This window comes from Pagrus pagrus (genome assembly GCF_965226575.1).
Source record: "Pagrus pagrus genome assembly, chromosome: 13".
Taxonomy (NCBI): Eukaryota; Metazoa; Chordata; class Actinopteri; order Spariformes; family Sparidae; genus Pagrus; species Pagrus pagrus.
Window position 1 is genome coordinate 8,968,264 of NC_140197.1, and position 131,570 is coordinate 9,099,833.

At 40.2% G+C, this 131,570-nt stretch overlaps 8 protein-coding genes across 10 annotated transcripts; 4 read left to right on the plus strand and 4 right to left on the minus strand.

The window, feature by feature from the left end:
• The first annotated feature begins 515 nt into the window (after positions 1 to 515).
• LOC311267335 (phosphoribosyl pyrophosphate synthase-associated protein 2) lies at positions 516 to 15,501 on the plus strand. The gene is made up of 11 exons (XM_084370377.1): positions 516 to 618; positions 2,036 to 2,196; positions 3,489 to 3,541; positions 10,590 to 10,656; positions 10,782 to 10,954; positions 11,058 to 11,173; positions 11,841 to 11,896; positions 12,289 to 12,437; positions 12,819 to 12,889; positions 13,702 to 13,848; positions 13,940 to 15,501. Exons 2-11 carry the CDS (start codon positions 2,114 to 2,116, stop codon positions 14,096 to 14,098), a joined length of 1,074 nt encoding a protein of 357 aa, XP_084226503.1. The 5' UTR covers positions 516 to 618; positions 2,036 to 2,113; the 3' UTR covers positions 14,099 to 15,501.
• Positions 15,502 to 17,195: 1,694 nt separating this feature from the next.
• LOC311267465 (neurabin-2-like) lies at positions 17,196 to 47,622 on the minus strand. Its single transcript, XM_084370546.1, has 15 exons — positions 47,513 to 47,622; positions 40,270 to 40,674; positions 39,303 to 39,511; positions 38,869 to 39,219; positions 38,044 to 38,751; positions 30,073 to 30,205; positions 29,499 to 29,619; positions 28,287 to 28,391; positions 27,823 to 27,958; positions 25,732 to 25,875; positions 25,578 to 25,631; positions 25,253 to 25,384; positions 24,989 to 25,086; positions 24,783 to 24,879; positions 17,196 to 23,336 (listed from the first exon to the last, which is right to left on the minus strand). Exons 2-15 carry the CDS (start codon positions 40,586 to 40,588, stop codon positions 23,283 to 23,285), a joined length of 2,661 nt encoding a protein of 886 aa, XP_084226672.1. The 5' UTR covers positions 40,589 to 40,674; positions 47,513 to 47,622; the 3' UTR covers positions 17,196 to 23,282.
• Positions 47,623 to 52,254: 4,632 nt separating this feature from the next.
• Positions 52,255 to 91,040, minus strand: carhsp1 (calcium regulated heat stable protein 1). 2 transcript variants are annotated; one of them, XM_084370539.1, is made up of 5 exons: positions 90,869 to 91,040; positions 58,003 to 58,174; positions 55,850 to 55,958; positions 54,574 to 54,696; positions 52,255 to 53,153 (listed from the first exon to the last, which is right to left on the minus strand). In XM_084370539.1, the coding sequence occupies exons 2-5, from the start codon at positions 58,094 to 58,096 to the stop codon at positions 52,991 to 52,993; spliced, it is 489 nt and encodes a 162-aa protein (XP_084226665.1). In that variant the 5' UTR covers positions 58,097 to 58,174; positions 90,869 to 91,040; the 3' UTR covers positions 52,255 to 52,990. The 2 variants fall into 2 exon arrangements, with proteins under 2 accessions (XP_084226665.1, XP_084226666.1); XM_084370540.1 differs by lacking the exon at positions 90,869 to 91,040 and adding an exon at positions 62,181 to 62,250.
• Positions 69,084 to 71,602, plus strand: LOC311267961 (uncharacterized protein). The gene is made up of 7 exons (XM_084371228.1): positions 69,084 to 69,392; positions 69,589 to 69,712; positions 70,033 to 70,124; positions 70,210 to 70,244; positions 70,991 to 71,068; positions 71,172 to 71,240; positions 71,365 to 71,602. The coding sequence occupies exons 1-7, from the start codon at positions 69,245 to 69,247 to the stop codon at positions 71,413 to 71,415; spliced, it is 597 nt and encodes a 198-aa protein (XP_084227354.1). The 5' UTR covers positions 69,084 to 69,244; the 3' UTR covers positions 71,416 to 71,602.
• Positions 91,041 to 91,835: 795 nt separating the features above from the next.
• naa60 (N-alpha-acetyltransferase 60, NatF catalytic subunit) lies at positions 91,836 to 104,196 on the minus strand. Of its 2 annotated transcripts, none has more exons than XM_084372570.1 (7): positions 103,844 to 104,196; positions 102,524 to 102,639; positions 100,728 to 100,857; positions 99,721 to 99,817; positions 98,406 to 98,640; positions 98,014 to 98,183; positions 91,836 to 97,191 (listed from the first exon to the last, which is right to left on the minus strand). In XM_084372570.1, exons 2-6 carry the CDS (start codon positions 102,631 to 102,633, stop codon positions 98,027 to 98,029), a joined length of 729 nt encoding a protein of 242 aa, XP_084228696.1. In that variant the 5' UTR covers positions 102,634 to 102,639; positions 103,844 to 104,196; the 3' UTR covers positions 91,836 to 97,191; positions 98,014 to 98,026. The 2 variants fall into 2 exon arrangements, with proteins under 2 accessions (XP_084228696.1, XP_084228695.1); XM_084372569.1 differs by having other exon boundaries at positions 98,018 to 98,183; positions 103,844 to 104,191.
• On the plus strand, positions 102,587 to 115,198 carry dnase1 (deoxyribonuclease I). Its single transcript, XM_084372568.1, has 9 exons — positions 102,587 to 102,673; positions 108,891 to 109,029; positions 110,066 to 110,154; positions 110,339 to 110,425; positions 111,789 to 111,904; positions 112,466 to 112,578; positions 112,731 to 112,888; positions 112,966 to 113,059; positions 114,778 to 115,198. Exons 2-9 carry the CDS (start codon positions 108,892 to 108,894, stop codon positions 114,826 to 114,828), a joined length of 846 nt encoding a protein of 281 aa, XP_084228694.1. The 5' UTR covers positions 102,587 to 102,673; position 108,891; the 3' UTR covers positions 114,829 to 115,198.
• A 93-nt stretch (positions 115,199 to 115,291) lies between these two features.
• Positions 115,292 to 119,538, minus strand: eci1 (enoyl-CoA delta isomerase 1). The gene is made up of 7 exons (XM_084372567.1): positions 119,402 to 119,538; positions 118,166 to 118,291; positions 117,686 to 117,813; positions 117,375 to 117,521; positions 117,168 to 117,289; positions 116,823 to 117,001; positions 115,292 to 116,467 (listed from the first exon to the last, which is right to left on the minus strand). Exons 1-7 carry the CDS (start codon positions 119,442 to 119,444, stop codon positions 116,301 to 116,303), a joined length of 912 nt encoding a protein of 303 aa, XP_084228693.1. The 5' UTR covers positions 119,445 to 119,538; the 3' UTR covers positions 115,292 to 116,300.
• Positions 119,539 to 124,806: 5,268 nt separating this feature from the next.
• LOC311268455 (growth hormone secretagogue receptor type 1-like) lies at positions 124,807 to 129,035 on the plus strand (the record flags this gene model as incomplete). Its single annotated transcript, XM_084372130.1, has 5 exons — positions 124,807 to 124,953; positions 125,820 to 126,096; positions 126,367 to 126,618; positions 127,147 to 127,366; positions 128,966 to 129,035. 5 exons carry the CDS (start codon positions 124,807 to 124,809, stop codon positions 129,033 to 129,035), a joined length of 966 nt encoding a protein of 321 aa, XP_084228256.1.
• Positions 129,036 to 131,570: the final 2,535 nt, after the last annotated feature.

Genomic DNA, 131,570 nt, shown 5'->3' on the forward strand with positions numbered 1-131,570 from the left:
GAGAAGTCAGTGGCTTAAATATGCATCTATGATTGCAGTTACATCAAGTTGTAGGAATGTTAGATTACCACAGTCAGGATATCAAATACAAAAAAAACAAAAACAAGAAGAAAACAAAACAAAACAAAAAAAACACTTGTGTTGTTGTGCAGCACTGCTGTCTTTTGGTGCCTTTCACTTTTAAAATATCAGGGGGATGAGTTCACTATCTTCCGGAATTAAGTCAACTACAAAAACCTATATGTAACAGTGGGTTTAGTTGGTGATTTAAAATTTGATTTACTGACTGAACTCTGATGGGGAACTACTACACATACACAAAACTTGAAGAAATAGCTTTTGTATTTTGAAATTAAGTGCCACTGAAATCTATAGTGACGATAATGAATTGCTTTTCTCTGACAACCTCAATTTACAGAGATTCACAAAGAGCACATGAATGCATCTTGATAGCGCCCCTTTTCTGTTTCCCGGCCTGTGATTGGTCGCGTCTGTACGTCCATTACAACTGAACATCGCAGGCAGTCGCGTGAGGGGAACAGGTTGAAAAAGGGCTGGAGGCTTGTATATTCAAATACAGTTGGTTGCAGATTGTAACCGGACATAACCTACAAGCTGGTGAGCAGTTTTATTCAGCGTTGTTCAAGTTAATAGTCGCAATCTTATTTTGTACTTGCTACGCGGAAAGACGTGCTTTCTGATGCATGAAAAATCAATTCGCGCATTCAGGAGCTAACGTAATGCCATGGCAAGATTAATTCTTGCGAGCTATCGCGTTAGTACTTGTGTTAACGTTAGCTAACGCTATCTCATGATGTTACAGCCAAATATTTAATATTAGCTTGCGTTTATTGGACTTTCTTTGTCTGGCTGTCTGTAATGGTCATTCCGACCACAATTTTAGCTCACAGTTTAACTTGATAACTCATTCATCCCCGAATAATGTAACTTCAGCATCGTAAAAGCAAAATCCTGTGTTGTCCTGCTAGCTTAGCAACATGAGGAAGCTAATGTCGTGACTGTGTTGATAGTTGGGATGAACCTCCTAAATGCACGCGTTAGCTCATTAATCGTCACTTACCCCATAAAAAAAATGTCGCAATGTCAAGATAATATAGTAATAATTACCCGTACTGTTATTTTTGTTTTAAGTCGCACACATTCTGGTTGCACATGGTTGCATATCGCATCTGGTCACAGACCAGCCTTTGTGTTTGCCCAGCGTTATTGTTCACAAACCTACAGACTCAGACAGTTATATAAATATATTAAAGACACAACATACACACATAAACTCATGGAGCACAACAGACACAATAAGACAGGAAGTAACAGGAAATGTAAGAACATAGGCAGTGAATTAATAAATCAGCTATTGAGTTTGTAAATCAGTTCAAGGCGAAGAAATATGTTTTGAAAAGGAAACTATCAGAGCTTAAAAAAAATAATAATTTGAAGACTTGGTTTGAATGGAAATACACAGTATTTATAATTCATCTCATTGTATGAAATTGATCCCAAATATTGGGATATATATCCTCCACATTTGTCCTACTGAGCTTTCTTAAAAGAGGAAAGCCTCTCTTCTTCAGGATTTAAAAGAGGTAAACAGTATATTATGTATGGACACACAATGCGCCATTTGGGTTGACTAAAAAAAAAGGCAAAGCCTCCTGAAAGATAAGGTTTTTGGATTTATGCTACATTAAAAATGAGATGTGGCTGTAGAAGTGTGTCATAAGACTGCTGTCGTCCAATCCGAAAGGAGAACTCCTTGCTATTTGCAGGAAGTTCATATAAAACTCGGTCACATTCTGATGTATGATGTTTTTTCTCCTGGTTGGACTTTCAGATTGAGGTTGTTTACATTACGCCACATCTAGTGCGTATTCGTTTGGCGTCTCTTTATGAGAACCATCAGTCCGATTGCAAATTTTGTTTTATTTAGATTAGACTACTCCTCCTCCTACTTGAGTTACGAGAGTTGACACATCAATGTTTAAGGAAGTAATCCTTCCCCCCCCCGCCACTGCAGGAAGGGCTCAGCGCAGCGTGGGTTCCGCGGGATCCACTGCCTGAGTGTGGGGAGAGCTGCGGCCGAGACCCCAGAGACATGAACCACACCAAGGGCGGCCTGGTCATCTTCACGGCCAACTCACACCCCGCCAGCCGTGAGCTGGGCAAGAGGATTGCAGAGTGAGTGCATGATAACAATAGCAATGACATATAACACACACGCACACAATGATAATGGAGCACAATAATGCAGACATAACTGGTCATTTTAAAACAAGCAAGTCCTTCAGGAACATGTTTGTCACCTTTTTGTCTTGGATGAAAAGAAGAGGCTATTGAAACTGTTGACTAAAAGGGATTTGTTAAGAAAAAACATGTTTCACTTTGGCTTCCTGCAAGCTAAGTTTGGATGTGTGGTGTGTCCATTTGAATTTCTGGTTATGCATGTGTCAACATGTGTAGTGTTTACACTATGGCAAGCCAAAGCTAGTACTATAAAGCATGACAGGGCTTCAAAAAAGACAGCAATGACACAGCAAAATACAGTAAGGTTAAGTGATAGTATTTCCTGCAGCTTGTTATCATATCTTGGTAATGCAGAAGCACTCACAGCCCCCCTTCAGTAACAGTCATAATGTTCCAGATCTTCAGTAAAGCAAGTAACTTTAATTATTAATTAATTTGCAGACTCAGATTATTCAGAGTTATTACTCATGACATGAAACCAATCAGACAGAATATCATCTCTTATGGACCTCTCTCGGTATACTACATTTTTTCTACATGTAAAACTGTCATCTAATCCTCAGTACAAGAGGAGACTGAGGGCGGAATTGGAAACTTCAAATGAAGAAAAATATGCCTCTGAGCAATAAGTGACCCAAAAGCCAATCTTCTGCCTGAGGTGAAATACAGTAATGTATTCACCCTAGAGCAGTGAAATATTGTCATAAACAGTCCCATGATGGTCGCTAACTTTGCAATTAGGATATTATCCCTACAGCTAAAAGAATATAAATTCAGTGACACTTAATTGCAGAACATAGCATCTGTAGCCTCCTTAAAATACCTAGTTGCATCATGAGTTGCAACACTGTCCATATTTCATGCAGTTATTTCTAACCACAACATTCAGTAAACTGCAGAATGTACTTGACATGCACAAAATGCACTCCTGGACTCCACAAGGACATTTGAGTCTGTGCATGTTTATAAAACAAATAGAGTATCCAGCTTATCAGATGCCACATTCCACGCTGTGTGTGTGAGACAGGGAGGAAAACACAGCATGTTAACAGTTTACAGGGAGACAATGTACAGACTGTAGAGTGAGCACGTCAGGCTGTCTCAAGAGAAGCAATGCACCACTAAATAACTGCCTGTACTTATAATGTATTGTCATGTGTGTCTTTACTTTTTTAAATGTGTGCTCTCTTGTTATTGAAAAAAAATACTCTTTGTCTCTCTCTCAGGCGGTTGGGGGTGGAGCTTGGCAAGGTGCAGGTGTACCAGGAGGCTAACAGAGGTAAGGTGATGCCTGGCAGGGCATAACTGTAAATATGTACTTAATATTGTCACCTTTTTTTTAATCAGGTAGTCCTGTTGAGGTCAATATGTCTCTTGCAAGATGGGCCTTATTACAGCAGAGGAAAAAGAACACAGATGAGACACACACAAGGACCTCTAAACAGCATCAGAAACAATAACATCTCTAAAAAGATCCAAAAATGTAACATTTAAAATCATCCAAAGGGATGAGACTTTAAAGTTTTAACTTCCTTTGTAAGTCAGACCATTTATGTGGTGTCTATTTATGTAGTCTTCCCAATACTCAGAAGTCACCCTTTGCTTCATACCCTAATTTAGGAGTCACGATTTGAGTCGTCCCCCCCCCCCCAAGAAAAAATGCATAAGGATATGTTTCTTTTCATTTATTTTGAAAAACAAAGACTCAAGTGCAAGTGTCAAAAACAGACAAAATTCTCTTGCTGGGGACTAAGGTAGCCTTTTGGTACCATTTCATGATAACAAGGAACATTGTAATTGTTTAATTTTAGTTGTTGTATCTATTTCTGTATTACTGTATTACACTGTATGAACACCAAAAGGCGAGGTCACAATAGGCTTTTAGAAATGAAACTGAATATCAAAAAGACAAAATAAAAACAATAATTAAAAAATAAAACTATGAGGAGGCTGAGGAGGTAGAGCAGGTTGACCTCTGATCACAGGGTTGGTGGTTTGATCCCTTGGCAAGACCATGACCCCTAAATGGTCACTGTAACGTGTGTGTGTGTGTGTGTGTGTGTGTGTGTGTGTGTGTGTGTGTGTGTGTGTGTGTGTGTGTGTGTGTGTGTGTGTGTGTGTGTGTGTGTGTGTGTGTGTGTGTGTGTGTGTGTGTGTGTGTGTGTGTGTGTGTAGGTATATCAATGTCAAAACAACCAGAGAGATGCGCAGCAACGGGTGTGTGCACGCATGAGAATTTTGTTGTCCGTGCTCTGTTACTTGCAGACTGTATTTCACGCGTAACAAGAAGCTGCGTGCGTACGAAGCAGCGTGCGCACGTCTGTCTGTCACTGTTTGACAAATGTTGTCACGCGTTCACACACGCGTGCGGTCGCAGTTTCTGATGTGCGACCGGAAGTTGATCTGCACCGTGCGCAACACACCGCGTACGTGAACGCCTCGCGTAGTTGTTCTGTGTTCCATGTTCATCCAGTAGATGGAGCCATCGATCCAATACGAGATACAGACATACAGACTTTTACATGACATGATTCATTTGTTCCATGAAGACAGAGAAAGAGTTCTGTTGCTGTTTCTTTTACTTTGTTTCTCACATAAGACACAAAATCAATGACAAACATTTGTAAGTTAACCACGCCCCCCGCAGGTAATCACTTCATTGAGAACTGCTGGGACCGCTGGAGAGGTGCGTTAGGTTTGTGCACCTGAACAGCTGCAACACACTCCCAGGACTTTTGTTGGGAGGGGCGGGGGAAGCACGCACTTTTATCAAGGATCCACCGTCCTGGTCCCACTGAGGACTCGAGCAGCAGCGTTTTTTATACATACATATATATATATAACAAAAAAAACACTTCTCCTCCTTCTCATTCTTCTTTTATAATTCTGGCAGCAGTGTCTGGCTCACTGCTGCCTCCCCTGGTTGACGACACTTCAATAAAATGAAAAGGCCAACTACGTACGCGGTGTGTTGTGCACGGTGCAGATCAACTTCCGGTCGCACATTAGAAACTGCGACCGCACGCGTGTGTGAACGCGTGACAACATTTGTCAAACAGTGACAGACAGACGTGCGCACGCTGCTTCGTACGCACGCAGCATCTTGTTACGCGTGACATAGTTTGCGCACGTCATTTCCGCCTACATGTGAGCGTGTGACAAAAATGTTCAATTATCTTCATGCGAGCATTAATGCGTGCGTTCGCATAAAAACGCATGAATGTTACACGTAGTCACTACGCGTAGTGTGATTACCGGCGTGCAGCAGTCATACGCGTGAACGTGCGTGTGAACGGGGGACCATTATAAGTCAATGGGGAAACTACATTACACGTCAGGCGCTGCTTGCTGCGCAGGCGTCAAAGCACGCGCGTGTGACACGTTCAGTTGATAGGTGCGCACGCATTATGACACGATTCTACCGCCATACGCGTGAAATACAGTCTGCACGTAACCACGCACGCACGCACGCATAACAAAATTCTCATGCGTGCACACACCCGTTGCTGCGCATCTCTCTGGTTGTTTTGACATTGATATACCTTCAGTGTGTGTGTGTGTGTGTGTGTGTGTGTGTGTGTGTGTGTGTGTGTGTGTGTGTGTGTGTGTGTGTGTGTGTGTGTGTGTGTGTGTGTGTGAGTGAGAGAAGGTATATCGATGTCAAAACAACCAGAGAGGTCAACGTGTGTGTGCATGCATGATAACTTTGTTATGCGTGCGTTGTTGCGTGCAGATTGTATTTCACGCGTAACAAGAAGCTGCGTACGCATGAAGCAGCGTGCGCACGTCTGTCTGTCACTGTTTGATAAATGTTGTTACGCGTTCGCACGCACGTGCGGTTGATCTGCACCGTGCGCAACACTCCGCGTACTTTGACGCCTCGCGTAGTTGCCTTTTCATTTTATTGAAGTGTAGTCAACCAGGGGAGGCAGCAGTGAACCATACACTGCTGCCAAAAGAAGAATGAGAAGGAGGAGAAGAAGATCAAAGAAGCAGAGTTTGATTTTTATATATATATATATATATGTATATATATGTGTATATATATATATATATATATATATATATGTATATATATATATATGTATATATATATATATGTATATATATATATATATATATATGTATATATATATATATATATATATATATATATATAAACGCTGCTGCTCCTCGAGTCCTCAGTGGGACCAGGAGGGTGGATCGTGTCTCTCCAGTCATCAGATCTTTGGACTGTCTCGCTGTCTGTCGGCCGCATCCGCCCCCCCGCACCCCATCAGCCTCCCTACCCACTGCATTACGCTTTAAAAACAGTAAAGACTCTGACTAATATTAGTCATATCTCTGTTACATACGTTTCACTACTATTATTGTAATGCATTACTACATACTATCCTTACCGTTAACCACTACTACTGTTATTACTAGTAGTCACATTTCCATTATGTGCATTTCATTATTATTGCTGTAATACCTCTTTATGTACTTTCATTCCTGTCAACCATCTATTATAATTGTATACATTGTGATCTCGTTGATCTGCTCTGTACATGCGACATCTATTGCACGTCTGTCCGTCCTGGGAGAGGGATCCCTCCTCTGTTGCTCTTCCTGAGGTTTCTTCCGCATTTTTTTCCCTGTTAAAAGGGCTTTTTTGGGGGCAAGTTTTCCTCACTCGAATCGAGGGTCGAAGGACAGAGGGTGTCGCCTCTGTACAGATTGTAAAGCCCCCTGAGGCAAACTGTGATTTGTAAATTTGGGCTATACAAATAAAATTTGATTTGATTTGATTTGATTTGACTTACATTTATCTCTTTCATATAATTAATGCATAGATATATGCTTTTGATGTGACATGCAGCCTGCCTGACTACATACTAGTAGTGTCCTATGCATCTGGCATAGGAGTCAGGCTGCATATGGACCTGGTGCGCTCCGAGGTGGAGCAGCATTTTGATCAGGAAGGACTCCGCATAGCTGCAGGGCGAGAGCAGGCAGTTCTTGAGGCGGCTCAGGGGAAACGAGTGGATGTGGGTTCCCCGGAACTGACCCCCTTTCCACCAGAGCGGCTAAACTGTTGTGTCCATCCTGCATACCTTGCAGCCCCACCCCGCTCCATGCTGTCGGAGGTGGAGAAGCTCATTAAGCTGTGTCTGGCCCTGCCAATATCTGTCGCGGCATCCGAGCGCTCTTTCTCAGCCCTGCGCAGGCTGAAAACCTGGCTGCGCACCATGACGCAGGAGAGTCTAACACATTTGACCGTTATGAACGTTCACAGTGACCTTATGGATGAAAGTGATGTCTCCACCCTGCTTAAAATCTTCATCAGTAGGTCAACTGAGAGAAGGTCCACTTTTGGAAATGCATGAAAGCCCTGAGTCAGGAGCGCAGACTTTTCTTTTTTCTTTTTTTCATTCAAGGGTACAAATAATGCTGTTATGTTCCTTAAATGGCCTGATTTAGTGATCAAAGTTTCATTTTCTTAACAATAAAGATGCCGTGTTCATCCATTCTAGCTCTCTTATAACTGCACGCCATTATAAAATAACTTCAAATCAAATCCTTAATCATTAATAAAAGTGCGTGTCCAGAAGCCTGTATGTCTGTATCTCGTATTGGATCGATTGCACCATCTACTGGATGAAAGTGGAACACAGAACAACTACGCGAGGCGTCAAAGTACGCGAGTGGTGCGCGCGGTGCAGATCAACTTCCGGTCGCACATCAGAATCTGCGACCGCACGTGTGTGTGACGGGTGACAACATTTGTCAAACAGTGACAGACAGACGTGCGCACGCTGCTTCATACGCACGCAGCTTCTTGTTACGCGTGACATGGTTTGGGCACGTCATTTCCGCCTACGCGTGAGCGCGTGACAAAAATGTTCAATTATCTTCATGCGAGCGTTAATGCGTGCGTTCGCAAAAAACGCTTGAATGTTACGCGTAGTCACTACGCGTCGTGTGATTACCGGCGTGCAGCAGTCATCACACGTGAACGTGCGTGTGAACGGGGGACCATTATAAGTCAATGAGGAAACTACATTACACGTCAGGCGCTGCTCGCTGCACAGGCGTCAAAGCACGCAAGTGTGACACGTTCACACTTGCGAGATCACGATGTATACAATTATAATAGATGGTTGACAGGAGTTGAAAGTACATAAAGATGTATTACAGCAATAATAATGAAATGCACATAATGGAAATGTGATTACTAGTAATAACAGTAGTAGTGGTTAACGGTAAGGATAGTATGTAGTAATGCATTACAATAATAGTAGTGAAACGTATGTAACAGAGATATGACTAATATTAGTCAGAGTCTATTGTTTGTTAAAGCATAATGCAGTGGGTAGGGAGGCTGATGGGTTGCGGGGGGCGGATGCGGCCGACAGACAGCGAGACAGTCCAAAGATCTGATGACTGGAGAGACACGATCCTCCCTCCTGGTCCCACTGAGGACTCGAGCAGCAGCGTTTATATATATATATATATATATATATATATATATATATATGTATATGTATATGTATGTATATGTATGTATATGTATATATATGTATATATATGTATATATATATGTGTGTATATATATGTGTGTGTGTATATGTATATATATATATGTATATATATGTGTATATATGTATATATATATGTATATATATATGTATATATATATATGTATATATATATGTATATATATATATATATATATGTATGTATATATATGTATATGTGTATATATATGTATATGTATATATATGTATATATATATATATATATATATATATATATATATATATATATATATATATATATATATATATATATATATCAAACTCTGCTTCTTTGATCTTCTTCTCCTCCTTCTCATTCTTCTTTTATAATTCTGGCAGGCAGTGTGTGGCTCACTGCTGCCTCCCCTGGTTGACTACACTTCAATAAAATGAAAAGTCCAACTACGCGAGGCGTCAAAGTACGCGGAGTGGTGCGCACGGTGCAGATCAACTTCCGGTCGCACAGCAGAATCCGCACGCAGCTTCTTGTTACGCGTGAAATACAATCTGCACGTAACAACGCACACACGCACGCACGCATAACAAAATTCTCATGCGTGCACACACACATTGCTGCGCATCTCTCTGGTTGTTTTGACATCTATATACCTTCATAGTGTGTGTGTGTGTGTGTGTGTGAGAGAGAGAGAATGAAATCTTGTAAAGCACTTTGGATAAAAGCACTTTAACCATTTATAACCACGTGTAATGCCTTTGGATATTGAAGGGGACGTTTTTTTAGTATTGAAGCTATCACACTACTGATCAGAATTTGTGGGAACAAAAAAAATGGGCGCTATGAAGACGCACGAGAACGGCACACAGATAAATGATTATAGTGCTTTTTCATTGTGTATGTCATCAGGTTATTTGAACTGAAGCGTGCTGCATGACATGTAATGTTGTCTGCTGTTATAACACTGCTGCCTCGACCAATATTGACTGCAGATTTGCTGGTTTAGTGTTTGTACATGTCTAGAGACTTTGTATTCCTGTGCATAGTTCTGACTTATTTATGAGTGTGAGGGAAGCTTTGTCATCAAACCAGCATGGCCAAAAGTCAAAGATCTCTGTTATACAGTTACAGTATCCCAGGTCAATACAATGTGTTTGCCTGCAGATTACCAGTTCTCAGGAAGACTTTCCAAACTGTCTCTGCTTGTACCTGCTGAATCACACAATATTGATGCAAGTCAGACAAAACAAAGAGCAAATACTTTGCTCTTTGATTTTAACGGAGTACTGTCAGAAAGGTAGAAATGTGGAAAAATAGAATCTCCAGTAGAATAAACGCATCTTATTGTTGGCAGGCAAAAATTTGCAAAACTTCTTGGGTTTTTTAATTAGCCTGTGTTAGTCGTTAGTCATTAGTCATTATTGGATTATGAAGCAGTAGAGGAGATGAAAATACAACACTGTGTTTATTCAAAGTTGCTCAAAGTTTCTTGGCTCCCAAACTTGTATTCACTGTTACACTCAAACTATTCTGTCTCCTGTGTTTCTGCTGGACATTTGGTTCTGCCCAGGAAGCATGTTGGTTTCTAATCTCTTCACTGTGGGAGGCACATTTTGTAATGCTAGTATCTACACTTTCTCACAGTGGGGGGGTGGTGTGTGTGAGAGAAACAAAGGGCTCAGATATCCCTCTAATGAAGCTGACAGGCCCTGCAGGCTTTGTTATGAGGTAGGAGTGTGTGCATTTGCGTGTTTATGTGTGCACACTTTCTTGCTGCTCCTCCCATTATCATGTCTTGTTTGTTTCCATAGAAACGCGGGTGCAGATCCAGGAGTCAGTGAGAGGCAAAGATGTGTTTGTGATCCAGACAGTGTCGAAGTAAGAAAGAGGACACACGTAATTTCAACACACTTTTCCGCTGAAGCATCTCACTCATATGACGTTTTGTCATTACTGTTCCCCTCTCCTCTCCCTCTTTCCTATCCATCTCTCGGCTGTGTCAGAGATGTGAACACCACCATAATGGAGATGCTGATCATGGTGTACGCGTGCAGGACATCCTGTGCCAGAAGCATCACCGGTGTCCTCCCCTACTTCCCCTACAGCAAGCAGTGTAAAATGAGGAAGAGAGGCTCCATCGTCTCAAAGCTTATCGCCTCTATGATGTGTAAAGCTGGTAAGAAGTACAAGTGTGTGTCACTCATGGCACACATTTTACACATTGTTGTAAGTATCGTAACTGCAACGTCAGCACTGTCAAACTGACCATGTTTGTGCAGGTCTCACCCACCTGATCACCATGGACCTCCATCAGAAAGAGATTCAAGGCTTCTTCAACATCCCTGTGGACAATCTGAGAGCCTCGCCCTTCCTGCTGCAGTACATACAGGAAGAGGTAACAACACATGATCTGCAGATTAAAGGACTTCCAAATATGTTTACCTACCTTTTACCCTACAGCACTCACTTGCCCATAGTGTTGACATAAGTTATTTAGTTTTATCATAACCCTGTGTGGGCTTGGATTCTACAGATGGAGGTTAGATTTGTTCATTGTTCTTATTTTCAGTGTGTTTGTTTAATTTTAGATGATACAAGGGGAAAGACTTTCAGGGTCAGCCTAACCAAACATAGACAGCTAAGTCTGATAACAAGTTTGCTTCCCAGATCTAATAAAGAGCAGGACAGAGCTGCTAACGTTAACCAGGACCTGCTTCCACACAGTGGATACATACTGCACAATGGACGTGTTAGTTGAGAGAGGGGCTGTTTTTATTAAGGTAACCTGTAACCACGCAAGAATGTGGTTTGGTGCAAGATTACCATTGGGCTAAACTAGTTAGCTGGACATGCTTAGGTTTGTTGCCTTAAAGCAGTTAAACACACTGTTTAATCCATTCCCCTCAGCCTAACTGAACATGTAGAAAAATCCAAAGCTTGACGGGCCTGTCATGCCCAGTTACAGTTGCTAAGCAATATTTAGATGATCACTGTTTGGAGGAGGGTCAATCGTATGCAAATCTTGCAATTAATTTGTCCCTTTATTTTCCATGAACCTTCAGATCCCTGACTACAGAAATGCTGTGATTGTGGCCAAATCCCCATCCTCTGCCAAAAGGTAGTTTCTCTTCACTCGCTCTATTTATGAATCTGTGCTGAGCTGCAGAGCTGTAACTCATTACATTATTGTGTTAACTTGCATGTTAATCATGAACCTGTTTTCCTGCCTCTCACCACTCTCTTCCCTTGGGGAGTCATGGTCCAATATTGCATCTACTGTATATATTAGCACCCATACTAATACTAGGGGGAGCCAAAGCCAGAGTCGGTCATATATTATACAGTGACTGTTTTGTGGAAACAAAAATGATGCTCCATATTTTTGTCTATCCCTTGTTTGTGTACTTGATGTACTACTTCCTGGAAACAAGACTTAAGATGAGGGGGCACAGGAAGTTGTTTAAAACAACCATAGTAAGTGAATTTTCCTCTTTGTGTGTGTGTCTGCAGAGCTCAGTCGTTTGCTGAGCGGCTGCGTCTGGGTTTAGCAGTGATTCATGGTGAAGCTCAGGACGCAGAGTCAGACCAGGTGGATGGGCGACACTCCCCACCCACCGTCAAGACCACCGGAGCAATTCATCCCAGCATGGAGATACCATGTAAAACACACACACACACACACACACACACACACACACACACACACTATAAATCCTGTGTAAAACAGAAAATATTTCTCCCATAAAATACAAACCAGTTTAACCCAGATCAAACAAATAAAGTTATGTGTTTTTGTACAGTAACTGGTGAGGTCATGAGTCATAAAAATTAAAAAAGCATTTGAGTGCAGGATGAGTCATCAACATTTTTTAGCGTTTTCCAGGGAACTACAAATTTTAAAATACCTCAAAAACAAGATAAAGAGCAATACACCTGTGATAAAAACCACCCAAACATCAGTTCTGACTTCATGGAAACTTACTCTAAATACAACAGTTCTCACTGTTTCTCTCTGTGTGTCTTTTTGTTTCTGTTTCCAGTGTTGATCCCTAAAGAGAAGCCTCCCATCACTGTGGTTGGAGATGTAGGAGGACGCATCGCCATCATTGTGGTGAGAGCTACAGTGTGATTGGAATGAACACATTGTCACTTTTTACACATGGCATTGCTGTGTGGATAAACTTTACAGGAAGTGGAAAGAACAAGTTCTATTTACTTTTTCACTATACATTTTCTTTTGTTTTGGTTAATTGGGCACTTTGAGTATTTTTAAAAATCAGGAATTCTACTTTTTATAAAAAATTTCCAAGTATTATACCTCACTACTTTTTAACTCAAGTCAGTTACAGAGCAAGAACATGGCTCACATGAGAAAGACAATAAACTGAGAATGAAAGACAAAAAACCTAATCAGTTGAGAAGAAGCAGCTGGTGTTTCTGCAGCTGTAGAGGGCGGAACAGTGACTCTTAGCACTCGGCTGACTTTATGAAAAAGAAGGAGGAAATCCTGTCTGGTTTCCACTGAAAAGGCTAAGGAGAATATCTAATTCTTTTACAGGATTGTGTTTATTTAGTTTTAGCAGTGACTGCTGCTATATAAGCACGAGGACTGGGAAGGCAAAATGATGTAGAAATAATCAGAGAACAGAACAAAGGAAATGTAAAAGTTCAGTTGAAACAGAGTTTAATTTCTGAGTACTCTTTTAATACGTGGTGGAAATGCATACAACATTCATCATGCGTAAAGGAGATTTCAATGGAAGCTTAACAAATAAGTCTCTGTGAACAGTGCTCCGGTAAACATAAGTTCCTCTTAAAATACCATCAGTTACAACAGACAAAATGTCTTCACTAGAGGGCGCCATCCGACTTTTAAAGGCTTAAAGACGAGAGCTGATCTGATCTGATCTGTTTCTCCCATAGGATGACATCATCGATGATGTTGACAGTTTTGTGGCAGCAGCCGAGACGCTGAAGGAAAGAGGGGCCTACAAGATCTACATCATGGCAACACACGGCATCCTGTCCAGTGATGCCCCCAGGTTCATAGAGGAGTCGGCTATCGATGAGGTTAGTGTTGGACTTTGAAATCTTTCTTTTGGTGTTGAACTTAACCTCCACCTGACTTCCCTCTCACCCTTTCTTCTTTTTTCTCCCCCAGGTGGTGGTGACCAACACGATCCCCCACGAACTCCAGAAGCTCCAGTGTCCAAAGATCAAAACGGTCGACATCAGCATGATCCTGTCAGAGGCCATCCGCCGCATCCACAACGGAGAGTCCATGTCCTACCTGTTCCGCAATATTGGAGTGGATGACTGAACGTGTTACACGCACACGCACGCACACACACACACACACACACACACACACGTACATACACACCCACGTACATACACACCATTTGCCTTTTCGGATTGTTTCAGAAAACATAGGGGTGAATGTCAAACACTGAAATTGTTACAGACACAAGAATATCCATTTCTTACTTGTATCCTAACATTTAATGCTAACCCTTTCCTAACATAGACGATGACTGAACACACACACAAACACACACACACACACACACACACACACACACACACACACACACACACACACACACACACACACACACACACACACACACAGATCTGTGTCCTGAGTGGACATGAATAGACTACTGCTCATCTCTCCAATGGCTGCTCTCTTGTCTCAAAGTACACACCTCAGTTTTTTGTACTCCTATCACACTCTGACTCCCCTCTCTCCTCACCTCCATCTTGTCTACATTTTTCCTCCACATGTGTTTCTACAGAAATTAATGTTGATGTTAAATCTTAGTGTTAGAACATGATATTTGTTAGCATTGAATGTCTTTTGCAGTACAATCTCCTTTACTCATAGTATCAGAAAGAGAGTCAGTGCCTTCTACAGGACATTCTCACAACACACAGGCCTTCATACAGAGCTGTGTCTCTGCTAACAGAGCTAATTCATTATGGCCCTTGTAATTAATCCACGAATATTCAGGTTCACAGCTAATCAACAAATGCAGAGTATTGGAGTGCATGTTTAACCCGCTGTCAGATTTGTTTATTTATGTGCTGTGTGAATGTGCTACTAATATAGTTAGTTTAGCCATATGTCTGTGGTTGCCATAGCATGTAGATGCTAATCTGGTGTCAAATCTACTAAATGCTAAACTGAACTGGAATTGGTACAAGAAATGGTCTCAGTCTGGTTAATTGGATGTCAGAAACACTTTGTGGCAGTGTGCTTGTCAAATCTTTTTTCACAAGTCATCCATATAACATTGTGCCATCATTTCATGCCTGCCATTTTAAATATTCGTTCATGCCACAAATGAGCAGCCGCCTCCTCGCTGGAGGGCTCTAGACAGAAAGCATCTCATAAATAAACCGTTTCGTAAGGTCACACTTCCACATTGGAATTCATTGCAGTTTTACTCTCTGGTTAGAAATGGATGGTTGTTCTTAAATGGGTAAATGATTCCTCATTAGAGATCATTATGGAGGAGACTGATGATGTTAAACACATTCTACCTGAGTTTCAAACAAAACAAGCTCCAAACTGCAGCTAAAGTTGGAAAAGTAAAAAACTTTTTCTGATGAGCAAAACTTGACTGAAGCAGGTCTTTGTCACTTTACCAGATGTGTTCCAAAAATGTTTTGTATTTATTTTCAGCACTTAACTAAATAAATATGACCTGAGAAGGTAAAGAGTGCCTTGTTCTGTGGTGTTTTGAAGCTTCATATTTGTATTATTTGCAAACACAACTGCTAACACACAATAACAATGTCAACATGCTGACGTTTTAGCAGGTCATAGAATTGCGATGATCGTCGGCTTGACATTTTAGCATGTCTTTGGGATTTACATAAAACTGGCTGATGGGAATATCATTAGTTTTGCAGGTATTTGGTATTAAACAAAGTACTGGACCTAATAAAGAGTCTTGATCATCGTTGTGGGGAACAGATATTTCACAAAAAAACAAAAATGTCTCATGGTGATGATGGAGGAAAGAGATCATCAAAGTCATTAAGATAAATCTCCAGGGCACACAAAGGACTGCACAAAATCTTGTCACATGTCATTCAGCGGTCGTCTAGACCAGAGGTTCCCAAATGGTGTGCCTCGGGATTTTGTTAAAACAATACATTATTGCAGTATACATACTGTACATACAAATACAGACATATGGACACTCTTTACTTTTCTGTCCCTCCCTTTTTTAAAATCACCTCATTTTTAGTTTTTCAACCTGTTTTAAAATGCGCCTGTTGCTGCTTTTGTATAATTTAACAAAGCTTCAAATGAATCCTTGAAACATTTTGTCAATAAATATTTCGTGAGTATAATACTTGTCCAATTTAATTTGGCATTATCAGATAAAGATAAACATGTACAGAGTGATTAGATAAGACGTGTTAAGAGGCTATTTTGCACAGATATGAATACAGGTGTTCCTTGAGACTTTCACTTGCCCTTTGGTGCAAAAAGTTTGAAAACCATTGTTTTAGACATTTTACTGTCTACATAATTACATTTCAGAGGCAAATACTGTACTTTTTATTTTTTTGAGATTAAGATTCACTGATTCACTTTTGCAAACCTGAGGATCGACAGGTGCGTAGGAGAAGACCAATGGCAGACAAACTGAGGAATCAGATAACCTAGATGAACCTGATAAAGGTCTGAGTACCGAAACATTGTTGTCATTAAACTTAAATGTGGAGAGCGTGAGTTTTTTTTCCCTGAGATTCAGATTCAACATTTAAATAGATGTAGCGTATAAAACAGAATGCACTGTTGAAGATCAAACAAGCTGAGACTTTGGTTTGCGGTCCTTCATAAATGCAGTATTGGGGCCCTGTGTCACATTTCTGGTGTGAAATGAGTTGTTAGTTCAACCAGAGAGATTTCCCCTCTAAACTTCTGAGATTGAGGCCCAAAAGCATCACAGTGTTTTGCCCCCCCCAAAAAGAAAGTACAAGTCTAAAATAATAATAAAAAACATAAAAAAAAAAAAAATGTTAGTCTTAGTCTGTTAATCTATTTTCTCTTTTTTTCTTAAGTAGGGTTTAGACTGCAGGACGCTTCTTGTGACGTAATGTACGTATTTCTACATTAATGTATGTACAATGTCTTTTTCTAAACAAAAGATCTAAATACATACTCCACCGCTACATGCACTAGATCCTGGTTACAGACATATTTCTTGAAGACAGCAGGTTGAGATCACTGGATTGCACCTCTTCCTCCTCCAGTACGGTCTAAATATAGGTACAGCTGGCTTGGGTAGGGGAGCAAACACAAGCACACACACACACACACACACACACACACACACACACACACACACACACACACACTCATCCAGAGGAAGAGAACAGTTCATTCCAGAGTTGAATCAAGTTTTTCTGCGTGTTTTCTTGTTCAACATATTTTTATGTTTATTTAATAATGCTGACAGACAGGTATTGATTCAGACAAACATGGTGGCATCAACTAAAGAACAGAACCAGGCAGAGAAGGAAATCTGTTTCAGACCCGAGACACACTCAAAGGTCAGCTTATACACTGTCAGATTGTCCTGCTCACACTGTTTGGCACCGCTCCGTCCATGGTCATTCAGCTAGCATATCACATGACGACTCTTTTGAATTTCATCAGTGTATTTGAAGAAGTCAAGCCGAGGGTCCATATTACAAAAAAAGGATTGAAATTGAAAATGAACAGCCATGAAAATTTGGGATATAATAGAACAAAGCAGATGTACAACTCCAACAAAAAACTATTTAAAATCTACATTTCCTGTAGTGCTCTTGTTTGCATTTTTAAACCTTTTCCCAGTTTTTCTTTTTTTCTTAAAAGTTTCTTTAAAAGTTGTTGCGTGAACACAAGCTAATACTCAATCAACAGACTTCTATCTGCTGTGGGTGTTGAGGGTTTAAAGATTGGTTACCAGTGCTTACAGGACAGAATTTGCCAGTTGTCCAGTTAGTTTTCTACCCTGAGCATTGAAACTGGTCGTCACATCAACAAGGCCAAAAGTCAAGGTCAAATTACACATGCAAGCAATTATAATGGAGTCCGAACACCTAAACGCAACACGAGTTTGTACACAAATCATGGTTAGTCAAAGATTGGTGTGGCCCGTGGAGATTTTGTTTACATTTGATGTTATCCACCAAAACATATTGTGTGTGTGTGTGTGTTGAATGCCTTGAGCTTTTGCTTTTAAACCACTCTTTATGAGGACTGAAACTGCCAAAATCAAAAATAAAGACATAAATGGAAAAATAAATGCAGGTATTCATTTGTTTATAAATTGTGACATAATTTGATATTTCTGTTTTTATTACACAAACACAAAAGGTCAATAAATAGAATCATCAATTTGTCTCATTTTATAAATTAATGAATGCCTGCATTTATTGTCAGATTTATTTTTGGTGCATTTAACGGCATATTCATTGATTTTTTTGAGACATTATTTATTTGATTTTGGCAGGTTCAATCCTCCATACACTCTCTTAACTCTTAAGCAAGGCACTAAACCCTCTCACCTGCTCCAGCAGAGCTGTGGTAAAAATGGTTTCAATGGTTTTGAAGGTCCACTCTTACAATGTGAAGCGGGGTAGAGAGCTGCTTTTGGTTACTATTTAAAATGTGAGGAGTGACGCCAAAACGCTGTACAAGTGGAGGAAGGCATCTATCTGTCTACAATCTGTAACAAAAGTTAAATGCTGTCGTGCTACAATCTGTCAGTCATTCAACATGGAAGTTTTCCTGTACTGCACTCACTGGCAAGCACTCTTTAAACACCCGTAACACACTTATTTTGCACTTTTTAATGGGATGAACAGACATGAGGGGTAACAACCGTGATAGTCAGCTACAGCTAGCACACATCTGAAGGCTTTATAAAGGCAAAAGCAGCATATTAACTAATACGAACAAAGTCATAACAAGGCAAAGTGATCACCTACTGTGTTTAGATTTTAAACGCAAAGTGACCAGGACTTGATTTGGTGATAAAACAGCATTTTGTACAGCTTACATTGGTCCGACAGAGAGATGAAACTGTAATAAAAATACCTAAGAAATAAAAATACTCAAGTGAGTTGCTTATGGCTGATTTTCATTCCTTTAAAGACCCTTGTTCCTGTCCAGTAGGACTACAATGTAAATATACTGCAAGTTCTCAACAAATACTTGGTGTCTTTAAAAATGTTCTTACATGAAAACATCAACTTTACACTGTGAGTTTGGTGTCCCGCCCCTCCTCCCCTCGTCCAGTTCAATCATAACTTTATCAACATATTCAGCATATTCAAACAGTTGTTGCAGATGTTCGGTTGCTAGTAAAGCATGACATATTTCACCATATTTCCAGGGCAGAGCGAGGGAAACAAGGTAGAAAACAGAAAGAGAAGATCTTTGTCAGCTGGTTAAAATTCTTGACAAACAGTTCTCCAGTTGAACAGTGCCCAAATTTCCCTCCCTCCCCCGAGTCGCTGCGAATCTAAAACAAATGATTTCCTGTCGGTCAGAGGTCAAGGTCAGAGCTGCTGCAGCTCAGACACACATTAACCAGTCGGGGGTACTTTCCATTTGATTGGGTGTGAAGCACACAGGGACAGACCGGTCAGTGTCGAACAAGATGAGAGCAAACAGCGTATTTTAAAGACATGTTTGTCGAACACTGAACCAGAAGACGTTGCTCTTTTCGAGCTGGTGTCACAGTGACATGCTTTTACGAACAATTAGCAATGAATGCTATATGAGATGTTCATTTTCACAATTGACACATTTGTGATTTGTGAAAATTATTCCGTTTGTAAGATGACATACAAAAAAATATGTTTAATATTTCATAATATTAGCACGACTAAGGGTGGTTCTTTGAGTTGAATGCTAACAAGCTAACATGCTAACAATGACATACTGATTGTTAGCAGCTATAAATACTGTGTTCACCATTTTAGTTTCGCTTGTTAGCATGATAACATTTGCTTATTAGAGATACATACAAAGATTAAGGGAAACATGAAGGACTGTACCAAATCTCATGGCAAACCATTTGACAGCTGTGGAGACATCTCCCTACATGTCACAAATGTTAACCTCATGGTGCTTTAGGGCTACAATAATAGTCAGGGCATCTTTAAAGTAGTTAGGATTCATCCTCTGGCGACAACCATGAATTTTTGCAAAGAATTTGAGCCAATCCATCCAATAATTGTCACTAGTTAAAATCATTTTATAAGTTATTTTTGTTTCTGTGAAATTTTCATGGCTCAACCTCTGAAACCTGCTCTTACAACAGAGGAAAAACTGTTCAAATCAAAACTCAAAAATGACCTGGTCGAATTGTTTTCTGATTCAGTGTTTTTCAATTAACGCAATCTCATCAGAGCTCGCCAGCAAGCTGTATGATCGCAATAAACACCAACATGAACGCTTAATAATCACCACGGTGAATGACAACATTAGAGCAGCAGAATACACAATTAGCTCATTCAAAACTCTGTAGAAGTTACTTGTGTGTGAACACTGTTCTATTGAGCACCATTTTGCCCTCATACCTGGAACATCAAACCACCTGGATAGTAGTCAAATCAAATATAGCAAACATACACTCTTATTGTATGAACAGAGACTGGACTGTACCCACAGTGTCACAGGGTTTAAGGTTCAATAACAGCCGATTTGTTCATTCCCGTCAAAGGGCATTTGTTATTTCAAAGGGCAAATCAATACAATTCCACATTAGCCAATTTGAAAACTCTTCAGGGACAATTCAGAGAAACTCTTCCTGTTCCCGTGTCTAGTAGAATATATATTTTTAACATTTGACCCAAAAAGGATTTATCTGACCAGCAACACCACTCCTTTGGTTGCTTCCTTTCTGCTGAGTGTTATAAAATTGCTTGCAACTCACCTGATTTATCTGACCAACGCACCAACTTTATTTGGAAACACAAAGATGAACCCGCTGCACATCCTGGGGTTGAGTTGAGTTCCTTAAAAGAATCTGTCCTGTGATGACTACAACAACACTTTCATATTCAAACCATAGTCTGGACTATGTCAGGCATCACTAACTTAAGTTAGTTTTCTAAACTCATAATACTGGCACTGGGACCTTCTACTCTACCCCCAATGCAAAACACGTGGAGTGTGTTTACATGCACACAGTTTTCTGAATAACACTGTAGCTCGTATCAATGTGAAGGTCTGGTTGCACAAACATTTCTCAGGGGCAAAACTCTCCTGTTGGTTTGCTAGGCTTCATTAGCTGATTTGGAAAAGAACAAATGCTGATGAAGATAGCAATAAAAACGGAACTTGCAAGGATGTACTTATCCTTTCATTCATGACTTTTGTATTTTGCATGAAAAGCTGTAGCAAAATCAGAAAGGCTAACTAGTCTGACTGATATACTGACAGGCCTATATGGAAGCAAAGAAAGGCCTAAATAATTTGATTTTGTATCAGCAAATGAGTAGTTCATTTTGAAATGACAAACTACTGAATACTTAATGTTTACTTTCAATTTGTAATATTTCAAAAACTAAATTTTTCACAAATTCAGATGGAAAATGTGAGCATCCCTTTCTTACAAATCTCTACTAAAATCCATTGCAGTCCGATTAAGGTCAGGCCAAAGAAAGGCAGTTTTAAATTAGATTATGTGAACCGGTCTGCTGAGGGCGAAGGAATCCATCAGAACTCTGGCCTATCAGGCTGCTTCCTGTCGGTCACATGTTCAGATAACTGACTGCAACCTTGGACATCGGAATATTTTGAATGTGAACTGTAAAAAGAAAGAGGAGAGTTCAAACCATTCTGGCATTTCTTGGCTTCTGCAGTAGCCCGGTCATGTGTTTGAGGTCATTTGGAAACACTGTTACCATTAAACAGTTTGTCCACCAGAGAGCACTGACTGTTTATTTTACTGTAAAGTGTTGACCAAGATATGTTCTTCATGGTTGTAATTCCTGATGAAACTCAGTAAAATATACTTGTTTGAGTCAAGTATTTACGTAAAAATAAAAAAATAAAAACATCTATTTTCTAATCTCTGCGGTATAAATATCTGCCATCGGACAGGACGTTTTGGCACTTTGGCTGCACCCACTCATGCTAACCTTAACTAATGAGATTATTTCTAGAACAGTTCTGCCTCCAAGAAATGTTTGAACAAGTGACTCTACAAAGTGCAGCTCAAATAATCTCCTCATACATATCAGCTGCTTCTGAACATAGGATCTATCCCGAATCACAGGACAGTTTGTGTGCATGTAAACCCACAGATACTTTAGTAAACACCAACAAATATACACCATAAGAAGCTCTATACGCACATATTAGACTATTCACACCCTGTTTGCCATTGATGTCGATAGAAAAGAGATGAACCGGACTGATTCTGGACTACTGAACTATTTCACCCTCCGCAGCGAGACGTCCCCATTCACTCATTGCACTGCCTTACTCTCGGATATCAGACCCACTTAATTTCTGAAGCCTTTTAAACACTTTTAAATACATGTATAGAGTATATACAAACAGTATGCCACCACGCTTCTGCCTGATTCCTTCCATCACTTGCAGAGAGTTAGGCTAGAAAAGAGAAACCAAAGGCTGGAGGGGGGGCGTTCTGCTCTTTCAGTTTTTTGTCACTGATCAGAAATTTGTCGGCCATCTTGTTTTTATAGTTTTTATTACTTAACTATCAGCAGGTGGCTATTTCCTTTTCGAAGGTTCTTTTGTTGTTGTTACTACCGAGGCTCCGCTTCTGAGTCTTGAGGTGAAAAACGTGTGTGGCTGTTTCTCCTCGCAGTTTATGATTCAACGATCAATTCCACACGACGAAAACACGTCAGTGCTCTTAAGAAGAATCCAGTCCAGTCCCGAACACAAAAAAAAAGAAAGGAATGGTTCAGCTACCACCTTGTTCAAAAGTAGTATAACGACAATCAAATGACCCTCATCCTCCTCCGGTTTGTTCTGTTTTATTCTGCATTTATGTCCTCCGTCACCCTATAAAGCACTTTGTGACGAGCCTGTTTAATAAAAGCGCCTTTTTCAAAATAAATCTGAATCAATAATAGAATCCCGGTAAGATACTGTTGTTGAAGAAGCCAATAAAGCTCATCCACGAATAAAGTACAGGTGGTTGAATGTGGTTTCCGTGTTGATTGCCAAGCTGATTGCCAGGAAGACACACAAGGAGGATTCTGGGTATTACAGAAGGTGCATTCTGGGATTGGATGTTGACTGACAGAGCTCTAAGCCGTTGTTAAAATGTCGGATGACGTATGTCCCCTTCCTCGTCCTCCGTTTTATAATTGTCATCCCTGTTATTCTTTTTTACTACCTGTCCGTGCAGTAAATGGTTGATTGGAATAAAATACAGCCCAGGTCAGGATGAAGGCAGAGCTCCTCCTCTTCCAGTCACAGACAGGAGGTAGGAAGTAGCAGCAGTCTAGGAGGGTTTGGGGGTCTTCAGGGCGTCCACTTTGGTCTCCAGGTCTGTAATCTGTGGAAACAACAACATAGGGAAGGATACCTAAATATATTTTAACCATACCAAGTTCCTTAAAAGCAAGTCAGACTTGCTCTGTTTCTGTTGTTCCCGGTGCATCAGGGGTGTGACAAGCACACTTTTGGCAACTTTGTGGCCGGGCTCTCCTGGTGCACCTTGGGCGCACTTGGATCTAGGGTTTGACCTGGCTTTTATCCCAGAGTAGAGTTTTATATTGTATGAACTATGAACCCACAGCAGCTCAAAATTACTGCCAAGATAAAGCTATGTGTTAAATTTAAACTTCAGGTTTCTGGAGATGTTGAAGAGCAGACCTCCTGGGTTGTGAGGCATCTAACAAACCAACCATCTGGTGCATCAGGTTAGTTTCTGGGAACGCCACTATAACATTACATGAACAGTCGCTACCACATTGTGTTGCTCATCACAACCACACTTCTACCTTTTAAAATTACAGTGCTTCAGGCAACATTTGGCCAGACTTGTTGAAAGGACGATGATGCATTACGTTGTTGCCCCAGTTACACAGTGTTTTGGATGCAGACACCAGGGGAGGCCTGGCAGGAACACAACGTCCTCATGAAGTAATTAGCATAGAGAGAAATTCTACTAGACTTCAGCCATTTTCAGCAAGTCCGTCTCCAACATGCGGGGGATTTGCACTGTGTAAAAATCATTGCAATGTTTGGAAATAAGAGGATCCAAAAGGGACCAAGCATGGAGCCTTGAGGAACACCACAGGTCAGTGGGACCACTGAAGAGGGAGGATCACTGATGACTGAAGAAGTTCTGTTGAAAAGTATAATTCAAACCAGTTTAATGCAGTTTCCCAAATGCCAATTCATTTTGTAATGTGACCCAATGTCCAAGGCTGAACTAAGATCGAAGATTTAACAAAATAATTGACAGAATTAGCTGTCAGCAGAGGCTTGTTGGTTACTTTAATAAAGGCCCACACGCACTGAACACTGAATTTGGTCATTAGTGATGCTGAAACTGTGATATCTCTCCCTCTCTGTGTCCCTCACGCTTTCTAACCTTATTTTTATTTTCCTTTTAGCGCTCCAAATGGGTATTGCGGCTGCAGAAAACCAGCTCTGATCACTGGGTCTTTATTTGACCCTCCTGAATGAAAACGAGGTCAGATTACGAGTGTCAAGACAGTTTGACGTGCCTCAAAGTGCTTTTGATGCGCGTTCGGCCACTTAAAACAATTAAGAAAATTATGCGTTTTTGTGATTTGGGTCAAACAACCCTTACAAGAAAAAATCTAAATATGGATCTTATGAGAAAGAGAGGATTGGGGCTTTTTTACTTGTGAAAATGCAAAGAAAAAAGAGATTAAAATGCAGAAGCAGTGTTTTCTATGTCACCAGCTGACACACTGACACAGAACTGGTCACTTGAGACCAGTGTGGTGAAGGCGAGTGTTTTACTTACCTTTTCCTGCAGGTTGTCCGCCTCCTCTTTGTGTGTTGCCTCACTCTCTTCCTGTGCTCGACGCTGAGCCGTCTCCGTCTTCAGGTACTCGATCTCCCTACAAAGCACACACACACACACACACACACACACACACACACAAACACATTAATATTTGTGTCTTTTATTCCTTCTCTCAAGCCTTTAGTGTGACGATCATTACTTACTTCTGCTGGTACTCTTTAATCAGTCTCTTGGCCTTGCTGTATTTTCTCTCGAGGGTTTGGTACTGAGCCTGGGTTTCCTTTAGGTGTTCATCTACCGCCTGAAAACACACACACATACACACAAACACAAACACTGTCAGTAAATGAAAACAACTGCACTTGGGTCATTATAAATCAACTGTGATATTAAATGATGAGGGAAATACTTCATCCATTCATGACTGATAGTTGCGTCCTTGCATTTAATGTTTCTTAATAAATTACCTTACACAGAGACTGCGCCTCCATCCAATAGCCCTCCAGTTTCTCCATCCTCTCCTTACTGTCCCGGATGTTTTGCTCCAACTGAGCACGCTCCATCCGCCAACGCAACTTATCCTGCTCCGCATGAGCCAGCTGGAGGTAAGGGGTGGGAGTGTGGCAGGAGGAGGTGGTATGTGGGAGGTAGAGCCAGCGTTAAGTCATCGTTCAGCCAGCAAAGGAAACTGATGTTATGCTAGTGTACACTCTCCACTGCAGCATAACCTGGATATTGCAGTGTATTTCATTTCTGCACGTTATGAAGAGACTGAAAGTTAAGTGGTCTCACCTTTCTCTTCAGCAGCTGGATCTCCGCCTGGGTTACTGCATGTTTGATCTGGAGCTAAAGACAGATACACATGGAGAGAGTATAACAAAAGCACACACACACAGACACACAAAAGAAATACAATCAGGTTCCACACTAAAAAAATCAAATTTACCTCCTTGAATTTGTGGGCCAGCTTCTCAGGGTCCAGCTCCACAGGAGACAACATCTCCTGGTTCTCGGCCAGGTCGAAAACCTCAATGGAGTTTGGAAACACTGGACTCATCTCCTCCTCTTCGTCCGTTGCATATTCACCTGTCTGCAAGTAATCAGAAAGAGATGAGAACACTTATTATCACATTATATCTCCTCTGCTAAATCTGTGGCAACAGTTGAAAACAGCCAGCCTCGCTCTGTCAAAACAGGGCATCAAAATCTGCCGACCAGCACGTTCAAGGCTCAGTCATTTCCGTGTTACTTTTTTTAGATTAATCTGTACGAAAACCAAAACATAAACAATAAGTTGTGGCTCTAAGGGGTTTATACCTGCTTAGAGAGCTTTAGAGGTCCTGGTAGGAGGATTTTAGCTAAGCAAGCTGTATAACCCTGTTTCCTGTCTTTCACCTAAGCTAGGCTAACCAGCTTCTGGCGTTAGCTCCACATGTACTGGATAGCATTTACCGCATTTCCTAAAATGTTCTGTTTCTTTAAAATATATCTTGCAGATCACAGTGATAGCCTGCAAACAAAGTTCAGGCTCAGATCTACTTCTTTCTCTTTTCACAAGTTGCTGTATAATTTCATTTAGCTCAGAATGTGTCACATAAAATGGTATAACTAGCCTGGAGTGGACCACATAAGTATGAAATTACTAATTAAGTGAAAGACGCATTAAGCTCCTGCTGGCGGTCGCACAGTTCAGATTCATCCTTCTGAAATCGAACGCAGCCTGCCTGTAACTGTCTTCCACTAAAAGGATTCGCAAAATCGATAACCGCCTGCTTATCATTTGTCTTCTCCTCCACTTCCATAGTACAATGTAAGTAATCGCTGACAAAAAGCATCAACTTGAACGTTGCATTGCACTTCATATATCACTCTGAGGTGTAATGACCATACTGTGTCTTTAGCTCTGGTTCAAGAGAAGCTAGCTCTCTGACTGCGTTTATAATGAGGCTACATCAAGCCAGCAGGGAGAATCCTGCTTCCATATGAAACTACTGACAAGCCACCAACCAAACTCTGCAGTATTTTCAGAGCATTTCAATATCATATACATCTACTGAGCTATTCAATTATATTTGTTACATTTTTTACATCACAACATTATGGTCTGGTGTCAGGTATGTCATTCTGGTCAAAAATAACTTTCATAAGAACTGGATATAGATAGTCTTTTGCCCTAAAACAGTCACATTCGGTCAAGAAGATATAAGAATATGCATGTGTCTGATCGTACAATATAAACTCCTTTCTATGTCTATTAAAACATCCAAATTTCCAAGGACACAATCTTGACAGCCTCAGTAAAACCGTGGCCGTGTTAATGAGGAATGATGATGACAGCCATCACTTAAATCGCACTGGACATCCTGATTTACTTATTCACTGTGCAGGAATCACAGGATGAATTTACATCCAGTCCACTGACCCCAGCCTTTTAGAAAGTAGAGTGTACGTCTGGAATAACTAAATATATTCTCAATCATTAATTGTGATTTGCTTTAACTGACACACTTGAAACAACAATAATTTAAATGGCTTATTGTGGCACTGAACTGTGTGTTACCCTCTGTGACCACTGGGTGGAGAAGCTGGACTGAGTTCGAAACTGCAGGCCACATGGTGGCACACAGACGACATTTTGTCACACACACACAAACATACGTGCACACACGCACACTTACACTGCATGGCAACACTCCTCTCTCCTGTCTTTATCTGCTCATCTCGCTCGCTTTCTCTCTCTCTCAAACCTCCTGCAGCTAACGACGCTCATAAGCTGACAAAGCAACATTAGCTGAAGATGTTCCCAGTTAATAAATGCGGCTTCAGCAAACCAGCTTGCACATTGGAGGCTCCTGGGGAGGCAGCTTGACTTATCAGATCGCTGTACTTCAATTTTAATCCTGCTGCTTTCACTCAAATTTGACAATAGGAATCTTTTTAGTCACGAGAACACAAACGTTTCCGCTTTTTTGAGACGTTCCAGAGGACAAAGCTGCTGCAGTGCGTCCTGTATGTGCACGTCGGTCTCAGCACGTACCTCTTCATCATCGTCCATGTACTGTTTGTATCTCTGCTCCATCATCTCTCTCTGCCATCTCTCCTGTTCCAGAGTCTGCTGGATCAGCTGAGCCACTTCGCTCTGCTCCCCCGGCTTCTCACGACCAATCACAAACCTGGAACGCAACCAAAATCCTTCAGTCAAGTTAACGACTTTGAAATCACACAATCGTGGATCCGAAGGATGCAAACACACACCAACTGCAAGCCGTTAAAATGGTCACGTACACAAAGTTGAAAACATTCAAATGCACTAAACATAAATCAGGAAAATCCACACCCTAAAGACTGCAAACCTGAAAATATACAGTCAAAGGCGCTCATCACAAACCTCAGAATTTTAGCTCACACCAACCAAAAACCTGAAAAATATGCAATTTATATCACAAATGTGCAAAAGATACACAGTTCCAAATCAGTTTAAATGAGGTGTGTGTGTCGGACCTGACGGTGCCGCTGGTGTTGCGGAGGACAGATGCAGCGAGGCTCTGAGTGACGCCGACGAGGCTGGTTCCATCAACCTCCACGATCAGATCATTTACCTGGATCCTGCACACACAGACAATATACTGCATGTGTGAAAATAGACAGAGACAAAGGACACAACCCACCCCCAGCTACCGCCTTTGTTCCTCCCTTACTGTACTATTGTTTCAGTGTTTTTTTCTCTGACACTTTTATAGACAAATCCAGTGGCTGATCTGTGCGATGCAGCCTTTAGCAGCGCTGCTATCACTGCTATGGTAGAGAGGAAGTAAACACACATTACAATGACAGTGAAAGCAGAGATGGACGGGTTGTTCAGTCTCTAAACACTAATCTGAAATTGGTTGTGACAGAGACTTTTGGAAAAAAATAACAATAGCGCACTGCTGCTGTTACTGCAGTGTGGAGTTAGCTGCAGTAATTAAACCTGGCAGGAATGACTTGCTTCCTATGATTTAACTCATCAGACTCTATGATTCCTTGCCTTTGTCAGTCTTTTCCTGCAAAGCCGCTCATAATGCAAACGAAATGTGAGGATTTAATAAGCATGGGGATTTGGGAAATTAAACTTGCCGTCATGGAGCAGAGGCTTGTGGCTTTTACTTTCCCTTTTTCAAAGTTTGTTGTCGGAGCAGCTGATGACAGCACGGAATAGGAAATGTGTCTGGCTGTCTGTTAAAACTGGATTAAATGATGACAGTTTAGAGTTTTGTTCCTTTAGTGTGACATGATGACTATATTGTCAACATTTAACCGGTTCTACAGGATCTGCTCAAGAGTTTTGTTGACGGGAGCACCTAAAAAGTGAAAGCCTTTAGGTACATTATGGTAATACACATAATGTTAACAGGTGAGATGTCACCACAGCTCATCTACTTCCACACAAAACTTGATTCAACTATACCTTTAACCTTGAAATGTGTATTCATCCACGACTGAAAATAGTCCCCAACAAGTGCACCGTATATTATTTTTAAGTTTTAGGAAATTTCTTTGCTACAACTGGAATTATATATTTGTGCAGGAACAGATCTGTGAGTCACTGGTAGGAACTAGTGCAACTGGTGTTTTCATGAGATTTGTTGACAGTTTATTGACAGGGAACAGATAACAAATAACAGAGTATCATGCGTGAGACACGTAAGCATAGAGGACAGGTGGACAGGTTACCTGCCGTCTCTCTGCGCAGCTCCGCCATCAGTGACCGTCTTAACAAAGATTCCCAGTTTCTCCAGACCCATATCAGCTCCTGCACCCATCCCTATGATACTGATACCTAGACCATCACTGTCTGAAACACACACACACACACACACACACACACACACACACACACACACACACAAGACATAATGTAAATATTATCGAAATACTGAGTTGCATCTTTATAAATACGATGGCTTTAATAATAGACATATATCAATTTATTATATTATATATTTATCCTTATTCAATGCTTATATGTCAGTATTACAGGTTTTACGCTGTGCTGAGAGCAGCCGTCACGGATGGTTGCTGGTTCCAATCCATTACCTCCAGAATTACTAGCTGCTAATTAGGCTAATCCGTGCTAAATTTAATCCCATAAGGGGATAATGGAGATGCTAGCAGACAGTAGCTCCACTAACAGCACTCAGCCAGATATCGTGTGCACGTGTGTGAGTGTGTGTGTGTAGTTACATAAGAGGCTTGACTGAGTGACTCTCAATGATTGTAAAGATGTGTGTCTTTTCTGTGCGTATACCTTTCTCCAGCTCGACAGGAAACAGGTCCAGCTTCTCCACTCTCTTCTCCAGCTCGTACTCGGCCGAGGCTGCCATGGGGTCAACGTCGTCGTTGCGGCGATCATAGTCTTCGTTAGAGTAGGTGGTGAAGACCTAAACACAGGGCAAAGGTCAAAGGTCAGAGAGCCTCAGTCTCTGTGTGTATGTGACGTAGCACCTGATTCACTGAACTGTCTTTCTTCTTAAAAAATATTGTGGTTACAGTGACCACGTGGGAGACATCATCATCATTACCATCATCATTATCATATAAACATCTATTCCGCACCTCAAGTTTAATCATTCAAAATGTATCATATCAAATTATCAAACAAGATAATCAGCGCTTGATATTGGACAAAATATTGATGTATCCATATATTTAAAGGTCCAGTGTATAGCATGTAGAGGTATCTAACGGTAACCAACTGAACTCCTCTCCTCACCCTCCCTTTCTAAGAATGTAGGAGAACCAATGGTGGACGCTAAAACCAAGAAAAATGCAAAAGGGCTGCTGTGGAAACATGGCGGTGCAACATGGCTCCCTCTGTAGATATAAAAGGCTCATTTAGCATCATGATATCACAACACTTCTTCGTTTCAGGCAATTACACACTAATGAAAACATCATTACGATTATTTCATATTCTATTTCTGCCAATAGATAATTCCACTTCCTACACACTGGTCCTTTGACGACGACGTTAAGAAACAGTATAAAAGTTTTTCGTGCAACCTTTTACGGACTTTTGTGTTTGTACCAGGAGCAAAATATCATGAATGTGAGTACAATGCAATTCAGTTCAACAGCACCGCAGGCAGCAGCCTCTGAAGTGATTATAAAGTTACATCAAAGCTTCTCCAAAACAGAAGCTTAATGAAGGCAGGATTAAAGCAGGGCTGTTGTATTAGACAACATTGGTTTCAGTTAATTGGACCCAGTAAACTGGCAACTGACTGTATTTAAATCCTTCTGTGTGTAGGTATGTGAGTTTATATATAAATGCAACATTTTATTTTTTTTTGGGGGGGGGGGGGGTTTAAATCATTGATTAATACCTGATTATTTGTTCATTTAAAGCAGCATTAATTGTTTTTTGAACACTTTGGGGCAGCTGATCAGTCAGTAATATTGCAACACTAGCAAACATTTCCTAATTTACACACGTGGCTGAAATTCCTTCTCTGTTTAGCTGTGGTTTTCTTTCCACCAACTCCTGACAGATGGGTACTGACATTAGGTCTGTTTTACTTTGAGAATGAATGTGTGGGTACTTTATCATACAGGATGCGTTCTCCACATTTGTACTTTCAAATCTCTTTTATCTGATGCCCTTGTAAGGACACAGTTACACACACTGATGTAGTTCCTCCCTGTGCATCATTAGCATACATGCCCTTGGGAGAAAAAGAGCCACCTGTAATTAAATGGACCACAGGAACATTCAGATGCTAACTCTCTTGCTCCGTCTATTCCAGCTACGACGCCTTTGAGGGAGTACGACTGGATTTTACAGCAGCCAGTCCGCACCAGTTCTAATTTTCATGAACCTCTAAGATAATTCACAATACATGAAACACATCGATATCACTGCCTTTCATGGGGAACAAAATTGCAAAAAAAAAAAAGGGGGTATAGCTCTCACTTTCCCCCCTCACCATATATTATCCTTACACTCTCTATCACGCCCCTCCCCCCTCTCAAAAGGTCAGTAGCATCTGTCTCCCCGGTGACCATCTCCATGATCACGTGGCTTCGTTTCCACGGCAACCGCAGGCTTGTGCCCAGCGTGAGTTTGGCACTGACACCTGACCTGCTCCACGTCTGTGCCCGTCTGGCAGATATGCTAATTTGTGTGTGCGAGACAACATACAGAGAGATGGAGCCGGAGGACATTATGTGTGGGAGGTGCCTGGTACAGTATTATGCACATTCCCCTCAAGGTAGAAGACCAACATACACACACACACACACAAGCGCGCGCGCACACACACACACACACACACACACACACTCATACACTGACACAAACAGGGTCAGAGGGCGTGATTGTTAAACTGTTTCCTGTAGTCACATTTCCTTCCTGTTGAGTAACTTTAAAGCAGTGTGTGTGCACGGAGCTTCAGAGTGTTCCCTGTACGCGTCACATCAACACACAATCTCTACTTTGCCCCAGAAATACTAATACAACACAGCAAAACATAACACACACAAATCATCTCAAAGCCTCAACATTTGACCAACATATGAGCTGATAAAATAAACACACTGCAAGGACTTTGTACTGGTTATGAATTGTCTTCTTCTATAAAGTTATTCTTCTCTATTCTTCTTTTTTTTTATGGCTGAGTGCTGTGAAAAGACAGCAGATACTTCTGTATATCCTGACTGCTCATATTATTCCATTTCTCTGCTGGCCTAGCTCCCAACCTATACCGAGCTGTTGGTTTACCATAATCATAATATTACCAGGGAATGTTTCCAACTTTAGCTTACATTACTTCTTTGCTATGCATCCTGCTAAAAGCTTTCCAAAACAAATGCATGCAAAAGCCACATCAAGATCGTTATTACAAGAGGTGAAATTGATGGATCCTACATATCCCATAATGCAATTACCGACCCTCCTGCGAATGTTTTTCAAACTCTTCACCTTCAGTTTGTAACAAAGGCTTTTGGTTAAAAATATGTAGCCACAAAGCCCAGTCTGAGATAACCCTGATGACATCACTGTGACATCATCATTGCTTTCTTCTCAGACTTGACAATGGTCCTGGAGAGCCACATCAGACATGATACCACTGTCTCACTGCCTAAGTAGCATTCAACATGCCTGCTACATTCATATTCATATTTAAAATCAAGGCAGTGCCCCTATGAATTCATGTCACCCTATGTAGATTACACCAAATTCCCCTTTAAAATCCAAGATACTGCTTAAATATTGATCATGTGTGTCTATACACTCATTTTTATAATGTGTATAGTATTTTGTACCTTCAACCGTTTACTGCACTGTAGTTTGGCACTGTGGCTCTGCTAATGGGATGCTCTGGAACAAACACTGCTTCTTGAATGACAGCCTCCACATAATCTGACCAATCACAAGCCACCTGCTACTACACTGGATCAAAGCCAAGCCACAGAGAAGTCCCGCAGGAGGCCGAGTAAGCCTTCAACACAAAGCTGTGCTGTCTCTCCACTCTAGTAGACTCTCCTTAATTCACGACGACACACTAATTGTTGGAACGTTTGGACTGAGAGTCAAAGTGTCCATTAGGACGTTATCAGGACACCTGGCACACACACTCCGGTACTCCTCTAAAGACGGGTACTTTTCTGAAAACATACCAGATATTGCCAATTACCAATAGCTGCAACGTTAAACATGCTTTAGAACGATCAAGAACAAAAACACTACATTGAATACACTCTCTGAAGCAGCCAGATAAATGATCTCATCACTCACTGCTAATCCACACTGGCTGAGTAGTGAATTAACCTGAGTCATGCCAGTCATTGGATTTCAGGCAGGTAACTGGATCAAGATTGGGGGAGGACACTACAAGATGTGGTACGACACTCGCTTCTGAACTGCATATAGAATAAATAATAATACAGGACGTTAAATAATACTTTAATTTGGAGAAATATGCTTATTTTGTTGTCTTGACAAAAGTTGCATAACAAGACCACATACTCTCTCTAAGGTGAGAATGTGGCTGGAGTTAGCAGCCAGTTAGCTTAGCTTAGCATTAAGAGTGAAAATGGGGAACAGCTAGTCAAGTGCAGGATCAGGTGCGTCCCTTCACTCCACTTTTGAAGTTTTTTTCTGGTCACATAAATACACACACCAGGTGTTGTGGTTCTGCTAAACAAAGCTCTACTATGCGATTCTTATCAATCAGCTTTCCCTACCTTTGTGAGTGTGTGTGTGTGTGTGTGTGTGTGTGTGTGTGTAGATGCATGCGTTTTCAAGGAAAACAAACACACCCTTCCACATTCCAACTGCCTTTTACAGACGTACAGAGGTAGCCTTGTATACAGCTCAACACAGACACATCCAGTGTGTGTCAGTAAAAGTGAGAGGACAACCTCGCTACTTCAACAGGTTTTTACAACCTGAGATTAATCATTACTCTTTACTATTATGCTGCGTTCATGTGCTAGTATAAAAGCACATCATCCAGAACTGCTTTCCAAAACAGTGTTGCAATCAAATGGGATTTCTGATTTAACTTGGAGGAAACTTTACAAAATGACGTGCTGCGGAGGCAGGTTGGAAACTTGCTAAGCACCGGAAGATGTCTGAACTCTCCTGGCTGACTTTCACCTGATGAAGTCACTCATGATGTCAGAACAACAATTACCAACCAGTTCTGAAATTGAATAACAACACCCAACGTGTCCGGGCAGTGAGTCTCTCGGCTGGCTTTGTTCCCGGTGGCTGAGCACCGCTCTGAACATGTAAGGGAAAGTTACTGGGTCAAATCCCAACAAAGCCGGACATAATGTGACCTTCTAATGAAGGCCTTCATTCACACCACATGCTGTCATGTAGAATCCTTTATGAACACGTCAGAACTATAGTTCATAGTCTGACACCTGAGGGACTGTTGTTAGACACTCATACATGGTGTTTAATACAGTGTTCTGAGGAAATACCAGAATAAGTACTTATTGCCTCTCCAATCCAGGTTTATTATTATTATTCATGTTCCTTCCATGCTGACGAGGTTACAAGTAGTCTAGGAAGTGGTGTGTGCGGTGGTGAAAGCAGACAGGATGCTGATACCCACACTCAGGAACGTGCTGAGTATGGTGGCTCTCGTGGTTCAAGCTGCTACCCCCTTTGGCCACTATTGGCTAACGTGCCCTTCTGAACCAGGTGAATACATAAATAACACTTTCTATATTAGGATCATCAGCAGTTCTAACTGTAATGCCAATGCTGTAATAAATAAAAATTTAAATACATTTGTTAGTATAATGTTATTAGTAGGTTATAACATCAGGAATCAGGGCTCCGTGCGTTATGTGTGTGAGGCACTGAGCTTTTAATCTATGCCGTTTGTCGTGTTTTTCTTTTGTTTTTTTCCCTCAATACCTTCGGGACATAACACTAACCCAGACTAACCTTCTGTAGTCTAGGTTATCACCTCCACTAGCCTCCGTTTCTCACTGGAATTTCAGCTAACAGATGTCTATCAAAGTGTGGCATGTAGTAAAAAAGCTCTGGAAATGAAAGGATGTCTTCCACATAAAAACGCACCTGTAAACTGACTTTTTCAGACAACTTTCTTTGTCCTGGAACATCGTGTCACTGTATTCTTAGTGTTGACTGTGGTGAGGTAAAGTTAATGAACCTTTAAAATGAGTCACAGTGGCAGTACCCTCTGAAGAGATGAGACGGATATAGAGAAAGAGCTGAGGGTGGCATCTGAAGGAAGTGCCATTGCGGAGCTTGTTTTAAAGCAGTGGGCAGCAAACAGCTGAATCATTATGACTGATACGTCTCGCATCCAAATCTTACACTTTATATCTGACACCTTTATCGTCTCATCTCTTAAAGCTGAAATCAAGCATCTTTTATAGGTTTTATATCTACATTCATCTTCTTGGTATTTGCTATGAGACGTACCTCAGGCTGTGTATGTGATAGAATATATAATTGTATATGCCGACATCAGATGGCTTGTTGACCGTACAACAGGGACCAGGAAACATCAGACTGGCACAGATGTGATGCTCTGTGTGTCTGTTTGATGATATCGAACAAAAAGATCTCCTGAACTTGAGAACAGATTTTTGCACGTCAGTAGCACAGGCTGGTTTGACATGATCTGCTAGGCGGCTAACTGTAGCTGTTACCTTAGTAGTAAACAACGCTGCCTCAGGCCACAACTCCCTTTTTAGCTGCACTGTGGCCAGAGAGGTCAGTGGTTAAACCTTTTAAAGTCCAAGAAAATGTAAAGAATTCCCTTTTGACCTGAAATTAACGTTCCTCCTCATGATTCTCTACCGCCGGCGTAAGTGGACATGACCGAGGAGGAAAAGTGATCGTCAGTCAACACCGTCAGTGTCCATTATGTTGTCTTTGTCCTGCCTAAGGACATCCAATTCTGCCTGAACAGCCTGTGTTTCAATACTGTCCTTTCTCAGTTCCTCTTCTTATCTCTTCTGTTACATGGAATATTATCATTTTACCCTCTGTGGTCTTGTGTTCAATTGACTCTTTGACGGAGGAAGTAAGCTGTTAATGTGACCGCTTCATCATGGCGCGTTGTGACATGTTTCACAATCCGCACAGCTCAACCAGCTGACTGCCTCGGCGAGGATGGAGGCGGTGGGGGGAGTACAGAAAAGTGCTTCTTTTAAATCAAGATCTATGTTCAAAGACACACACACACACACACACACACACACAGTTTGAGTTCGAGTCAGCAGGATATCCTGTGGAGAAATCAAAGAGTGAACATCCCCTACCCCCTCCCCTCCGTGTTTGTGTCTGTATCTGGTTGTGTGTGTGATGTAAAAAAAAAAAAAGGGAGGAAGTCAGTCAGTCTTTTCATTGATTTCCTTACTCTGTTCAATTCTCCTCTTTAACTTTCCGTTTTATTATTTAATTACCGGAAACCAATTATTCAGCGCGTATTAATCAAACAACTAAAGTATTTCATAGCCGGTCATCATTAAACCTGCATCAGTTGATTTGACACAGCAGCAGTGAAACAAGCCGGATATACTGCATGTCCTCAGTGGTGGAAAGTAACTAAGTACATTTACTCAAACACTATACTTACTGTACAAGTTTAAGGTCCTTGTACTTGACTATATTACTACTATTAAAACTACTGCTACTACTTTCTTTGATTTCAGTGGAAAATATCCTCCCTTTTATTTCACTCCATTCACTTGACAGTTTTTGTTCCTAGCTACTTGATTTGCAATAGTCCCACCTTTACCAGATGCAACATTAAAGTGATCTACATTGAGTAAAAGTAATCTTTGTCTTGGTGTTGTACCACCAGACTACAGAGCAGCTTCCTTCTTCAGGCTGTGAGACTCTTCAGTTCTTTCTCAGCACAGAACAGAAAGCGATAACTGACATGCCTCATAATGCTTTTGGTGCGTACTCGGCCATTCAAAATAAATACTTCAAAAGTGTGTTCGGCCCTTTAAAACTATAACAACTATGAGGAAATAGCCAATCCTCTCTTTTACTCTCACACAGAGGCGTCAGTATTAAACTGAGACTGTTTCCTTGTATGTTTACGTAATATTTTGAATGCAGGACCATGACCCAAGAGTGTTTATACACTGTAGTATTGCTACTTTTACTAAAATAAAGGATCTAACTGCCTCCTCCACCACTGCATAACATCACCTTAAAGAAACGCATTTCAATCAGTAAGCTTTTTACACTTCCAACAGACATGTTGAAAATGGGGAAACATGAGCATTTTTAAATGACAAATGAAAGTCAGCTGCATGCTCGACTACGTTCACAAGCTGGTTGCCGTTTTGTTGCTCGGCAGGAAATACACAGTGATTCTTTAAAGCTTTCTTGCTGATAACAGCTGCCTGTTGGGTTTGATGAGAGCTTTTGAAAACAGAAAAGCTGCGGGCCAAAAAACCAAAACAAGCTGAGCGGAAAGGTGCTAACAGACCTGAGGTGCACTGCAGAAAAGGGTGATATATTTCATATACTGGGTTTGTTACTCGGAGAGTCCCTTTCACATCACACAGACATTTCATATACTTACAATACAAAAACATGAACTTTTATGATTTAAAGAGAATATTACTGCCGTCTAGTTTAAATGAAGTGGCACCTGAGTGGAAACCACCATGACTGAATGTGGAAGCCAAACAGGAAGTGCCTCAAGGAGTTCCTCTTATGGGAGCTCCAATAAAACTGACAGCATTCATCTGACAAAGACTCACTCACCTTGATTGGCCCTGTACTGAACTGAATCTTCCTATTGGGCGGCACAGGCTCCTCTTCCTCAGGTAGGCCCGTGATCTCGTGGCAGCTGGTCTCCGGCTGATATGGCTCCTCATCTTCCTCATCCTCCTCATCATCTAGCTGGCTGCCCCCAGAGTCCTCCTCCCCAAGCCCGCTGTACGCACTGATATCCACCAGATCACCCTCTGAGTAATCATCCTTCCTCGAGCCATCCTCATCATTCTCCTCCTCCTCATCCTCACCTCTCCTCTCATCAGAGTCCGCCTCCTTCTCCTCTGAGGAGGGAGAGGAACTTGAAGGCTCTTTTTCTCCGTTTTCAAGTGAAGCATGAACCTCGGCTTGGACCAGCCTGGCTCCGGCCTCTGCGGAGCCGTCCTGCTCATCAGCTTGCGGCCCTCGCTCTGGGGCCGCCGTACTTGAGCCCCTGGCTTCGGTCGCTGTTGACTGGGCTGCCAACTCCGATTTGATCTCCGAAGAGGAAGAGGAGGAAGTGACAGTCACTGAGGACGATGAGGAGTTGGAGAGCTGGTCTCCTGACTGTCCAAACTCGTCCTTCTCGTCACTCGCAATCGCTCCTCCCTCGCTCCTCTGTAGAGAGCCCGTCCCCTCTGGTAGCTCTGTTGCCTGGGTGCTCTCAACTCCTGCTGCCGCCTCCTCGCGGTTCTCCTTACCTGGAGGTAACACCTTTGCCTGTGAGAAGGAGGTAAAAAAGATCGTCTTATCATGCCATTTTCTTCAACCAGCTTCCTTTACTTCTACTGTAGTTTGTAGTTGTTTTTTTTTTTAAGTTAAGCAAATTCCTCCTACCTTCCTTCCGCCAGATTCCGCTCTGGCTGGTGGTTTTGGTTTTGGTGCTAGGGCAGGACCTGGCCGACGTGGGGGGAGGTAGAGATTGTTTTGCGGTGGGGTCTTCTCGAACACGGCACTGAGCTGGCTGACGGTGGGGCTGACGGCGTCATGGGGTCCAACTGAAGCAGCGGCAGTGGGAGCAGTGGGAGCAGTGGGAGGGGGAGCAGGAGCAGGGGCGGGGGGGTCATCCAGCCGGTCCAAAGCCTCAGTGGAGCCGTTAAAGCGAGCCACAACATCTAGACGGCTGTCCTGGAAGCCTGACGCCCGCTCCTTCTTTAACAAGATCCGGTTGGTGGCAGCTTGCTTCTCCTGGAGGAGACAACAGTCAGTCAGAGAGATGGTATCGAATTGAAAACAGACACACAAGTAATTCAAACAAAGAGGCTTCTGACCTGCAGAGTCCGTTGTTCGAAGATCCTCCTGGTCTCCTGGAGCTTGGAATATCCCCCAGAGGAGCCCCCACCCTCTCCACCTGGTTTAGAGTCAAAACGGTTGACCCTTTCTGAGACTGTGGCCCCGAGTTTAAGCAGGGCGCTGTGGTCCACGTTCTCATTGAGGCTGGAAGCCCTCGGCAGGGACAGTTTCACAGCCTGATCTTTACCTGCCAAGGACAGGAGACTTGATTGGAAACAGCACAGAGGTAAAGAGAGAGGTTCGTTTAAGACAAAAATTTTGCTTGATTTACTGAGAAAACAGCAAAGGTTCATTAATTATTACCAAAAGAAAACTGGACTTCAGCGAGTATTATCTGTTGTCCATTCATTGCACAGTTAATGGAACTCATTAGTCTTAACTCAGAGTCTTAACTACAAACATGACTATGTGCTAAAAGGCTGAGGCTAAAGCTAATGACTCCCAGCCAAAAAGTTAGCATCCTCACCAGTTGTTAGAACACATGAAAGTAAGAAAACAACATTGTTCTTGTGTTACAGAGGATGTGGACTAACCAGTTTGGGAATCATAATTCTTGGGTATTATCTCAGGTGACGCATAACCTAACAACCCAACAAAGTAATGTACTTGGCTAACAATATGCTAACTCTTAGCCTGGAAGTGGACATAAAGAAGGTAGTAATGGCATGTGATGGATCCAAAGTAGAAAGGCATCCTTATAGTTGCATAACTATTTGGACAATTTCATTGGACAATTGCTGTCTGGGGGAGGGGCTTAGTTGGTCAGTTCACAGCATGGCTCCACCCACCTTCCACTTGTCCAATTAAGCACCTGTGTGGGTGTGCAGGGCCTTTAAAAGCCTGGACTCAGGAAACACTAGCAAGGTTCAAGTGGAATATTAGGAGACATAATATGTTTCTGAAGAAGAAGAAGAAGAAGAAGATCTAACTATGCATTTGAATTACCAATCATTTTAGCTCCGTCCTCCTCATCACCAGGAGACTGCATCTGCATGAACATGTTCTTGATGCGGTGAACATTTGATCCGTATTTCCGGCCCCTCCCAGTTGGGCGGGGCAGAGGAGCGGGCTTCGAGGCAGGCTCAGCGCCTCCGTTGGCGGCATTGTTGAGGTGATCAGTGGCCTTCTTGAGGGCCGCCAGCCCCGCCTGGTAGGCGTTGCGGTGGGGCGAGGGACTCCGCAAGTTCGAGTTCCCGCTTCCCCCACTGCTGCCTCCGGAGGACCCGTTGCCCCCCGTGGCCGACGGGGGCTCAGTCTTCATCATGTTTGGTAAGTCAGATGCCCCCGGGTGAACAGCAGGTTAGCAGAGTTGAGGACAGCAGCATCCCGGAGCTGTTTGACATTTACCTCCTGAATCACACACAGAAAGAGACAGACGGATCAATTGTTTATATTTGTGATGATTCATTTTCTATTATGTCGATCAATGGACCCAGGGTGATTCACTATAACCCCAAGCATGGCCTTCAAAGTTATCCCTTAGTCTGACATACAACCAGCAACCGCAAAGTATTTCATTTCAACTGATAGATAAACATATATTTGAGTTTTTATAAACCTGGAAACAGCAGATTGATTAATTGAACAGAACATTTATTGGATCCAGCTTTTTTTCTTTGCTTTTCTCTGTTTTTATATTGATCTGGGTTTTTGACTGTTGGTTGGACATAGCAAGAAAACAGAAGACGTCACCTGCATCACTGGGAATTAGTAATATCCATTTTCACTATTTTATGATTAAATAACTAATTCACAATCCTATAAATATTTGTCTGAACACTTGATCATGAAATTACTGGTTAGTTTGCTAGTAGAGAAGAGTTATTTCATGTCAGAGGTCACAGTGACACAAGCTGGAGCTTGAAACAACTACTCTAACTAACTTGTTCAAACCAGTGATGTTTTTCTCCACAGACTGAAACTTCTGCGCTCCGTTCTGAACAAAGTGCTGCAGCGAAATTAACCATGCAGCTTATTAACGCATGAAATTATTATTATTAATAATTATTCATTTCACTTCTTGGATTACGGCTGATTAATCGTTTTTGAAAGTAAAAAGGAAAAAGTCCCAAACCCAAAGATATTGAGTTTTCAATCACACAGAAGAGAAAGAGAAAAGAGAAAAGCAGCAAATCCATTTAAGAAGCTGGATCCGGTGAATATTTGACATTTTTGAGCGAGTAATTTTTAGGCCACTTATGCCTTTATCTTATTTAGAAGGTTGACAGTAGAGAGCTGTGTTTCACGGTCAGTGCCTCGAGCCCGTGGGCCACCAGGGTGTCTTACATAAAAGCTCCATCAAAAGATGATGTCATCAGAGTTATCTTAGATTTGGCTGGAAACAAAATGAGTTGCTTCATAAGAAATGTAGGATCCAGTGTCGTTGGACTAAGAATCTGCTTTTATCTGTTTCTGCTGTGTAAGTTTTGATCTTATACGTTTTTCATCCATAAAGTAAAACAATTCACAAACTTCAGCTTCTCAAATGTCTATATTTGCTGATTTTCTTAGTCTAAGTACTGTGGGTGGATAAGAAAAGGGTGAAAAGGAAATTCTGATGGCCATTGTTTACTATTTTCTGCCATTTTATATTGATTCATTAAACTGTCACAATAATCTAAAAGAGAGAAAAAAATGTATAGCTGAAAATGACCAAACATAAACATAAACACCCCATCAAACCGCAAAACAACTGCTTCACTGTGTATTTCATAACACCCACATGGAGCTCCAGGAGCCGTCAAATTAATCCAATTAGGATGGTGACGCACTGTGACCTCACGTGTCGCGGTGTGTCTTTATGTTGCTGCTCCGAATGCCAAATTTACTTTGTGACAAAGTCAGTGTATGTACACAGAACACTCCCATGGTCCCCCAGATATCCCACTGTTTGCCCATGATCACAATCTAATTTACTGGCTGATTGCATCTGCAGTTTGTGCTGTCACATCCGCGCTGCAGAAACGTCTGATTTCATCAGGCTCGACAACAGCAGCCACAAGTTCCAGCTTGTGAAGCACACACAATTATCACAATGGTGAAAGTGAAATATAGAAATGTATAGGCCTATGAGGCATAGCGACTTAATTCATTAAAGGAATAGTTCAACATTTTGGGATATTCATTTCCTTAAGTTGGATAAGAAGATCGATGTGGTACTGTACATACAAAGCTACAGCCAACAACCACTGAGCTAGCCTGGCTCTGTTCAAAGGTACAACTCTATTAGCATCTCTATCTCACGTATTAGTACTTAGTATATCTATTTTGTTTATTCCGTGCCAAAACCAAAATGTGTGTGTTGTGTGCCAGGATATGTTTTGTCTGGGAGCCGTCACTCCAGGAAATATAATGAATGGACTTCAGAGCTCGCTGGTCGTTTCCTTGTTTACAATCTCTGTACTAGCTAGGCTACATATTTAGCATACAGACAGGTGAGTGGTATCAAGCTGTTCATCTACCTCTCAGCAAGTAAACAACTAAAGAGATTTCCTATAATGTTTAAGTATTCCTATAATGGAGTGAGACTTGAAGTAACTTAAAGGGGCTCTGTGTAACAGTTTGTAGTGATTGACTTGTATTGGTCACCTTTTTATTGGTCATATGTGAGCAGATTGTAATGTGACGTGAAAAATGAGACCTTCGCCGTCTGTGTTAGTTGCCTATATGAGCCTGTGGTCGATAAATTGTTTAATGCTGCCGGACTGTGGATTTCTTTGTCGACGACTTAGGTCAGATTTTTCAAAACCGTCCAAAGGATGCAACTTTGATGAATCACACTGCTAACAGAGAGCAACAGTAGCTAACATTAGAGAAGAGAGTCTTCTAATATAATATAACAACCAGCTCCCATCACAAAAGAGAAGCTCTACAACAATGGTGATGTTAACATGGCTAACTTGTTAACAGTAATGAGTGTTTAACAATTCTTTGGTCTGAAATAACCATACAGTTTATGTGATTACCAAAAAATAGGATTTAAGAAGTGATAGCCAACAAAGCCAGACAAAAACACTCAAGAAAGTCACTTAATGAGACTTCAGCCCCGCGTCCAACAGCGGATCTCCACAGCAACGAGGGTTATTAGTGAAACAAGGAGCTGGCTGTTTACCACTTTAAAAGGTTGAAAGACAAATAAATTGATTTTTCAACTCAAAGGATTACTTAATCAAATGTGGACTGAGCCAGAGACACGTCTCATTTTGTCCAGCAGACTCAGACTGTGGGATTTGTGTGAAAATTCACAGCTGAGGTGTGATACTGACTGTTTAAGTTACATTGTCACCATGAGACAACATGTACTGTTTGATTGAAACGCTCCTCGAGACAAAACAAACACTATGTGAGGTGAATCTGACAGCATACAGCCTTGTAATTTGTTTCGTTGGGACTAAACATGCCAAATACTGCAGTCAAATTTTCCACCATGGTCTCTAGACCAAAGAGACCCCAAATGAGGGAGCCCCGCAACAGCTTTGTGTGATGTCATCATTAATTGATGGTGTGTTTAGTTGGTTCTCATCAAGTCATTAAGAGTTTTGCCCTTCAAACAACCTGGCACACGACAGTAAAGGTTTCCTAAAGCTTCTGAGATCTGTGGTTATGTCGAGGGAAAGTCACCGCATCTGTGGTGATAATCCAGCGCAGCGCTGACAAACATGACAAGGTCTAGGGCCCCGGGGTGCGACGGTTATGGTCGCACATGCACCCTAAAATCTGTCAAGCGTGCCTGAAATCTAACAGTTTATTTCTTAAACAACTGAGGTTATCGTGATTTCCTGTGAGAGGGCTGTGATTTAAATGAAGAAAAACATTTTCACCTTGTATTCTTGTTGATAATCATTTACATAATGTGACATGGAATGAAAATTCTAATTTATTATTGGATGCACCTGAATTATTTGTTGGCGCACTTAAATGAAAAAGTTAGGTACACCAACTAAAGGTTATTTTCATTATTGATTGATTTGGCAATTACTTTTTTCAAATAATTGATAAATCACTGGTCTATAAAAGATGAACCAGCCTAAAGCCATGCTCACAGCTCTTTGGGGTTGTACTACTTAACGCTAACATCAGCATTCTAACATGCACACAATGACAATGCTAAAGTGCAGATACTTCCTAAGAACTACTCTGAGGTTTGTGTTGACATGCAGCCCAGCTGGCAGAGTAAAATGTTGGCATTTAATCACTGATACATTCACATCATTTATCATTCATATTACATGCTTATGGCCTGACTTTCAAATTGGGAGATGGAGGGTTATGGTGTAGTTAAGCGTGACACCACAGGTTATTTTTAAGGAAAACCTTGGAACATCTCCAGCCATGTTTGTGTCAACCAAAGCCAAACCAACCGAAGGTATTTTAAGGCGAAACGTGATCTTTGAACCCAAAGAGACGTAATATGCAACGTAAAGAAATGTAAAGTTTGAACATATCCGTGATTGGCGACTGGGTTCTGTCACACAAATCTCCACTCATTGATCGCAGTGGCTACTACGAACACTGTGCATCAATATGCTACAACATGCAACTGAACTGAAAGAGGATGAAACATGTTGGATCATGTTGCTGTTTGTGTGGCAGCTCACATCCTTTCCCATGGCAACGCTAACAAACTGACTGCTCATGATTGGATGTCATGTTGTTACAGAATGAAACTCTTTATTGAGGCAAAACTGAAGTGGATGGAAAGAACATTTATGTTCCTGCCTCGCCTCACACTGACTCCAGATGGCAGAGCTGACCACGATGGGACCAACACACACACACACACACACACACACACACTTAGACACAGACACACAGAAACAGTGACCACAGTACGTCTTGTGACACTGTCTTGCCAAATAGTAGAATCTCACAGACTGATCATGTGAACTTAAGTGAGCAAATCCAATGTAAAGCAAATAACCTTTACAGGCGCCTCTAGCTGCATGCACACACACACACACACACACACACACACACACACATCCACACCGCTAATACTGCTCCTGGCCTTTTTCCTGTTATTGTTACGACGAATCTGGTGGCTCCTGGTCTGACTGATAAACACACGGCTGACACACACAAACCTGAAATGAACGACACAGACAAAATCTGATTTTGGGCTCCAGACCATCCATCTCTTCTTCAGAAAACAGCATCTGCCCAGATTTCGTTTTACACTCCCCCGTCCTTCCAAGAACAACATCTGTCCGCTGACTACCCCTAATCCTCTGCGGTTTGGGGTCCTTTGCATTTCCTGTCACTCGATCTGGGCTCTCACGCCTAACTGCACTGTGATTGTCCTGTTTGAGGATGGGGACATGTTCAAGCATCTTGGTGCCATTATTCTGTGAGTGACATCACCCTCATCTGGCAAAACAAAAACAAGCGGATGCAGTGCAGATTTCAAGGATAATGGCAGTTTATTTCAACTTGGGTTTCACATACACTAATCTCGTTCATCTTTACATTAAGTGAACATGTGCATAAACAAACACTTGATTCATGTACGTTGAGCACCCAGCCGTGAACATCCCTGTCACTGATTTGCCTCAGTTCCTCTGATCCGCCTCCGTCATTATAATCACTTCTGTCCAAACCGACTTCTCTATCTTTCAACTAGATTCCAATGTATTGTGTTTACTCAGAGCTGCCGTCCTCCTCCCACCGATGTAACACTCACGCTGTCTCAGTCACGTCGATATAATCTAAAATAAAACCCTCACGGCTCAGCTACTGCCTGCCTGCACCAATGATGCTCAGCATATGGAGGTAAATGACTATTGACTTGTGAATTCTCCCCCTGGGGTTAAGTAAAGCATCAATCTATCTACTTATAACCTATTGATGGATGACCATGAACAGCCCCTCCCTTCACTTAATAACAGGCTACACACACACAAACAGCACAGCCTGTGTTTTCCTAAATGACATGTGTGAAGTGTTTGGGTGGTTAGTACGGCAAAAATGACCTTGTGTCATTCTATACTGTAACACTGAGGACTGGAGCTGTGTGTAACCAGTCACATCTGTCACTATGTGTGTGTGTGTGTGTGTGTGTGTGTGTGTGTGTGTGTGTGTGTGTGTGCGTGTGTGTGTGTGTGTGTTCAATATGGTCAACACAGACACAGACACTGCAGCCACTGCTGTGTGCCTCTGCACTGGGATGGTAATATGCAGCCCGTTCAGACATGAGTAATAAGTCCTTAAGTCTCCATGCCTGCACAGCATCTCTGTATCTCTGCGTGTCTATGTGCGTCACGCACAGCGTTCAACAGAAGGCACATTATGGCAACTACAATGCCTCCATCTATTCACACCACAATCCCTGCATCTGTAGAGGAGACTCCGGCCTGGCCTTGTGCAACGGTTCAATCTGGCAGACACACTGCGTGCTCCTGCTGTTGCTGCTGGCTAGAGAGAGGCTTTGTTGGCATACCCGACATATGCTGCTAGCTCCGGACTCCCATCCAAAAAACGGAGTCTTTATCGAGGCGGTGCCGTTGGAGCGCAGATGAATCCGACCAAAGTGAGATCTGACTGTTCCTGACACAGCGGGTGCCACTTGTTAATTCGGCGTGCGTGTAATACACAGAGCCGCGTTTACTACAGAGAAAAGGTCAACTATTATCTGTGGTGAGCGCGTTCTCCTCCTCCGTCAAAATACACCTTAGCGGAGGGCGACGCGCACCGTGCTCGCACTTTAAAATCGGATTTTAATTGAAATCATACAGAATATGATGAATCACTCATACGCCGAAATCGTCAGAAGACCTCGGGGCGTCCAGAGACACCTTGGTTGACATCCGTAGACGTGTTGACAACAGCATTTAAGCACGCGAACGTATAAACGGCGAGATTTGTAAAGGAGTTCGGCGCGACGTTCTTTCTGGAGAGGAGAAAACGCGACTCGGGCATTCCGGATGTGTTTTTGTTGCCTGATTATCCCCACTCGTTAGACATACAGACCCCGGCAGTGAACTGCTACAGTTGTGTCTGTGCTATAACGTGTCACCGGCCGGTTACAGACCCAGAGGCAGACGGACGGCAGGCCCTGCTGGGTGTCTGTCTGCTGCGCTGCGTCGCTTCCTTCCTGCAGCCTCTCGTCTTTCACAGACACATTTTGAACGCGGGTTAAATCGTATTTTCACAGAGACCATCCGAGACTCAGTGCGCCCCCAGTAAACCGTACCTTGTATTCCAGTGTGTCGGAAACAGCCCGGTGCCCGTTAGGAGCCGTGGTGGAGACAGTCCATTGTCCTGCTGCTGCTGCTGATTCCTCCTGCGAGCAAACAGACTGAGTGCCTGCCTGCCCTCTGCTCCTCCCTCTCCTCCTCCTCCTCCTCCTCCCATCCTTTTCCTCCATCCCTCTCTCTCTCTCTCTTTCTCTCTCTCCTCCGCACCCCTGCTCTCCTGCGCCCTTCCCCTCATCCTTCCCTCTCCTCCCTTCTCTGTCTTTCCTCTCCTCCACTTCATACTAGATTTCCTCCATTTCTCTCCCACCATCTCTTTTCCTCCCCCATCGCTACCCTTTTCATCCCCTCTCTGTACCCACCCCACACCCTTTTCCACCCTTTCCTCCTCCTCCTCCACAATCCCTTTTCCCATCAAGTGCATTAGAGGTTGTTCTCCACTTCAACATCATTTCAACACTTTACCTCATGGATGAACCCAGGGTGTCCTTGGTTGCTGACTGACTTTTACAAGCTGTTCGGCAGAGACAGTTCAGCTTGAGGTGCATCTCAACTCCAACGCGGTGATTCAGCGCCCTCTGATGGCCAAAGCAGCTGAAACCACCACACAGCTGCACAACCACTACTGCTGCAGCTGCTGTCAGTGTGTTGGTACGAGCACGTAGCTGAAAGAAGAAGAAAAGACAGACACAAGTGTGGAAGAAGTACTCATTTACTTCAGTAAAAATAGCATATATCAAAAAAGAATATATTAAAAAGCAGCTCTCGACAAAAAGTAAGAGTCCTGCATTCGTAACTGTGACTTTATAAAATGGTTAATATTGATGGATCAATGTGAATAACACTTACTGTTGAAGCTGGTCAAGGTGGAGCTCGTGTTAACTACTTTATATCAAGCTAGATATTGTAGTCCTAAGACTCAGGATAGATAAGTCTGAGCGGTCATGAGATGCTTGAGGCTCTATTGGGAGAGGAAAGTATAAAAAACAGCTCTGTTGCACAAATGTTTATTTGTTTCTTGGACTTTTCTAATCTTTCCTGAAATATTGGACAATTTGGGACAGTCTTTGGCCCTCAAGCAGTTATCTAACTCAAACTGTCTCAGATGTTTAGAGGGGAAATGTCTCTTTGGTTAAACTGCTAACAACTCATCGACGTCTGAAACCGGAAAAGGGGCCTCAAGTAGACACTGTCTTTTTTCAAGAGGTCACAAGGTCACCTCTGACAAGTCACAGAAACCACTCGATCAATCTTAATCTGAAAAAACAAAACAGTAACCACAGCTGTCGGATAAATGTAGTGGAGCAAAAAGTGAAATATGTACATTTGAAATGTGAGTATATGAGTATGTAGTGATAGTAAATGAAAACATTTACGTAAGTACTCATACTGCATATTGTTAGTCTAGAGCTATCCACAGAGTTAACCCTGGAATAACTTGGCCCATTTACACACACATTGTTAACCCAGGGTTAGCCTCAGCCCAGGGCTATATGACTGACGCTGTTCTGTTGGAACACACAGCTAATGTTTACACACTAGAATGTTACGTTACTTTAACCCTGTTTCACACAGGCACCTTTAAGCCCTGTGTTTAGTTGATTATCAGGGATAACCACAAACTCAGGGCTAACCCTGCTCCTCAGCAGGGCCTGCATGTCCCAAGTTAAAGCAGGTAAGTCCACTTTGGAATGGACCAGGATTGTGCCAGCCCATAATTACCAGCGGGGGAATGAATCAGCAGTAAGTACATTTACCCACAGGTAAATTATTTACACAGGTTTTTCCATTTTATGATTCTCTATACTTCCACAGCATCGACAATGACGCTGTGTCCAAGTGTGTGAGCAGACCCTTAGGAGGCTTAGATCTTTTAATATATTCAACTTGATGCTGGAGATCTTCTACCAGTCAGTGGCAGCAAGCAGCTTAAACTGTACTGTGGTCTGTTGGGGGACCAGCATCAGTGCCAGAAATGCCAGCAGGATCAATGAACTCATTCACAAGGATGGAGGTATCACTGGTCAAAACCTGGAGACATTTGACTTCAGTGAGGAGCAGGAGGTCACTGAACACACTGCTCTTCATCAGGAACAAACCGTCCCACCCCCACACGCTACACAGACAGCGGAGCTAATTTTTCAGCAGACTCATTCAGCTCGGCTGTCAGAGAGAATGATTTAGGAAATAATTTCACATGACATTTCTCTTCTAAGCTTTGTGAGGTGCCACATTTATCTTGAGCCCTTTCGGTCGAATCTAGCTCATAATGCTCCTGTCTCTTTATTGAATTAGGGTTTTGAATGCGGGACTTTGTTTTATTGGTATTTTCACTTAAATGAAAGATCTTAACGCTTCTTCCTCCCCTTGTAGTTACTTCATTTCTGGACTGGCCTAAACATTAAACATCCTGGTCATCGAGCTTTCAAGTTGAACTTTTTTAAAGTGATCAGATACACTTCGTTTGTACTTTGCTTTTCCAGTGTCAGCTGTTTTCCCTGCATAACCACAAATTACTAACCAACAGAACTGGTACACGATGCCAGCATGAATGCAACACTACTTCTTTACAAATCTAGCTTACATTAATTCTCAATAAAGCCAAGTATTCAGTGCCACATGATGAAAGTGATTTAGCTTTACAATCAAACCCTTGTTACTGTGAGATAGAAGGCAGCCATGAAAACCAATATAAAACTACTGCCTGGCAGGTGTTAGCTAATTTTAAGCCTAAAGTAGCTTAAGGGGCTCTAGGTTTTTTTCAGTTTTCAGTCTGTGAGGGTCAACAGGGTCAGTCTTTTATTATTCTCCGCATAAAGATTTGGAATTTTTACATCTATTTCCAATTTCATTTCTTATTGGCTAATTATCCCAAGAACTAAAATATAACACCTTTTTTCATTTATCTCTGAATTTTCCACTCAAATTTTGATTCTGAGTAAAATGATCCTCCATACTTAAAATAATGGATGACTGTGAGCAGAAGATACACTACAGTACGACCCATGGACTGTGTCCAGCTGTAGTAGACAGATGTGGACAGAAGAGGGCAGCAGACTGCGGGTTATCTGTGGTGGTGATGACTAATCCACTGCATCAGACCTGGGATACTGAATTTCAGTAAAGCAAACCCATTCTAGAATCACAAATATTTAACAAGACGCCATGGTTCAGTCATATTTCATGTTCACAACTGCTCAGCAACATTTGGAAGAATAATGAAGGTTCCCTGCATAAAAGTTCCTTTGGAAATGTATGATAAATGCCATTCCACTACACACCTGTATGCCATGAAGAGCTTCTCCACATGTTGATTCAACATGAATAGAAACAAATGATCACATCCTTGTGTATGATTGTTCCTAATGTTCACATCAACCATATTTTTTTATCATTTAGGCTATGAATTACACTACTACTCAAAATAAGTAAGGGATATTTTAGTGTTTCACTGGATTGTTTATTCTGTGACACATCTGAATTTTGTGTTTAATTTGTTAATATTTTTGGGCCCCAAAAATAATGCAACACATTTCATTTGGCTTTGATTGCATATCCATGCACATGTGCACCCATATCCCAAACTAATTTGAGTAGTGTATATCAGCTGAACTGTGAATAACAGGAGTTTGATAGACGATAAATTAAAAGACAGAAATTATAAATAAAAATGATTTTAAATATCAGAACTTGGCAGTAAACTTTTAAAAGGGGAACTCAGAACAAAGTGTTTGGAGGCGTTGGGAAGTACAGCCTACTGCATATGTGACAGTTGTATAAGGCTTTTTGTGCAAGCTTTGTGAAATCTGATAGAGCTCTGAAGTGCCTCATGTGATGTCACTTGAGTCAACATCAGCTTGTACAGAAGACAATAAGTTTGAAACTGGAACATATCTGTTAGTATTAAGTTACTAAGACGTGAATTTATCAGACCTCTGTAGCTCCCTTGAGGCCAGTGTCTCCATGCTCCATTAGTCACTACTAGCATAACACAGTCTAATACATGACCAAACTGTCGTCAATAAGAGTTGCACTGTGGGTAATGTAGGCGTTAGGTATCAACAAGAATAAAGAATGCATGAAATAAAAAAAAGTCATAATCCTGGGTTCTGCTGCATTGATTTTTCACTTTAAAAAACTCTCATGTGTTGTCAATGTTATAAGAGTACTGTTTTAAGGAAATGTTCAGTTGCAGGTCAACCACTAAGTTCTCTGTTTTGGCGGGAAAAAAGGCTATTTAAAATGTATTTCTACATAATATACAAACATTTTATAGGACCTCCACAGATGAATAGTTTGAATAGTTTCTATAACCTTTGACTCATTTAGTGGTTTTAATCCCAAATAGCATATATTAATATTGACAACATAACAGTACATGTAATACCTTATTGAAGCCTACTAGTTTGACACAATGAATAAGGGCCATTCTTAATCTTGACATGGTGCGCATTATGATTGATGTGATGCAGCCAAATCAAGTTAATTTATTCTATAGCCTAAAATCACAATCAGCATCGCTTTCAGAGGTCTTTACAATCTGTTCAGTGTAAGACAGCCTCTGACGTAAGACCCTTGATTGCAGTGACGGGAAAAACTCCCCCAAAAAGCCACAATGCTTCACCTTTGGTGGCCCACTGTCGGCTGATTCAGTGCTTTAGGGAGGGGTTGGAATGACAGTAGTCCTTATTTTACAAAATATCTAAAAATGACTTATAAAGACACAGAATCCACTAAGATGCACTGGTTGAAAATGCTTTATTTCACTCATATAAGCACCCACACATGATCAAATACAGATGATAAATTGGCATAAGTAGGCACAAACAGAGCTGTCAGTTCTCTGGGTAGAAGTAGGCACACAGTATACCTGGAAAATAAGCCCCTGGTGCTGGACAGTGTTATATGAAGTGCTCATACAGCAGAACGCTGTGTTCCTCAACACTCTCCACATTAGGAAGAAATGCTGCTGAAATTAATTTCCTCATCAAATGAAATACAATTCAAACAATGCACCATCAAAATCCAGCACAGGGGGTCTAAAGATCTAAGCAGGAAACCTATTGTTAGAAGTCTTTCTATGATAAACATCTCCTCTGTAATCATCTATCCATTCATGTATTTATTCAACAGTCAAACCAACTGTGTTTCCCCGAAATATAGTTACTTGTTTCCCAGCAAGAGCAGAGGAAGACTCCCGTGTTACAACATAAGTAAACTATGAGATCATTCAGGTTTCCCTCTGATTTAACCTTTAATAGTCACCTACACATCAGCCATGTCGCCTTTGACGTTCCTTGGAGTTCTTAAACAAGGAGAACTAAGAACATCACCTGGGTCTCCTCTGCCCACTGCGCCTTGCACCAAACCTCTTTTTAAATCCTCCAATCCTCCCTCATAATCCTTCCATCCCTCCCAATTTCTTCTCTTTCTCCCCTCCCACCCTCCTCGGCCCCACCCTCTGCTGGGCTCAGCGTTCAGCTGCTGACCACGCGTCCTGCCCAGGTCTCGTGTTTGGTTCCCGGCTTGAGGTGGGTTATGGTCACCTCCACGGCCTGGACCTTCTCGTGCTTGGGAGGGATGGAGCAGAGTTTGTAGGTCACCTCATCGCCTTCCATCGGCACGTACTCGCCCTCGATGCTGGAGGAGACGGAAAGAGAGGAACAGATTAGAAGGTTACAAACGATGAAACAGTAGAATTCTTCTGCTTTACTCTACAAGAAGATACTTGCAGCTGAAATGGTTCCTTTTTCCAAAGTCAAAGTGAAAGCAAATTTAGCTTTGCAAGGCAAAACCATCATGCATTGTGGTTCTGTTGCTAATATTTTCACACAGGGTTACGGTATTTATAGTAAATTGGTCGCTTTGCCAAATTTTTAAAAGACAGAACTGAGTATCGTTTTTTCTTAAAAATAAATAACTGGAGATCTTAAAAAAATAATCAAAAACAAACAACCCAGAGGGTTGTTTAACAAAACTTACTGAGGCCTCTTTTAACCAACTGGAGGAGAAAATATTCTGTTGTGCATGATGAAAAAGATGTTTAACGGTAACGTGACGTGGCAGAAGGTTTGCAAATCCAGCTGCCTCGTGAGGTAAACTTAGGGGCTCAACTTATGAAACATAAATAGGATATTTTTACATCCAGATGGTTAGAGGAGTCTTCTATGATACTTGAAATAACTTTAAAATGGCAGTGAGTGTTATTAAACCTCCCTCTTGATCTTTCAAAGTAGATGGGCATTTAATGTCCAGAAAGGTACCTCTGTGACTCAAGTGTGTGATGGTTATACATGGCCAGTCTGCAGTGAGACTTCAGAAATTCTCAGTTACTGTTACGTGCAGAACAACTTCAATGAACTTCCCCCAGAAACAGAATAGTACTTACAATATTATGCAATATTATATATAATATTACAAAAACAACGTTTCTACAGCTTTTTCAGATTTAGCTCGCTTAGTGTGGACGTACTGTTACACACACACACACACACAGTGTGTGCGTGTGTGTGTGTGTGTGCGCATGTGTGTATACACTGCTGACGCCTCTGCATTTTAAATCTGTGGGTGATTACAAAGGCACCATGGTGAAGGTCATCAGATATTCCGCTGTCCTCCTACACAATGGCAGCTACCATTCCTGTGTGTATGTGTGTGTGTGTTGACACAGTTTGTTGTCAGTGATTAAAACCAAAGCAGCCCTTGCACTCATCACAACAGAGACAATGAGGACGTACACACACACACACACACACGCACGCACACGCACACACACAATACACACACACGCACACGCACACGCACACACACACACGCACACACACACACACACACACACACACACACACAGTGATTCATTGAGACTGTTCTGTGGTTAAACTTGAGGGTAAGTGTGTGTGTGTGTGTGTGTGTAGAATAAGTAGAATAAGATCCTCTTTCTCTCTGTATGTTGAGGGCTCTTTGGCGGCAATGCAGGAAACACACAACTATACACTTGCCACATGACACAGACTCCCCATGAAGCTTACACACATCATCCTATTCACAAGCACACACTTACTCTGAGATGTGGACAAAGATGTCTTTGCCCCCGTCGGCTGGCATGATGAAGCCATGTCCTTTGGAGCGGGAAAAACATTTACACACGCCATGAAACGATGGACCCTCTGATGCACGAGCCGTCCTGCACACACACGCACACAGATATAGATGGAGAGATGGAAAAAGAAGAGGGTGGGAGAATAAAAAAGTGAGTGATGAAGAGTGTTCAATTATGTCAGTGTATCAACCCAACACTGTCATCCACTGGTTACTTAAAATAGATCAAATTAAATGCTGAATCAGCATTCACACTAATCAGTCAAACACTTGCAGTCACATGGCAGTTTACAAGACAAAACCTGTTGGCCCTCTGAGGCAACTAAACACAACATTGACTGATGCCTTTTAACACATCCAGGACAGCTTTAGCATTCATCTGGAGCTGTGTTTCTGGCTACTGACACATTTAAGTCCTATTTATCCTCAGAGTAAACCTGTATATACAACAAAGTATTGAAAATCCTGCGAGAGTCAGTGCAATACAACACAAAACAAGTACCACTTTATCATTCCTGGTATTACTATGACAGCCAGAGGGTTAGCTTCTCTAAAAAAAAACAACTCGGCTTTTTCAGCGTGGTGGATGAAATATCGTTTTTTTCTGACTGAGTGTATTGTCAACTGAAGTGTCTGTGGGGACTGAATTTGCTGACTTCTTTACTTTGTACCTGGTTGTGCACATCCTAATTTCTGCTTAGAAGAAGCGATAACTGCTCTCAAAGAAAGTGTCCTGCCCTTCTTGGGAGTTCCCACACATGCAGAAGTGGCATTTGGTTGTGTGTTTACACACAAGTTTTTAATTAGAGTACACTCTCTGACAAGATCTGCCATGTGTATATCTGAACCAGGGATCAACCGATATATTGTTTTCAGTAATCAAGAAGACTGTCACCCATATTAGGAAGTGATTTACTGTACATATGCAGCAAAAATAAAAATCTTAGTGTCAAAATGTACAATTTCCTAAAGTTCTGTACTTAAGTCTAATTTTTAGGCACTTAAGATATTTGAGTATTTCCAGTGTCTGTTATTTACACTTCTACATTTATTTGATAACTTTAGCTACTGGTTACTTTGCAGACTCAGATCATTCATTGTTGATAGGCTATTACTGGTGATGTGTAACCAGTAAAATACTGTTCTAACATTACAGTTGCTTCAGCGGACTTTTTCATCCCATGTGATTCTATAGTGTGTACGCGCACATGTGTATATGTGTGTGTGTTTGTTCTCACGCTGAGCAGGTCCTGGTTCTGCGTGTGGGCAGAGGGCTGGGGATGAGGTAGCCTCTCATGGGGGAAGGCGAGCGGTCTCTGTGTCTGCAGGGTGGAGGATGCAGGGACTCTGATGGGACACAAACCAACGTATTACATCATAAAAAATAACACATGGGAAAGGACTATTTACAAATCAAAGGACTAAACAGATGGGTAGAGAACACATTAAAAAGCTGGAAAAATATATGCAAAATTCATAAAATAGATAGTGACTTAGTATGTTTCAGAGAATCGATGGGATCCCCAATTCAAACCAAACAGACGGGATGACATACTGCATGTATGGGCATCAAAGGATTAAAAACATTTCCACAAATGCTGGCTAACAACATTATAAATGTCTCGAGATATAATTTGGTACAAAATAATTTCTATAAATAAATCTACAGATAAGGACCTATCTCTCAAAATGTTTTAAAAAATCAAATCACTAGAGAAGTGCTTTTTGATTAAAAACCACAACATAGCAACTAAAAACTCTCAAAAATATATAAAGGCATTGAAAGTGATGGCTCTGTGATGACAATAATAGCATTCATCAAAAATTGTTTGAAAATGCATTAATGTATCAATTTAACTAACATGCAGGTCCATACACATACGCACAGGTGTGGCCATGTGTAGATGAAAATGTAAATATAGTTTTGTATTTTGCTTTGTTTTTAACGTTTTTTCTTGTTCATTTTGCTTTTTGTATCACTGGGTATATAAAATATGAACGAAAGAAAAAAGAAATGCATCTAAACACAAAAGATACCTTGTGGCCGTACTGAAATATGAACTTAGTGCAATAAAAGTATAGAAAAAAGACACATGGCAGTATGGTACATTGCTGTATTATTCCATACTTCTACTACAACACTTCCAGGTAACAATGTGAGACAGACAGACTTTGTGTTATTTCATCAATTAAAGATATATCACTATATACAATGTATTATAACATAATATTTTGTAGTTTTCCTTTGTTCTACTCCTTATTGCTGCTATTCTCCTCTGTTGCCCTGGGGACAGTACAGACCTTCTCTTATAAACATGGACATGATCTCTCACAAACTGAGGTCTGTGTTGTGGTGTCTAAGAGCTTTTATCCTTGTTTAATGTCATTCCTTTCCCATGAATAGAATCTCAACAGAATCATGCTTTGACAAATATGTCAGTAAGTTAAAGATGTCTATACTGAATGTTTTGCCTTGGCTAAAGAACTCGTGTGGGAAGAGCAGAGAACAAGGTGATTAAGTAAGGTAAGTTGAACAGTCAAGGTGAAACTGGCAGCAGAAGACACTTGTCTTGCTACTTGCTGCTCCCAGAAGTGGTTGTTAAATATATCAGCAAATCAACTTGTATATGTCAGTTTAAGGCATTACCCCTAAAAGCTGCATTACAAAATGACTAGAATCTCCTTGGTTTATGTATAGGTAATGTGACTTCCATCAGGGTTAATTTTCCCTGCATTTTTCGCGTCTTTAGCAGTCACAATAGGGGGTGGATGAGACGAGGGGTATTTTGTTTGTTGCAATCTGTAACCTTACAGCTAGAGGCTCCTAAATTCCACACACTGGTCCTTTAAAATTTTCATGAACCCAAACCATGTTTTTGGGATTTGGCATTTCTTCAGCAATAGCCGTCCAATGTATTCACGTGACAATGTGTTGACATTCTGTACTTCTCTCTTTAGACATTTTCATTTTTAGTCGTGTGGTCTGCCGTTCCCCTGCTGGATCCAAAAACGCAGGAAATGATGTAGTGAATCACTTCTTATGATTCATCTCGTTGATGTCAGCCACATAAAGATATCCTGATTTTTAGTCCTTGTCACGAGCTGCAAAAGTGCTGGATTTTACAGTTCCCATAACGCAAGATGATAGCATCTTTCATCAGATCCTTCCTGACTGGTTAATGACCCAACTCTCTTATATTGTGAGACATTAAACTCCAGATCCTGCATTGTACAATAGTTTTCAAGGGCTTAGTGGTAAACTGATCAGTAAAACAAAATCAGTGGAGTGCCCCTTTAAGACAATGCTGTACATTTTCTAATCAGTCTCAGAGTACTTTAAGGAAAGTACTCTGAGACTGATTAGAAAATGTCTGATCAGAAAAGTCTTTACCTGTTGACAATGGAGAACGTGGGGATCCAGCAGAGCTCAGCGGAGGGGTCACCGGTCGTGACTCTTGGATTGGCGTTGCGTGAGATGACATCATCGAAGAGGTGGAGTCTAAGGGTGGGGAGGAAGGAGGGGGTGGGGTCACTCAAGCGGTGAAGCAGAGGATGTTAAACACCTGGGGAGAGGAGGACAGGAGGAGATTGAGAGAGTATTTTAATTGATTGTAGTGACGTGCATACTTCTAGGCAACATTCCATGCTTAATGCTTTAAAAACATTTCTTTTCAGTCTCTAAAAAAAGCGTCATCTTTACCTCACTTTTGCAGCACAACAACCCCACCTAAACACACACTAAATCAGTGACCTGCAGGTGGCATTCTCCAAACCTATGTTACTATGGCAACACCAATTTGAGGACAGACTGACGGTGCTACAACCTGACAAGGACAGAGTAGAGTCCCTCATTCGCCTCAGCCCAGGGTCTTACATCATTAGTCATTACATCACAGGTCAACCAATCAGGGAAATGCAGGAAAGAAAACTTCCAATGATTTTGACTTTCCATTACCGGTACACTGTTCAAAGAGAGCTACGGAGAAAAAAAGGTTACAGGAAACATTGCCAGAGGCACCAGGAGCAGGTCACTGAGCTCCTGGACTCTCATCAGTATTTCTATAGTAGTTGACAGAAGTGGGGGGAACAGAGTTTCCATTTTCCAGGTTTTCAAAAACAGGATGATGATGATTGATGATTTAAGATGATTACAGGTACAAGGGTTGTGACTTACAGACCGATTAAAAGATGGAAAAAAGCTGTATGTCCCCGATAACTCCCTGTAGCTGATGAATGTTCTTACAATAGAAATGCAAAGCTGCTCTAATAAATATATCTTAACAATGGATCAATGACTATGTGCAAAATGAAAGGGGTCGTTCACAGTCACAAATCCAAAGCAAATGATAACAGAACTCTGAAGTTCTTCTCATCTCGACAGAGCATTTTATCTTTTCGCTCATTGTTTGGGTTATCGCAAACTCTGCTCTCAGCAAACTCATTGCCAGCTGCAACAGCAGCATTTTCAGTGAATACAATTGTGATAAACTCAGTAAACACTACCTGCCCAGCACCAAACAGCAGACAGGCTACGTAATTACAGTAGCTGGTGAAGAGAGTGGAGCATTTAACACCTATAGACCTATGTTTTATTTTACCGGGTAGATGGTGAAGACCATCTTGGTTTTCCAGTGCTACATATACTCGCTATTACAATGAAGGGTGGTGGTGGTAATGCCACCAAAGCTGTTTGTTAACTGCCCAAAATGTCTCAAAATGTCAATTCGCCAATTACAATACTGTCTTCTTTTACTAATAAAATGTAAACAAGGTGCCAGTTGGCTAGCTGAATTCACCAGGGAGCTGAGGGGTTCTAGTAAGAAAACACACCATCTCTGCTTGCTGTTGGCTAAATTACATGACATTTCCAGTAGAGAAACATCTCAATATCACAGTAACACGTGTTTACTGTTTTAAAAAGTACAAACATAACAAGACAGGCTATCATAGCAAGCTCACCCATATTTTACAGTCTCCAGTCTGATCTCCAGTGTACAGCTGATAGGTACATGGTTTGTTTACATAATGCAATAGAATGCATATGTATCAGATTCAGTGTGGACAGAGAGCGTTTGACATTGCGTCAAATCTGATGCTCGCATGCAGTTAGGACATGGTGTAAAGTTAAATTATAATTTTGGATGAAAACAAGCTAAACCTAGATGGGGAACAAATATTATACCCGCTCAACATTGCCATATTAGCAATGTAATTGTGAGCATGTTAGCATGCTGACCTAGCCTCACAGAGTTGCTAACATGTTTGTGGACTGATCATTGTGACACATCTGTTACTTCCCGTCGCTGCCAGTTGACAGACAGAAAAGCTGCCCTGAGAGGAAAACAATCGGCCAGGCATGATTCAGTATTGACAAAATGGAGCTAAGACAGATCAAGGCTTTGTGTTTGTCGTGATGGGTCATCTAGCTCTGTGGAATCGGGTACTGAGCGAGGACGAATAAAAGAAGGGAAAGAAAGGAGGAAAACAAGCACTGATGTCTTTCACCGGGACAGATGATGAATGAAAACTGCAGCACCGTGCTGACAGATGTTGACAGAGTCTGCCTTTCACTGATGTGTGCTTATCTAGAGCAGGTCTCCTATCTTGTTATGTTTTTATTTATCAAGCTTAGCATACATTCATACAGCTACACACACTGGCAACACAAGCCTTAATACATTTTACAGTTTCGAACAACAGAAGAGAGCAGAGCTGATCTATCTTAACTCAATAGACACAGGGTTAATGTGATCACAGCCTCTCTGGACAGCAAGCTTCCTGCTGGGGGAAGGCAGGGTTCATACACACACATTCTCACATGCATACACAACCACAATATATACTCATCAATCACTTATTTACATTGTGGCGTGTTCAATCCCTTAAATAATGGGGACAAAAATCAACTCCAAACCCACTTGTGAATGATTGTTTTTATGATTTGCACGCAGCTAAATTTACTAAAGGGATCAAAATGAACGAAATAAAAATCATTAGCAGGCATGGGGAGAAAATCTGCTGTTGAGAACAACAGTGAAGGAGGAAGGGTCTTTGTAAGAAGCACAGATGGGGAGGAGGATGAAACGGAAAAGTGGCAGATAAGCAGGAGATAATGCCTGAGGGAGGCTCAGAAAATATGATAACGTCAGTACAGATACAGCCTGTGAAGTCTTACTCTTTTCATGCTACCTTAAAGGAACATAATGATGATTCACCATGCTTTGGCTGCCTAACTATTCAGAACATTGTACTTAACATTCCTGCTGACCCTTTTTCCAATAGCATATTGTAACTTTTCAGAGTTTCTACTTTTCAGGTAGCAGCTGCTTTCAGTTTATCCCTGAACGGTATGAATACCAAGTTGAGACTTGCCTGAGTTTGGTAATTCATCACTGTGAACATGTAATTGCATTTGTATTTAAGTTGCTGGTGTGATGCAGGGAAAAACTGGCAAACCATGCTTGGTGGTGCATCCAAGGATTTGGTCAATGAAAGAAGTTGTGCACTCAGAATCTCATCACAATCAAACACCCAGAAAACAAGGAAAAAACTAACAATTATTTTGATTCTAAATTAAACTGTAGATTATTCACTCAATTCATTGATTAATCATTTTGTCTATTAAATAGCTGAAAAAAAAGTTATAATTTCCTAGAGCTCAAGGCGCTACCTTTAAATGTCTTGAAGGCAGTCAAAGAAAAAAAGCAATTCTTCACATTTGAGAATCAGAAAATTAATAATTTAATTTCGATAGGTTTACATACTTTAATGCTCAAAAAAGTTTCTAATATGTTCCCCCTCTGTCTGAAACGCTCTGTTGTAGCTCCCGTCTCTTAAAGGTCCCCCATCCAGAATACCCAGTCTGCTCTGATTGGTCAGCTCACACACACCTGAGTCAGCACTGCTAACAAGCAGACAGAGCAGTAGCGCTAATTTAATTCTTACGTTGACGTAGGGATGTCAAAAAGTCACAGAATTATAGGCGAGACAACTGACGAGGCATTTCAGAAAGCAGTGTTTTCTGTGGGAGAGAGGAGCTTCTGTTGGTGTGGACTTTGACCTTTTCAACTTTCAAGATCTTTTACAGGCACAAGAACATTTATAAAACACTTTAGGAAAAAAGCACAATAGGCAAAGAAATAATTTAAACAATTAATGGATTATAAAAATAGTTAATTTTCTGCCAATCCACCGATCAATTAATCAACTCAGGGGTCTTCAACGTTTTTTAAGTCAAGGACCCTTTAGCTGATAGAGAGACAGAGCAGATATTTCACTTCATTGTTGGGAGGACAATAAACAATTCCTGAAGAGGACACCCCTGAATGTTTTTAAGGACTTCCTGGAAAATTTTCTAGCCCTGTTTGTTGTGACAAAACCAGGTGTTTTTACGGAGACCTCAGAACATCTACAGCTGCATTTGTGGCGACTGAAACAGGGAGCTATTTTAAGCAACAACAGTGTTTTTTATAACCCAAACCAAGCGTTTTTTGTGCTTAAACCTAAAACTTTGTGACGAGAAAAATGGCACCTTTCTTTAAAGTTAACTTTTCCAAAATATCAACTTACTATGGTCTGCCAGCACCATGCTGAGAGAGGCTCCACAGAGACAGCTGTGTGAGGTGCAGGTTGATTGGCAATGGATCAAACCACTATGAGCCATATGAAGGGGGGGAACTAATCTTTAGAAACGTAGAAACTCACCGTTCCACATCTTTAATTAGCGTTTTAGCGCATTTTTAGTGTTTTCATTGCATATTATTATATACTTTCAAATGATATGTTTACACTGATAAAGGTTATTGAGGTGGATAAATCTGTCTTTTTCCTGGAAAGGGGTGGGGTCCGAATCCCCCTGTCTACTCTGTGTTTTCTGTCTATTCCCCTTACTACATATCTTGTAAAAAATTATGTTGCTTAAACTAGGCTTACAAAAACATGTAGGGTGGCTTATAGAGCCATGTATAAACAAATCAGCATCATTTGTAGCATGGCGCACACACACAAACACACACACAGACAATATACATGCATTTCATCGTTCTCCCTCTCACGTGCAGCACTGGACTAAACCTGTGTCCGATGGAATTTTCCATGATAGTTCTCCCCAACCAACACGCCACCCAGAGACCCTGCTGATACAGCAAATACCAGCCCAGTGGTGCACACACACACACGATCATGCGCACCTGCATATAGACTTACATGCATTAGCTCTCAGGCCAACACACACACACGCACATGCACTGCTTTGCTGAGACAAACATTACCCATGTGATGAGGCCATTATACTGTATGGCCACACAGGTCATGAATCAATGCAGACTTCGCTCGTTTAGAGTTTCACTCTGGAGTTCTCTACAAGATTAAATACATTCATCTAAAGCTGTATTCACAGAGGAGGAATACAAAGAGCTAGTCCTCGACGTTTCCATATAAGTAATTGCAATTAGAGCCCGACCGATAAAGGATTTTTAAGGCCGATACCGATACAAATATTTGGTGATTTAAAAATCCGATATTCCGATATATCAGCCGATATATATATATATATATAAAAATCCAGAAACGTGTAACAAAACATACAACAGATTTCCGTTACATTAGTTATTTGTAGTTATTTATGAGTCCTCACTGAAATAATATGATAATGCAGTTTAAAAATAAACTTGTTTGTTTTATTTGTTTTATCAAAATTACTTGCTGAGTCAGTTTCACTCTCGGCTTACACGTAACAGCAGCAAAACTGGACATGGTAGTCACAAATTTTGTCATGCTTATTTGAGTTAAGAGAACTGATGGGGATGTTCTTTTAATTGTCATTCAAGCAATGTATTTCTTGTGACAGTTGCCATGAACACACTCCACCGATGATCTCAGTCGTGGGTAACTGGTTCGCTCTGCCCGACTCTGGCTGGATCAGCTGGTTGTCGGGTTTGTGGCGTTCTAAACACGAGTGCCACCAACAGGGACGTTGTAGAGTGTCCTCTGGTAGAATAAATATGCAACGCCAACACTCATAACATGGTTGAAGGGTGTTTCGTCCGTTCTTATTTTATTTTTTAAATATTCACTTATCGGCCATTATAAATGCCGATACTGATAGTTTGGAAAAAGCCTAATATCGGCCGATAATATCGGCCAGCCGATATATCGGTCGGGCTCTAATTGCAATGTATGTGTTGGTGCTTTGTATTATGGATTTATGAAACAGTGATGTGACGGTTACGGTGACCAACCTACTGCCAGTTTATAAAATTTTGATTTTTTGTCCTAAATACAAAGATTTGTGCAGCATGAAGCAGTTACAGTAGATTTTAATCAAATACAAAGTAGCGTGAGCAGTCACAAAAACAAAAAGCTAGAGAGTTAGATAAGACTGATACCACTCTCATGTCTGTTAAGTAAATGTAAAGTTAATTAGCTTAGCATAAAGACTGGAAACGGGGAAACAGCTAGCCTGATTTGTCCCCCTACCAGCATTTATATCTAATGTTATATCTCTTTCATTTGATACAGACAAAAACAAAGTGTAAGAGGTTGTAGTATGACAGGGAATCATGTGACTATATCTCGGTCAGGAGCAGTACCTTCCTTTGGACTGAGCCAGGCTACTTCTTTCCCCCTATCTTCAGTCTATATCCTAAGCTCAGCTAACCTGCTGCTGGATGTAGCCAAACATTTTGCCGCACAGACATGATAGTGCTACTATCAGTCTACTCGCAGCAAACTTATAACACATCCATTCCCACTGTCAAGTTAGCAAAACCACAGTGAGCTGTTGGGCAGACTGTGGTACATCAAATAATTCAACGTGGCTTGAATGGTCGAGGTTGCTCAATTCAACAGAATAAAAGCACAACTATACTAAAATACAGTCAATTATGCACCTCAAAAACAAGATTCTTTCATTCCTCTTTAGAGATTTTTAAACATTGTTATCCGTTTCATTTTGTGTATCGGTGCACTGTCCACTGGTTGTGGTTTTATTCAACTCACAGAAACCTTTAATGGCGACATTCAGCCACTTGACAGTTAAGTGTGTGTGGCAGTCAACCACAAATATACAGTAATCAAAATACTGCATAGCCAGAAAATGCTACTAAAGGGCTAAATGCTAGTAGGTGCTCAACAGGTTATTTAAATCTGCTGAGACTATTAGGATGGAGGCAAGTAAACATGAGGTCACACCAACGAAGTCTTGAGTAATTTATAAACGAAGAGACAAAACATAGATAAGGACACATCATAGCATGTTAAAAGTGGTGAGAAAAAATTAGGAAGGAACAGAACAGCATTAATCCTCCATCCTTGTTCTGTTTCAGTAAATCTCACATCTTCACTCAGTTCCTTGTTCAGACAGGAGATGATGTCAAAAAGGACGAGATGACACAACGATCACTTTCAGAGTGATTTGATAAGAAACACTGACAGCCAATGAAAATCCATCTGAATTCACAGGGTGTCATGTTCACAATGTATTAAACTCCTATATAATGTCATATTAGGCTGCAAGTTAATCATTTTACATGTCGCCAAACAGTTTATGGCACCAAACAGGGTCTCTAAAGTTTGTTTTGTCTTTACTGATAAATGATGATGGAATGAATGAAGACTCAAGAGAGTGCCTTCATCTTCTAAGAATTATGTGAATCCATATCCTTCTTATTTTTTTGTTTGTTTGTCTATACAACATACAGCAACAGGTCATAAGTATTCATTTCCTAAGTAGTCTGTGCTTGGCATCAATGTTTACAGAATGTTGCTGTTCACCAAAGTGGATGCTCACATCACTATCGTTATAGTTATTGTTCTAAGTATGGATAACTCCTAAGCCCATCGTTTTTTTTAAAACAGACAGCCTGTGTTACAAACTTGAGGTGTGGGGTTTGAAAGGCCAAGGCATTTACCAGGCAGACAAAGTTTATTGGAAGCTAAGATGCATCTATGTGGCATTATCTGAGCTTGACCCTTACGTGGGACTTAAAGACGGGATATCTCAGCCTCTACTGCTTTGATTTTTACCAATCCTTTTTTAGTCTGTCTGTGAGTCCCCCTTTAAACTTTTTCTGAAATCATCAAAGTGAGACTTCTCTGTGGTTCTCCAATTTCAAAAAACTTAAAAAAACTGCAGCATTGGAGAAGAATTAAATAATGGGATGTTTCCCATCATTTAACACTTTCCTGTCTCACAATTATCTTCATTGTTAATGAGGGAATTGTTTTCAGGTGTGTTTCCCTATCTACTTAAGTTGTTTAGGAGAAGTTTTCTTTTTTTTTTTTACTTCCCCCCAACTTTCCATCTGCTTGAGAGCGTATGGATAATACTTTACTTTATTATACAGTACAGACCAAAAGTTTGGACACACCTTCTCATTCAATGAGTTTCCTTTCTTTTCATGACTATTGACATTGTAGATTCACACTGAAGGCATCAAAACTATGAATTAACACATGTGGAAATATGTACTTAACAAAAAAGTGTAAAACAACTGAAAATACGCCTTATATTCTAGTTTCTTCAAAGTAGCCACCTTTTGCTCTGATTACTGCTTTGCACACACTCTGCATTCTCTTGATGAGCTTCAAGAGGTAGTCACCTGAAATGGTTTTCACTTCAGGTGTGCCCTGTCAGGTTTAATAAGTGGGATTTCTTGCCTTATAAATGGGGTTGGGACCATCAGTTGTGTTGTGCAGAAGTCAGGTGGATACACAGCTGATAGTCCTACTGAATAGACTGTTAGAATTTGTATTATGGCAAGAAAAAAGCAGCTAAGTAAAGAAAAACGAGTGGCCATCATTACTTTAAGAAATGAAGGTCAGTCAGTCCGAAAAATTGGGAAAACTTTGAAAGTGTCCCCAAGTGCAGTCGCAAAAACCATCAAGCGCTACAAAGAAACTTTGTAGTTCATCCGAGTCACCAGCCTCAGAAATCGCAGGTTAACAGCAGCTCAGATTAGAGACCAGGTCAATGCCACACAGAGTTCTAGCAGCAGACACATCTCTAGAACAACTGTTAAGAGGAGACTGTGTGAATCAGGCCTTCATGGTAGAATAGCTGCTAGGAAACCACTGCTAAGGACAGGCAACAAGCAGAAGAGACTTGTTTGGGCTAAAGAACACAAGGAATGGACATTAGACCAGTGGAAATCTGTGCTTTGGTCTGATGAGTCCAAATTTGAGATCTTTGGTTCCAACCACCGTGTCTTTGTGCGACGCAGAAAAGGTGAACGGATGGACTCTACATGCCTGGTTCCCACCGTGAAGCATGGAGGAGGAGGTGTGATGGTGTGGGGGTGCTTTGCTGGTGACACTGTTGGGGATTTATTCAAAATTGAAGGCATACTGAACCAGCATGGCTACCACAGCATCTTGCAGCGGCATGCTATTCCATCCGGTTTGCGTTTAGTTGGACCATCATTTATTTTTCAACAGGACAATGACCCCAAACACACCTCCAGGCTGTGTAAGGGCTATTTGACCAAGAAGGAGAGTGATGGGGTGCTGCGCCAGATGACCTGGCCTCCACAGTCACCGGACCTGAACCAAATCGAGATGGTTTGGGGTGAGCTGGACCGCAGAGTGAAGGCAAAAGGGCCAACAAGTGCTAAGCATCTCTGGGAACTCCTTCAAGACTGTTGGAAGACCATTTCAGGTGACTACCTCTTGAAGCTCATCAAGAGAATGCCAAGAGTGTGCGAAGCAGTAATCAAAGCAAAAGGTGGCTACTTAGAAGAACCTAGAATATAAGACATATTTTCAGTTGTTTCACACTTTTTTGTTAAGTATATAATTCCACATGTGTTAATTCATAGTTTTGATGCCTTCAGTGTGAATCTACAATTTTCATAGTCATGAAAATAAAGAAAACTCTTTGAATGAGAAGGTGTGTCCAAACTTTTGGTCTGTACTGTTCAGGACTGGAACATGTTTAGGGCGGTCCTGGATGCTACACTTGAGGATAATGAAGGATTTATTGGATTTGGATAAGTTTGCACTTGAGCAACCACAGCCAAAATTGCTATCTGATATATTTAGCACTTAGTATTTCAAATTCAGCGGTTACTTTGTCCTCATCTTCAAATTTAGGTGTTTTGCTGGTTTGAGTTTTACTTTGCATTTTTTTTTCATTTATTTGTGTGGCTCCATGTTTCTTATAAAAGAATTCTAAAAAAGTACTTAAGATATTGACCTCCGCACAAAAAAGTATGGTCTTAAATTAGATTTAATATTCCAGCTTTTTTTTCATTTTGATGTAAGGGACTATGTTCAATATTGTTCACTATAAACACTATTAAAAATACATGTTCATGTTTTGCACAAGAGTAAACGCAAAGCTTTTTTTTTACATTTGCATTTTCAGCTTTATATTGACGTTCTCAAATATTAGTGTAACAGTAGCCTACAGTGATAAGTCTTTATGATGATAGGTCAATGTTTAACGTTAATGTTTATGTAAGTAAAGGAAGTAGATAAAACGCAAAAACATGAAATGAAGAGTTGATAATGTGGCCAAAGAGACGATACATTGTTTAAAAGCAAGACATTACCAGTAGGTTTACAGCAGGACACCAAAGGAGGGTGTTCTAAATGAGGAAGCTACCCAGTACAAAGTACCAGCTGTGGTCCAGAATAGTACTCATTCAGTTTCACTGATGCAGGCATGACTTCTCCATTTGTTCCTCTTCTAATAATCTCTGGACTTTTGGGTAAGTCAGCTTAGTCTTAATAAGAAAACTATGCATAAATGATAGTCAGGTTTATAACTGAGAGAATATTGATAGCACTGATGTAATAAAAACCATCAATATTAATTATTAATAATGTCTCACAAATTCAGTTAAGTCATGATACTTGTAACAGATGTGTTGTATTCTTGTGTGATTGTAATAATTGTGATTGATTAACCTGTAACTGATGTATAAGTGATATATACAATATATACAATTTGAAGGCACCACTGTGAATTAAATGTCTTTTCTTGTTTTGTCAGGAATCCAGTGTGAGATTAAAACAGTGAGTAACGTGCCAGTCAAGGCCAGAGGCTCAATCTCTATCCCATGTCTCTATGAGCCAGGCTACAGAAACCATGTGAAATACTTGTGTAGAGGAAAGCTTTGGGCCTTCTGCTTCTCTAAAGTTAAAACAAACAGTTCAGATAATTCAGGAAAATTTTCAATCGCCGATGACAAAAACCAAAGAGTTTTCACTGTGACTATTTATGATCTGAGAGATGGGAACGCTGGTTACTGGTGGTGTGCTGTGGATAATGGATGGAGTGATTTCGGACAACGTTTTCAGCTCTCAGTCACCACAGGTAAAATCCACTAAATGTTTTAAACACATTTGAAATCCTTGTCAGATTTTTCCTTATATGACTCGGGTAATAAAATCCCACCATGCTTAATTTGTATGGTGCTTTTTTTCAAGATGAGCCAAATCTGTACGTGGACCAGCAGGAAGTTGAAGCATTTGAAGGAGGAAGTGTGACTGTCATTTGTTACTATAAACATGCAATAGTAACAGGATGGTGCAGGCTGGGTAACCCTAGCTGTGTGAGAAATCAGACTGGATCAATTAGTGGTACAACAGTGACCATCAATTCAAGTGTCCCACAAGTTTTCAATGTGACCATGAGTGACCTGAGGACAGAGAGCAGTGGTTGGTATTGGTGCACCAATGGAGACTTTCAGATCCCAGTGAATGTAACTGTTCATGAATCAACCTCAACTACTACAACAGCAACTACAACAGCAACTACAATGATCCCCAGTGCAGCAAGTAAGATACAAAAGATTGTCATAGATTAGCAACCTATTATAAAAATGAAAGTCTTTAAGTGCAGCATATGATATATTAATGTCAAACCTTGAAAATGTGTGATTTACAGTATAATAATTCAGCAATACAGAGCATAAAAACACCTTGATAGAAATTTGCAATGTGGATTAACATGACTGTTTACATTTATTTACAGGTACACTTCCAACCACTATCCAGCACTCCTCCCTGCTTACCAGTACAGAGCCACATACAGCTCAGGCCACAAACTCCACCATAAATGGCTCAGGTGAAGAGAGTGTGCAAGATGAACACAGGGGGTGTGTACTCTTTATTTTATTTCACTTTGTTACTGGGTTCATATGTGATTTAAATTATATGCTGCAGTTTATTCTCTCTCAACCCTTTGTCCCTCTTAATACAGCACAACTGAAGCTGTATGCTTTATGCAATTTCTAGGAAGTTCATTCATTTCATCAGTCAGATTGTTTTGTTGCAGTGATGCACACAGTTCTCTTTTAGTCAAACTCTATATTACATGTGTCTGTATTTAAAAGGGTTTTTGTCTTATAAATTAAACTAATGAAAGAAGAATGTATGCACAAGCCAATTTTAAATCTTATGCTTATTTGTCATCTAGTTCCACTCAGATGACTATTCTCATCACCACCCTCGTTGTACCGCTGTTGCTCGTTCCTGCCGTCTTTCTGGGATGGTGGATGATAAGGCGTAGTAAGTCTGTTGAAAGCTCTGCTTTAACAAATGTATTCATAAGTGAAATATCTGTTATTTTAAAAATATCTAACATTTGTTTTAGGTAAGACCAAACCTGGGGGGTCCGACATCACTGCGGTAAGATAAAGCCATGTACTTCCTATTATTATGTTTGGGTATTAATATAAGGTCACTGTCATCACTGGTATATTTCCTCTTTGCTTGGAGAATAACAAAACATTTCACAATTTGTCCAAATTTGGACTAATCATACAGCAAATAAAGTAAACAGCAGTTGTTTGCATGCATGCTCATTCCCAGGCAGCCTCAACTGCATGTAGCATGAGAGTTGAAACCCAGTGCAATATAAGTACGTGTGTGTGTTAACAGCTGGAGACAAAGAAATGTGTGAGTTATGAAAATACTACAGAGTCACCGTCTTTGTTAACAGTAACAATACAATATACAGCACAACCACGTTAAAAACTTTTGCAGTGGCAGTTTTGAAATGATAAAAATGAAATAAAATCCCCATCAAATGTAAAAAAAATAATTACATTGATGATATTTCTTCTGTGCTGCTTTTAACAGCTCTGTCACACATTATTCACCATGTGTTGTGCAAACGTAGACTCGCCATTGTCTTTGTTCAGTTTTGTTTAGTGTTTTACACTGCCTCACAACTTTTTTTGGAAATGGGCCTGTAAATAGATTCACATGCATTTGAGTGGTTTGGAAGGGTTGAATGGCAGTCCTGCCAGTGATAGACCAGCTGTATTCAAATTAGCTACTGTAAATGATTGTGCTGTTAGACAAGCAAAAATTGTAACATATATACAGTACATAATGAGATTAATGTCAAATTTCAAATTCACTCATCATAGGGCTCACAAACTGGGAGTGAACCCGATGTGCACTACTCCACCATTGTTCATAATCAGCATGTGGCAGCCCAGAAGGAGGTAAACTACACGAGAAAAACTACTTTTGTTTAAGACATTAAAAAAGAGAAACGGTTTCTGAAAACACATTTGCCCAAATGTGTCTTTGTTTGTCCTTATCCAGGAGGACCGTACACCTGAAGAGAGTGTGACATACAGTACCATCGTCACGAAGGACAATGTTCAACAAATGGTATGTGATTAATCTTAAACTCATATCATCATCTCAATCATCAGTTAACAAGTCCATTAAATTGTTGTTAGTCCATAATGATTCAGCATTCTTCTTTCTTTCTGTTCTTGTTTTCTCTCATTAGACTGAACCGACAGACAGTAGTGTGATCTACAGCACAATAGTTACAAAATAAAAAACTGACTGAACTCATTCTGATGTATGTTTTATGCATAGTGTCTTTCTGTCATTCTGAATGAATCAATTTATCTTGCAGTCCGCATCAGAGATGTGCAATTTCGGAGACTCTCGGACCTTGGTGTTATTTTGTACAAATTTGCAAACGTACAGTTTATCTAATGGTGAAATAATAAGATGAAAATCTTCTTTTTTTCCCCCCACAAGCACATGCTTAAAAGTCAAGAATTCAGGAAATGCACCTTGGTGCTATGTTGAGACAATTGAAGGTGTGATGAAGGGAAGTGGTCAGCGTGGCTTTGATACATACATGCAGCACATCTAAAGTGTCTGATGGTGTAAGAACAACAGTTAAAATGTGAACCAGAAGTTGCATTCTGGCTTAAGTGGTTGACATCTTGCCATTTAAGGCTACAGTATAATGATTCATGGAGCACTTTAATTCATCTAACGAGATCCTTTGCATTTTGCTACTAACGATATATCTGATCATCTCATTGTTTATTAATATTCTCCAGTAGATCTAATGTTCGATCCAGGATTGTTTTATAATATTTGGCATAATCAAGGGCCGGCACATTCAATTATTGCATCAAATAAATGAAAAATAATTCAGCTTTTTTTGGGGGTAAAAAATGTGACAAATTTGTGTTTTTTCACAGCAAAGTGTCATCTGTCTTCAGGCAAATAAAAGCTGAAATTGAAACACTTACCCATAACCAAAAGTATTTTACAGATTTTTACATAAAAAAATAAAAAAAGTCATTAATGTGTTCATTAAGTGCTTTGTAACTCAGGTTTCATATAGCCTTACTTGCTTACTGTACAATGGTCCGATCATCAATACAAAATGCAGCTCTATAACTGTGTGCTTTGCCATCGAACCAAAGGAACTGCCTTAAAAAGAAGGAGGAAGAGAGAGTTTTTTTGCTTGTTCAGTAAAACAGGAAGTAGATAATAAGACAATGCATTGGTGTTACGTGCTCATTTGTCAAACACTGTGCTCTCTCGGCAACATGGCTGCTCAACTCAGAATTCTTTTTAGTACAGATGGTGAGTCTTATTGTCACGTCAGATGAACAAAGCATGAGTAATTAAATATACATGAATATATTCTGAATATATAATGTCATTCAGATGAGTGGGATGAGTGACAGCATAGACAATTCTGTCTACTCCAAAACAATAAACATAATTTTCAGTGGGCAGGTAATATAAAAGAAGAATATTGTTTGCTATATCTGCAGTCAATGCTGTATTTGTTGTTGTTGCGGGAATTTACAGCATAATACAGTCAGTAAAGTGTCAGTGAAGGCTGGAGGTTCAACCTCTATCCCATGTCTCTATGGCTGGGACTACATAAACAATGTGAAATACTTATGTAAAGGGGAGTCTTGGTTCCGCTCATATGCCGTTAAAACAAATGGACCAAGTTCCGGAAAGTTTTCAATCTCCGATGACAAAAACCAAAGAAACTTTGACTATAAACGATTTGACTTATCAGGACACTGGTGGTTACTGCTGCGGAGATTAAGAGGTCGGGAGATCATAGAAAGTATTTTCGCCTGTTAGTCACCAGAGGTAAGAACCCTTTAGACATCGTTATTCAAATCTTGTCACAAATTCACTGAGGAGGATTGATTGTTTGCTCTGGAGACTGATTATAAGGCTACCCACATTTTTCTGCTGAATCCTTTTCCCCTTAAAGTGTAACTCTCGCCAAAATGCAACCTTGGCTTTTTTTGTGAATGTACCCCAGTCAAACCTTTGTGTAAAAGCATAATTACGACAAAAAAAACACTTTAAAAAATATTTACCGTAGTTTCGTTTTCGGGTTAAAATCATTTTCAATTGCGTATTGGAGCTTTCTCCTCCATGTTACGCCGCACTCGGGGATTGACGCATCTCAACTGACAGGACGGCGACGAGCGGAGCAAGCTAAAGCTAACGTGAGTTGTTCAAAAACCTTATTTTTAGTAAACTCTGTGCACACAATCAATGTTCTCAATGCTCGTGTTCATGTGTAGAGACCCTGGTGATACTACGAGCAAAGTTTCATGTTGTGTCGAGTCTTCTTAGTGTTTTAAAAATAGCGATTTTGATGCTACCATACAGCTGCCCCTAGCACGCAATTGAAAATGATTTTGACCCGAAAACTAAAATACGGTACATCTTACAAGTGGCTTTTTCGTCGTAATTATGCTTTTACACGAAGGTTTGACTGGGATACATTCACAAAAAAAGGCTAGGTTGCATTTTGGCGAGAGTTACACTTTAAGATACACCCACTCTTTATGTGGATCATCAGGAGATTAACGGATTTGTTGGAGAAGAAATAACCACCAAGTGTTACCATCGTTACCCTGGAGAAATGAAGTGGTGTGGGCTGGGCGGCTCCTGTGTGACGGGGTTGTCTTGATCAATAGACGTCAATAGAGTGACCACTGACACCAATGTTTTCACTGTGACTATGAGTGGACTGAAAAAAAGAGAGCAGCGGCTGGTATTTGCGTAACCAAGGAGATTTCCAGATGCCAGTGCATATAACTGTCACTGACAAACCTACCACTAGTAAGTACTACAATGAAAAAAGTATGAAATATCAGTTTAACACAGAAGAGAAAAAAGGAAAAAAATAATTGTTATTTTACTTATGTTGTTTTGTTTTGGATTAAAGCCACTGTTGCAGCAACAACACTCTTAACCACCACTCCTGATCTTGAGAATTCCACCACTGGTGTTACAGACAAAGAAACCACCACAGTTCAGGGTGAACAGCAAGGGTGAAGAATGAAGAGAACTGCAGCCATTTTGTGGTCAAATTAAACAAAAGTTGAAAAAGAAACCTCCATATGTATTGTTTATATAGTAACTGGTTTCTATAAGATGGTTTAGAGTAGCATCTAGTAATAAGGATTATGAACAGAATCTGCATCGTAATGAAGTATATGCATGGTGTGTTTTTAAATATTTATTTATGCTGCAGTGATTCAACTGACCTAATGAGCCTCATCATCCTTTTGAGCTTGTTGATCTTCACTGTACTCGTCACCGTGTTCATCTGGTTTATGTTGAGAAAGTGCAGTAAGTCTTGTTAAATCAGTTTTGTACCAAATATCTTTGTCATTTTTAAATGTTTATTTTTTAATACAGACTATTGTGCATTTAGAGTAACAGGAGTTTTTACTGTTTCACTTTTAGAGCAGGCCAAAGCAGCAGCATCAGCCTTGACAACGGTATGATACGGTTACCTTTTTCCATAGGGATCGACAGCATACAGGCCAAGTGTTTACACAACAAAATGATCAGAATATATTTCCTGAAGTAGATGACATAGACCCTTAGAGATAGATATCCATGTCTATGAGATAAATTATTGATTGAAGTGACTTTCGTCAAAAAAATCTTCACTGATTTGGTATGTGATTGCAATTATGGTGATTCCTCATGCCATGATTTTTTTACAAGTTAATGTTATATTGTCAGTGAAATTTAGTTGAAACTGCAGAGATATAAAAAAAAACAATGTAAAATGTGTTACATTTTCAGAGAATCTTCTCTCTTCAAGGCTTAAAATAAAGGTAATTTTTTTTTCTATTAGACAAATCACATCCCAAATATGCAATTTTGTCTTTATAGATTTTTGTTATTTAGAAAAGAAACAGCAATCACTATTTGATTATTATGATCCAATCAGTAGTTAAAAGTAAAAGTCAAGATGTTTATCATTGAATGTCAGGCCATGTCACCTACAAAAATCAAAAAATCATATTGCACAATACAAGTACTCAAAAGGTACACTCAAATATAAAATCTTATTTCACCATTCACAATGGCAGCTACATACAACCCTAATTCAGAAGAGTTAGGAGGCTGCGTAAAACATAAAATGAATACTGGAATACTCCCTGAAGTCGGATTTTGGACGCACCTCACAATGCACAAAATCCAAAATGGCTGCCCCACTTATCAACAGTTGTGAAAGCTGTAGAATATACTGAGGACTACTGCCTTATTTGTGTGTGTCTCATTAAATCAGTCTTACGCACAGTACTGTCTAACTTCTATCTGTGGACATGTTGCCTTGGTGTTTGTATGAGCAAAATACTGCGTTATTCGTGGTTATCCAATAATATTACCAACAATGGCTAACCTGGTATTCTGACTGCTCCAGAGCAGGGTTAGCCCTCAGTTTGTAGGGTTATCAGCTGAAAATCAACTTGACATGGGTCTAAGGTCTAAAGTAAACCGAGTAGTCACTCAGCATTCAAGAATATTCACATTAGCTGCGTGCTCCAACGGACATTTAATATGTAAGAATGCAGTGTGAATTGTATAGCCCTGGGTTTAAGTTAACCCTGGATTAACATTTGCCTTCCACGTGTGTGTGATAACTCTGATAACTTTTTGACTTGATAAATGTTGTCAAGTCAAGTCAATTTTATTTGTATGGCCCAAAATCACAAATCACATTGCCTCAGAGGTTTTACAATCTGTACAGGGTCAACACTTAGCCCAGGGCTACAGAGTGTAAAACGCCCTTTGATTGTAAAATTACTTAAAATTAATCAAAAACAGAGCGTGATCATCTCATTCATAACAGTCTCTCCTTCCTCATGCAGACTTCATATACTGAGAGCCATGTGGATGTGGTGTATAGCTCTGTGGTTTGCAAGAAGCCAAAATGTGCCCGAAAGGTAAATATCAAGAAACCCAGTCCCACACTGATAGTCACATTTTGTTTGGTAGGTTTTTTTTGTAGATGTTGCCTTTTAGTCTTTTTGTCACTTTTTACCCAAATTTTAAATTTATTTTTGTTTATTCTTGACTTAAAGTAATTTTAATCTTTTTTTCCCCCCTGCAGGTTGAAGCAAATGATGAGAATGTTATATACAGCACATAAGCTTCGCACCAGCACAGCATTCAGCCATGTCTCCTCTGTTTTTCTGTCTATTTTGACGAGTTTTTTTTACATGATAGTGTCGTTATGTGTTATCTGATGTCATTATTTGGTTATGCAGTAACCTCTCTCTGCTTTGTTTTACACCTCATCCCCACAGTTTCCTTTTGCATTTGAAAGAAGCATTGCCCTGTTTGCTTGTCTATCATTGACAACAATGACAACAAGCTGTCTAACTGTTTGGTTTACTGTTGTAGTATCTATAACGCTTAAAAGTCTCATTAAGTTTGCATATGTTTTGCATTTATAAAGAGGTGTATGTATATGTCATAAAGTCATACACACTTATTGTCAGAAAAAGCCGGATGTTTATGTGGAGCCAAATAGTGCAGATATCTGCTGCTTAGTGAAGGTTCTTGTAGAGTTCTGGATCTACCAGGTGCCAGAAATGTTAATTTTGTTAAGTCCAGCCAAGATTTGCAGTAAAATCTCATCTATGGCTATTGTTTTTCTGTGAAGGGGTTGGCAATTAATGACACACAATGCTTCCATGGTTATTGAACACGAGGGGAAGTGAAATCCTTCTCCAGTCAACGAAAATAAAAACATTGGCAACAGATTAAACACTGGGAGAGACTGCTGCTCTACACTGCAGTATCACACATCATTTCACAATTGTTGTAAAATAGGGTATAAACAGACTTGGTGTGAAAAACATCTGTAAACACCAACACCAACGAGTCTAACTCGGGACCTTTGTTGCATTTCTCACTCATTTTCTGTTCACTCTCTACTATCTGTGATAAAGACATAAAAAGCCCCTCAAAATACTTCTCCTTGAGTGAGACTTGTGTTTCTGGTTTACAAAAGGATCTTATATACAAAAAAGGTCTATCTCCGTAGTAATTGTTTCTGTATGTTGTCAGAATAACAACCTCAGCCTGTCAATGGCAAAAACGAGCACTTTCAGTGGACTTAACTTTTATTTTGTTGGATCTCTCCCTCATTTTCTGTTCACTCTCTACTATCTGTGATAAGGACACAAAAAGCCCCTCAGAACATTTATATTTGAATATTACTGTCATCTCTCAAATTAAGTGTTACTATCGGAGAAATGCACGTATGGGCACAAAGAGCTTGATTCCCTAACCCTACCTGGTTAGTTCATGACACAGCATCAGCAATTACCCATTACATGTCTTTAATTTACCTCATCTATTTCTAATCAATCATAAGTTTGTTCTACAAAATGTCAGAAAATGGCGAAAACATTTTTTTTTTAAGTCTCTGTAGCTAGGTCATCCAGTCATGGTGATGTCTCCTTTGTTAAGCAGGTGAAAAGCATGAAGTGGGTGGGGGCGTTTAACAGCTGCAGGCAGGTTATTGAGGACATAGAATGAGAGACATGGCCATTATGAAAACTGAAGGCAGAAAGCTGTAACCTTACACAGAGACAGCCTATTATATTGAAGTCTTTGTGTGCTTGGAAGTCAGTGTGGGTGGGCGTTCGTGTGTATAGTATTGTGTATGTGTGCCCAAGGCCAAATGTGATATGTGTGTGTGTGACAAGAGATGGTCCTGATCCTACAATTTGATGACTCACCCACGATATGCGTCAATGCAGTATCTTCAATTCAAATTTCAATCATGCACACATTCATGAGGGCCAAATGTGATTCACACCAACAGCCTCTTTACACGAGGAGCTCTAGTGTCATGTATATTTGCATGTACCATACCAGATAACTTGCATCAAACGCTTTCAAAATTTAAATCAGTTACAGTAGTGATTGACTGTATGTTTTACCTACTGTGAATGGGATGTGTTGTGAGATGCGTCACCAGATTACATCATACACTAATCTGTGTTGTGATCCTCACGCCTGTTTAGATAAGAGTGTACTAACAAGCTCACCACGATGAGGCTTTGTGCAGATGCTAAGCAGGTATAATGTTTATCGTTCATCGTCGTTTAGCGTGTTAGCCTGATTACATTAGCATTAACTTTTCAAAGCATTTCAAAAGTGTCTTATATTTGAGTTCTATGAATCGTTCACATTTCCAGGTTATACCCCCACCCTTCGTTTTTGAGGGCCTCAGGACAGAGTCACAGTGGGAAGTGGTTGATATCTCCCCCTATGAAATGGACCAACCCTGCAGGACTCTCATCGGTCGACCGCTATGGCTTTTTCAGGGCCGATACCGATATTGATTATGAGAAATCAAGGAAACTGAAAAACGATATTTGGAACCGATATTAATTTGCAGTAAAAATTAAATGTTTTGTGTCACAATTTCAAACAACCGCTGATGAAATAAACCAAAATACAATTTTGAGGTATTTTATTTGAGTATTTCCATTTTCTGCAACTATATACATCCTCTCCACAACATTCAGATTATTTTATTGTTTATAGGCTTGGAATGGAATTGTGACGTGTTACCAATTAGATATTTTGTTATGGGTCGGACAATGTGTGAGAGGATGTTGCATCAGAGCCAAAGCAGAACATTTTAAAATTAGTTTATTTTGTCGGCAACTGATACCGATAAGCGGAAAGTGCTGAATATTGGCCACAATAATAAGCCAGGGCCGATAATTGTCTACCCCTAATCAAAGTCATCGATGGTGTTTATGTAAACAGATGGAACCAGACCTCCATATTCCATATGCTGTCTTCAGCTAAGCTGATTTCTCTTGTGTTACTGTGGCAATCCTGGCGTTATCACAATGCCATTTGCAATTTATCTGATGGAGAAAAAAAATCTTCATTACCTGAACACTAGCGGCGACCAAAAATGTTTGGGGGGGATGCAACATTGAAATATGTCAAAATGAAGGACTGTCATGCACAAATCAGCAGTAAAAATCTGATATGAGCTAGCTTCCTAGTAAGCTACTGAGAAATCATTAAACTAATAGGGATTGTTTATGCTATTGTTATAAAGAAATGGACCATAATACATTGAAAAGACATTTTGAGGGCCATGTAACCCCAACACTTCTCCCTACCTCTTTTTTCCACAAGAAAAATTAATGAAGACATGAATGAGCAAAACAGAGGGGTAGGGCTAAGTGGTAGGGGCAAGGGGTGTATTGGGACTGGGCCTAAGTTTATGGATGAGGATGAGTCATACCATAAAAAAAAAAAATAAAAAAAAAATAAAAAGAGATGACTCATATGAACAGATGATTTATTCATTAGGGGTGCTTCTTCTAAAACTCTTTGATCAAACCATATTTACCTGATGTTTTGTTGTTAACCTTCGAGTTCATGGAAATTAAACTGCATTCAACTGCATTGTTACAAGCATACTTATACTGATACTTCCCACTAATAACTGTAGTACAAGGATGACAATTTGATACAATGAAGTCCTCCAATTTCCTCCCTCTCCTCAGGGTGTTTACACCCAAATCTGATGGCCACCTCTTCCTGAAACAGCAGGAAGAAGGAAGCAGCCAAGTTTCCTCCAGTGATTTTCCAGAGAAGGGAAATGCTTTAGCTGCTGGGTTTGTCACTTTTCATTTTGTCACTTATCAGCACAGTCAGCAGTTGGAGCGCCAGCAGCAGTGGCTATGACATACAGCTCATAGGGGCAATTAAGCTACTTTAATACCATTAGCACCCAATTAGTCAAAAATCACACTTTCTCTGAGTCAGAACTCAGTCAAATCTAAAACACATTACATCAGTGTGACTAACACTTGTAGGATAACTCAGTCCACCATGAAGAAAGTGTTGACAAGTTTTTCGTTCACAATCAAAGTAATCCGGTCACAATTCTCTGTACATTCAAGGGTAAATTGCCAACAGGAGCTGCTAAAAGCTAACTGAGCATACCTTATCATAGTGCCAATTTGCCAAAATGTAAACAAAAACAGGACTCAAGTTGCAGACTACAGCTTAACTCACTGAATCCATGGCAAAGTTATACTTCCTGTTTACATCCCCAAAGGCATTATGAGAATTGTAGTTTCACAACTTTCAACATTATATGCCTCAAAAGTAATATAGGTTGTAAAGGGGATTTTACAGACTTTAAAAACCCTGGTATTTTAAAGCCCCTGAAAACTTCAAACTCTCAAAGGGTAACTCCACCAATTTTACACTTGAAATTGTCTTAACCGGTCTTGGGGAGTATTACTGCATATTTGAAAAAAAAAAAAACAGTATAAAGGAAGCTGCATGTAAACATACTTTAATGTGTATAATTGGTGGAGTTACTCTTTTATTACTTCTCTATAACATGAATAAATGAGCAGCAACCAAAGTTAAAGTCAGAAAAAGACACCCATTGGAATTATCTTTTAAGCATTTAACTCTCAAAAACTCAGCTTATCTGCTTTTCCAGGACTGTATGGGTGTGGTTTGATCAGTGACCTGAAAACAAATGCAAACTACCAGACAACTGTCATCACATTACGGTTAAAATTCGAAATCCTGATTGGAAGTCTGTGGCAAATTCAAATCATGCAACTACAGAAATCTCACATCACCAAAAGAAGCATATTCAAAACTCAAAGCTGGTTGCGAAAAGCTGTTTAATATACACGTTTTTTTCCCCTAATATCTATAACAACAAAATTAAAACACAGTTACATGAATGAAAACCTTCCTAGGACTATAGGCTCTATTTTTATTCTGTTCCTTCTGCTTGTGAAATTTAAGAAACTGTTAGGATGTGAAATGATATCTTACTGGATTAATGCAGCATTATATGGTGAAACTGAGGCTGTGGTGAGTCGTTACAGAGCCATTAACCACTGTGCATGCTGTATCAAACAAAGAAGACACTCTGAGGCAAAGTATTATGCCTTCAATTAGACCTCTGAGTCTGAGAATTACGAGAAAATAGCATCTCCTGGCCCACATACGCTGCCATCTCATCAATGAGTAAGTTTTAATGCAGTGAATTTGTTATGAAGTGTTGAAATTAACTGTTCAGTGAACACATTTTCCCGTTACCACTCACATCTCCAGCACCTGCTTTATCAGTTTACCAGAACTGAGAGAATTTAGGTAGAAATCTAACAAACAATGAAATATTGCTTTTTGAAATTAATCTTTCAAGAAAAAGCAGACGCTGCACTCAAATCTCAATATATTACATTATTATTATTATTATTATATTGCTAGTACTTCGCTGATGATGTTTTGAACAAATAAAAATGTTTGTAGCTGGTTAAGAATATGTCACAATGCCTACATTTAGCCGGTAAGTCATAACAAAATGTAAGAACACTGTCCAACCACTAGAGTGAACAGGTATCACTTTATATGGGACCCCATATTGAGATGATGACCTACATTTTGATTGGCTATAGTTTTCAAAAGTTAAACCCCCTGACACTTTTAACACGCTTTCCTAAAATCTGGCTTTTATCCAATGGCTGTGAAGAAAAAACAGGGAAGGCTGTCATCATGGGGATGTGTTTAGTTTTATGTCAAACAAACTGCACAGACGTGGGTAGAATTATTGGTTAACCTGTCAACATCTTTGCTGCCTACGCCACTCCCAACAGAGTTTAGGGAGAATATGATGGAAATATAAAAAGGTAACAGCAGCAGCTAAAAAAAAGCATCTAACACACACACACACACACACAGAAATGTTTATTTTTTAAGTCAATTATATAAAAAATTTTAGACTACCTCTCAGCATTGCTCATGCATCTCATACTGTCCCACACAAACATAGTCTTTGTCCCATTTGTTTTTTTTTAGGATCCAGTAAACCTCCAGTGTATTTTGGTATTTTTATGATATTTCATAGTCCTTTTCTGGCAATGTTGCTGAACCACAATGTTTGCAAAATATTTTCTGCCAAAAAACTTAATTTTGTACTTAACCTTGTACTAAATTTAAGCTGTTGCTTAAATGGAATAATGACGTTTTGACTATAGTAGGATCTGGAAGTCATCGACATCCAGCGACTTTATTTCTAAAAAGCGACTTGCAACAAAATTGGTGACTTATTCTAACCATCAGGGAAAAGACGAGGAAGATATTCAAATGTACTATAGCGTGATTTATTGCCTTCATGCTGCTCAGAGTAAGCAGATAGAGCAGTCCAGGCTGTCAGTAGGAGTGCCGTGTGGGGCAGGCAGGTGGATGTCACCATTATGGGAGTTCAGTTGTGACGCTCTAACTCTGAAACTGTCTCTGTGATGGAGTTTGCAAAAATGTTGATAGTTTGTTTGAGCTTCTCTATCACTCTCTCTGAATGAGGGTGTTCTATAGTTTTATAGATGCAGAATAAATAGGTAGATGGGTTTTATACATGTCTGGTATCTGTACTAATCTAATTTATTGTATCAGCACTTGTATAGAAGAATTTCAAAAGTTAAGTTTTGTCTGATATTAGTAAAGTAACCCTTACCCTAACCTGCAGGTGAGAAAACATGTATGGATGACATTCAGAAACTGTCAAGATTCTGTTTCTTTTACACTTGTACTGATTTTGCTTCAATACGTAAAACATTCTTGTTTTTTCTGCCACCTCCATACCTCCTCTGAGCTCTGTGACCTACAGTGATCCATAACACCCCCTGCTCTGCATAGATCCACAGACTTTTACAAATACAATTTTCAAAACAGCATTCAAATGTGGGCTATGAATAAACTATTTGATCAGTAGTGACCTCATGGAATACAGAATGACCAGTAAATAAATGCAACAGGCCATGCTCACATGTTGACCCACTGCATGCTCCATTAACTGTGCCACTGATGCTCTCATACAGAAAACTAGCCAGCCATCCTGAACAGATAACCATGGTATGAAGCCATCCTTGACACATTTTATGTTTAAAATAATGTGTGGAAACATATTAAAGCCAGATATTTTTAGTGGGGAAAAGATACCAAAATCAGTTATAAAATAAATGGTTGAATATGCCATTTTATTTTTTGTGAGGTAAAAATGCTCAAAAAAAAATTCAGGATCACTAATTATTATTTTTCATAATCTTAGCATGGCAGGTAGATTGCACAGTAAGTGAGTCAATTAAGTGAACTTGGGATCCCAGTACTCTACTGCATCTTAACAATACAATACAATTGAAAAGGTGTTAGCTTTCGGCCCATGGCCCACTATTGGTTTTCAGTTTTGGCCCTCCACAGGAAAAGTTTGGGCACCTCTGCCATAGCTGGAAAATGTGTTTATACACAGTAGGTAAGGCTGTTAGCTAGCTTTGTGAAATGCACCTGCTTGAGCTTGTGAGGCAGTGGAGACACTGTGAATGAACAAAACAATTTTACTACTACTTTGTATTCTAATCATACTGGTGTATTGAAAGAAGGCCACAAAACAACAAGGACAGAGAGAAAGAGAGATATGATCCCTTCATCCGTTTATCAATGGTGCACTTGTTACAGCAGCATCAACAACAGAGCTTCACAGCAGGCGCTGGATCCAGCCGACAAGTTAAAGAAGACAATGGCTCCTCTATTCTACTCAGTATTGTGCTGGCCAAAATTATACTAAATGTTACTAACTGGACCTCGAATATGCACATAAGCGCCATTTACAAACATTTCTAAAGTTCACAGGAGTTAAAACACAGATAACTGAAAAAGCTGAAGTGCCCATGGGTCACTTTCAAAACTGGCTTTACAGAATTTCAAAATATCTCCCGAAAAACCCTCCCATTTACATTTTCCTTCAGTGTTGATAGGTTGTGAAATGACTCCTTTTTCCCTACATGAAGTCATGTGAAGCCCGGTCAGGCTGACCCGTTCCATTCTCACTGTGCTAATGGAAGTCATGGTAGTAAGTAAGCACAGGACCAAGACACAACCAGAAATTCAACCAGCAACTGCCCCTCAAACAGTTTAGAAACACATGACAAAAACACACTGTCGAAAATCAATACAATCAGAAATATAGAAATCGACAAAAAAGATTGTGACCAACGATGATAGACACAAATATGACTTTACACATTTTACACTGTTAATAACAAACTCTAAGGATTTTCAGCACTTTGACCCTGGTAGTTTGAATATTTTTACCCTCATAACCCTTCGTTCAAGTTAAAATCTGTTACAAAGTCACAGTGGAGACACAAATGTGATGAGTGTGTTCCTTTGATTGTTTGAAACAGTCTGGCTTGTGAAACCTGTCTAGCTTACAGCAGCAAGTGGTGCATTAACCTTCAGCACACTAAAAAACCCTTTTGAGCCAAGTTTGAGAAAGTTCGCAAGTAGTCACCACCGTGGTTTATACTGAGCGTTCAACATGGCAGATAGTGTGAGACAGATAGTGTATAGATAACCATATCACCAACAATGAAACCTGATCTTGTGTGTTTCCTGCTCTGTCTTGTGCAGTGCCCTCACCTGGTTCAACTCTACGTTACTACATGTATATATGTTTACACACTGCTGTGCAGAAAACCTGTTTCCCACAGTGTAATACAACACCTCAAGTGGTAATAAACCACAGAGCAGCTGTGTCATAGAGCTCAATGTTCAAAAACAAAATAAACAAAACAACAAGAATCTACAACTAAAGGCTCAGCTAGTAGATTTCAAGAGGAGGAAACTTTTGGTTTAAATAATTCTGGAAATCTGCCTTCTTAGGGCCAAATAGTATTTGTTACAATTTCTACAAGGCTCAGATATGAATCCAGACAACTTGTCATAAGTGACATAAACATGAGAAAAGAAGCAAGTCCTGAAATGTGAGAAGTTAGATTAGATCAGCTTAGATTAGAACAAGAATTGCAAGCATCTAAAAATAAGGAGCATGGCAGTCCTAAGTTTAGGAGTCCTAAAACTGATTATCAAAAGTATTAATGAACAATTCTCTGGCAATCATACCTTGACTACTTTTTCTGTCTGTATAATGCATCCAGCTTTGCTACTTTGCAAACTTTGCTAAACCTGACCTTTTTTGTTGTGCTCTTGAGAAATAAATATATTCCTGCCCCTTTACGCTCTAAAAGACATTAGCAAGACTTGTTAAATGTTCTATGTACACCTGTAATACACATCTTTAACAGTGCTTTTAATTATTTTGCTGATGTAGAATTAGTTTCTGTTGGATCCACTCTTTTCTTTTACTCTTTTCTTCCTATGAGTGCATTTTTATGCACATGAGTATTGCCGGCTTCTTGCAGTACAGAAATGTTCTGTACATAATGTAGAAATATAGTTTCCTTAACTAGCATAAGGGATAAAAAGAAACCAGCAAGACAAAACAGTATATTATAATAGACAATAATGGCCAAATCAGTCAATAATGAAAAGTTTGCAGATTATCACTTCACAGTAGTGGTTTAGCAGTGCGACCTCGCTTGGTAAGGTCCTTTCACAAACACGTTCCCTAAAGTATAACCTTGAGTGATGTGGAGATAAGCACAGAAAAGCCTCCTCAAGCCATTCCTGCCATATTTCAGTGAGTGAGTGGAATTTGCCCCTGAGGCAAACAGCAGGTAATAAACACACACACGCACACACACACACACACACACACACACACACACACACCCACACACACACACATGCACACACACACAAATCTAGGAATAAATAAAAATTCCTTAAAAAAACCTTTCAAGCGCAGCCACTTTTTAAATAGAACAGTTTAAAACAGTAGTGCAACAGCAATTTAAATAAATGCAGGAGTAAATAATTCCCTTAAAACTTACTTATGGAACTTGTTTGATTGTAGCACCACACTTTGAAGGGCAAATAGTGATGCCGATACGGTGTCCACCCAGTGTGCAGACTCAGCAAAGACATGGGGCACACGTCGGAGGTCTAAATGTCAGTAGTAAAGCTGATTGCCTGCACGTCTTTCAGCCTAAATGAAATGTCATAAAGTTTGGGGAGAGCAGTTTCGTCATGCCCTTTCGCATGATGCGTCTTCAAATGCTTTATAAGGTTGCTGGTGTTGAAATTAGCAACACTCGGGCTACTCCTCCAAATTACAGCCTTGTATACTGAACATATCGCTGTTCACTGGTGGGGTTATCCAGATTAAATATTTCCAAATAGCTAACGTGTCGCTAGCTCCAATCTGACTCACGTGAAATAAACTTTTCTGCAAGCCATTGCTGATACTGGTATTGGAATCGGAACAACTCCAAATGGCATAGTTAACATTTTGGAAAATACACTTTTCTGCTTTCTTGAGACTTAGATGACAATATTGATACCACTCTCACTTCACTAAGTGTAGCTCAGCATAAAGACTGGTAACAGAGGAAAACAGTTCTGTCCAAAGGTAACATAATCTACCGATGAAGCCCACTATTTAACACACCTGTTTAAGTCATATAAAAACTAGAGTGTACACTATGGACACTTAATCTTATTGCTACAGCATACAATCATTTTCAAAAATTATAGCATGTTTCCAACTTTATGGCAACAGTTAGGGGAAGACCTTTTCCTGTTTAGACTTGACAGCCCATTTTGCACAAAGCTGGGTCCTGTGGAAGAATTTCAGGTGAAATCCCTGCAGCCAGGTTCGGAAATCTGGTGGAAGGCCTTAAAGGATAACTACCGTTTTTTACAACCTGGACCTTATTTCTAGCATAAAATATGATCATTTACTCACCCAGATAACTTTGGTGTCATTTGGCGTCGTTCGGACGAAATTAGATCCAGTGAAGCGCCGCGTATATCCATATAATGCCAGTGATCCGGGCACCGAAGCGCAGCCTCTATGAGCATTATCTGCTGCGAAACTAGTTCATTTCACCAATATTTTGTCATGATACGCTAGTGCTATTCCCCTCTGAGTCCGGGCTTGTCCGTTATCAACATCCGGGGTCTGTAGGTTGACCTACTACCTCTGACCTGGAAGATGTCATCTCTAAGCTGCGCACGCACCCGCGACAGCCGGCTTGTTTACCTGTAGCTGCTACTGCTAGTTTGACCCCGGATGTTGATAACAGACAAGCCCGGACTCAGAGGGGAATAGCACTAGCATATCATGACAAAATATTGGTGAAATGAACTAGTTTCGTGGCAGATAATGCGTTATATAGAGGCTGTGTTTCGGTGCCCCATCACTCGTATTATATGGATATACCGGCGCTACACTGGATCTAATTTCGTCCGAACGACTCCAAATGACACCAAAGTTATCTGGGTGAGTAAATGATCACATTTTTTGCTAGAAATAAGGTCCAGGTTGTAAAAAACGGTAGTTATCCTTTAAGGCCTGAACGATGAAAACGATTACATGCCTTTATCAAAACGTATTAAGCAGTCTACAAACTGTTAACCAGTTTCTTCTAAGTAAAAGATCTTACAATCTAACAATAAATGTGATTATGACGCTATTAGTAACACTAATATAGTGTTATCAACACATAATAGTGTTGCTAAACATCTTATTAGGGCCCAATTACCTATAAACTATGTCTTATTAAAAGAACCTTATATAAAGCGCTACGCAATCACTTACTGTAGTGATGTTCAGATGTCCACAAACTTCTGTCCATGAAGTATATTTTCATTAAAACAACTGACCCCTTGTCCTCTGTTCCCCTCTTTCTTTCCTTTCTCTTCTTCAGTGTTATTAAACCTCTTTGCCTTCCTGCCCACTTGTTTATGCTCAAACTTATTTTCCAATTCAGTAGCCCTCTATCTACTATCTCTCATCCATCCCCCCACCCCACTGCTCTCCATCCCTCTCTCATTATCATTGCTTTATTGCCCCAGTGCTCACGGGGGACTATTACAGCAGATCAGATTGCACAACAACATGGAAGGCCTTCACAACAAGCTCAATCTCTTCACAACTGTAAAAGGTGCAGCCATAAAAATTGTAGTGAGCCTTTAAAGTGTTATAAGAGCACAGATAACAGCACCGTGGACATTCTGAAAGCAAGCATTTATGATAGAGTCTGTCTACTCTGTACTACTGTATGTGACAGGCGCTTTGCAGATTGCATGCTTTCAGCTTTGTAATGAAGCCAACACCGCACCTGAAGATTTTGCTGTGTCATGCAGGCCAGATATTATCATGCTATTACATGAGGATCCTGAAACCAGATGCATTTTCTCACACAATATATGAGAAAATGCGTAACACAATTCTTGACTTGCCAAGATGAAATGCCAGCGCTTCACCAAATGCCATCATGAATCATGTAGCGGTGAATTTAGATAGAAGATATTACTCAAACTCAGCTGCTTTTTCAGTTCAGATGGTGAGGTGAAGACAATGACATTCAGACTGACGGCAAAAAACACTGTAAAGATATGACTGAAAATGTCTCTGAGCAGCCAACTGTGAGGCTGGATTGTTTCCACCATGACACCTTTCCCGAGTAATAAAATCGTGCTTGTGATTATCAAAAACTGTTGTGTAGTATTACAGCCTCTGGTAAGCCTTCAGACACATGAATCTGATACTCAAACCGGACTTCCCGGGTATTCATTATCTCACTGCCAACTTCAACAACATGCCCCCACCATCACAGCCCCCTGCGTTGTTTTAATGCAGCGCTGCTTTTGGTCTGCAAGATTGTCCTCAGTTGCCAACAATGGAAATTTGTCCTAATTCCACACTACATACTTTTTTTTGTAGATTATGTATTGTGTTCACATTTTAAAAGTGACAAACTAAAGTAGACTGAACACAGTATGCAGACTTTTGTTGATGTACATTTTTCTCCCACAATGCAAGGCTCAAAGGAAAAGTGGCCGCTGGTTATGACCAGAAAAAGTTAGAACTAAATGTGGACGTAGGTGAAACAGCTCCAGGATCATTTCAGAAAACAAAAGAAAACTATTGCGTATTCAGGAAAACTTTTTGCGGTCTCCTTTTAAAGGTTAATTGGCGGTGGCATTTCAAAGTTGCAGTTTGACTGACATCTGCATTATTTTCACTTGGAATGATGAACACCACTATGTTGATTTCTTGTTTACTAACTGCCAAAGTACTTTAGAATGGTATGTAGTACATACTGTATACAGTTATAGTGTCGTGCCCATTATTCCAAGCATTGGATGTCTTCTGGCTGCAGTACATTTGGGCTATTGGCAGTGAAAACGGGTGTCCAGAAGGTCTGGAGGAATAAACACCCTGAGTCACATCAGATTCTGCTGCGGACCGGAGGACCGGAGGAGAGATTACTTTTCACTGTTGTGATCAAAAAGTAGATTTGTAATACTGACAGCCGACCAAATAAAACGCACCATAACCTTGAGTAAGCTTGTCATTTATATGTTGGTTTGAACATCGCTAGAAAGATTTGCAATAATGTAAGCAATTTAAGACATTTTTAATGAGGTATTCCTACATATTGTATCTTTAACTGGTTAAAACTTGTTTCTGGTATCGAACTCCACTTGAGTTGAATTGGAAATTTTTGGATGACATGTCACACCGTCTACATTTGAGATGTTATTTGTGTGAAAAGGAATACTGCAATGAAAACCATATTAAGCTTCTTTGTTTTGAGCACACACACTCAGGTCCCCTGAATGTCTGAAAGGGAAATATCAGTGAAACCTTAGATTTTACTCAATTTGTATGACAGGCCACAAATTATTCTTGTCAGCCTCCGAACAAGCTAAAACATGCAGTGATATACATGAGGCTGTTCGAAACTGTTATGTGAAAACTGTTCTGTGTGGAGCAGAAGTAGTCTGATGAAGTTCAGACATGTAAATACATATCTGTGCAAATCTGTGTGCAGATCTGAGGAGGGAGTGGGGACCTCTACCTTTAAGCCAGGCACATCCTGACCGAAACTGTGTCACGATAACCCAGTGTGACTATACTTCACTGGAAACCTGGGACTTTTTTTTTTTTTTTTCTTTAACCAGACACACACCAACAATCCAATTCACACACATCCCATGCCCACCACATCAGGTGATGTTTTTTTGTTTCAACCAACAACAGGCCTGAACCAGGGCTCGAAAACAAGGGCTTTCCCTCTGCACACACATACACACACTCATCCTATAATGACCTGCTGAGAGATACTGGCAACATCCTGCAGCTTTTATGCGCCCACAGAAGCTCATCTTCCAGCACTTCATTAACTCAGAATGAGAGGTCTGTGTTGAGAGAAAACCTTTTCAAGTCTCTGAATGAAAGCTTGTCTCTCATACATACACACAGACTGGCTCGGACTTGTGTGGAGAGGTAATTGGATGACACAGAGTGCACACACACACACACACACACACACACACACACTCAACCACACACACCTCTTTCTGCTGTTGGCTGGCGTCCCCTCGCTTGGTTGTTTGCCCCTTCCTCCCAGGAAAATGAACGCCCCAGGAAAACACAATCCGTAATGGAACGGACAGAGTATGGAAAATAAGTAGACTTGAGGGCAACTAATAAGTTTGAAAGCGAAACCAGCAGGTGACAACCTCGCCAGCGACCCGGTTTTCCCACTTTTTTCGCCCCACAAAAACGCAAGTACTGACATTACATTAATTAATTTTCAATTTGACAGCTAGCTTGTGATTAAAAAAAAAAACTAACTCTGCTAACAGCGGGAATTATCCGTGAGGCGTTCACGGTGTCAGTTTGTTTTTGAGTGCTTGAGTGCATCACTCACCTCTTTTCCAGCAACTTCAAGACTGGAGGATGTCCTCGAGCCGAGGGAAACACGTCCGACAAATAAAACACAAATAAAACTTTGACTGTAGTTTAGTTGAGTTAGTTTAGTTTGTTCCTCCGCTGCACAGGACCTGACAAGGATGACGTTTGGTGTGCAAGACAGGCAGCGTTAATACTTGCTCTCTCTCTCTCTCTCTCTCTCTGTGTTTCTGAGTGGGCGTGAGTGGCTCCGTGGTGACGTCACCTAAGAGCTCTGTACCGTAATGGACGCTACAATGCGACCTAAAAAACAAGCACTGTACCGTAAATATAGTAATAATAATAAAACAACGCAACCCCAAAGCTTCCTATTGGCCCGACAATTTCACAACGGATTAAATAAAAGAAATACGACATACGAAGACATTATTATGCTCATTAATTTAGTTTAAGTATTTTTCATTTCAGTTTTCATACACAAATGGTTTTTCATGTAAGCCTATCTGTAGGAAAAGTATAACATTATACTAAACATTTATATTCATTTCCATTCTATATTTCATTTTGATGTGTCTTTACTCTTTCAGTGTTAGATATTTAAATGGAAAACTTACATTTACAGAATCTTTCTCCAGACTTTCAGTGAAGTGAGCCACTGAATAACCCTTTCCTGCACACTGGTGCCAACATTGTGTATATTTAAAAAAAAAAAGAAAAAAAAAAAGAATAAATTAATAAATAAATACATACACATTGAAATAAAGTTTAAGATCAGATATTTTAAAAAATATTTGGTTTTGGAAGTGATGTTTATGGAAGCCCATTTATGCCAGAAAAACAGATGACATCTTAGCAGTCATCAAAAACACACAATACCCTATACCCTGTTGTGAGACTGTTGTGGTCATCTAGAGGAAAAATATTCCGTTCACTGCATATTAAAAAGTTTCTTTTTAAAAAAAATAACTTACAGTCTTCAGTCAAAATGAAGTGCAATGTGCAAAGTTTATTATAAACACAGAAAAAAAAATACTCTCCCACACATGTACAAGCACACACACTTTAAAATGTTGTTATTTCCTGATTTACAATGATTCTTGGACAAAGGTGAACCCTTCCTACAAAATTAACAAGCATAACCTTTATAAGAATGGGTTTACCTGGAAAATAAACAGGTTGAACCCAAAAATGACAATCACATGAAGGATCTCATCTCATTCAGCAGAGGGAGACATAATTGCATTTTATTTAAGATGAAAGAAATTGTGTAACTGTATTTCCCTAATTTGTGTTCATGTGTATGTTTCATAACAAACTCTGCTTCTAAATTACTGTGTGTAATGATCCTAAATAAACAAATTGCCCAGCTCCAATACTGCAGCTGTGTAATGTGTAATAAGTAGAATTCCTTTTTTAATCCGTCTTTTATCATCACCACAGACTACAGTTCCCTTTTGTACAACCCATGAGGGCAAAACAAAGAGAGCAGAGGCGGGAGCAGAGCAGACAGTGGGAGTACAGTTTGTTCAGATTTAACAATAGGTGAGGCTGAGGTGTTTGCCCTTCAGATGTACAGAGGTTAGGCAATAAAACAAATATACACACAAACAACACATCTCATGGAAATATTTAAAGTGAAATGCCTTAAGAGAGGGTAGTTTAAATGTAGGTTTAATTCCCAAAAGCAGCATAGGCTATAAAACTGCCCTGGCACTCAGTAGTTTAATATGTGGTACACACCAACATATGAGAACTAAAATGGCCCCACAGAGACCATATTATCAGTGCCCACACTGTCAAAACAAAATACTTTGTAAATCAAAGAGTGGAGGACAACTGCCCACACCAAAAGGAAATCGACCAGATTTGATCTGTTGTTTGTGCAGTTGTTCCTATTAAAACATGGCTGCCTGCAACCACCTAGCAGTTATTGTTTTTCGCTGTGCGACTTGGCTCTGGAGATGGCAATATCAAATCAGTTGGTCCACCATTTCGGTCCAGACCAAAATCCCAACAACCATTGGCTGGATTCCCATGCAATTTTGTACAGACATGAATGGTTTTCAGATGATAAATCCCCCTTTACTTTTCTGACCCCTGACTTTTCCCCGCCCAGTCGCCAGGATATAATGCTAGCAGTTAACATTTCTAATCAACCAGATATATTCAAGGCTGACATTTGTACCAAATGTGCCAACAAGACTGCCAAATGGCCGACCGTAGTTCGAGTCACACACCACTGGATATTTTGAAGGACACCTTAGGATATTTCAAGCAAGTTGGACCATCTCCATCCAAGATTGTGGCAACCAAAACAGGTATTTTAAGCCAAATGTAAGGCTTTATCCTAACCCTAAACAAGTGTTTTTTGTGCATAAACCTAATCAGAGCATAATGCTAGACATCATGTTAGCATGCTGATATTAGCATTTATCTCAAAGCACAGCTGTGCCTATAGATACAACTATATATATAGCATGACTGCACACTCCTACAATATGGACGACAAAGAAAATGTAATAGGTAAAAAGATTTTATTGACAGTCACCCCAGTATGACTACCTCTTTAGTGGTATTTGCAATAGTTTGTCAGAATTGTTTACATGATTTTTTTGTACTTTTTAACATTGCATTCAATAATTTGTGCCCATCAGGAAGTTAACACCTGCCTTCGTTTTGTGTCAATAGGTCCAAAATTTAACATGTCTAGCATACTAAAAAAAAAAAATTCAGTGCTGACACATTTTTCAGACATTTGGTAGTAAATATCACTGGCTGACAGCAGACAATGTATTGAATACAACTGAATTTTCCGATCACCTTCTATTAACTCTCTTGTCCTGTTCCCAATGTTGAGCCCAAGGGAGACAGACGCTGATTGAAATGAAAACAGCTGGACACTGGCCAGCAATGTGTTCTCATGACAAAAAGCCTATCTTAAATAATACATTTAGTTTATACATCTATGATCTAATTCATCAATTCTTTCCTGATTGTATATTATTGATAGTCTTGGAAGCCATTGGCTGTCACCAGCACAATGGCTGCTGCAGTAGTGTAACACAAATGATGATTCTCTTCACCTGTTAAAGCGGATTGGTTCAGAAATCCTTATACACATATTCTCAATATGTGACTGTCTGGAAAAAAAACGCCACTCTTATAGGTTGGGTCGCAGACATTTCCCAAAGAGGCTCCAAAGGTTTGAGCCCGATAGGAGAAACCAGTCCTGTATAATTCTTCAGCCACAAACACACACCTCTTCTTGCCTCCGACAAGAGAATCAGGTAAATAACAACAAAATGTACAATGTTGAGAAGACAAGACAGGAAGTGTACAGGAAAAAGAACCCATTGCTGAATCACAACACAAAGCCTGCTTCTATTTTTCAACCTATTATTGAAACCATATCATGTGTGGAAAGGCTCTCATGGTCCTAGAACAAGCAAAGCTACTTTGTGTGCACTAAATATGAAAAATTAATGAGGCTGAATGAAAAAATCGACACATTTTCTTTAATTCCCTACAAGTGCTAAGAGGTTTTTGAGATGAACTTTTTTGGCAGGATGTTAACGCTGTAATTGCGCCTCTGTGGCACCCAAAGTTTTAGGTGGTAAGGACACAATGGAAGCTTTTTACAGAGTATTTAAAGGGGCACTCCACCAATTTTACACATCAAGATCAGTTTATTCATCATGTGGAGTACAACAAAGCCTGTGAAAACAGTTGTGTAATGTGTTCTGTGACTCTGGAGGAGGAAATGACCTTGGTTACGTATATCTTAGAGCATTGAAAGAGACTGCCTCAACACTGGAATGTCTGACAAAGATGCTACAAACTTGCATTATGGGAAGTGTACGATCCAGTGTTTTTCGAGCTTGACTTATACTTGGTTCTTAAAGTGAGTATGTCAGAGTCTCTAACGCCTCGTTTCCAAAGTTTGGTTTCCGACCACAAATATTGATGTATGCACCTAGTGTTCAACGCAAGGAAATGTTTTTCTTGAAGATAGCAAATTTGTCAATCTCTGTTTCTGTGCATGGGACTTTATCACAACAGAAAAATGACCGATGATGTATGGCGACAAATAAGCTAGGAGGTTGGCCCATCGTGTGTGTAGCTAGTTTTGTGTAATACTTTGTTAAAGGACTTACTACGCATGCAGTCTGTATGTTACACAGCTAGCATGCTTCCAATGTTTGGTGAGTATTCCACTGAACATCTCACCTAGAGAAAATGTATAAATAGAGCTGTTTTTTATACTAACTTGCTGTGGCAGAAATCCAAAACGAAATTTTGCAAAAACACATTGGCGATATCAGAAATTCCTATAAGAATGAATGGACATCCCGTTGACAAGCACAAGTACACAGAGCAATGTGGAAACGAGGCATTAGTCCAAACAAATGACTAGAAGCACAATATTAAACCACTGGAGTGCCCCTTTAAAACAGTCGAAACCATGGCATATTATGATTGAAAACAAGGCTCAGATTTATGACAATGTAATATGACAATCACAAAGAAAATGTTATTAACAATGTAAAATAGTCAAAGAGCAGGGGTAGTCGCACTGACTCAGTCTCTACAATCAATCAAATGAAAGTTTATTGCATACACAATGTCTGAAACTCACGTTTGAGTTACCAGCCCAGGGCTGGTCAACTGAGGGATGTACACCTTGTAACAATGAATGCACTTTTTTCTCACACAGTTACCCCTACCTTTTTCAGTGCAACGTCATGTATAAAATCTAAAATTTGCTCTCTGATACATTGGATCAGGTTTGTAATTCATTCCGAAGTGCAAGAGAATGCAATAAAATTGAGAAACTACAATGTTACTCACATGTTGGGTGAACTTTACTCATTAATCTTCTACTTACAGATCAGCCCAACATTTGGCACTTGCTGGGTGCTAATTTCTGACCCTGTGTGCATAACTATATATACACACCTGCACGCATGCAGGCACACAAGGTGTGTGATGCATGTGTTTGGGATCATTATTTCCTTTTTTTTCTAGGGGCAACATAAAAACCTAATCTGGGCCATACTTTTAAATCTGGACAAACAAATAAACATTTCTCTACATTAGCAGCGATTTTACAGCCATAGAGCACACAGACAGGGCTGCAGCCACTTGAAATCTCTCAAATATGGACCCGAGCACCTCCCCCTCACTCTTTTATGAATTATACATGGGCAACATTTAGAAACAATGTAGACAGGCCATTTCGTTTAGAGTTCGGATACTTTTATGCAAGACTTTTAAACAGCACTGCATAATATGTGGGGTGTTTGTGAAAATTTCTGAGTAACATACCAGAACGTGTTTATATGTTTATGTCAGTACAGTTTCCGGCATAACTCCTATAATATCATGAATTTGCAAAAGGGAAGAATCATTTTTGAAAACATCTAGTTGCTACCAAATCCATCAGCCATCTACATTGTGTCTCCAGGTTTCCTGTGCATAATTAGCTTTATTCTACCCTGCTATCCTATTAATATAGCTAGATTCACAGTCCAATTAAAATGAGCTTGTTCTTGAGTCTCTATTTTACAAACTGGAATTGACTCAGGATACTCAAAAAAGGGACAGAATGGGTTATCTTCCAACTAGGCCTACCGACAGCATAGAATAGACATACATATTGAGAGAAATTTATATATTAGCTTAGTATATATAATATACAAACAGTATACATAGTCTCTGTGACAGTGGTGGACAGGATGAAGGGAGACAGAAAGACAGGCAAGGCTGAACCTTTAGTCTCTGTAGGGTTCCCAGTGTGTGTGAGTGTGTGTGTGTGTGTTACAGCCCGTTCACACCAAAACTACGACCCGTGTTAGCCGTCTGTGTTCCTGGGTTGGTATCTGAACCAGGTCCTCCGCTTTGCTATGCTGCCCGGGTCAGACACTGCTCGACTTTGGTATGACTGGGTAAACACTGGTTACTATAGTAACTATGAGATAGTGATGTATATGTGGGATAGTGTTGTGGCTGAATAACTAAAAAGAAATCCTACAGTTTGACCAGATCACACCATTTGTGAGTTTAAAAACCAACACTGCGGTTTGAATGACGTTGCAATGCAACAACCCTGTTTAGCAGTGGGCTCAGTACTACAGCTGCAAACCTGGATCTTTCTGTGAACAGTGACAAAGGTGCATTGTATCTGGAATTATATTCTAGTATGTGAACAGTACAAATACAGGGTGAACCTGAGTTCTGCTTCAAACACAGGGTGTGGAAAGCCATACGAGATGGAGAAAGTGAGTGCGTGTGTACATCTTGGTGTGTACAGGGGAAGACTGATGAGAAACGGAGGCTGTGCTCCTGAAAAAAAGAAGAGAGAGAAACATAAAATCAGACATCCAGTGATGGACAGGAAAATCCATTATATTAAGGTCTTTTACAAACCAGGGGCATTTTTATTCGTGTGATTGATTTGCAGGTAAAACATGTCTAACCGTATTTCTTATTTTCTGAGATTTCTCACAGCGAATGAAGGCATAAACCAAGCATGTTGTGCGAAACAGACTGCACGCCACAACTAATGATAATTATGGACGCGGATCTGCATCACCCTGTATTACATTACAAGACCTAAAAGGGAAGTAAAGTTGTTAAAATCATCTGTGCTCTCTTCAAAGCCACCAAACTACTAATTTAACTCACAGAATACGGGAGTTGCTGGTCTACTGCTGCCTCGATCAGTTAGTTTGTTTGTATTTTTGGAGTTCAACGTATTAATACATCTGAACGGACTTTGGGTCCCTGGGACAGTAAGCTGAGAAGATCTCGGTGAATGCTACCTCTCTCTACCTGTCAGCGAGCTGGTCAGCGCTACAGTCCGATCCCAGACACTACTGAGCGCCTCTCAAAACTCTGCAAGCTAGTACAGTTTTTTCTGCCAGTCCCTGTACTGCTTGGTCTGTGGTCAGTAACATTTTATTGTGATGCCTGTATCACAAATGTGCATATTGGAGTGTACTATCGCAAATTTGTGCTGTTGCCAATGTGAACAGTTTTGAGCTGAAATATTCACAGGCAGGTATTTTCACATTTTTTAGTTGTTCCGTTGTTATGTGCCTGGTGTGTAAAGGCTTTGAGCTACAAAAGTAGTAGTAGTACTAGTAGTAGTATTAAAACTCTCACCCACCATGTTGTGTCACATTGTTCTGCTGTACTGTATGCCTGTCTTGGAGGCGATGTTGGACCACGGCAGCAGAGATCGCAGCAGGGACTGGGCCTGTCGGTACAGCCTCTGAGGGATGGAGCAGGGGCTCAGGCTAGCCAGGGTTGAACCAATGTGCTGGATATAGTCAGTGGGACAGGAAGTTAAGGAAAATGTGAAAAATACCACATTTATGTTTGTTTATCTATTTGGTATGTCTGTTTTATTACCTGAAAGTACAGAGATTTAATCATGACATTTCCTCTAGAGAAAATGCTGTAGGTTCTACTAACTGTAGTTAGTAAAGTTCTTGTGAAAGAATGAAATATAAAACAAGCTGTCCAATAACAATCTTGTTTCAACAAAAGGATATAATATTGTCCAGGGTGGATGCCCCCCGTTGATGTAGAGCACATATGTGAATCCGTCTTTGAGGACGCCTCTTATGGAGTAGTAGTAGGGCAGGTAGTGGTGCTGCCTGAAGTCCCTGTTCTCATAGAAGTGGATGGCAGTGTTGTTGGTGGTGAGGACGTGTAGATAGATCGCCTTACAGTGGTCCTGGGCTGTTGTTGAGATGTGCTCCTTCAAACTGTCCAGCAGTAGGGAGCCTGAAGGGAGGAAAAAAGAGAGAGCTCAATAACATTTTGATGACATCACAGTCAAAATAAATTACATATAGTGTTGTCATTTACAAATCATTAGCTGTTGTGTGCTGTAACACTTAAATACAGAATGAGAAGTGGTTTTAGACCTGATAACCTGGCCTTGCACCAGTGCACTGTAAAATTTCGATTCTTGATTTAAATCAACTCATCCATAATTTTACCACTGAGACATTTGTCTACAATTTGAGCCCTGTTTTTGTAGCCTGTATTTGTTTACTTTTTGGCAAACAGGCTCCATTAAAAGTATGCTGAATTAGCTATTAGCAACTCCTGTTTATAATGCACCCATGGATGTACAGACAACTATAACTGGGTTACTTTGATACTGAAGACATTTTAAAAACCTGATGATTCTCAGCAAGTTCTGGAGTTTTAAGGATTGTCTATATTTTAATATATAAGTGGATTTCTGTAGATTTAACCACTACCAGACATCTGCCATTAAAGGGACACTATGTAGTTTTGGAGAAGAAATTCAAACTCAGAATTATAATAATAAAAATAAAAATAAAAATAAGGACCCCAAAACACTGTTCGGAAGCTCGGAAGGTGGCAGGGTCCGTCAAATATAAACAAATTAAAAATTGTGAAATTGTGTTATCCTTCAAGGTCAAAAACCTGTCAATGAAGATCTTTCTTTTCCGATTACATTTTTTTCTTAAAACTAAATGTTCAGATTTCAGTTATGACTCAGAAAATGAGTTTAATATTTGATGCATTTTGTGGCAATCATGGGCTAAGTGCTTCAAAGTACCTTAATTGCCTCCATGAGCTGTGCGTCACAACTGCTGCTGCTGCTGCAACTGCTGTGTTGATAAGGGGGCCAAACTACAATAATATCAGCATGAACATGTTTTCCTTTTCCTCACATCTCCACCTTTTAACCCTCCAGTGCTTCCTCAAATGTTTAAAAGTTGTAAGTGCCCATGAAATGGATGTGAGTCAATGCAATGTCCTCCATAGTGACAAGGCCAAGCTTGTGTGCAAAAGAGTGTGAGAGATAGTGGTTAAGGGGAGCAGTACCTATGCCATGTTTCCTGAACTCTTTGACCACTCCCAGGCTGAGGATGTAGGCTACCTGTGTGTCCACAGGGAAACTGGAGGCCAGGATGTCTCCATCCTAACAAACACACACACACAAATACAAAAACCAAGAGAAAATTACACTCCCACCATTTCCCATGAACAGATTATTTATCCAAAAAACACCACTTTTGACTCAGTATCAAATTTAAATCTAGTGTAAATTAAAATGATTTTTCAGTTTCAGTTTCACTTTCTTCCAGTTCGCTCTCTGGGACCTGCCTATTACACTGCCCTCATCTTTGCCTAGGCAAATTATCTACTGGGAAGGCAGATTCTAAAATGCAAATGTTCCTCCAAAGTCAGCTCCTGCTGTTAATTAAGTTTTGACCACTGGATTTCCATCCACTGAGTGAACAGCTCACAAAAACAATGTCATAAAGTGAGAGGAGCAGATTTCTGATACCATTCCAGTTAAATAAATTCAATTTCAGTATTTGATTACTGCACATCTGCCAGGCATCCTACGGTTTCAGGACACAAGTAAGCATTTTCCAGTAAAGTGCTATAACCACTTTATACGGCCTGGTGTACAGTATGATAGTCAAACACTATAGACTTTGTAAATGTTAGACATTTACAAACACCAACATTCAAAGCACAGGAACAGAGGACTAATAGTCAAATTTGTCTCACTCCTCAAAATGAAGGGACAAATTAGTTAGTTGCAGCTGTCCTTCCATCAATTTCTCTCTCATCTTATTCTTGTGTCATGACACAGTCTAACACAGTCGAGGGCACCTGGTTCATCTAATTACCAGACTAAAAACAGACTACTATGTGTTCCACTTAAAGACATATCCAAATGTCAGTGGTGTGTAAGTGAATAAACTGAACTAACAACACACTCAGTGACACCATCAACACACAGTGGACCTCAAAGAATACACTTCGTAAAACCCTTGTGTTTTGTGCGAGTGAGTGTTTAACAGGACTGAACATCGAACCTCTTTGTGTACTTTGGTCCGGCCTTTGATCTCGGCCACAATCATTCCCACGATGCCTCCTCTGAAGGTGGCAGCGAGGGAGAAGAACTTCTTGTTGGAGGTGATGTCCTGATACCATGAGTCTGGGTACCTGCAAGCAGAGGTCAAAAAGCTTAGCATTCATGCACAGGCAGGCATGTATTGGAGCCTGTTACCCAGTCCTAGAAGTTTAGCAACATATTGGGACTCCTTACTATACAAGTCAAACCAGATTAGCAATGGCTCTATTTTAGTCTCTTTAGAAAATGTTAACAAATATAAATATTTGGCTTTTAGGGAGAGCTCTGAGGTCAGCCAAGGTTCAAGGTTCATTCATTTGTCAGTCTACAACTCACAGTTCCTTTAAGATGCACGAGCAGCTATTGTTTATTTTTTATGTTGGAGTGTAGAGGATGAGTTGAGAAGTCTTAAAGCCTGAGGAAAAATCCATTAAAAAGGCAAAACTAGTCTACATATACAGTACCCAAATTTATGTGCATGTGTCTTTCCTATAATGAACTACATCACAGGAACATGGGGGTTTAATGCATGTCTGTACAGGTTTTAAGGTATAGTGTGGTATGAAAATGATGTTATCATACCATGTACATTTTCTCATCTACAGTACTGAATTCTGCTGTATTAGTGTTATATCAAGTTCCATGTCTTTATAGGACAGGAAATATTTTGAGAAATTACAATAAAGCGTTTGTTCAACCAAAGAAACCTTCTGTTTTAATCCCCTTAAGTGTCATTGTCACTGATAGTAATAAATATAATTGTGAGAATACAATCTACTGTGATGCTGTGAAACCATGATATACTCTAAAATGGTTTTAATACTGTGAAAATTTCATGCCAACCTTGCCACACTATGTAGTTCCTCTGAGTGCAATTTATTTATTATTATTATTCAGACTTTAGACAGAATAGCGATGTACAAGGTTTTCCAGGGTTTATTGATTTACTACCATACTGGCAAGACGTGGGCTGGGTACCAAGGTCAATACAGTGGAAATGCTAAATGATCTGCCTCTGTAATCACCTGATGATATAGCAGATGATTTAATAAATAAAAAGGCGTCTTCATGGGCTACTTCATCTTTGAGGAGGCTGACATGCTGCATATATAAGCTTTTAATTAAGTTTGAAAAAATATCTTGTCCAAGCCAAAATTTAGGAATCACAGCATTTATATAATAAAAAGTCCAGCTCTGAATCATATGCCCCACACACATACAGTACATATAATGTGATTTGGCAAATGTTTTTTGTCAGTGATCGATTGTTTTTTTCAAGCAGATTTTCTTATTTCTTTACTTTTTGCAGTTTTGCTTAAAAGACAAACAAAAAAAAACAATAGATAGACGCAACACTGACGATGTGACTGAATTTGTAGTGTCCTGTAAGCCCATTCAGGCTGTGTGCATTACACAGTAATACAAACTTAATTCCATCATCACTTCTCTAATCAAATCCCCCTGTGAACTAACAAGATGTCACACACTTACATTTCCAGTGGGAACTCTTCTCAAAAGAGATTATGTGAATTCATTATGTGAATGCACCAAAGTGGATCCACATTTGTCCAGAGAATCAGAACAATTGTTATTGAACAATTGATAGTTTTTTTTTACATTTTTTCCCCAACAAACAACGTACATATGTTCAATGATAGATTTAAAAGGGGACAAAAACAATTAGCAAATTAAAATTAAAATGCAGATTTAATCAAAATGCTTCAAACTCTAATCCTGAACACTGAACATGATTCTTACTCGATTGGGAACCAATCACCACAGAGCAGCTTGACATTCTCTATGTCATCGTGGCAGAGAAAGCGGAGCTGGACTTCACTGAGGGCTGTGGGAGGCACCACGTCACTCATTCACACCTGCAGGGACCAACAGACAGCACAGACAGGTTTGGTGAGTCTCATCAGTATCAGTAACTCTGACCTAAAACCAAAAATGAAGAGATCAGGCAAAAAAAACCTTAAACTTTCAAAGATAGTGACAGACCAACAGTAAGTCCTAATTTCAATGAAGAGTGGTCATCCACACCCGAAAGAGTCAAATGTAGATAGGACGTCAGACTTTTATTAAGACTTCATGGACAGTATTAGCAGGTTTGAGAATAACACTGAGCGCTTTGTAGCAAAACCAATAATTTAATGGTGTCTAAAGAATCAGGAGTCAGACCTATTACTAAACCCCAGGAACAAAGTTTTAAACACATCAAAATGTGGTTTGGATCTTTTTGAAAACACATGACATACAGCACCCTCTTTCATCTATTATTGTGTGGGATGAAGGAGGCTAGTCAGTGTGTTTATGTGTGTGTGTATCCACTTCATTAACTTACATTTAGGCATATCAGCACTTTAAAAAAATTTAAAACTATGATGATATGCCTGCATGTCTGCAGTTTTTGCATTTTCAGAAATGTGGTCTTTTTAAGAACTTCGTTTTAGAACATGGCATTGAAGTGAACCCAATTTATTTGGATAAATACATGATCAAACCTGGCAGAACCAGTGATGTGTGTGAAATTATTAAAAGGTAGGGTCATAAACAAACCACAAGGACTGTAAGGACTTAGAAAATTAATTCATCAAAAATGAATGAATGCCTACTGTTAACATATTAGCATTACATTACACGTTTATAAAGATGTAGATAACGATTTGTATCCATCTTATATTGACAACGATCTGACAATCCAAGACAACAAGCCTTGTTTCATTTAATGCTGACTAACTTACTAACTTCACCTACTAGTGAGCTAACGTAACACAAAAACACCATCTGACTGTAACGTTAGACCTTAACAGAACTGTTTGTGTCCTCAGTGGTGGGTGTTGCTGGACCCTAATAAGTAACTACTTCTTAAAGCAAAAAACACCGCTCTTCTCTTAAAAAGAATAAAAAATAAATAAAGAAAAATAAAATGATAAAAGAATACACAAACAGTCTAAAACAACAAACGAAAACGTGGCGACCCGATAAAGTATAACAAGTACAACAGCTGCCTGCTAATTAGCATACAGGCTAACCTTAGCTACCGCTAGCTAACGTTGTGTTGCTAAGCTAACGTACCTTATTTCAACACCCAGACCGCAGGAAAGTCGAGGAAAATTATATTCCTTGGGTATCAGGGGATACAGTCACTACTCCGGACACAGCATGATAAAACACCAGTCTTTGCCCAACTCGCAACACGGTTTCATTACTGTGCCGATGCTACACAGGCTGCTAAGCTAGCCAGAGCCCTTCTCCCTGCTTAGGTAACAGCTGGATGTTTTCTTCCTGTTTGTGTCAGCTACACGGCTGACGTCACGCTACAGGCTTTTCTTCTACTGATGAGTCGGTTAGTATCAAACACATCAGAGCTCTATCGCCACCTACTGGACTGAAGTGTGGACAAGAACATGCAGAATCTAGGAATATTCAGTGTACGTTTACCACAAGGTGTAGCTGAAAGCTCTAAAAAAAACAACAACTATGTGGTCTGTATTGTATGTTTTATATTCATCCTACCTGCATCACAAACAACAAAACAGTGGCTCCCAACCTGAGGGTCGAATCACCCAAAGCAGTCCAAAGGTAAGCGCTGCAATTAATAGTACAAGAAAGCAGGGAAACACATTGTTGCTATGATAAATTGTGTGTATTTTTTCTGGCTTTTTCCTAATCTTTATTTAATGCTTGTGAGTTTGTGAGTACTTTTCAAGGGCAAGGTTTGAATCTTTAATTGTACTGGCCACCATGCACATATATTCATATGACAAGAGATCGCAGGTAAACAAAGCTTTGCTGATGAGGTCACAAGCTAAAAAGTTTGAGTCAATGAGATAAAGTACTGAGAAGTCTATGCATTTGATCCTGTAAAAACATTTGGACATTCCACAAAGACACTTTTTTTTTCTTTCTTTTTTTAATTTTGCTTTTGGCTCGATTCACAGCTGCATTATTGATCAGGAGCAGATGAAAACAAAGCCTAACTCCCATACAAACTGTTCACATCACAGAATGATATAACTGCAGAAGCTGTGCTATGAATTTATTTTGTGAGATGGTTGTGCCAGAGTAAGATCCTTAAATGAAAAAAGGGCAAAGAGGGATCAACCTAACACACAGGAAAAAAGTTTAAATTTAATAATTTTAATAATTTAATTTAATTTAAATTTAATAACATTATTTGAACAGCCTTAACACTCCTGCACCTGGAGCGTCACTCTCTGTGCTCACTGCTTCTTGTTCCCTTGACTTACCTGCATATGTCCTGGTGACTGACTCCCCTGCACCACAAACTGCATACACTTTGGCCTCCTTTTACAATGTTTACAAGAACAAAAAATAAGTGGATTTCTCCAAATTAACATAAAGTTAATGTTCTATGATACCTAGCCAGCATAAAGTGATGTTAGCTGTTGCCCAAGGAGTTTCTGAGAGCTTAACTTATTGCTAAAAATGAATATCAATACATTATATTTTTATTCTCATGCTATTATTTTCAGCTATTGCACATTTGCAGTTTTACATCTCCTATGATATTGGAAATATGATTTATATATATATATATATATATGTATAAATATTATACTTACAAAAGAAAATACAAGTTAAAGACATGTCTGTTATTATCAGGCTTGGCATGGAAGCAAATGTTTTTTGTTTTTTTTTATTGGAAGATATTACGTGACAAATAAAACATTCACTAAAATGTAAATGAGGGTCAGTACAGCAAAACATTTCACCCTGAATCAACCCTCTTTATCACATTGACATGCCATCTGTTGCCTTCTCATTGCTACTGCAAATACTGCAGGTGAAAAAAGCCTCTATTAATCATCTGTACTCTAGTTCAACAAGATTCTTTGTCCAGTTGATGAATAAAATAATATAGAAAATAAGCAAAAAGGAAAAACATTTTAAAATACAACTTATGACGTCATCCAAAGTTAATATTGTGATTGAATCGTACATTTCAGCATCTTAAATATGTGTTTCTACAAATATATGTCACAAGATGGAAACAAGGTTTTTAGTGCATGTTTCAAAGTGAATTCTTATTATAATTTTGGAAATATGATGCAATTCTTATTTTTTTTAAAGCATTAGAGATATATTTCAAATCATCAGGTTGACTGTGGAAGCATACAAATCTGTTTTTTTATGTCTGAACTGTTTCTTCATAATAATCATTATACCCTACAATAAATTGATCAGAACACCTACTGGAGGTCAGTGAGTATTTGCATTTTAATGTTACACTTAGTTGTTTATCACTTACGGCTTTGAATGGATTTGCTGTTGCCACCATGGCAACTCTTCCTCCAGATTTGGCAGCTTTTCAGTTCTCAGAGGAAGCTTTCTTTCATCTCTTTATCAGAATCAGCTTTATTGGAAAAATGTGTGTACACATACAGTACACTCTTCCAGAGTTACAGCTTAATGAGGACAACACAGCTGAACAAAGAAAGGTAAACATGTACATGTTAATGTAGGTAAGTGGATGTTTCAGTGTTACATAGCTAGTAACTGATTAAACTATGCAACACAGTGATGCTGTGTAGAAATAAACTGTTGCTACTTATGCACAATGTACTTCCTCGAAGGTGGAAGAACACCGTAGCACTTCAGATTTTAGCCAGCAAATTACAGTGAAGATATTTCTATATACAGAGTACCAATGAAATATAACCCTGGTTCCTAAAAAGTAGGAAAGCTGTGTCAAACATATATAAAACAGAATGTGATAATCTCCTTGAGTCTCCATAGTCTCAATTGAGAAAAGTCAAGACAATGTATTTAATGTTTGACCTCATCAACTTCATTGATTTTTGGAAATATATGATTATTTTGAATTTGATGCTGGCAACACATTTCAAACCAGTTGGGACAGAGTCAACAAAAGACTGGGAAAATTGTGGAACGCTCTCTAAACACCTGTTTGGATCATTCCACAGGTAAACAGGCTCATTTGTAACAGGTGATATTATCATGATTGAGTATGAAAGAGGCATCCTTCAGTGGCTCAGTCGTTCACAAGCAAGGATGGAACGAGGTTCACCACCAAACACATTATTGTATTAAGGATATTACTACATGGGCTCAGGAAAGGAAGTTTATCTATGTTTACACAGTCTCTCAACTTGTTTGGAGACAACCAGACAAGCAGGGAACCAACAGGCTAGTCATGAAAAAGAGCCGAACTACACTTTAAAGGATAAGTACCGTTTTTTACAACCTGGACCTTATTTCTGGCAAAACATATGGTCATTTACTCACCCAGATAACTTTGGTGTCATTCGGCGTCGTTCGGACGAAATTAGATCCAGTGTAGCGCCGATATATCCATATAATGGGAGAGACGGGGCAGCGACACACAGCCTCTATATAACGCATTATCTGCCACGAAACTAGTTAATTTCACCAATATTTTGTTATGAAATGCTAGCGCTATTAGCCTCTGAGTCCGGGCTCGTCTATTGTCAACATCCGGGGTCTGTAGGCTGATCTACTACCTCTGACCTGGAAGATGTCGTCTCTGAGCTGCGCGCGCACCCGCGACAGCGCGGCTTGTTTACCTGTAGCTGCTACTGCTAGTTTGACCCCGGATGTTGATAACGGACGAGCCCGGACTCAGAGGGGAATAGCGCTAGCATTTCATAACAAAATATTGATGAAATTAACTAGTTTCGTGGCAGATAATGCGTTATAGAGGCTGTGTGTCGCTGCCCCGTCTCTCCCATTATATGGATATATCGCCGCTACACTGGATCTAATTTCGTCCGAACGACGCCGAATGACACCAAAGTTATCTGGGTGAGTAAATGACCATATGTTTTGCCAGAAATAAGGTCCAGGTTGTAAAAAACGGTACTTATCCTTTAAAGCAACATTATGCAGAAACTGGCATTTTGTGCGATTTGGCGCAACAGGTGTTACCTTGGCTGTAAAAACACATAGAATAATGATATGTCAGGTGTTGAATTTGAGAATGGCTCGCCACGATTCTTTATAATAAATGTTGTCCAATAAACCTCAATAAAGTTTGTTTGTGAGTGGAAGTACATGTTTGACTCCTTGATGTGGCAGCCACATTGTAGCCTTCATAGAAACATCAAACCATCATTAGTTTCCTTTGCCCACCACCTTAGGACCTCCATGTCTGCTGTGCTGCACAACCTGAATAACAGGTACCCCATCCACAACACACCTCCTCTGTTCACCCCTCCCCTGCCTGATCCAGTCACATGCACATGCAGGTAAATAAAAACCTCAGAGAGACACAATCGGTGGTTCTGCTCAGAAGTTGTAGTCGAGCCTCCGGGGATTCACACAGTCAAGCCTCTGTACAGTTCTGACAACAGGCCTCCTCCGTCCCCACTCAGACTAACAGCAGCAGGTAGATATGCAGCTCTGACTCGCACAGCTGAGCAGAGCACAGCTCTGCACAATCAGTACGTTTGGAGACTTTTTGTTAATGACGGCAATATAAATTAATTATTTTGTATAACAATGCTCTAAACCTGTTTGTTGTTTAGAATTATAACTCTTGAAGGCTATGTGACACTAGCAACATGTTTATAAAGGCAGATATGGTACTTTATGTTACAGTAAGATAGGATAAATTACAATAAATTATTAAAAGCAACAGTGAATACGGTTTATTGTAACAAGAAGTTGACACACTAGTGCGTCTGTTTTCAATTTCCGTATTTTATAACCTTTGGACAAAAGTCACTTCCTCACCAGTGTTACCAAGGAAACAGGATAATATATTCCCTTCCTGGAGTAATGTTTTACCCAGCGGTGCAACATGAGTCCTGCCTCTGCAAATAGCTGAATTCAAATGCTATACGCTGCTGACTTGTAGTGAGATAAACTGCCAGGAATAGAGCATATGTTGTCATGTGTCCAGGGGTGCAGGTGTTACGTCCGTCTCTCACTCCCACAGTAAGGCCTTCAGGCTCCTGTCACATACAGTATGACTGCACATTCAACAGCATGAACTCCCTGCAATATATTACATGCTAACTGTCCAGGTGTCATGCGATCAAGATTTAAAATTCTGAAAAGAAAAAACAACAACCAAAACCTGGAAGTCTTTTTTGACTATCTGACCTCTCTGACCCAGGATGCGTTTGCTGTGTGCGTTGGGCCTTTTTTTGGCCCTGCTGCATCTCTCCACCTCTCTGCTGCTGGGAGCCTTCAACATCAAGTCATTTGGAGACAAGAAATCCTCAAACACGACTCTGATGAACATCATCAGCACGGTCTGGAACTGCATTTTATATCCACTATTCCTTTTTTAACGTATTTCTGTATCTTATTTGTCTCAGAAGCAAAAATCTGTAAAATACCACAATATATACAATATATGTAAAATTCAAATAAAAAAACAAAAGAAGAAGAAGCACAAGTCCCTAGTGCGGATACAACAATGGATTTGAAGGTACAATTAGTCTCAGTAAGAAAGCCCTGTTTCATGATACTGATGATGATACTCATGATAAGATTTCTTTGTTGACTTATTTTTAAACAGTTGCTGCAATTCAGAAAAGAAATAACAAAATATATGGCCTTTTATATGACAACTTTCGATTTACCTGACTTTCATATCCGGGCATCAAACCACTGACCTTCGAATTTGTGGACAACCCGCTCTACCACCTGAGCCACAGCTGCCCCAGTAAACAAAAAATACATTACAAAGTAGTAGATAAAAATAAACAAAAAGTGTATACATCTCGTTGTAATTAAATATAAGCTATACTACATAAAAAATAATGTACAATGATGTTCATGTTATTGAGAGTGAGAACAGAAACACTTGGTGATCTTGTACTGTTGCAAACCGTGAGGTGTAATAATAAAATCTGTTATTCACTTTATCCCTAGTCACTAATACTGCACGGGTATGGATCCTACATTTCCCATAATGCAACCTTTAGCATTTCATAATTTTTTAAAATCCTGGTAAATGTCCATGGCTTTCTATAACCCCAGTTTGTAACGCAGGGTTTCCGCCTAACATTTGCACTGTCTGGGCCCAAGCTCGAATAACCCTGATAACATTGCCCTGACGTCACTGGGGGTTTCATCCTCCAGAGCCACAGATGAGATATATGTTATAACTGTTTAAACAGGCTGAGTAATCTGTCCAATGTCAAGTGAACTTTTATTTGTAAAATTAGTAAACTGTCCCTTTTCTACCTACAACACCAATGTTTTCAGAGAACTGCACATTGAAGAACCTCACTTTAGATCAGTCATTAACATGAAAAAGACACTTGTGTTTCTGTTTTTCAGATTGTCCACCGCTATGACATCGTTCTGATCCAGGAGGTCAGAGACAGCGATCTGTCAGCAACCAAAAGACTGATGGAGCACGTCAACAAGTTAGACTGACTACACACCTCATACAGAGCATACACTCAGTGTTATTACACAGAATGTGGTGGCCAAAATGTGGTTTGTAGTCTGCAAGGTGGACAACTCATAAACTGGCATTATGATATATGATAAACAAAATGATGCTCTCCATCTATATCTGTGTGTGTGTGTGTGTGTGTGTTTTCCCAGAGGTTCTCCTCAGTTCAGGTACAGCCACATCGTCAGTGAGCCTATCGGTCGCAGCTCCTATAAGGAGAGATACCTCTTCCTCTACAGGTACACAGAAAGGCAAACAACAGAGCCGCTGCAACAGTCACAGTATCTTTTAAAGAATTCTGTTGTGACCCAACATCAGTCAACAGAAACAGAAATATTTGTCTTTTAAAGTCTTATTACTTAAACTCTGCAGCGTGCAGTGTCTATGTTACTTTTGTGAGCAGTGACTGCCATACAGAGGATCCTATAGTCAACATTGTTAAAAAAGTTTAAATCCTGCATTCAAAATCTTACTTAAGTAAAAGAACAAAAGTACTTACAGCTAAATGTACTCACTCATATAAATCATTATTATAGCTGATGCACAACAAGCATTTAAAAGTTGTATCGGGCTTGGTGGAGCTAGTTGTCCGATAATTGCAGTCATTTCCCTTTGAAATGCAGTGTACTAGATGTATAAATTAAAGAAAATGATACTATGATAAAGTAAAAGTAGGCTACTTCAAAATTGTATTAGTGTAGTAGGCTGGTATGTTGAGCAACAGGGGCTGGACTGCAGGACAGCTTTAGTGATTCATTAAAAAAAGCTTGTGTGGAGATCAGTAGGCAGGCAGGTACACAGGTAAATAGTCAGGCTGGCAGGTTACCAAAAAGGTCCAGATAACAGAAAGAACAAGGAATGAACTGGCAGAGTCCCAGTGGGAATGAGCTGGCTAAGCATCTGCATGACTGATGACGGAGAGTGGAAACAGTTGAGAGTGGGCGAAGTGGGCCAGTTATCTGCTGATTAGATGAGAAGTGGCAGCAGGTGTGTGGATGAGTGGGGTGGTCAGCTGATAAAGAAAGGAAGGAAAGTCTGAGGGCATCTGGTGGATGAGGGGAGAATTGCAGAGAAACATTTATATGGCTGGAGAGGAGTTACAGGAAGACAGACAGTGACCTATAGTACTTGAGTACATGTGCTCAGGCTTTTAAAATGTCCACATGATACAAATTTGAAGCGTAAGATTATAATGATAAGATAATAAGATTAATGCTAGTATAATTATACTAAAAATGTATTTCCTTGGCATTATGTTAATGTTAAATACAGTATGTTACAAATCTACACACCACATTTAGTTAATTCACTTACTCTGAATGAGACAGTCTGCCCCCTGGTGACCATGAGGGGGCACAGGACTGATTCAGTTCAGCAAGTGAAATATGAATGAATTATTTTGGAAAATGCTCCAGTAATGCTGTGAAAAGCTGACTGTGAGACAGAGTTGATGGACCTTACCCACTATAAGACAACTTTTTGGAGGTAAACCCTCACCAGGAAAGAAGCTAAACTACAGTACAGTACAGTCTGATGAGGAGCTACCTCACACTTTTAGAAGGAAATAGTATGACGTTGTTAAGTAATATCTTTCCTCCCCAGGGAGCAGACGGTGTCTGTGGTTAAAAACTACACCTACGATGACGGCTGTGAGCCCTGTGGGACAGACACCTTCAGCAGAGAGCCCTTCGTTGTCATGTTCTCCTCCAGATATAGCGGTAGGCTAATACCACTTTTTGACCATCATTACACCAATGATGTCTCAGTAAGACTTGTGTAGGATTAGATCCTGAGGTCTGTTGGTTAACTTGCCTCAAGTTGAACTCTTACTACCATAGAGGATTTGTGTCACGCCTACTCTGTCCTGACCAATTTAAAGGTCCATTATGCTCATTTTCAGGTTCATACTTACAGGGTGTCTACTAGAAGATGTCTACACAGTTTAATGTTCAAAAAACACATAATGTTTCTCATACTGTCCATTGCTGCGACACCACTATTCTCCCTCTGTTTGAACGCTCCGTATTAGTGACTGTCTCTTTAAGGCCCCTCTCCCGCAAAACCCAGTCTGCTCTGATTGGTCAGCTCTCACAGGCCTAAGCAGGTCCCAGCCACCGTGTTTCTGCACAGTTCTGCAGTGTTTTTGCAACCACGGCTTTACTGGGGGCATGAATGAGGACAGTAACTGTGTGGTTGTGACATCACAACCTCAGGGAAGTCCTGACAGTTCGTTTAAAGAGAGTTTCTACACATGGCTCTTTGTTCTCTTTGTTTTCTAGCTGTGAAGAACTTTGTCCTGATCCCCCAGCACACCTCTCCAGACTCGGCTGTGAAGGAAGTGAACGCTCTCTATGATGTGGTGGCTGACGTCCGCACCCGCTGGAACACCAACGTGAATACTTTCTTTAACTCTACAAACACAGCCACACAAAATATCAATAACTCAGTGCCATTGCTTAAAATAGATTGAGTGCACAGTATAATTGTTGTGGTAAAATATGAGATGTGGGTGAGAGTGGTTAAACCAGTACAATCTCTCTGCAGGACATCGTGCTGCTGGGCGACTTCAACACAGACTGCAACTATGTGTCGGGCTCTGACTGGCAGCAGATCCGCCTCTTCACCGACAAGAGTTTCCACTGGCTGATCGGCAATGAGGTCGACAGTACTGTGTCGCAAACTACTAACTGCGCTTATGACAGGTAGACGCACACCCAGACAGCAGCATAGCACACACGCACACAGACTCTTAATTCCACCCCTCTTCCTGTATTTGCAGGATCGTGGTCACCACTGACATGCTGAAGGGAGTGTTGCAGGGCAGCGCTCAGGTCTACAACTTCATGACAGACTTGAATCTCAGCCACAGTCTGGTAAAAACAACTTTAGCTTTAATTCTCCTATATCAATACAACATGATTCACTTAAGTTGCCATGTCCAAAAAGGCTGAGTGTGAAAAGAGAAAGTTAAACCTGGCTGAAGATCTGGTTTATGATGTGGGAGTGTAGTAAGAACATGGTCTGTGCATGGTGACATCACTGTCGGGTGTGGTTACTAAAGGAGTTGTTAGTTTATATGGTGTTAACTACAGCTGGGCTGATGAAGTCAGACACTTGGCCCTCTACCATCATGATTTAAAAGCAACAACTAAGTTACAGACGTGATGCGGAGACAAGGACACTTGGCATGGAGATGTATCTTGCACGCTCACCTAGCAGTGGTGTGAGAGTTGATCTGCTTGTTCCCTTTGCTGGTGAAGACAGCCAGAGCTTTCTTGGTCCAGTGAGACAGTCTACAATTGTGGGCTGGCGAGGATTCTCACTACTCACTTGAGCAGGTCAGCCTTTCAGCTATAGGACAGCCTCGCTGAAATAAAAACAGAGCTTTGATGGGGCACTCCAGTATCTCAGTTGATGGAGCATGCGCCCCATGTACAGAGGCTTTGTCCTCTCTGCAGCGGCCCAAGATTCGAGTCCGACCTGTGGCCCTTTGCTGCATGTCGTCCCCCCCGCTCATCCCCATTTCCTGTCATCTCTGTAAGCTGTCCCATGAAAAGGCAAAAAAAAAATGGTTTCGCTGTGGAAATCTTCATATGCCAGTTTGGTAGACCAGTGATTCCCAAAGTGTGGTCGACGGTATGCCAGTGGGCCATGAGAGGTCATTTACAATGAATAAAAGTTTTTCATTTTCAATTTTCTATTTAAGTTTGAAAGTACCATAAAATATGTGTATTTTCCATTAATATTAATATGTGTAACAACTACTGACCTTTGCTTGCATCACTGGGCAGCAGGAAACATGATTCAGACAGGAGGGCAACATATCTTATATCCCGTCAAAGACGGAGAATTGAAACTGCATGTGTTTGCATGTATATTGCATATGAAAGATATGCAAGTTTACAAACTGTCACTGTATGTGGATGGATTAATAATTATTAGGCCCACATTTACACAGAACAAAACATTTACGGAAATATTTCATCTAAAACTTGTGTGTTGATCAAAGTTGTGATTAAAAGTTTGGCCTAGAAGATTTTAGGGAATGGACAGAGTTATGTTTGACATTTATGGAAATACCCTTAAAAAGGTCAGATGAGGACATTTCTACCACTATAATGTCTGTTCAGTTAATATGAAGCTACACCAACCAGCCTGTTAGCTTGCCTTAGCACAAAAACTGGAGGAAACAGGCAGCCTGGCACTGTCAAAAAGTACCAGCACCCCTAAAGCTCACGAATGAACATGTTGATATCGAGTTTGTGTTTAGTGTAGAAACAACAATCCACCATTTTACAGAGCGTTATGTGGTGGACTATTTCGGCAGTGCTGCTAATTACAAAGATGTTTTGGTTGATGGGCTAAAGAAAGCAAAACCACCAGTATATTGTATTCTTCACTCATGGGAGTGAAAAGAGTGTATTTTGATGACCTATTGAGATTTACAGTTCATAATAAAACATATTGTAGAGGGAAAACAACAACTGCTTTCTGTTGTGTGAACTGAATCAATCATCTGCATGCCAAGCTGGACTAACAACAAACCGTACCACAGGGAAACTTTCTACAATGTTTTCTTTATCTCTCTCAGACATTGGCTGTCAGTGACCATTACCCTGTGGAGGTGGAGCTGATTGGCTAGGCTGCTGCCGTCTTGATCACCTCTACCACGGGCCTGCTCCTGAATATGAATTAATAATTCTCGCTGACAACCACACAGCCATGAGTTACAAGACTGAAATAAACAATTCTGACAAATTTTTCATTGCAAACTTGCTTCATGTGAAAATGTGAGTCAAGTTATTTTATTCGTGTATAAAAGTTGAGACAAATTTGTAAAGATTCATTAAGGTATAATTTTTAATTCAGGAAACACTTTCTACTGTAGAAAATTACTACTGCAGAATTAAAAATCTTGGTAAATAAAACCAAAGCAATGAGCATATCATGAAGCCAGTTGGACTAGTACGTCTGTTTCTGTCACCTTTAAACCGATAGTAATCTTACTTTTAAGATTACCTTGGTATCCAAAAGCGAGACTTTCTTTAATAATGAACCCTGAGGATTATTTTAAGACTTGAGAGTGACAATGAATGAGAGCAATGTGATTTTGATTATTGAAATTTATTCTTAAATGACAACAATAAATCCACTGACCACAATTAATACACTCACATATTTGAACATTCTGGCTAAAAAGTAGTTAGAAATTTTGAATGTAGATAAATCTGTTAGAGATAACAAAGGCTTCACCCGCTGTGGACTCTTCAAATGCACCCAAGCTTACTTTCATTAGTCGTTATGGCTCTTGAATATACAGTAAGGCTAGGCCCTTTAAATGGTGCAGACCTGCCTGTGATGGTAGTCGACTGCTTGATAACCCCCCGAACAAAAAATGAGAAATTCTAGCTCACTGTAAGTGTGCTAAGCAGGTCTGTCAAGCTTTGGATCTGTCCACCTGTCAAAGCAGTGTGCAGAGGGCTGTAGTAAGCCAGATTCTCAAGATCTGAAGGGTGGAGGGTGGTGTCTTTCTTTAGCTTTCCCAAAACGAAGAGCACACAAACAAACATGTCAAGAATGACATGTTATCGTAAAACCATATAAGTTTCGGAAAAAAATAAAACCTTTTTTTTTAGCATGGTCGGCTAACTAGCTTGCTATTAACTACAGTTGTAAGTTAAAGAAGTTACAAACATAAAAGCAACAGTTTTTTCAACTGAAAATGAAAATTCAGTCATTATCTACTCAAGTTTTGTACTCCACAAAACATTTCTGGAATGACTGAACTTTCGTTTTTGGGTAAACTGTTCCTTTAATGACTATTCAACTGTTATAGAAAACTGCATATTTTCTGTGTGAGAAAGGAAGCCTGACATGGGCGTGGGGATTAGGAGATTGTATTGTCAATTTAAATAATTATGTACCTTGTTCTTCACTAGGTGAACATTGGTAGTGAAGATGGGCTACAAAGAGATGTACTCAAGGATCTTAACACAATTGAAACCAATGAAAATAAGACACTGACGGCTGATGTGTTTTGTGGCCCCAAATCCCTGTGTATGCCTGTATATATGCGTGTGTGTGTGTGGGTCATTTCATGTTTCCTGCTCTCCTCTAGCCCTTTCTCTTTTTAAGCATCTCCAGATACATGCCGATGGACTTCTGAATGGAGTCTTTGGTGATGAACGTGACAAAGTTTTGGATGTCAGCCTCTCTGTTGGACGTCAGCTTGTCGATAGTTGGCTTCCTCATCATGGACTTGGTGATCTGTCTGGCGTGGGCTGGGAACAGATGTAGGCAGTAAGTTTGCATAATGGTTACTCCAATAACCATGAAGGAGAGGGAAAGTGACACAGAGCGGGGCAATTACAAACAGGAGAAGGACTCCGAACCAGTCGAGACAAAACAAGAAGTTTGTACCTACAAGAGGGGCTACTTCTGCCACGTTGACTTGGTTTGAGTATGAAGACGATGGTGACAGTGTTTCCCACAGAATGGCCATGTACTTGTGGTTGGAGTGACAAAGTGTCTTATGTCTTAAGTGTCCATATAGTATGCATCTTAATGAGATCATTTTATGGTACGCTTTGACATGAACCTTCTATTTTTAAATGTATTTTGTAGAGTGTAATGTACCTGGAATAGCCATCCACTTGGTCATTGTCTGTGTGGCTGTGGTGAGGACCTGGTCTTCAGGTACCAGTTGGTCCACCAATCCTATCTTCAGGGCCTCTGAAGGAGTGTAGAGCAGCCCCAACTCCAGAGCCATCTCTGTGTTTCGGTGGCCCACTGTGTTTGTCATGGTGTCCTTAAACCTACAGACAGCAGTAAGTTGTTAGTTGTTTGATTTACTGTAAAGATATAGAAGTATAACAGATATCTAAGCTAAGCCATAGAGATTACTGTAAATACTAAAACTATCAATATCATGAACATAACCACAACAGTAATAATAATAATAATAATTTCATAACACCTTACCAAAAAGGTGCTACAATGCCGAGCTGCGTCTCATTAAGGCCGATGCTGTAACGAGGGTTGTCCGCCATTATCCTGTAGTCACATGTGAGGGACATCAGACAGCCACCTGCAGGACTGGAACCCTGGGGAAGCAGCGATGAGGTAGGCCAAAGGCTCATCTGCAATACATTTGATTTCCTTACTTTTCTGTTTGTGTTTTATACGTACGTTGATTGCAGCTATAACGACCATGCTGGAGCCGTAGAGCTTCAGCCACATCTCCTGAACAGCTCTCCAGAACTCTGCACAGCTCTCTGGACTCTTCTGGTACATCTCCATGATGTCCAGCCCGGCTGAGAAAACCCTGGGCTGGCTCTGGATTGAAGCATTGAAACATTAAGGAACATTTCCTACAATGAAATTAGCACTTTCTATAATACACTTCAACTACCTACTAATATAAAAACAACACCAAAAGGCATATCTTTAATTTCCTGCACTTAGTCTCTACTGCTGTAAACAATGAGGTTATACTGTACCGAGGTGATGATGAGGCCTCGGCAGCTCTTATCCAGCTCCAGCTTCTCTGTGGCGATGCAGAACTCTGTGAGGAAATCTAAACTGAGGCTGTTGACTGGTGGACTCTGCAGCCGCATCACCGCCACACCTGCAGAGACACAGAGACCACATTCTTTTACCTGAAACCTCTGAGATAAATTCTCTAGTGATTCATCAGAAAAATGAAGTAACAAATAAAATCAAATATGTGTGCAGGCTGCCAGGATTCAAAACAATGTTTCTTCAGCTCCATCTGTTACCCAACTTGCTACTCTGTAGTCACCTGCTATGAGGAGAAAATGCCTCAACTCATGTCAGCGGGATGAGATTTTTTCAATACAAGAAACTTAAAAGAACCCCTCAATGTTATGGGCTCCATGTGGGAAAAGGGGCTTTAAAATAAAACACGGACATACTGATAACAGAAAACACAAGAAAGAGTGGCTGGGCACAATCTTTACCGGTGCTCTGGTCAAAATCCACTTTGATCTTAGATGAGGTAGAGTTGTTCCTCTGCTGAGCGATGAGGACAGGAGACACACACAGTCTGCCATGACTGCTGCAGGAAGACCACTGTGAAAGAAAAGCTGCACGCACGCGCGCACACACACACACACACACACACACACACACACACACACACACACACACACACACACAGCGTTAGTGTCTGTGAGGAAGTCTGTTTAAAGATTAGCACGAATCTGTAAAACTAACATAGCATTACAGTCATACTGTTACAATATCTAATGTGTTTTTAACACTTTAAACTTTTTGAAATCCATTTGCCCGTAAAATAAATACATTTAAAAATGTGCTACTTTGGCTCTGATGCAGCATGCAGTCTGCAAATTGACTAGTAATTAAAATAAATGTAGTGGAGTGGAAGTATAAAGTAGCAGAACATGAAAATACTCAAATTCAGTACAAGTACCTCAAAATTGTACTTAGGTACATTTATGTTTTTCAATGTAATCGCTGCTAAGTATGTATGTTCACAACAGGAAAACCCCTACATGTGCCTTATTATTCCATCAAACAATACTTTCAATCATACAGTACTGTACATTAGGGCTGACTCATCATATTATTGATTACTTACTCGCTCAATTGTTTGTTCTATCTCCCAAAGACAGGCCTAAGCTCAAACTCTAAATACTGTGACTGAAAAATAAAAATCTAATTGTTGAAATAGCTGCCTATAATTGTTTGGACCAATCATTGCAGCTATAGTGTGGGCTACATATGACAATAACAATAACTCCAAAACATGTCTGAGAGGATGTGTTGAAGATCTTCTCACAGCCAAACTCTGTTCATTATAAGAGCATGTTACTGACATTCATCAAATCAAGGGACACAAATCAGTTTGGGCACTCTGGTCTGAATTATTCTTTCACGCCTGCATTTTTATATCAATTTAGCAATAACATGACCTCTTGTGATTATGAGAGGTAACTACAGGTACACCAGCAGATATAACTTTATGAGAGTTATGTATAAATGTCTGTTAGCTGAAGTTGAGTGTCCTGTGACCTTTGGTCCACTTTCTGCAGAGCACAGCTGAGCTAACAAAGCTAACAGCCGGAGACGAGCTGACAAGTGTTATAGTTCACACACTCTGTTAGGATAATTGTCAAAAACCAGCACGTACATCAAAATTATTTTTAACAATGTACCCACACACGCACACATACCTGACAAGCCGCACTTGCTCCTCACTGCAGCTCTCAGCGCCATTGTTTTCTTGCTCAGACCCTCAGACCACGGCTGGGAACACTGGACCGGTGAGCTTCTTCCTCTGTTTCTGGTTGGTCACCAGCGTTTTAGAAGCACCAGCGCCACCTTCCGCTTCGGAGTGGGAGGCAGAAATGGTACCGTCATGAGAAGATGATTTATTGAAGAGAAGATGCGTGTGAGGGAGGAGAAAGAGTTGGGGGGGTAGAGAAATATTGCTTATAAATGTTTCAAAAAGTGTGCCTGATTTCATGTTCATACCAGATGCAGAAAGGGTCATTATGATTTAAAAAGCCTGCTTCTCTGAGTTCTTCTTTCACCCGTCTTTGTTACTGTTTAGGTTTCAAGTTATTAATACGATGCTGTTGATAAATGAGAATTCAGTTAGTTCACTACATTAATTTGACACCTGTAGTTAGTAGTTACTTTTCAGAATAAAAAAGATAATATTTCAGAATACAAGATGTAAGAATAAACCATTGTTTTCTAGTCTTTTGGCTTGTGAGCTTTTATATAAAATCAGTGTCTAGTTAGGGTCTTGTCACTCTTCCCATATCTATGAGTTGTTAGCAGTTCTACCAAAGAGACGTCCCATCTCCCATTTAAACTTTTTACATATAGTTTCAAGTGTTCAAGTCCCCAAAAAGGTCAATTATTTAAGATTTCATAAAAAGAGACTAGAGAAAAGCTCTTTATACAAATAAACATCTGTATATAGGAACTTTGCTTTTTCCTTCTCGTCACCCCCACTGAGGTCTGAATGAAAACCAACATTTTGCAGCAAAATCAATTAATTAAAGGAGACCTCACCATCAGAGTGTCGGCTCAAGAAGGCAAAATTAAGCGTGAATGTCCCATCGTTCAGCTTGGGTAAAGAGACATAAAGCCGGAGAGTTCAAACAATGTAACTTATTGTTCCGTTAGCAATTGAGCTACACTAATGAGGTGACACGTTTGCTAATTGACGTTGGCGCGCTCGTTAAATCAAAGAGCTTTATTTTCATTGACCAAAATAGTGTACAATAAACAAAATGCCTGGCGGAAGTAAACACAAAGGAGGGAGAATATCAAAAGACGCTCCAGAAGTTTTTGTGACTGATTAGTGCTAGTCCAGTTGGTCTGGCTTGCAAATCTACAGTTGAGCTGTTGAGCCGTGTCCCCCTGGCTGCTGTCACTGCATCACAAAGTTTCCTTCCCCCGGATGTAAGCAGTAAAGTGTGCAAGCAGTAAAACGCTGCTTACACACTGATTCTTCAATCAGTGGAGTGCTTTAACTTTTTGATATTACTACCTTATTTTAACTTAAAGGTGCAATATTATGTTAATTTTCAAGTCTACGAGAAAATGTTTACATGCTTTAATTTTGAAAAAGCACTCTCTTTTCTCATACTGTCCTGCTTCAGTGCCTCTATTCATCCTCTATCTGAACACTCTGTTACAGTGTCACTTGAAGGTCCCACTCACGAAAAGCCCAGTCTGCTATGATTGGTCAGCTCTCACAGGCCTGAGCAGGCACCACTCATCATGTTTTTACATCACCCCTTCTGGTGTATTTCGCAACCATAGTTGGCCTGGGGGCGAGGCTGAGGGCAGTGATTGTACAGTAGTGGCAACTCAACTTTACTGTAAGTTCTGACAGCTCATTTAAAGGCACAGTTTCTGAAAACTAGCCATGTGCATTGCTCCGCAGATTGTGCGTTTTGTTACTTTCGTAGTATTTACATATATAGCACCTAGCCTCTCTGCACTGGCTCCCTGTAAAATCAAGAATAGAGTTTAAAATCCTTCTTCTCACTTACAAAGCTGTTAATGGTCAGGCACCATCATATCTCCAGGAGCTCTTACTACCCTATCACCCAACTAGAGCATTACGCTCCCAGAATGCAGGATTACTTGTAGTTCCTAAAGTCTCCAAAAGCAGAATGGGAGCCAGAGCCTTCAGTTATCAAGCTCCTCTTCTGTGGAACCATCTTCCCGTTTTGGTCCGGGAGGCGGACACCCTCTCTACCTTTAAGAGTAGACTTAAGACCTTCCTTTTCGATATAGCTTATAGTTAGGGCTGGCCCAGGCCTGTCTTGGACCAGCTCTTAGTTATGCTGCTATAGGCCCAGTCCGGGGGACAAATGACACACTGAGCTTCTCTCTCCTCCTCTCCTCTCCATCTGTATACATTATGCCTGTATACATGCCCCATCTCTGCATGTCACTGACTTCACTTCTTCCACGGAGTCCTTGTGCTTTCTAGTCCTACAGGCTCCCATGGATCCTGGCCGCGCCCGGATTGTGGATCGTGGATCGTGGATGCGCCTACTGCTATGGCCCTGCCTGATCGTGGATGCGCCTACTGCCATGGCCCTGCCTGATCGTGGATGCGCCTACTGCCATGGCCCTGCCTGACACCCACCACTACTGTTGCTAATATTAGTCATATCTCTGTTACATACGTTCCACTACTATTATTGTAATGCATTACTACATACTATCCTTACCGTTAACCACTGCTACTGTTATCACTAGTAATCACATTTCCATGTGCATTTCATTATTATTGCTGTAATACCTCTTTATGTACTTTCATTCCTGTCAACCACCCATTATAATTGTATACATTGTGATCTCGTTGATCTGCTCTGTACATGCGACATCTATTGCACGTCTGTCCGTCCTGGGAGAGGGATCCCTCCTCTGTGGCTCTTCCTGAGGTTTCTTCCGCATTTTTTTTCCCTGTTAAAAGGGCTTTTTTTGGGGGGCAAGTTTTTCCTCACTCGAATCGAGGGTCGAAGGACAGAGGGTGTCGTCTCTGTACAGATTGTAAAGCCCTCTGAGGCAAACTGTGATTTTTGAATTTGGGCTATACAAATAAAATTTGATTTGATTTGATTTGATTTGATTTAGATCTGCTTTACAATCAAATAAGATGTGGAAAGCTCACTTTAACCATATGTGACGCTGACAGGTCCAGTGGGAAAGATTTAGGGGTTTCTAGCTGTGAGGTTGCCTGGTTGCGCTCTGGGTTTGTCCGCTCTGAGCTGCTGTAGGAACATGGCGGTGCAACATGGTGGACGCTATGGAAGAGGACCAACTACCACTGTAGAAAAGGCTCATTCTAAGGTAAACAAAACACAACAATTCCCACTTTCAACACTCATGTAAACATATTATAAACATTATGTCATTAATATTATGAATATCGTAGGTTATGCAATTTCTGCCAATACAGCTCCCTAAATCCTACACACTGCTCCTTTAAGTAAAGGATCTGAATCCTCTACATCTGCCTATTGCCATACTGTATATTAGAGAACGAATGAAACAATATTTTGAGGGTTTCACAATATTGTATTTTTTGAAACTATTACGATATGGAAGTTAGTTAGCAAAGCAAAAAGTAATGAAAAAGTCATTTTATGGAAACTACTGATCTGCTGGTAAACATCTATTCCTAGAAGGTGGCAGTAGACAGTAGAGAGCACCAGATGAGAGAGAGAAAGCAACGAGAGTGGAGAGTGAGCAAGGGGAGAAATAAATGTGTGTGTGTGGTGTGTGTAAGTCAGTAAAGCACTAGTGTGTGACGGCTGCAGAGATACACCAGGCACCGAAGCTCCTCTCAATCTGTGAGTACATTATGTTACCTTATTCAAAGTGTGTGTGTGTGTGTGTGTGTGTGTGTGTGTGTGTGTGTGTGTGTATGAGTGTAACCTTTCGAAGCAGTTTTACGTACAGATTGCTTTTTGGGTGGATGCAAAAACAACAATTTGACTTTTTAATTGGCTCATCTTCATTCTCAGCGTCTCTATGGTTGTGTTGACATTAAAGATGTATGTATATGTGTACAGCCATGTTCTCAGTGTTAATAAAAGTTTTTCTTTTAGGGATGTGAACTAATAAGTAACATCAGCATAACATAAACAGTGACATGTAGTGTTGATTTAAACCCTGAGTTTAACTGTCTCAAAGAATACCTTGTCTATGCATATCCATTCAGAGTATACTTTATGTAAAATGCAATGTGTGATTTCTTTTAAATGTTTTTTTCTTTCTGTTGTTCTAACCAGGCAGATCTTTTACACCCTGACCGTCCCCTTCAGTGTTAGCTGTGATCGAGCGCCATAGGAAATCCATCAGTGTGCGTCACCTCTGCGCCCTGTAACCTGGGACACACACCTCTCCCCTGCTGGTTTTTCCCTCTTTCACTTTTTTCTGTCGGGCCACATCCTGCATCATCATGGATCTTTTGGAGTTGGGAGACATGGGCAGTGGCTGTGGAGATGAAAACTGTAGTCTCGCATCGGGCTTCGCGGAAAACTGCTCGAACCAAGATTGCCAATGGGAACCTGAACCTGATTTTGGATCGATTGAGTTAGGTGGGTAAAAAAGTGTCAATGTCAAAAGAGTCAAAAAGTACTATTGCAAGATGTTTTTAAAAATGGAAATTTAAAGTTGCGCCAAAGAAGAATTTTAGGAAACAAAAAAAATTCAAAAACAAAATCCACAAAGTGGGGCTGCAACCGATATATTGACTCCCATCCACTTGACCTTTATCTTGCTTGACCGATGGACAGCGTGGTATCGGGACAGTGTAATTCAACACTTGCTACTTATAGATTTTTTTCCCTTTTCCATTGAAATTAAAAGAATAGTTCAACATTTTTAAAATATGCCTATTTGATATTAAAGGATATTACTATATGCGCTCAGGAACACAATAAAGTTTAATATTTAACTGTAAAATAGCCTCCCTTCCTTATTATCAGTATCATCCCCAAACACTGAGAATTGGTCAGTCTCTAGAAATTGTTGTGCCGCAGTTACAGTACAAAATAATATGATAAAAATCAAAAATTAGATGCAAATCCCAATATTACATATGCAGATAATATGTCATTAAGGATTGGATAGATGTTTTTAGATTTCATATGAACTTTGTTTTTTAAAGCTATAACATGTTAATTAGTAAGATTTAGAGGTACCACTCTAGATTTTTTTTTTTTACCTTTTCACATAGTCAGGCTAACTGTTTCGTGCTGTTTCCAGTCCTTGCGCTAAGCTAAGCTAAATAGCTGCTGTCAGTAGCTACATGTTTAATGTACAAATATGAGAGTGATATGAATCTTCTCATCTAACTCTCAGGAAGGAAACAAATGAGCGGATTTCTCAAGATGTCTAACTACACCTTTAAATTATCAGGCTAGCGGTTCTAGTAAATTCAAGTAGATAGCGCAGTAAATTTCAGCATTTTGCATTCCTTAATTTGTATTTGTGGCTGACAATGTGTATAGTTGTGAAATAAATACTAAGTGGTTCTGATCAAAACATATCAATGTTTCATATTCTAGTGTGTGTGACTGTCATTTACATTCTATTGATGCTCTTCGGCCTTCTGGGAAACATACTAACCATTCTGGTGGTTTGGCTCCGACCTCACATGAGAAGCTCTACCTACCTCTACCTGAGCAGCATGGCTGTTAGTGATCTGCTGATACTGCTACTGCTGCCTCTGGATGTATATAAGGTACACACACACACACACACACACACACACACACACACAAAGGTGTACTGTTTTTCATGCATGCATGTTACACTGATTTCAAATGTGATCTGACAAGCTATCGATGTTTGGGCTCAGGGTGCGGTCACAGCAGAAATTGCCATTGATGTGAATGTAGAAGGTGTGGAATTAAGCAATGTGGTGAGGACCCAAATGCAGAAACAAAGGCAGGTGGGTGGAACAACAAAAAACCTTCGTATCCTTGCCTTGCGGGGAATCTCTGCTGCCAAATCAAGTTTTCTTCTATTACACTCGAGGGTCATGTCATAGCCAGAGTGTTCTTAGATCATTCTTCTATCATTTCCTCTGCACAGTCGCAATGGAAGATAAAATTATACCTTGTGCGTGAGTAAATATAAAATATTGTATGGTTTTAGAATTATTGTAACAATTCCAATTCTTTATTTCTCTTATTTTTACCCTGAAAGAATCAGTTGCGAGCGAGTTGTGAATGTTTCTGTGATTCTGTACAGCTGTGTCAAACCCATACATGCTTGTTGCCTTTTTTTTATATATATTTCACTGAATGAATGAGAACCCTGACCTGCTAGTGCTAGAGGATGACACAATTCTTCAGTGTTGATCCTCAGGAGGCATTGAATATCCGTCACTAATTTCTAGTGGACTAACACTGTGATCCCTGGAGCCACTCTGCTGTGTGACGTGTGTATTCAGAGTGCTGATGTAACCTAAGCAGCAGGACTGGATGATACACTGCACAAAATTAGTCTGCAATATTGGGATATGGTTATATACATGTGCATGTCTTTGCAATAAAAGTCAAATGAAATGCATTATTTTTGAAATAATCGTTGTGTCTCTCCCAGCTCTGGAGGCCCACATCCTGGCCCTTGGGAGACCTTGTCTGTAAGCTGACGATGTTCCTCTCAGAGTGCGCCACCTTCTGCACCATCCTCCACATCACCTTTCTCTCCCTGGAGAGGTACCTGGCGGTCTGCTGGCCAATCCCCGCCAAGACCTTATTGACACGGCGCAGAACCAGGGCTCTCATTGGCTGCCTCTGGCTGGGTGCGGTCGTCAGTGCAGCGCCGGTGTTGGTCATGGTTCGAGTGGAGGAAGTTGGGGGAGAGGAGCTAGGGCTGGGTGGGTGGAGAGAGGATGGAGGGTGGACAAGCAGGGAAGGAGAACAGGGAGGATTTATGATGGATGGAAGGGAAAGAGGAAGTGAACATTTGGTCGCAACGGATGGAGGACTAGAGGGAATACATTGGGAAGAAAAAGAGAAAAAGTGGATTGGAGAGAAAGAGGAGAGAAAGCTGGGAATAGAAGGAATAGATGAGAGAAAAAAAGGAGATGAGGAAGAAGAAGAAAAAATAGAAGTTGAGGGAGAGCGGCAAAATAAAATGAAAGAAGATGAGGGAGGAGGAAGGGAAGACGGTGTTGATGAAGGTCACGGCAGAGAGTTTTACACTAGAGAGTGCCGCGTTACGGACTACGCTTTCACCTCTGGCCTGCTGTCAGCCATGACGATTGTCTCCAACCTGTACTTCCTGGTACCCTTCTGCATCCTGGGCCTGGTCTACAGCCTGATCGGACGGACACTGTGGCTTCGTCCACAAAGCAGCCGTAGAGACCAGAGTCACCGGCAAACTGTCAAAATGCTGGGTGAGAGACACACACACTCTCCACCACACACCCAGAGGCACTTCCTTACTATTTAGCAAAAACACATAGAAACTGCTGAGACAGAGACACCATTCACCCTATTACAAGACGCTGTACCATCAAAATGATTTTGAAGCTGTTACTTTTAAGTAAAAAAGTTCGTTAATGTTGCTTTAAAGACATGCATGCATGAACAAACAAGGTAATAACTACATTTACAAAGGATTGACACCTGAGTTTGCCTCCCCTAAAACTGTCATTTAACTCAAGTTTTGTTAGCTCATGCTACAGGTAGCTGTTTGGCTGCTTTGGATGGTACAGTGACATCCTGGTAAAACAGTTGATTGGTTGTGATTAGACAGTGCTGCAGATGATTCCGAGCGAGCAGTTTAAACATTACTGAAGTCTTTACATTTCTTTAGTAGTTTGAGGTTTTAATGATCCAGTTTCAGATGATGAAATGATTCTGATGTCTGCCCCCCTGTTTTCTCTCTCCACCCTGCCCCTCTGTCCCTTCACCTCCTCCAGGAGTGATTGTCTTGGCGTTTGTCTTGTGCTGGCTGCCCTTCCATGTGGGCCGGACTATTTTTTTTTTTACCCACGATGCTTCTTTTTTATACTCTCTGTCCCAGTACTTCAATCTGGTTTCCTCTGTCCTCTTCTACCTCAGCGCTGCAATCAATCCCTTATTGTACAACCTGATGTCCGCCAGATATAGACACGCTGTACACAGCCTGATTCACACACAGTCACACACACAGTCTCATCGCCTACGCACACTTACGGCACACCAGTCCACCACCACTTTGTCAGGCCAAACACGGCACATATGAATAGACACACACACTGCATGCAAGAAACAAACAAACAATCAAGCACACACAAACGCGGCCTCTGTTTACAATCTTAATTGGTTTATAATTAAACAAAGGGTTATTGTAAAAAGCTGCTTCACTGCTGTTTTACAAACATCAATGATGCAAACAGCATCAGAAAATATGATTAGATATTCATTTTTGACTGCTACTCAATTTATTACAAGACCACTGCACTCAGCACTCACTATCAACCAAACTGTAGCAATGAGTCTCAAAGGTGCACTATGTAGTTTTTTGGGGGGAAAAATATATCATCAAAATGATAATGATTGACTTTTTACTGACTGGATAAACAAATAATCAGAGAACAACACAATTTCATGCTGATTTAGTTTGATTGCATTTGCAGGAGCCTTCTAAGTAGCCACCTTTCTACACTAACGGTGTTCCCTTCTCAGGATGACTTGTTTATTCAGTTATGGAAATATGTTCATCCAGAGTTTGTATTATTGCATTATTATTAAAAGCAATTACTTTTCAGAGTTTGATTTTTTTCCCCCAAACTACATAGTTCCCCTTTAACAAAGTCAACAGGCAGCCAGGAATAGCTTCCACAGGCTCACCGGCTAACAAACACTTAGTCTACTGTCTTAATTAGGTACATGAACGAATCTGGCAAACACTGAACGCTCCCAAGAAGTCTGTTTTGGTATTCTTCTGCTTATGGTCTGTTGTTCAGCTTGTACAGGAAGTGTCAAGGGCAGCGAGTAAGTACGAGAGCTGGTATGAGCAGCAGCTTTTGACTGGCAGTTAGTTTGATAACATACTGTATAAAGGCCACCAGGAGAGGACATCTGGTTGTGAGCATAAGGCTATTTCCTGGAGTCAGTTTGTACCACTGTATATCCAGTATGTAATAAACTTGCAAAAGTATCAGTAGAAAAGAATAATTGATTCATTTTTGGCCATCTCTAACTAAGACTGCTTAAGTCTCATAGACTAAACTTACCTAAAAATGTATTTTTGTAGGAACACTGTTGAATGATTACAGTGACCAGTGGCTCTCTCAGTGTATACACATACGAAATCCAGCCAAACTGTTTCTATAAACATGCCGCATTTGAGACTTCACTCTAGTTAATTTAGCTCATTGAGGATCTTATGTCTCAATGTTTTTAAACTAGGGCTAACTGACTGAAAATACTTTTCAGATGTATATTTATACCGATGAAATTTTATGTGTACGTATCTTTAATTATGGTAACACCGGCCTGCTAAAAATATATCCTCACCTTCCACAGATGCACACACACACACACACACACACACACACACACACGAAATAGGGCTATCATTTTGATTCATGTAGTTTCATACAGGCTGATGTGTTTTATGTAATATATATAAGATAATGTGTCCTGATGTGTCAGATACTGATATAAATGCCTTTATTTGATTCACACTTGAGGTTTTATCACCTTTGTGAAGGAGGTTATGTTTTCACCCATGTTCGTCTCTCTGTGTGTCAGGAGGAAACACGTCACAATGGATTACCTGAAGTCTGGTGGACAGATTGGCTTCAGGCTTAGAGACAATTGATTTGATTGTGTCAGTAACTCGTGTCCATCTTGGACATGATGTCTTTTTTTTTTTTTGTCTCTTTGTGTACATGAAGTAAAAAATTAATTCCATATCAGTATGAAAAATGTTCAAAATGTAAAAAAATTATCAGTAATTTACTCTCTTTTCACTTAATTTTATTTCTAGTGTCTCACGTCTTGGTTTGTTGACAATATGGCTCATACTATATTAACTGGTATGACTGTTATCGTAGTACATTTTGTAAAATTAAGTGTTTGCCATATTATTTTTATGTTTTGCATGTATATGAGGCATTCCCTGTGATCAATATCAATATAGTTATCCGTCAAGTATTGTTTTCGTATACTGTGAGATACACAGTATATGGTTTCTGTGCATTTTTGGCTATGTTCATTTGTTTATGTATTATAGACCCTGCTTGTTATGTATTTATGTGAAATAATACCAATTTACCAAATGCTTTGCATTGCCTCACGTTTTCTGTTAAAAGTTGCACTTGAACACACCGGTTAAACCTTGAAGAGAGAGATATATGACACATACAAAACAAATGTCATTCGTAGCTGCAAGGCACCTCTTCATATTTCAAATTTCAAAGTTTCAAAGTTTAGCTGTTTCACATTTGGAGAGATACCAACAGTAATAGTATAGCTGAGAGATTGTAGAGCATTCTCACTTTTCACCTGGAGTTTAAAACCAATTTAGCATTCATAATAGGTATGAGCAAGTACACCATTATCTGTATCTGTAACTGTTCAACCAACCAAATTATCTGTCTGCGTATTGATATGAGTTTGTTTAGAAGTTGCTATATTAATTCTTTCCTAGAAAACCTTTTACCGAAAGCCTCAGAAATGACCTTCAGATTAATGTTTTTGAACAGATGAGTAAGAGAACTACTTACAGAGCAAGACTTTTACTATACTTGAAACTTCAGTCAGCTACCCAGTAATCAAGTGTAGGCTACAAATATTGACACATTTTACTTATGATATTTGTTTACGTAAAAAGTACATTATCTATACTAGAAACAGAGGGAAACTGCTATATACAAGCAAGACCAGCTGGTGTCTGGACAAGACACAGACTCCAGGGGCAATTGCGGCCAGTTTGACAACAGGGAATCCAGTAAGGACGTTTACAGAGCTTAGCTCCTGTTAGACAGTGTTACAAGTTGGCTCTCGCTTGTAACAAAAGACACACAAAAATTACAATGAGGGGCTTTAATTTGGAAGAACTACAAATTAACAAAACTTTGTACTTACATTATTTATAAAACATTTTAACCAATTAAACATAAATGTAAACTATGTTTTGGTGGTGGAGATGGTTGAACGTTTACATTTTACATGGTTTCACATGATTTAACATGTAATTCCATAGATTTCACAAGTAATCCCATATGTTTCACCTGGGAATTTACATGGGTTCAACATGGGTAATTAGATGGGTCTCATGTGGTACCACATTTCAAAAATGATTTCCACATGTGCTCTATATAACCAAGGCTTCTGGGCTCTCTCTCAATCTTAATATGTGGCCACTTTCACTGGCCGTAATATCACATTCAGTGGTTCACAATTTTAATTTAAGTTTTATTGCATATTTACAGCCAATATTTATTGCAACAAGAATCAAGAAGTAAGCAAAGCAAATTAAACAGAAAACACTTAAAACAATTAAAACAATTGAAATAACTTTAACAACTAAAACAATTAAAACAACTAAAACAATTAAAACAATTGAAATAACTTTAACAACTAAAACAATTTAAACAATTAAAACAACTTAAACAATTAAAACAATTAAAAACACTTAAAACAACTATAACAACTATAACAATTAAAACAATTAAAAACACTTAAAACAACTATAACAACTAAAACAATTAAAACAATTAAAAACAAATAAAACAACTATAACAATTAAACAATTAAAAACGCTTAAAACAACTATAACAACCAAAACAATTAAAACAATTAAAAACAAATAAAACAACTATAACAACCAAAACAATTAAAACAATTAAAAACACTTAAAACAACTATAACAACTAGAGAAGTAAGGAGGGGGGAGGGGAGAGGAGGAGGGAGGGGGGAGGGGAGAGGAGGGGAAGGGGGACACTTAAAACAACTATAACAACTGAAACAATTAAAACAATTAAAACAATTAAAAACACTTAAAACAACTATAACAACTAGAGAAGTAGGGAGGGGGAGGGGAGAGGAGGGGGGAGGGAGGGAGGAGGGGGAAGGGGGGGAGGAGGGAGGGGGAGGGCAGGGAGGAGGGAGAGGAAAGAAGGAGGGGAAGGGGGCACTTAAAACAATTATAACAACTAAAACAATTAAAAACACTTAAAACAACTATAACAACTAGACAAGTAGGGGGGGGAGGAGGGAGGGGGAAGGAGGGACGGTGAGGGGAGGGAGGAGGGAGAGGAGCGAAGGAGGGGAAGGGGGACACTTAAAACAACTATAACTATGTTTTAAGTGTCCCCCTTCCCCTCCTTCGCTCCTCTCCCTCCTCCCTCCT

What these genes read in the sequence shown, in the direction of transcription:
- LOC311267335 (XM_084370377.1), top strand. Translation starts at nt 2,114, where the DNA reads ATGAACCACACCAAGGGCGGCCTGGTCATCTTCACGGCCAACTCACAC. An exon ending in TCCCAGCATGGAGATACCAT is followed by an intron (nt 12,438 to 12,818) that starts GTAAAACACACA and finishes TTCTGTTTCCAG; the next exon opens with TGTTGATCCCTAAAGAGAAG. An exon ending in GACGCATCGCCATCATTGTG is followed by an intron (nt 12,890 to 13,701) that starts GTGAGAGCTACA and finishes TTTCTCCCATAG; the next exon opens with GATGACATCATCGATGATGT.
- LOC311267465 (XM_084370546.1), bottom strand. Translation starts at nt 40,588, where the DNA reads ATGATGAAGACTGAGCCCCCGTCGGCCACGGGGGGCAACGGGTCCTCC. An exon ending in GCTGCGCAGAGAGACGGCAG is followed by an intron (nt 28,392 to 29,498) that starts GTAACCTGTCCA and finishes CTGTGTGTGCAG; the next exon opens with GATCCAGGTAAATGATCTGA. An exon ending in AGGCGCAGTCTCTGTGTAAG is followed by an intron (nt 25,087 to 25,252) that starts GTAATTTATTAA and finishes GTGTGTTTTCAG; the next exon opens with GCGGTAGATGAACACCTAAA.
- carhsp1 (XM_084370539.1), bottom strand. Translation starts at nt 58,096, where the DNA reads ATGATGTCATCTCACGCAACGCCAATCCAAGAGTCACGACCGGTGACC. An exon ending in AGAACCAGGACCTGCTCAGC is followed by an intron (nt 54,697 to 55,849) that starts GTGAGAACAAAC and finishes GTGTGTGTGCAG; the next exon opens with GACGGCTCGTGCATCAGAGG. An exon ending in ATCTTTGTCCACATCTCAGA is followed by an intron (nt 53,154 to 54,573) that starts GTAAGTGTGTGC and finishes CGTCTCCTCCAG; the next exon opens with CATCGAGGGCGAGTACGTGC.
- LOC311267961 (XM_084371228.1), top strand. Translation starts at nt 69,245, where the DNA reads ATGAGTGACCTGAGGACAGAGAGCAGTGGTTGGTATTGGTGCACCAAT. An exon ending in GGGGGTCCGACATCACTGCG is followed by an intron (nt 70,245 to 70,990) that starts GTAAGATAAAGC and finishes CACTCATCATAG; the next exon opens with GGCTCACAAACTGGGAGTGA. An exon ending in ATGTGGCAGCCCAGAAGGAG is followed by an intron (nt 71,069 to 71,171) that starts GTAAACTACACG and finishes GTCCTTATCCAG; the next exon opens with GAGGACCGTACACCTGAAGA.
- naa60 (XM_084372570.1), bottom strand. Translation starts at nt 102,633, where the DNA reads ATGAGTGACGTGGTGCCTCCCACAGCCCTCAGTGAAGTCCAGCTCCGC. An exon ending in GTTCAGGAAACATGGCATAG is followed by an intron (nt 98,641 to 99,720) that starts GTACTGCTCCCC and finishes TCCTCCCTTCAG; the next exon opens with GCTCCCTACTGCTGGACAGT. An exon ending in CATCCACCCTGGACAATATT is followed by an intron (nt 98,184 to 98,405) that starts ATATCCTTTTGT and finishes TTCCTGTCCCAC; the next exon opens with TGACTATATCCAGCACATTG.
- dnase1 (XM_084372568.1), top strand. Translation starts at nt 108,892, where the DNA reads ATGCGTTTGCTGTGTGCGTTGGGCCTTTTTTTGGCCCTGCTGCATCTC. An exon ending in GTTCTCCTCCAGATATAGCG is followed by an intron (nt 111,905 to 112,465) that starts GTAGGCTAATAC and finishes TTTGTTTTCTAG; the next exon opens with CTGTGAAGAACTTTGTCCTG. An exon ending in TGAATCTCAGCCACAGTCTG is followed by an intron (nt 113,060 to 114,777) that starts GTAAAAACAACT and finishes TATCTCTCTCAG; the next exon opens with ACATTGGCTGTCAGTGACCA.
- eci1 (XM_084372567.1), bottom strand. Translation starts at nt 119,444, where the DNA reads ATGGCGCTGAGAGCTGCAGTGAGGAGCAAGTGCGGCTTGTCAG. An exon ending in GGATTTTGACCAGAGCACCG is followed by an intron (nt 117,814 to 118,165) that starts GTAAAGATTGTG and finishes GTGTCTCTGCAG; the next exon opens with GTGTGGCGGTGATGCGGCTG. An exon ending in CAAGTGGATGGCTATTCCAG is followed by an intron (nt 116,468 to 116,822) that starts GTACATTACACT and finishes ATCTGTTCCCAG; the next exon opens with CCCACGCCAGACAGATCACC.